The 144,179-nt window shown below is 36.0% G+C and overlaps 4 protein-coding genes across 12 annotated transcripts; 1 reads left to right on the forward strand and 3 right to left on the reverse strand.

The window, feature by feature from the left end:
• Positions 1-38,542: 38,542 nt before the first annotated feature.
• LOC148789426 (dnaJ homolog subfamily C GRV2-like) lies at positions 38,543-108,223 on the reverse strand. The gene is made up of 10 exons (XM_088883006.1): positions 105,804-108,223; positions 104,596-105,681; positions 102,707-103,549; positions 102,292-102,635; positions 101,745-102,181; positions 101,495-101,653; positions 101,045-101,168; positions 100,684-100,752; positions 39,750-39,874; positions 38,543-38,695 (listed from the first exon to the last, which is right to left on the reverse strand). Exons 3-8 carry the CDS (start codon positions 102,882-102,884, stop codon positions 100,747-100,749), a joined length of 1,248 nt encoding a protein of 415 aa, XP_088739132.1. The 5' UTR covers positions 102,885-103,549; positions 104,596-105,681; positions 105,804-108,223; the 3' UTR covers positions 38,543-38,695; positions 39,750-39,874; positions 100,684-100,746.
• On the reverse strand, positions 40,718-43,354 carry LOC105179746 (dnaJ homolog subfamily C GRV2-like). 2 transcript variants are annotated; one of them, XM_088879748.1, is made up of 4 exons: positions 41,934-43,354; positions 41,519-41,859; positions 40,972-41,408; positions 40,718-40,847 (listed from the first exon to the last, which is right to left on the reverse strand). In XM_088879748.1, the coding sequence occupies exons 1-3, from the start codon at positions 42,109-42,111 to the stop codon at positions 41,064-41,066; spliced, it is 864 nt and encodes a 287-aa protein (XP_088735874.1). In that variant the 5' UTR covers positions 42,112-43,354; the 3' UTR covers positions 40,718-40,847; positions 40,972-41,063. The 2 variants fall into 2 exon arrangements, with proteins under 2 accessions (XP_088735874.1, XP_088735843.1); XM_088879717.1 differs by having other exon boundaries at positions 41,519-41,862.
• On the forward strand, positions 66,071-73,150 carry LOC105179747 (dnaJ homolog subfamily C GRV2-like). Of its 7 annotated transcripts, none has more exons than XM_088882356.1 (9): positions 67,644-67,756; positions 67,867-68,303; positions 68,429-68,553; positions 68,894-69,020; positions 69,313-69,381; positions 70,135-70,526; positions 70,704-70,923; positions 71,042-71,535; positions 72,238-73,150. In XM_088882356.1, exons 2-6 carry the CDS (start codon positions 68,274-68,276, stop codon positions 70,303-70,305), a joined length of 522 nt encoding a protein of 173 aa, XP_088738482.1. In that variant the 5' UTR covers positions 67,644-67,756; positions 67,867-68,273; the 3' UTR covers positions 70,306-70,526; positions 70,704-70,923; positions 71,042-71,535; positions 72,238-73,150. The 7 variants fall into 7 exon arrangements, with proteins under 7 accessions (XP_088738430.1, XP_088738415.1, XP_088738482.1 ...); XM_088882345.1 differs by having other exon boundaries at positions 70,704-70,900; XM_088882366.1 differs by having other exon boundaries at positions 70,303-70,526; positions 70,704-70,900.
• On the reverse strand, positions 82,444-97,108 carry LOC148789427 (dnaJ homolog subfamily C GRV2-like). Of its 2 annotated transcripts, XM_088884506.1 has the most exons (6): positions 96,867-97,108; positions 96,232-96,725; positions 95,317-95,530; positions 94,833-95,218; positions 94,413-94,469; positions 82,444-82,814 (listed from the first exon to the last, which is right to left on the reverse strand). In XM_088884506.1, the coding sequence occupies exons 1-3, from the start codon at positions 96,909-96,911 to the stop codon at positions 95,527-95,529; spliced, it is 543 nt and encodes a 180-aa protein (XP_088740632.1). In that variant the 5' UTR covers positions 96,912-97,108; the 3' UTR covers positions 82,444-82,814; positions 94,413-94,469; positions 94,833-95,218; positions 95,317-95,526. The 2 variants fall into 2 exon arrangements, with proteins under 2 accessions (XP_088740632.1, XP_088740630.1); XM_088884504.1 differs by lacking the exons at positions 82,444-82,814; positions 94,413-94,469 and having other exon boundaries at positions 94,671-95,218.
• Positions 108,224-144,179: the final 35,956 nt, after the last annotated feature.

The raw sequence follows: 144,179 nt of genomic DNA on the forward strand, positions 1-144,179 counted from the left end.
GGGAAACAATGAGTGCATTCCTTTTTCATAACAACAATGCAGTTTGCCTTCTATTCCAAATGTACCGAGACCACATTTGGATAGCGGTAGCTTTCTCATGATATTACTATGGATGGAAGGCTTGGATAGATCGAAATGCCATTTCGATCCAAGTCTATTTATGGGCTTAATATTTAATTAATGTTGGGCTCAACCCATCAATCAAATCACACTTCAACTATCGTCCCCCACGACTCGTGAGACAGGGAAACAGGGAGCGTGTTCTTTTGTTCATAATAGTGGTGCAGCCTGCCTCTAGTCCACATGTGCCATGACTCGTGAGACCGCATTTGAATAGTGGTAGCTTCCTCACCACATTATTGTGGATGGAAACCTTGGACAGATCAAATCATTTTGATCCTAGTCCATTTTTGCCCTTACACTGTAACTTGGTCCGACCATGTGAGAGTTAATTTGAGTTTTTTGACTCAGACCTCATCACAAAAATTGTGTTGCATGTATAACATCAAATGCTAAAGCAATAAACAAATCTCGCATGCAACACAATTAAACACGCCCCCATGGGATGATCACGAACCCAACCTATACAACCCACTGAGCCGCAGTGAGTCTATAGTCAGTCTAGGGTGGCCTTATATTATTACAAAATATTTTACCAATCAACATATAGATAGGCCTTGTAATATCTCCATGTATCGCCTTCTTCGTGGACTTTCTTCTCCATGGACTTACTTAAAATAAAACCTCACCAAAATTTTCTATACTACTCTCATTACAATTTAAAAAAGAAATCTCGATCAGAAGTCGGGAGAGTATATTAGGAGGGAGATACCAAACTTTATTATTCCAAGGCTAAAAACGAGGGAGAAGATAGCATTCCAACTATAAACATAAACATACAAAAGGTCATGGGCTTCGTGATCATCCATCCATACATTTCATGTAATGTACACCCCATGTAACACAATAATCCATGATATCCAATATCATATAATAAGTTATACAAAGAAAACACAGGTTCGTAATTTGCAATTAAAGGATGATCATAAATATGGCGAAGGTCATTGTAATTTACTCTATTTTTAATTCACAAACAGTTGTGTATTTCAAAAGAAAAGGTATTTTTCACTCACAAACAGCTGTCTATATCAATTATTTTGTCATGCAAATGATACCCTTAAATTAACTTTTTTTCTTTCTTTTTTTTTTTGAAATATGACGTATTGGTTTATATATTTAATTCTTATTTATACCATGAAAAATTATTTATATATGTATTCAAATACGGGCTACCACGACGATTAGCTTTCACAAATCAGAACTGAATGAAGACTGAAAATTGATAAAGGAGCAAGCATGGATGAAATTATATAACTCTCGGATGGAGGTATGAAATTATCAGTTTTACCCTTACTGTATTTCTTTTAAAAAAAATAAAAACTTATAAAAAAATCGAATGGGGTGGATGAAGAGTTTTTTAAAAATTATAAAAAAAATAATGCACTTAATCCATAAAAAAATAAAAAATTTTAAAAAATAAAATAAAATTATAGTTTTAATCCAAAAAGGTATTTTAGTCAGTTCACCATAAAAATTGAATGGAAACCTAATGGATCGGGTTGATTATTAGACGACTGTTAAAATCAAGGGGATATTGGTAATTTTTTAAATAATGAGAAATTATTCATAATTATACCAAACTTTAAGAGAGATCGTTATAATTTACCCTTAAAAATATCTTTCCTTCTCAAATTAGTATACATACAACTCTTTCCATACATTTACCAAAATAAAAACTTAAAGGAAATATTATTATTATATAGTCATTTATATATGTCGAGTAACCACTGATAAGAAATTTGACCAACTACTTTAGCTAATTTATTTCTAATTTTGTTAGTTAGGTTGCCATTAAATTTGGGTTACATAATTGTAAAAACACCTCATAAAGGTAATTGGGCTGTCAAAAACTTTTTTTTAATTAAAATGATGATTATATATTATATTAATAAATTAATAAATATATCAACTCAATTTAATAAATTTGTAGTACATAATTAATATTAAGTGAGCCAAATAATTTATTATAATAAATTTATTTCGGACAATTTTATTTCTATGTTCATTTTTATTTAGGTCAGTAACTTACGAAACTGCTTACTTTTAGTCATTTGGCATATTTTCGAACAATTTTATCCCTATGAGTGCATATGGACTAAAACTACCTTTCAAAAGTTGCATAAGGGTAAAATTATCCGAAAATCTGCCAAAGGACTAAAAGTAAGCAATTTCGTAAGTTACTGGACCTAAACAAAAATGGACATAGTTATCGGACTAAAATTAAAATTTGGCATTTTTAGCGGACTAAAATAATACTTTTCCCTAAATTGAAGTATAGTAATGTGATGAAAATACATTCGTCAAAATTTATATTCGGATTGATTAATTATAACTGATAATTAAAGTAATGAAAAATGTGAATTTCGTATATAGTACTTGTGTATTATCCGCAATATACAAAACTAAGAAATTTATTGAGGTAGAAAATTGTAAAATATTTTTAGTCAGTAGCATTGATGGTAAATATTTTTAATATCAATGTTTTTGTAAGTTAAAAATTATTTTTATATATAATTGTTGCTTAGATTTAACATATAGCATATATATTAAATAATATATAATATACATTATATAGATAATTTAAAAAAATTCACTATATCTCATCTGCTTTGGTGTGGAGTTTATTAATTTATATTAAATAATAATTAAAATTAAATAAATAATTACATGCACTACAGTATTATGTTGAAAATGATTTCGTCCGCCTTTATATTCGCGGTGAAAATATTTAATTGATAAATCAAATAATAAGTACTTTGCATTATGCATGCAGTAATGATACAAACATTTCATTATTTGAAAAATATTTCGTTCAAATAGAAAAGTTGAATCAATTATGTAAATAATCAAAGTTGAATCAATTAGCATTGATTAGTAAAAAACAGAACAGTTAAAATATTTTTAATCATAACATATAAGGCTGTCAATTTCTAGGGAATTATCAAAGTGTAATTACACAACTGCACGATATATAAGAAATGAATGCATTTAACACTCACGGACTGCTCAAGTAGTTGTTTTCTTTTTTTACTGATTAAACCATTTTTTGACTTGGAAGTTTTCTAGTCAGGCATTGTATACCTAAGGACCGTCACGACGCTGTGGTGGAAGTTCCTATGGTTGCGGTGAGCTCGCTGTGCTGTATCCCTCACTATATGTCTGGACACCCCGATATTGCACACCAATCCGACGAATGTAGTCAGTCCACGATCCAACCCCCCCCCCACTTCTGAGCCCATGTCGAGACTGCGTTGTGCAGCTACTGAGGTACCGCATGTTAGCGCTGGGCCACCATCTCCACGAGCTACATGGTCCACTGCATCCCAACTGGCAATGTGTGTATGTGACTATAACGATGGGGCAGTGGAATCCGATATGACAATAGGTGTATCTACGCTTCCTCTCACCAGACTATGCACGGTGTTACCACTGTCATCATTTTCTGCTTCGCTTTGGGCTTCAACAGGGACACCTGGCAACCTGATGGGGCCCCACACCTCTAACATGCTGGGATAATGTGGCTCTGGGTACTGATAGTACTGTCTAGCCAATGAAAAAAGCTGCAAAAAGGCTCCAATTGTAAATTTGTTGGTGTTGCGAATTACAATAGTAATTTCAAACGATGATTGTTAAGTAGATGTCATCACATTGGAAATAAAATAACGTACCTGTGACGCACGTGGTCATAGCTCTACTGGAAACACCATAATAAATATTTCAATAACATAATAAATCCCTAGTATCTGAGTGATTCCATGAAACTGTCGAAATCGATTTTTAAACTCGTAGAATTTATCACAGACTTGGTCTCGGGTGTAAGGATATCCAAAATGTCTTCGTAATCCACGTGTCCAATGGCCCATCTGCGCCTCTGCAAGTGCATCGTCTCTCATGGGCGCCCGAGTGTTGTCATCAAGTATCATCCACATGAACCACTGCTCAATATTTAAATTTTAATGGTCGTCCTATGGAAATCTGCTCTCCAGATATCTGCGGTATGTCATGGCTACAAAGAATTACGGTCAGGAAATAATTATTATGCAACATCGCACCACGTGTACGGTTGAAAAATGTAAAAAAATATCAATTTTGCTTGAACTACTATCTATAGTTTTACAATTGTGAACAGTCAAGCACATACTATAATTCTTCATGCAAATACTACTAAATGATCATATAGCGTAACATTCCAAGAAAAAGTTACATTCGAATAATAGTTTTAATAGTTTACATATGAATCAGCACTGTCCACTACGTTCATTACTAGTTTGGATGGTTGGTTGCCAACATTTGCATCGCTATGCTATCTCGAAGTTTACGTTGGGCTTCTATCTCATAAGTGGTTGGATGTCCCCTATGGTAGAATGAATCCATGTCAGTCTGAATGTCTTCATCTGGTTCGTTGAATATGATGTCATCGTTGCTAAATTTACGGATAATGGGTGCAACATGTAATTACTATATTGACCTGGTGGTTTTGAAGGTAGCTCAGCATCCGCCACTGTAGTAGTGGAAAACGTTTCTTCAGTACACCGAAGCATCGTTCAATTACATTTTTCAACCTTGAATGTGACTGTGGGGCATGATATCGACGACCTTGTCCCCTCCACTCAGGTAGGTGATACCTTGTTCCTCGATAGAAGCCAGGAAATATTGATAGTTTGTGAAACCTGCGTCTACCAAATAATACTTACCTGCATTGTCACAAGACATCGTCATAAAGAGAGCAGCTAGTGCCACGTATTTTACCCTTAAACAAGATGGTCAGTGGAATCTAATTTATATATTACAATGCTTACCAATCGGAGGGAAAGGAAAATTCCGGTCCTGTGAAACTGCATGGTCCAGGAAACGGGCATCGGCCGCATTTCCTTGCCACCCAGCATACACATAAGTGAAATCGAAATCACATATTTCTAGTACATTCTGTGCTAGGCGGCCTTTCAGCGTTCTGTTTTGATTTTGGTCAACCTGGAGGGCCCAGGCAGGTAGCAACATTCCGTCCATCGCTCCGACGCAATCCTACACCGATGTCAACAATTATGTATAGTTAAATGCATGAAATAGTATGTCAAACCAGCTTGCATTAATTACACGGTTGTGAAGACTATGAGATGGTGTTACGGCAATGATAGATGTGGTATGTACCTTGAAGTATGGGTAGAAATCTGGGTTATTTGCCACTCTCGGATGTGTGTTTGTAAACTTCGGATGAGTTATTAGTTTTGGCGCCATTGCGCGCAAGGCAGAAAGCACTCAGTGGAATCTACGATTAATAGTCTCTAATGAGTGTTGAAATCACTCCATATTGTCGCGGTGCCTTTTGTGCATGTCGACCGTTTGCATGAAGAGTGCAACCTCCTCAATTGAGGTAACTCTGGAAGTCTGACCATGAGGCAGTAAACCTCTAGTAGTCAATGCATCAATCGAAGTATAAAAGCATGGCTTGGTCATACAAATGTTGTTAAAAAACCTTCCCTGGTGTGGGGTCGTCATAATCTCCGCAATCCATCCTGCTCCTTGTAGTGCATATGTGTTACGTGGCATATTTTTCCTAAATAAGTCTGGGCATATTAAATCTATGAGTGCGTAAAATTTCTTTGGAACATCAGATTCATTACTTCCTGGAGTCCCTGGGGTCCCCAGACTCTCGCTTGAGGAGTTCGAGTCTAGACCTCCACCAACTCCCGAGCTTGCCATATATTCGATCGTTGTTGTATTGCTAAACATAAACAAGACAAATTAGTGTGTAAGTTATATGCAGTAGATGCCCGTTGGCTGGGGACATGAAAATACTTAACGAGCATAGGTACTTGGTATGAGTGCAATCTAAGTAAATCGGTTAGACATACATGCACGAATACACATAACAAAATCAGTTTTTTCCAATTTTGTAACAATCAAGCAATACAGTCACTTGCCCAAAGAGTAAAACCAGTGGAGTTTATTCTCGTCATTAAGACGTAAGAAGATTGTGCGCGTGCTGTGACTGTAAAAATGCTCTAATGCGGTGGTGAAGATGATGTCTGGCAGATCGTTAAACTTTGTCAACTCATCTACGCACCGGTCAATGGATTCAGTAGCTTCGGGCCTAGTGCGGTCAATTTTCCCTTAAAGTGATTCATTAAACCTATCAATCGTCTCACACTTCGTAGCTTCCAACTCACTAGCTACTTGTCGGAACCGATGCTCGCTTCCAAACGGACTAGCGAAAGCCTGTGATGGTCCCAGGGAAGAAAAGTATTCGTCTGGGGACGTCATAGGAACAGACTGAGGGAATGTTGTATCTTCGTACTCATCTCATGATCGGTGCCTGCCCGATTCAGTGCCATCCGTCTGTTTATCATCTATGTGGTTGGTGCTATGGATTGTCCGACGTTGTTGTGATGACAAACGTGCGAGCCCACCAGATGCGGTGTTTTATATAGAACATTTCAGTGCATAGGTCAAAGCATTGAAGACCATGCTCAACTAGGTGGTGCATGAGCTACCGATTCCAATAGCCGGAGGCGCACCTTTGATGTGAATGGCGAGTGGCGGCGGACTCCAACGGAGTTTGTGGTGAGTTTATTATAACACCATCGTGGTGGGATGACGCGGGTGATGGCGGTGCTGGGGCTGTGTTGGCAGTGGAGTTCATCTAACTACGCCGTGGTGGGGTCCGATACCGGTTGATGGCGGCGGTGGGGCGGTGGTCGAATCAGATCGATGGAGGAATGGTGGGGAGAGAAAGTTGAAGTAGACTGAGATAGGAGCTGCAATTTTACGTTTTAGAAAAATAGAATTCTATTATGGGCTATGGGCCTATAAAATTAAAAAAAAAAGGTTAGTAGGCCAATTTATGTTTTTACACCCAATCAAGGTGTAAAAACTAAAACCAAACATTGCTATTGTTTTGGCCCATTTCGGGAATGGGCCAAAATCTAAATCTAAACACAGCCATAAATTTGGATAGTTCATTTTCATTTATTGAAGATCAAGGGCTATTAAAAGTTGATTAGACCCTATGGTTCTGATGCAATTATAAAATATCCAATGGTCATTATAATACCAATAATTTATATTACATAAGTGTATAATGAGAATTTAAAAAAGAAATTAACACCGGTGCAAGATTTTAAAAAACACAAGGTCTTTTTTGCATATTTTTTTAATATAGAAGGTTTTTAGCTGAATTTTTAGGGCAAAATGCATAAAATCCCCCTGTGTTTTAAAAAGTATGCAAAAAGCACCTTCCTGTTTTCAGAATAGGCTAAAACCCCTCTCATATTTTGTTTTAGTCAGCAAAAAAACCCCCATTCTGTTAGCAACTAACGGGAAGTGGAGAAGACGCGCGTCTGCTGCATTTGGTAGTCTTTTTCTGTGATTTAGGTTGATATTTAATGATTTTTTGGACCAAAATACCCCTCTATGGGTCTATATAACACACAAAGGGGTTTTTTGCTTGTTTTGTGTATTCTTTTTGTCATTTCTCACCTTAAAAAATAAATTAAATTTTGGCATATTAAATTTAAATTGAAATATTAAATTAAATTATATTTAAATTCAAATAATTTTGTAATTGTTAATTATTAAATCTAACTATTATTTTTAATTAATTAAAATATATATTTAATTACAATAATTATTATTATAATTATTATTAATTAGCCAAAATATTTAATTATTATAATTATCTAAAATATTCTTAATTTACTAAAATATATTTTAACTAATATAATTAAAATTAATTAAAAAATTTAAAAAAAAGAAAGAAAATCTGGTATTTCGCCCACTTTCGCCGGAAACTTCGAAACAATTTTTCGACGCCGTCCGGACGAATTTCCAACGCCCAATGGTATCATTAGAATCATCTCTTCAAGATGATCATTTCCATACCTTCAATTTGAGTTTTCGTCGATCATAGAGAGTGGGCTCAAGCAACGATCGCCGAACATATTTTCCGTCGATTCGTCTCCGTCCGATCGAATCTCGGTCTCAAACTAGCACCATCAGACTCGTCTCTTTAAGACGATTCTAATGAGACCAGCCTCACTCAATTTGGTAAAGAATTTATGGAGATATGATGATTTAATCGAAATCTCGTCGCCGGCGACGAGATGTGGTGGGGGAAGCCGGGGTAAAGGGGGTGGGGGTGGGGGGGGCAGCGGGGGGGAGGGGGTGGGTGGGGTAGTTAGTTATTTTTTTTAATATATAATAATAATATATTTTTAAAATTTTAAATTATTTATATATAATATAAATTAAATAATATGTTGAATCTAGACCTTTTAGTTTTTCAAAATCTAACGGTTGAGATTACTTGATTAGATCTAACGATCAATATTTGATCAAAAAAATCCAACGGTCATTAGAATAAGAAATAATATATATTAAGTAAGGGTATAACGGTCATTTTCTAAAAAATTAACACCGTTAGTTGGATTTAACGGAGAGGGGGCGATTGAGCTGAGTTTACAAAACACATGAGAGCTTTTAGCCTATTCTGAAAACAGAGAGGTGCTTTTTGCAGATTTTTTAAAACACAGGGGGGTTATATGCATTTTGTCCGAATTTTTATAACACATGGAGGTTTTATGCAATTTTTTAATTTTTTAAAATAATGCAATTTACCCCCCCTTCCACCCCCTTTTAAGGAAGTAAATTGCTTCATTTTAAAAAACACAAGAATAAATTACTTATTTTTAAAAACACAGGGAGGTAAATTCTAATTTTTTTGGTAGGGAGTAATTTGCTGTTGCACCCCCTGCACTACATTTAATTATCACTATTTCACTATTAAATTAATTATAACTTATTCTATAACTAATTTATTTTCTACCCATAAAATAAATTTTATTTTATCAATATAATATATACAGAATAGCATATAGAAATAGGTGGCCTTCCTTGCATCAATTGGCACTATCAAGTCGGAATCAACAGCAAGAGGAAAGAAATCAATCCCAAAGCTTTCTATTCTTTCATAAGCAGAGGACGGGGGCGGAAGTCTTTAGGAGTAGTCCATTCGAGTTAGTTTTCTTCTATAGTAGCGATCCATAGGCGAGCGAGTAGGTTTCATACGAGGAAAGGGAATTAGACCCTTAGGCGTGGATATGTCGTTTGGCTAGAGCTTTTCGGGGTTCTCAGAGGTCTTGATTTCATATGTCGAAATAGGCTTTCCATAGGGCCCTTCATATGGCTTGTAGTTCAAGACTAGCAGTACTACATTTCATACCAAGCGTAAGAGTCCCCCAGATGATTTACTTCACGGGCGAGGTCTCTGGTTCAAGTCCATATCACAAGGGATAATAAATATCACCAAAAGTTTATATTTATCCTCACTAGATGTCCTCATATACATAACCTCAAAGGAAAATAGCGTAATAGCCAACAGTAAAAAATGTTAAACACAAACCCGACAAAAGACTAGAATATATAACAACCAAACAGCCAAAAATCTCGGCTTCAGATGCCATGACTGACCCACATGATAGAACAACGGGATGACTCAAAGTCTAATATGGCTAGTTAGTGTGACTATCTCCTGAAAAATACGTGGTAAGGAATGAGTTGTCTACTCAGTACGTATAGCTAACCAGTCTATATATATATACACACAGGCAGCAAGTCATGTACATGCAATCACATCAATTAACAAATATTTATCATATAACAACAACAAATGTAAGGAATAATACATACCCACAATTGTAAATCAATCTATGACATAATATTGACATTATCGTTTATTTCTAAAGCCTTACTTACTCTAATTGGAGTACACCAGTCAATGATTTTGCTGGCCATCTTCATCTTATTCAATGCCACATCATATGCAACACAAGATACCTGTTGTATGTTATATCTCCACACTCTCTATCTCAGTGTGTAGCAATATCAGCACAGGACACAAGATACCTGTTGTATGTTATATCTCCACAGTCTCTATCTCAGTGTGTAGCAATATCAGCACAGGATATCATAACAAACATGGCATCCCCACACCACCCCAACGTGTAGCTAACAGTACAAGATATTACCCACTATTCGAAATATTCCGATACCCTACGCGTCATGGTACCTAGCTTAACTCATTTATTTTCATATCACATTATCGATCACATTACCATTGATCACATTATCATAAATACATTGACTATGTTCCCAACTAGATAAACACCATATTTTATTTCAACTCATCAACATCAACATCAACATCACCAACTTTAACATTCAATTCTCTATAATAATTATTTTCTTATTAATAACGTTTTCATTCGATTTCATTCAATAATTACCTATATGACCACATAACCATTTATCTCATATCTGTGCAATACAATTATATATAACATGTAATAACAATTTTATCGATATTAAGGTAACCATAATAGATAGTTCACAATTATATATATATATATGTAAATATAAACAATCAATATATTATATCCACGTATATAAATATAAATTCAAATTCACGGTCGAATACATAAGCAACCTATAAATAGAATACTACACATATAAATATATATATATATATATATAAATCAATTAGCTATAATAACCTCAAATCTTAAAATAATTCAGTTAACATCAACAGTTGCTCAACCATCTACTTTATCTTCACCTCCTATAATAAAGCATTATACGTATATTCAATATATAAAGAATATTGCAAATGCCAAAGAAGAGATTAAATAATATTCGTACATTTTCGTCAGTATGTTAATATTTTATTTATATTAAACCTCAGTTCCGTTTTCTTCAAAAATAACTAAATTTTCTAAACTTATCAAGTATATATTTAATTTGTCAATTAACTCATAAAACTTCATTTAATCAAACCCCTTATATATTTATACCTATCGTTTTTAATAACATTCCTAAATTAGATTACCATTACAAACCTCATTTTTTTTACTAACATAATATTTCTTAAATATAATTTTCAAAATATTTCTATGAATTTTTTATCGATTCCTTACTACTATATAATTTAATTAAACCTTAATATATAGAATTAAATATTTGGTTAATAATTCTGATGGAGTTGTGTAAATTAACTATAGTAGTATTTAAATCTAATTAATCTAATTTTATTAACCAACTATATCATATCAAATGTGATACTTAATTTACCGAAAAAAATATGATATTTAATTAACTCTAATTTAAATAGCCAAACTCATAAAATTTTTCAATTAAATAGTACATTTAACAATATCAACAACAATTAATATATAAATAAATTAAAAAATATAATTATATAAATTATAATATAAAACTTTTCGTACCTATTTCATCTTCGGAATCTGCATGTGTGTGAGGCAAATTGCAAAACAATGTACCTATATATAAATATAATGATCTGTGGGTGGTTGAGGCGGTGGGTGGCATGATGCTGCTCACCCCTACTTTTTTATTTTATATCATCTTTTTTTATAATTATCATTATATTCTATTTAATTTTTTAATTAATATAATTTGCTCTCAAATATTATAATGAACTTCAATTTAATCAATTCAAATTTTATTGTATTTCAATTATGACCTATAATTTATTTATAATTAAATTTAAATTTTTTTGATTGTTACCAATTATTCTTTCGATTATGAGTAAGATATAATCCTACGAATATTGCAGTTAATAGGAATTGTTTGTATTTTTTTCTTATTTTATATTATAATTCCTTTACTATTAATTGTAAAATCAATTAAAAACATTGTTGTATTACCAGTATGATGGGGGGGGGGATTTATTTTGATCATACTCAATAAAATCGAGTCAGAAATAAGAATTATAATTTTTCAGTGAGAGATATGGATATCTAAGGAGATAATTTCATCGATCAAAGACGATTGTGAATTAACTAATATAATTATCATTGTCATGTTTGTAATATTTTGACCACTTGTTTCGCGATTGTGGTTGGCTTTTATCAAAGTGTAGTAAAAATTGTGGTCTTGAAATTCATAGTTTTGGAAACGAAAATCAAACTGATGATAAAATCAGACGAGGTGGATGAAAAAGTTGGAAAAATTGTTAAAATAAAATATCCACTTAGTCCACAAAATTTAATTTGTTTTTGAAAATTAGGAATTATAAGTTGTAGTCTACAAGTATATTTTGATCAGTTTATTACAAAAAATAAATAAAAACCAGACGAAAACTAATGGAATGAGTTCATTGTTAGATATATATTAAATCAATGAGGTATTTATAATTTTTGAATAAAAAAATAATTTATAATTATATAAAATTTCAAGAAAGGTCATTATAATTTAACCTTATATATATATATATATATAATGCATCATGTAAGATATAAACACTTGCACACACGTCATACATATACAGGGACAAACATCAGTGATAATAAAGAGTAAGTAATATGTTGGAATATTAACATTTGCACCCCTGATCTATGGTCTATTTACATAAACTACCACTATCTTTTGTATAATTACAGAAACTACCCCTGACAATAAAAAAATAGCGGTAGTTTATGTAATGATATTAACATTTTTAAGGAGTGCATTTAAGTTTTCAAAAAAAGTAAGAGGTTGTTTGTGTAAGTGATAATGATATATTGGTTGGTGTACGTATAATTTTTTTTTAAAAAAAAAGATGATCTGTGTAAACAGATTATGGATCAAGGGTTATAAATATAATTATCCCTAATATTTTTTGCTACCTTTTACATGTTAGAAAATGGGTAATTAAATTTGGCCGTTTGTGTTTTCAGAAAAAGATGTGTGATCTTCTTGTGCTTTAGAAGAAGCACAATAACGTTCAACTCAACCTATATCACTTTTTAATTATACCAAACTTATATCAAAGTTTCTATTTTACTTCTTATTTTTTTTCTTTTTGCAAATATATGAATTCGTATTATAAGTACACAAACACATACATGTAAAATACATAATTTTAACAATGTATATATTATTTCAAAAAATATCATCAATAATGTATTGAGTGGTAATATTTTATCACCATCAACAAAACATATCAAAGAAAACATCAAAGCTACGTAAATATATCAAACTTAAGCTACGTACACGACTTACATTTTTTTTTTTATGCAAATAGTAACATGAACACATTATAATTATAGGCTAATTTCAGGATTCGGCTAGATAATTAATCATCTTGGGAAACAATAATTTGTATATTATATATTTAAATATTGTATTGGTGAGTTTATAAGCTCTTTAAAGTATTTTGTAAAATATTAAAGTTTAGTTTTTGGAATTTGCATCGGTATAAATAGATGTTGAAATCTTATAAATTTAATTTCTTAAGAGAAAAAATAAACTAGATGTCTGACTAGCTATTACTAATAAATACTTATAGCTTTCTTCAGTTTTATTTTATTCAATTAATTTAATACTTTATTTTAAAGTAAGATCAAATATCTTATAAGATTTAAAATATTACAATTAGCTTATTTTAAGATGATTTAGGCATCGAATTTCAAGTAACTGGAAAAAATGGGGTTGGTGTCTCATTCTTTATATCTTAATTTCTCATTTTTTAAGTTTAAAATATGGCAGTACTATTGTTCATCATGTTTTTGGATGCAATTTCAGAAGAAATTATGGTGGCTGAGTCAAGAATGTGCAAATCTAGAAGCTGTGAGTTTAGGGGATCATGCATTCGTAGAACCCGCACTTGCAGAATAATTTGCATGCATGAAGGTTTTCAATATGGTACATGTGAGCGAGGACGTTGCTATTGCGTGAAGCCATGTCATGCTGGAGGAGGCGGTGGATGGGGTGGTGGTGATGGAGGAGGGATTGGGGGGGTGGTGGTGGAGAAGGAGGAGACAGTGGTGGAAAAGGTGGAGGGAAAATCAAGTTTTGAGTCCATGAGAATGCATGCAATTGTTGTCTGGCATACATTTCTATTAAATAAACTAACCAATATGTTGGTTAATTACCTTATTATTTGTATGTATCTTCGACTCCAAATATTTATTGTTTTAGATGAGTATGAATCTTTCAGTAGAATCTGCTTAAAGAATTGAAAATAATTAACAAATTATGCAACATAATTTAAAATAAGAAACTCAATCCATATAATATATGAATAAGCCAAATAATTTGTTGTATTTTTTGTCATATGGATATGATGTAAAATACGGTGTGAACATATATAATATATATGCACTTTCTAGGGTACATTAAATTAAAATATAAAATTAGTATTTATAATTAATTCATAAATATTCAGTATGTTTTAGATATAAATGAGATAGTCATGATTGATGTACTGGTCGAATAGTGAAATATTAATATTAATTATATACTTACTATTTAAATGGATAAAAAAAAAAAAAAAGAAAGATTAGCTTTCAAAAAGTAGACATAAGTTACTAATGATTAGTGATACATTCATACTTATATATAACTCATTAATTAACAACAAAATTCTATACTCATTCAAGCAATATACTTAGGGTGAAAATGCAATTTTAGTCCTATAATTTATGAGATGGTATTTTTGGTTCCTGTAATTTTAAAAATTTGGCAATTTTCATCATTTATTGGTCAATTTGATCGGAAAATTGCATGTGACTTGCACATGACAAATTAAATTGCAATGTTAGTCTTGTAAGTTACGAGCATTGACACTTTTAGTCCTATAACTTGGATGAGTTGGCATTTTCGGTCCTTCATAAACTTATTTACAAGAGTAAAACTGCAAGTGAATTGCAATTTTCGGTCAAATTGGCCGGAAAATGACTAAAATTGCCATAATTATAAAGTTACAGGATTAAATTGTGAAAAAAATCAATTTATATAGAATTAGAAATACCACTCCCCTTAAGTTATAAGACTAAAATTATAATTTTCCATATACGTTGCCACCATGTAACACTTGTGTCATTAAGTCTATTTTTTTATCATTATATTAGTGATATCATTATTATAGCAAATCAAAATTTTGAATAAATTAATATAATTGATGAGGCTTAAATATATTTTTTGTCCTATAATTTTGGTATTTTAATATTTTTATTCTTTATTTTTTTAGGATTGTAAAGTAATCCTATAATTTTTTATTTTTGCGATTTTGGTCCTTCTAGTGTTGGATTTTTACAAAAGTGGCTTGAATAAATCATATGACCCTTACGATTTTGACTTTCTTCTCATTTATCTTTCTATGGATTGCAAAAGAGTCCTGTCACTTTTGGACATGTTGTAATTTTGGTCCTTTTTTGAAATTTGATAGTGAAAGAACGAAAATTGTGAAATATTAAAAAGTTATAAGACTTTTTTGTAATTTTAGAAAAATAAAGGATAAAAATATTAAAATGCTAAAATTATAGAACAAAAAATATATCGAAGGCTAATTAACACCAATCTTGATATTATCTAGTGAATTAATTAGATTTTTGGATCATTATTTTCTATTTGTTCACTCCAAGAGAAACCATATGAATTGGTTCTCTAACCACTAGGCACTAATTTTCACATGAGAAGAAATATAATTTTTTACTATAATTAATTATTATAATAAAAAAACAAAAATGGTGAATACATATTAATAATGGCTTTGCAATGATCATTAGTCATTATTAATACAAGTGAGGTCAAAATATTAGTAATAATTAAAATCATGGCAAATATTTTGACTATAACTGAAAACGATAATAAAATATAAAGTAAAAATTTAATTTTTCGCATAAGTTTTGTTTAATCGTGGTTATATTATTGGTTTGCAATGATTTTTAAGTAGTGTCATTTATAGTGTAGCAAAAAGTTATTCTTTTTTTGTAGTGTCGGTATACTCTTTAATTATTTGGAATTCTCAATCACCTCGTTTCTTCCATACTCGGGTCTTTACAACTATGTACCAATATCAAATATATGTATTATTACAGTAGATCAATATTCATATATTAATAAAACTTGAATTCATGATCAAAATATTATAAGACTTAATTTCACTAATTAAATTAGGCCTCATAGCCTGCCTTTTATTGTTGGGACAGAAAAATAGTGCAAAATCAATTGGACATAATAGTGTGGGATGGGTCAAGCATGTCGAGCTAACGTATATATAGTAATGCAAATATCTCTCTGTACCAAAATTGAAGTCTGTCTGAAAACCTAAATTATCAATGATCGATCATTGATGAAGGTTGAATTGGAGTTTGTTTCTTCATGTCAGTACTGAATCAAATTGTGAATAACAATATTATCCAATATTACTCGTCTAGTGGTTCTAATGACGTGATGCGAGTACAGATTTTTTAAAATCTCTATTAGATAGTAATAGTAGTTGTTAGGAGGACCGAATAATCCAAAACTATGAAAAATTGTCATTTTCGCTCTAGGTCCTTCGCTAAATTACCTTTTTCGCCTCATAAAAAAGGAATTTTTTTTAATTCCGTGATTTACGCAATTTTCGTTTTAATCCCATTTCTTATAAAAAACAATTCAATTTAATCCCCAAACCCCATTTTCTGTTGAATTTTAACGAAAGTCTGGATATTCTATTGGTGCAACTAGAATTTACTATTTCGCCTTCTTTTAGAAAAAAAAATGGAGACAAAATAACAAACAACCACCCTCTATAAATTGAGGGGAAAAAAAAAGCCCGCAAAAAATGGAGCGAAAAATAAATGGAAAAACTATACAAGGTCCCCATGTGATATTGAAAATATTCAAAAAATTCTCTGTAAAAAATAAAGTATCAATTACACCTTCTGTTATATGAAAAAAATTTCAAAAAACTCACTGAGGCCAGAGTTAGTGGTACACGGATGTTAACTGCAATTATAGGTTTGGAAAGTCTATCTTTTTGATAATTTTGCGCTTCTCTCCAATCTATTATATAATATTTTATATGTTATATAATATATAATATATATAATTTAGTCATTTAATAATAATAATAGTAGTAGTAGTAGTAGTAATAATAATAATAATAGTAGTAGTAGTAGTAATATAGTTGTAGTAATAATAATAATAATAATAAATAATAATAATAATAATAACAGTATTAGTATTAATAATAATAATAAGAAGAAGAATACAGAAAGTGAATAATCAAAAACCCATCTCTTCTCTCTCTTGTTCTCGTTACTGCTTCCTTGTTCTTTCTCTCTGTCTGCTTCTTCTCCATTCTTTCTCCTCTCCAATTCATCCCCAAACCCATCTCTTAGAACCCTTAATCCAAACTCACGGCAACAAGAACGGTAGGTCGGCAACGAGGACGGCGACGAGTACGACAACGAGTACGGCTTCCATCTTTCTCCTCTCATTTCTTCCCCAAACCCATCTCTTAGAACCCTAGCCCCAAACTCACGGCAACAAGGACGGTAAGTCGGCAACGAGGACGGCGATGAGTACGACAACGAGTACGGCTCCATCTTTCTCCTCTTATTTCTTCCCCAAACCCATCGCTTAGAACCCTATCCCCAAACTCACGGCAACAAGGACGGTAAGTCGGCAACGTGGACGGCGACGAGTACGGCTTCTTTCTCTGTTGCATTTTATTTATTCTTCTTTTTCAGCGATATAAGTATAATGAAACTTAGATTAAGCATTTCTCAATTATCTTCTTTAATCATATTATATTATATTATTTCATATGTTGAGGTGGATAAGTATTTGGTCCTTATTTTGTATTATATTTAGATTTAATGGTGACTTATTGTTTTCATGAGTAGATTTGAATGTATTCTAATTATTCATAATTTCTTTAATATTATGCTTATATATTCCTATTTATATTGTAGCTATTACTTAATTTTGTTAAATTTATAATTATAATCATATTATTAATCCAACAATGAGATTGTATACCTTTAGTTTTCCTTTTCTTTTTTCACTTTATGTACTCTAAAAAATAAAATTAATTATTTAGAATTAAGAATAATTTATGTACAAAATTAAATTTTAAATTAAATAATAATAGGACTTTTAAATTAAATAATAATAGGACTTTTAAAGAATCTACATGCATTTTATAATTATATTATTGTATTATTTATGAATTATCATTATAATCATTTCATATTATTAGATATATATTTATTCACTTTATTAGGCAATAAAAAAAAAGAAAATTGAATTTATTGTACAAAAAAGTAAATAGTCCATGTTTTAGTATATCTGTAATTATATATCATATTTGTGTTTATATATGTTTTCATGTATATTTATAATTTTCATGTAAATTTAGGAGTCCGGACATGAAATGCTGACCTTAGAAGTGATCTTAAAAATTAGAATTATATCAATCAATTGATATTTTTAGTCATATATATATAGAATGAGGTTTATATTATATATTTTTATAGTTCAAAAAACCCCTTCTGTATAAAATTGGGCGACACGGTTTAGACTGCGATTTTTCTATGAAAATACCTTTTTTTTTATATTTTTGTCCTTCTCTCACGTGTAATATATATAATATTATATATGATTTTAATAATTAAATATTATTTATATAATAATTATTTAATTAAAATATTATACTTTTTACTAATAATAAAATATTTTTTTATATATAATTAGTTAATTATTTATATTATAAAATATAATTTAATTAAAATTAATTATATATACAATTTAAAAAAAAGCAGCAGTCGTCGTCCAATGCAATGAGGGCGATGCCGGTTGGCCAGACTTGGGCGGCCGACGACGCCCAAATGGATGATGGGGGGAGGGAAGGGGAGGGGGGGAGGAAAGGTCACCGGGAGGGGGGGTTTTGGAGGCGAGAGGGGTGGGAACAAGGTGTTGGGAGAGTTATAATTGTTATTTTGATTTTTTTTATAAAATTTTAAATTTATATGTTATAAACATATTTTAATAATTATAAATTATATATTAATAAGCCTAGTTTGATTGGTAGACTAGAAGGGGTGTTTTCATCATTGTTTCTAAAAAAATAGACTCAAATTGACCAGGGGACGGTGTGATTATTTATTTGCAACATCGGGGTGATTTTTTATATTGAAAATTTTATAGGAGGATTTTTGATATTTTGTTACATCACAGGGATCAAAATGGATTTAACCCTATATTTTTATTGTTATAAGTGTAAAATTAAAATTTTATCAATATTTTTTGGACAATTCCTAATGGATTAAGTGTGGAAGTTTGAATGGTGTGTAATTTTAGAACTTTTTCGAAGAAAGTATAATTTCTCATTTTTAAGTTAATGTTGCTTATTATTATGTGGTTAATTTATTATATCTTTTAGTGGCTAGCTTCCTCATCAGTAAGGATATGCTTCGCCCACGGTCTAAGATACCGAATATCAATCGGCGATTGTCGTCTAGTATCTCCTTAGAGGTTCCGATAGTATGAGACAAACTCATCAGCAATCTCCCCTTGTTCCGTATGCGTGGTACTATTCTCATCATTTATCTGCAAGATTCTCCTCATCACTCGTCTCTGAGCAATCTTACGAAAGAAAATCCGGGAGCATTGATCTCCGTCCTTCATCCATTGCATCTTAGCTCTCTGCTGCAACATAATTTGTTTGAGTTTTGCCGCTTTTGCATATACAATCCGACAGTAGTGTTCCAGGCTTAAAAAGAGCTCATTCTGTTTGTTAGAGCTCACCAATTGTTGTGCCTCATCTTGAAATCCCTTGGCTAACGGGACATTTAACGTCAAATCCCATTATTCCTTCTTTGCAGCCGGAATACCGGTTTAAGGGCTTTCAATTTACGTGTCACCGCATACATAGGCACACCGACAACCTCATGGTACCAAATATTCTGCACGTTGGGGGTAAAATCAGGTGATATGGTAAGGTAATTATCAAATCGAAACATACCTCCGTTATGTTACTGTGTATCCCCATATAAATCAAGCGGCGAGTGGTCAGACGTCCGTGGTGTGAGGCAATGATAGGATGAGAAAACGAACCTGCCGTGTACGTGTGTAATTTTAGAATATTTTTTTTAAAATAAAAGTGTAATTCCCGAGCGATTTAACCCTAGAGTAATCATTTTTCAATTCTCTTCCATTAATCGTAACATATTATATTATTTAAAATTTCCTTATTTTGTCATTATATTTAGATTTAATGGTCACTTATATATTTTTATGAGTAGATCTCTTCTGAATGTGGTCTAATTATTTTTAATTTTTTTAATATTATGCTTATATATTTTTATTTATATTGTAGGTATTAATTAATTTTGTCAATTTAATTATTTTATTAATTAGTTATTATTGCATGTTTTTCTTATGTGCACATAACAAATAATATTTATAGTTCAACAAACAATTAAAATCATGGTTCTTTATATTTTTATTAATATTGTTCTTTACTAATTATTTTTTAATATTTACTAAAATTGCCTCTTATCAAATATGAAAAATCAGAGAAATTGAAATTTTATATTTATTATTTCTCATAGCTCCTCCTACTATGATAAAATCATGGATATAATACTTCTGAATTTACCCCAATATTAATAGTATTCTGAATGGGCGTTTATGTAAGTCAATATTATTATTTTATTTCTTGTATAAATGTCTTGCACTCAAAAATAATATTTTGTTTGAATAACTGCTAAAATTAAATATTATCTTCATAAACTAAAAAATATAATAAACATGTTATATGTATATTATCTTTTTCACACTGTTAATATTAAATTTATAAGTAGATGATTATAAAATACATAATTATATCCACAAATATGAAATTTAAAATAATGCTTAGTTAATTACTAAACAAAAAATATAGCTTATGAAATTCTTTTGAAAACAAAGTATATCAAATGATTATTCAGGACTTTCATCGAGGTATTGATGAATATTATATGAATTTATTTCAAAATTGATGGTATAGCCAAATTTGGGAGATTTTTCAAATATTTAGAAAAAAAAAAAAGTATAACAAAACCCAACGATGGGGCTGCATACCTAACTTAATTTTTTTTTCACTTTATATACTCTAAAAAATAAAATTAATTATTTAGAATTAAGAATAATTTATGTACAAAATTAAACTTAAAATTAAATGATAATATGAGTTTTGAAAAATCTACATGCATTTTATAAATTATATTCGTTGTATTATTTATGAATTATCATTATAATCATTTCATATTATTAGATATATATTTATTCGCTTTATTAGGCAATAAAAAAAAGAAAAAAATTGAATTTATTGTACAAAAAAATAAATAGTACATGTTTTAGTATATCTGTAAATATATATCTTATTTGTGTTTCTATATTTTTATGTATATTTATAATTATCATGTAAATTAGAAGTTTGGACATAAAATGCTGATTTTAGAACTGATTACAAATAATAATTTTTGAAATATAATAAATTATAAATAATGAGAATAAATATAATTATATAATATAATATAAGTATAAACTGTTATAATCCTATTATCATAAAACATCTAAATCGAAATCCAACTAATAATTTGAACATAAATTAATTAAATTACTACATATAAGTAATAATCTAGTATAATATGAAAAAAAGGTATAATTGTTAAAAAAAAAAAGTAACATGAAATATGATAAATTATTCTATTATAATGTTTCTCAACTCTATGTAAATAAATTAATTACAAAATATCTGTTAACTTAAATATCTGTTAACTTAAAAATTAATGAATTTGTAGTTTTCTATAGATATGGATTATATTTATTTGTCATCTAAAATTCTTAAATTTTGTACATACTTTATTAAATTTTTTTTATGTATTGATATTTTGAGAAAAAATAGGTCAGTTTTTTCATCTTTATTTTCATAATAACAATTCTAAATTAAATTTTTAATGAAATTGATTTAAACGTAAACTGATAAGTCGAACTCGACTACTATGGAACTAATAAAACTTATTTGAATTTAGATTATAAAAAAACTTATGAAAAGAAAGTTGAATGCAATTTCTGATTGATAGAACAATCATTCTAAAGTTAAAATATGATTTTCTTTAATTTTTGTTTTTATCTCGAATTTACGCTGAATGTTTAATTGAACAGTAGTGATCCATATTTGAAGAAAAAAAATATATTATATACATTTCAACGATATTTAATCTGCACTTGCTGATTATTTTATTAGTTGCAAGTTCATAAAATATTTTTAATAAATTAATTTAGTAATATATTTTAGTGATATCATTATAAAGAAATGTGTATAATTGTTTCATCTATTTTAATATGTGACTAAAGATTCATATCAGATCCAATTATTTTAGGTATAGAATGGCTAAGACATAATGAATATTTTACGGGTAGAGTTTGAGTAAAACATATATTTTTAATGCCTAGGAACTACTAGACTTGATAAATAAACCCCCTCCATTGGTGATTAATTGAGTCCAAATAATAATAGTACCATGCTTGGGTCACAAGTCCAGGCCCCAACACTCAAAGTAAACAAGAAACAAGCTTTTATTAAATTAGGCTATTTATCCTAACCCCAAGTGAACGGCCCCAAGTCGAATGAAAAAGTGAGAAATTCTAAAATTTTAGAAAGCAAACTGTGATAATTTAATATAATTTGACCATCTAAAATAAAATACTTGTTCCCGAAGGAAAGTGTGTTTTTGAATTAATTTGAAAAGTAACACATTACAAAAAAAATTATGCAAGAAGTAAAGTAAAACATCCGTATAGTTTCGACGGTAAAACATATTATTCCTGCTACAGTAAGAACTTTATATTAATAGGCTTTACATGATGAACAAGAACGAGATAATGAGAAAACGGGAAAATTGAACTGCAAAAAGATCAATACAATGAATAAAAAATCCTCGTTAAATTAAACATATACTCTAGATCTTTAAATATCGATTATCAATCATTCTCATCCCCAGCAGAAACAAGGCCTATTGTTTGCTGCTTGATGCATTACATTATTTATGCCCAACTGTTATGTCATGCATTCCTCCACTTTGAATTTATTGTAGTCTTCCTATTGCAGAGTGCGTATTTTCTTCCCATCAGTAGAGTACGTGTCAGAAAGTCAGTCCATAGAGTAAGCACAAACGAGCAGCAATTCACATTTATTTCTGTGACGGCACTGTTCTGAGCAGTAGGATTCCAACACCGGCGACAGCCAAAGAGTCCTGTGCTCCTCCTGTCTGATGTGTTCGTCCTTGAAGAGACCTTTTTTCCCCATTATATTCATGGAGGAGACTGCTCAGATTGTCGATCTGATGCATGATTTGACGTTGTCCTCGAGCAATACCTGTTTACAAATGAAGAATTGATTGATGGAGATCATTAGCAAGGAACAGAATTTGACATGTCTAATACTTGATGGAAGAGGTTAAACTACTAGAACCAATACGTAGCCAGTGCTCGTTGAGATCATTAAAATAAATCTTTTGAATGCTACAAGATGAATGAAAATTTAATTATTTAATTTATGAGATTATAAGATAAATGAAATAGTTGTAACATTCTCATTACAAATAATGATTTCTTAAATATAATAAATTATAAATAATGAGAATATAATATAAGTATAAACTGTTAGAATCCTATTATCGTAAAACATCTAAGTTGAAATCCAACTAATAATTTGAACATTAATTAGTTAAATTACTACACATAATTTAATAATCTAGTATAATACGAAAAAAGGTATAATTGTTTAAAAAAAAATAGTAACATGAAATATGATAAATATTCAATTATAATTTTATCTCAATTAATTTATGTAAATAAATTAATTATAAAATTACTTATCCGTGAACATTTATAAGGAAAAAATATAGCTTCCACATTTTTATAGTACTACCAAGTATCTTGAGGTGAATCTAAAATTTATAAGATTTGAAGTAATAAAAAGTTTTCAAATACAAATAATATAAAACATTATTAAATTACAATTTAAAACAATAATATTAACTTAATTAATTTTATTTTGAATATTATTATTGTTGGTAGATATAAAATTAAAATATGCTAATTGTAATCTAAAACATAATTAGGAGTTAAGTACAAATCTATAAAGAAATTCATTAATGGAAAATAAGATAAAGAAAATTAATTTGTACGTCTCATTTTATTTTTATTTAAAATTAATTTATAAACTTATTTTACTTTTATACTTTATTTTTCGAAGGACTTCAGTCATGTTTCTTTCTCTTTTGTAGTTAATTTTAGAATTAATAAATTTTGTATTTTATAGATATAATTATATCTTTTATAAAGGTATAATAAATTAACCACATAATAATAAGCAACATTAACTTAAAAATGAGAAATTATACTTTCTTTCAAAAAGTTCTAAAATTACGCACACCATTCAAACTTCCACACTTAATCCATTAGGAATTGTCCAAAAAATATTGATAAAATTTTAATTTTTTTACACTTATAACAATAAAGATATAGAGTTAAATCCATTTTGACCCCTGTAATATAACAAAATATAAAAAATCCCCCTATGAAATTTTTACTATAAAAAATCACCTATATGTTACGAATAAATAATCACACCGTCCCCTGATCAAAATTTGAGTCTATTTTTTTAGAAACAATGATGAAAACACCCCTTCTAGTCAACCAATTAAAGTAGGCTTATTAATATATAATTATATTAATTCATAATATATAATTTATAATTATTAAAATATATTTATAATATATAAAATTATTAAAATATGTTTATAATATATACAATTAAAATTTATAAAAAAAATTAAAATAACAATTATAACCCCCCTCCAACACCTTGTTCCCACCCCTCTCGCCTCCAAACCCCCTCCCCCTCCCCCCCTCTTCCTCCTGGTGACCTTTCCTCCCCCCTCCCCTTCCCTCCCCCTCCCTCCATTTGGGCGTCGTCGGCCGCCCACGTCTGGCCAAACGGCATTGCCCTCATTGCATTGGACGACGGCTGCTATTTTTTCTTAAATTGTCTATATAATTAATTTTAATTCAATTAAAATAATATTTTATTATATAAATAATTAACTAATTATTATATAAAAGAATATTTTATTATTATTTAAAAAGTATAATATTTTAATTAAATAATTATTATATAAATAATATTGAATTATCAAATTCATATATAATATTGTATATATTACAAGTGAGAGAAGGACAAAAATATAAAAACAACGGTACTTTCATAGAAAAATCGCAGTCTAAACGCGTGTCGCCCAATTTTGTAAGGAAGGGGTTTTTTGAACTTTATTTTATATCATAGCGGGAGTATTTAATACTTTAATTTCATAGGGAGTTTTTGAACATTCCTATTATTATAGGGGGGTCTCTGAATTTTTCAATAAAAATATATAATATAAATCTCATTCTATATATATATGACTAAAAGTATTAATTGAGTGATGTAATTCAATTTTTTTTTTTGGTAAAGGTAAGTTTCATTAAGTTAATAATAGTACAGTACAACAGTCAATTGGCTATCCCTCGACAGACCAAGGGATACGCCATAGTCTATAAAGAGCACATGTACTAATGGACCTAGGTAGATTCACACTCAAAATCCTCTGTCTAATATCGTCAACTATAAAAGAAGCCAATATCTTTTCTGAATGTTCAATCTGTTGGAACCGTCTCGAGTTTCTTTCCCGTCATATATGGTAAACAAATGACCCAAGTAGCGCTCTATATGGAATATTGATGATATGTTTCTCTCTCCATTTTCTAGTTGCCCATTCCACATCCCTTGCCCATTCTATATAGGGCCACGCGAATCGAATAATTTGTTGTAGTACTGCAAGACATCGTCTACTGAATCAACATCGAAGAACAAGTGGGAATGTGTCTCGTCTGGCTCCCCATCACAAAGAATACACCCTCCAAGGTGTGCGAGCCAAGGTTTATCCGTCGTCGGTAATTTTTCCTGAATAGCTATCCATAAGATAAAGGAATATCGTGGAATCTTCAACGAACCCGAAAGTAGTGAAATCCATCCTACTTTTGGTTAAGGTGGGCAAAGAAGCTGGTACAGAGCTTGGGCGGTGGGACGCCCATCGAAAAACCGCCAAATGATTCTATCCTCACCACCATGAATCAGGGGTAATGTGTAGATAATCTGAAAGCATTCCAAATCCGTAATGAGAGGCCAGTGCCATTGGCCGTCAACTATAACCATATGAAGCTTGGTAGATTCATTAAGCCCAAGTAATCTCGGCCCACGTGGAAATCTAGTAATCACGGATCCAAGATGATGCCATGGATCCTTCCAAAGATAGAAGCTTCTCCCATCTCCAATTTGCAGCTCCACCATTGGTTGGATGAGGCTGCGTAGTCGAAGCATCTTTCTCCAAGTCCACGATCCTCCCTTCTCATCAACTGTCCAAATGCAATTATTTCGAAGTCGTCCACGCTATAGCCACTCAACCCAGATAGACGTTCGGTCACATTTAATGACGTCACACAATTTCTTTGTCATTAGGGCTTGGTTGAGTATACCAATATCTTTAATACCCTGTCCCCCTTGCACCACCGGTTTGCAAACATCTTTCCACACAACTTTGGCATATCCTGTGCCTGAAGTGCCTTTCCAGAGGAACAATCGTAGGCGTTTCTCCACTTTCTTAATAACCGCCTTCGATAATATGAATGCAGAAGCTCAATGATTTGTACCCGACCGACATATGATAATGACATTCTCTCCCATCCAGCAATACGAGTGTCAATTTTAGATAAAAGGGGCTGACAATCAGAGATAGAAAGCCTAGATGAGATTAGAGGTAGGCCCAAGTACCTCATTGGGAGGTGCCCCTCCTGAAAGCCCAAGATCGACAGTAGTTGTTCTTTACTTTCTTGTGCAGACCAGGAGATAATTAGGTGACTCTTTTGAATATTCAGCAAGAGGCCCGACCATTCTGCAAAACTGTCCAGTCCCACCTTTAGGGTTCTAACCGAGTCCTTGTCAGCTTTACAAAAGAGGATGAGATCATCTGCGAATCCCAACTAGAATATCCTCGCTGGCTCACTCTTCCAGTGGAATGTGAATCATAAATCCTGCTCAATTAATTGTGAAAGTCCCAAATGCAACACCTTCCATAACAAGCACAAACAAGTAAGGAGACCCCTGCCGAAGTCCCCTCGCTCTAAAGAACCCAAGGAGAGTTCCGTTAAGACCAATCGAAAATGAGGCCGTCAAAACACACTCCTCAATCCATCTAGTGAATGTTGGTGGAAAACCGGAAAGGTGCAAAGTCGTTACCAGGAAGTCCCACTCAACTATGCCATATGCCTTTCTAATATCCACTTTCAATGCGCATCTTGGGGGGAGTCGCGCCTGATTATATCCCGTAAACAGTTCTTGGGCTAGCATAATGTTGTCACCAATGCTTCGTCCCGGAATGAATGCTGCCTGACAAGGGCTAATTAACATGTCCAAAATTACGCTCAGCCGTCGAACAAGTAATTTAGCAATGATTTTATATAAAACATTACAGCATGAGATGGGTCTAAAATCACTTACAGACATAGAAGTATGAACCTTTGGAATCAGAGCTAAAAGTGTAGAGTTGACTTGCTTAAGGAATCTCCCCGTAGAGAAGAAATCCAGTACCGCCCTTGTCACCAAGCAACCTTATAAAATCCTGACGAGTAGCCATCAGGGCCCGAAGCCTTATCCTCTGCAATATCGAACACGGCTAACTTCACTTTCTCTGGTGAGAATGGTGACAGTAGGTGGCTAGCCTCTTCATCAGAAAGTATATGCCTCGCCCATGGTCTAAGGTAGTTAATGTCCACTAATGTTCGACATCTGTTACCTCCAAGGAGGTTCTGATAATAAGATACAAACTCATGCACAACATCCCCTTGATCCGTGTGAGTGGTACCATGCACATCATTAATCTACAAGATTTTCCTCGCCGCCCTCCTATGAGCAATGAAAACCCTAGAGCATTGATCACCATCCTTCATCCACTGCATCTTGGCTCTCTGTTGTAGCATAATTTGCTCAGTCTTGGCTGCTTTTGCATACACCATCCGGCAACAATGTTCCAGGTAAAAGAAGAGCTCATTCTGTCTGTCCGAGCTCACCAATGTTTGCGCCTCATCGAGAAAACCCTTTGCCAATTGGACATTACGAGTCTAGTCCCCCTTGTTTCTCTACTGTCTGAAGACCTGTTTTAGGGCCTTGAGTTTACGTGTCACCGCATACATAGGCACACCAATCACCTCATCCTGCCAAATATTCTGAACACTAGGGATAAAATCCGGCAAATTGGTAAGGTAATTATCGAACCGAAACATACCTCCATTATGTTGCGGTGAATCCCCATGAAGGACAAGCGGCGAGTGGTCGGATGTCCGGCTTAAAAGACTATGATATGATGAGGTAGGAAACCTCGCAAACCATCGGTCATTAGAATTCGATCCAGTCTCTTCTATAAACTCTGTGTTGTCGTACTGCAGTTGTGCCATGTGTACCATTCTCCTTGCATGGGCAGTGGTAACCCGACCTCCTGAATCCCAGATTAAATTCTTCCATAGCTATCCTTATATCTCCTGATATTCCGCAAACCTCATTTAGATCACGGACAGCATTGCCCCTCCCAACAGCCATAGGTCATTTGAGCACTGCGGTGCCAATGTCCCAAATGTATGCCATAGAGTCCGTCTATCAATCACCTTAGAGGCACCATAGGCGGTAGTAATCATACAAGATTCATGGAGTGCTTTAATAGTAATACGACAGTGAATAAATTGTTCGCCCAGATCAAGAATATGAACATCCAATAAATTATCATCCCAAGCAATCCAGATACGATTTCCAAAAGAGGCATAGTCTACAAACCATTTCCATTGAGGTAACAGAAATGACTGAATATGCATGACATTAGTAATACGAACTCGAGTTTCAAGAATGCCCAAGAAGTGTAACCTGTACTCAGAGACGAGATCCTTTAATGCGAGCTGATGGTCTCGTTTGTTCAGCCCACGGACATTCCACACGGCTAGATCAACATGGATCACGTCTAGTGGGGCTGCATGTGTTAAGACCCCTAGGTGGCTCATCTGTGTCATCAAGGTAGTGTAAAAAACATCAAAGGCATTATATAAAACTACTGCTTTACCCCTATCGTTGTGTTTGTCGGCATTGTGTTCCTTATGCTTGTCATCCTCGTCTTTTCTCGAAGCTCCAACTCCTGTACTATCAATATTCGAAGCCTTCCTATTGTTTTCAGTGGCCGGTGGTGGTTGGGAAACGTTAACTTTCGGTATATACAAAAGCTACCGAAGGTTTAGTGGGTTTGAGGGGTTTGTTCAGTTCACAATCTTTTGTCATATGACCGATCGTCATGCAGCTCGTACATTTTGGGGGGAGTCATTCGTATTCAACATCAATTTTACACGGTGTTTCCCTTTCATCCTCATTCGGTGTCATGATTATAATATGTTTTGTCAGCTTCTGTGTAACGTCTAACATCACGCATACACGAGCAAAATCCAATCTCGTGCATGCCCTCGTTATCGCATCTGGGTAGAGGGGTTTACCCACTCCACTTGCAACAATACTCAACCCTTCCATTGTCCAGTATCCATAGGAAGGTGCCGAAGTTTAATCTAGATAGGTATTTGTGTATGCTTCAATTTCCTCATAGCCATGCCCGATTCCCACTTCTGTAGTACTATTGGCTGCCCTTGGAACAACTATGGACCCCCTTCTATCACCTCCTCTATATCAATGACAGTTTTAAATTGTAAGAAGAAAAAGCCATTAGTTGTCACTGTTACCTCACGCAGAGCGGGCCATACCGACTGAGCGTATTCATTCAAATGATGGAAATACGGCCGCTTTCCTAGAAAGTATCCAACTGCAGTAGTTTTCCAACGCTTAGCTCCATCACACACAATATCCAAAGATGGGCGAACCACAACCTCCCCATTTTGCATTATTGAGGCAATATATGAGAGCATTTTCCGGGACGAGTTTGAAAACTTGGGCAATTTTGTCATCACCTTCCGAGTTCAATGCAATGGAATATTGCCAATGAATAACCCCGTAGAAGCTCGATTCGCAAACGAAGGAGTTGTAGTTTTCTTGCAAATATCCAGTGTGACATCATCGAAGACATCAGCAGAGTCAGCAGTTACATTAATGGTGACATCAGTGGTGACATCACCAAGTTTAGGGCTTATGCCTTGGGACACCTCATCAGCCATCCCATCTTCCACCTCCACACATTTTTCCACGTCAGCATCTCGTACAGCCACTCCTTCCACATCAGCAACCGTCGCCGGCCGTCGAAGTACCACCCCCAGGTCAGTTTTCCGACCTACAGCCGGCATCGTTCCGTTCACAGTAGTTTTCCGTCGGAAAAAACACAGATTTTGCACCCATAATCTGTCTGCCTGATTCTTGCGTTAATCTCCTTGTTGCCGGCCGAAAAACTCGCCGGACTGCCTGTCGCAATCCTTTGACGAGAGGTGGTTCGTCTTCAGGCCGCAGCAGCGTGGTTCGCCGGCGAGACGTTTCGACTCCTGTTCGTTCCTCCCACCTTCGTTTCAGTTCCATGAGTGATTTCTTGGAGTCCTCATCTCCATCATCAACTACGACATTAGCTAGGTGAAGAAACTCTGCCATGGGGAAGGTTTTCTCTGCGCATCCGTCATTAAAGGAGCTCAAAGAGTCGTTGGAAAACCCTAATTTTTTTTTTGGCGCATTGTATTCTCATCAAACATGGCCAAGATCGCGTCTTTAGGCAATGGGTAGTCTCCCCTACCATCAGCGATCCGATCATCATCGTTAGCCATGGCCAAAACTGCCGGTGTCGTTTCATCTTCCTCAAGCGACTTTTCTTCTTCTGCGGCAGCGCGAAACCCTAATTTTGGGGAAGACGAACCAGCCTGAAAATCAACGTTATTTCCAGCCAAAAAACCGCCCTTACCTTCCCCAAGCCCATGTGAGTGTGAAAGAGGCAATAACTCGCCGGTTTCCGCCATTGAACAGCCACCCATCACTTCGTCTTCCTCGGCGCAAAAATGCGATTTGTCTTCAATAACCTTCATGGCGTCTTCCACGCTCTCTGCCGTCAACGTTCGCCCCATCTCCGGCGTCAGTTTCCTCGTCGCCGGCCGGCGGGAGTGGAGTTAATGCAAGAGAAGTGCTAGTGTGTGAATTTTTTGGTGTGCTAGTGTGTGAGACTCCTAATTTTACATGAAAATTATAAATATTCATGAAAATATATAAACACAAATATGATATATAATTACAGATATACTAAAACATGGACTATTTACTTTTTTGTACAATAAATTCAATTTTTTTCTTTTTTTTATTGCCTAATAAAGCGAATAAATATATATCTAATAATATGAAATGATTATAATGGTAATTCATAAATAAACAACAAATATAATTATAAAATACATATAGATTCTTTAAAAGTTCTATTATTATTTAATTTTAAGTTTAATTTTGTACATAAATTATTCTTAATTCTAAATAATTAATTTTATTTTTTAGAGTACATAAAGTGAAAAAAGAAAAGGAAAACTAAAGGTATGCAGTCCCATCGTTGGATTAATAATATGATTATAATTATAAATTTAACAAAATTAAGTAATAGCTACAATATAAATAGGAATATATAAGCATAATATTAAAGAAATTATGAATAATTAGAATACATTCAAATCTACTCATGAAAACAATAAGTCACCATTAAATCTAAATATAATGCAAAATAAGGACCAAATAACTTATCCACCTCAACATATCAAATAATATAATATAATATGATTAAAGAAGATAATTGAGAAATGATTAATCTAAGGATCATTATACTTATATCGCTTTTAAAAATGGGAATTACACTTTTTTTCAAAAAAAAAAAATTCTAATTTGACCCTCTATGTTAAGGATTGGACGAAAAATATTGACGATAGCAAAAAAGTTACACAAATTTTACCCCCTCAATCACATTTATATGTAATATGTTTGTGCTTATCATATATTAACTTCATTTTATATACATAACCTATATTCATCCTAAGTACAAAAATATACATAAAAATATTTAATGACTGACGAAATTCAAAGTTTATATAATTTTTATTTGCCAAGGTCAACATTTTACGTCGAAATCATATCGAAAAAGGTAAAATCATATCGAAAAAGGTAAAATATAAATGAAAAATTTTGACAGAACATTTAAGTATAATTTCAAAACTTAATAATATACAAGTAAAATTATGTTTCATAAAATTTAATTTTCAAGACCACTACCTAACCAGATAAATATTCTTTTTGCCCATAATTTAATAAAAAATTGAAAAACATGGAATATTCTCTCTCCTATTTTCAAATTATTTATTTTAATATGAAATAAATAAACTTTTAAATAGAATTTGAGATAAAACTTTTACTTGAATTAGATTATTATTGAAAATATATTAATGAACTTTGACAATTAAGAAATAAAAAGTTAGAGAACTTGTAATTTTAATAAATATTTGCCACAAATTGTAATAAATGAAATAAGAATTTTAATAAATTAAAAATTAATTTCTATTTACTAAGTGTATTGCAAAACATCCAAAGCAAGGATATGTAGTAATATTACTCTGAACATATATTATAATTTTTCAATAAATTGAAGTTTTATTTTAATGTAAATAAATTAGTTTTTTTTTAATTTTTTATGTTATTCAAAATCAAAATTGAAAGTAATAATATTAGCTTACATATAAAATAAAAAACTGACTTATCCATCTAAGTTTTTTTCTATTAAAAATTAACACAAAAGATATCATTTAATTATTAAAACCACTACCTAACAAATTATTACTTTAAAAATTATAAAATTTATTTATTATATACACGTAGAAATACCACAACAACTAGTGCAAAAAAATAAATACCCACATAATAAATTAACAAAATCAATTAAAAGGAACATGACAAAACAAGGAACAACTAACTTTGAAATTATTAAGTATGACCATATAGACGATTTATTTAATTCGATCTTCATCTTTTTTTATCCCCTAATAAAGCGAAAAAATATATAATAATATCAAGAATATGATTATAATTACTATTCATAAACAATATATATAACTATATAATATGTATGTAGACAATTTTAGTACATAAATTATTCTTAGTCTAATTAATTACTTTTTTTAGTACAGAAAGTGCACAAAAAAAATAAAAAAAAAAGTTATTTTATTATTTTATTATTTTAGCCTTTAATATAATATGCATGTAAATAATTTTTTTAAAAGTCCTATTTTTTTAGAGTACAAGAAGTGAAAATAAATGTCATGGTCACGTGGTCCAAATATTTACATATAAAATTATTTTTGACTTTTTTTATTATATATTTTTCACAAGCTACTGTGTTTTATCTAATATAATTTTTTATCTCTAATGTTTACAAATTCTTACGGATTTGATCAAATTTCAAACCAAATCTATAAAAATTTATACACAATAATGTTAATGTTTATTATGTACATGACGATTAGTTCATAAAAATTATTTAGTTATTATTATGGATTAACAAATTAATGAAAGAAATAACTAAGTTGCCATTAAAACTTTATTAAAAAAATAAGCAACTAACTTGACATAATTAATGAATAAATTTAGGATTAACTTAAAAATAAAAAATTACATTTTCCTCCAAAAAGTTCTAAGTTACACACGCTGAAACTTTCATTGTTTTAAGCTTAACCCTTTTTCGTTAGAAATTGATCCAAAAATATTGATAAAAAATATTACACTTATAAAAATAAATATAGAATGATATTAACATCATCTTATATATATATATATGACATGTCCCCAAAACAATTAATTAAATGACGTAATATCAGTTATAAGGCCATCATTTTATATCCTAACTCCTAACCCTAAATGAGAACTATAAATACAATAAATTCAATTATAATTACAAATATAATAACCATATGGACTATTTATTTATTTTGTACATTAAATCAATTTTCTTCTTTTTTTATTGCCTAATAAAGCAAATAAATATCTATCTAATAATATGAAATAAAGATAATTCATAAATGACATGACAAATATAATTATATAAGGCATACAGATTTTTTAAAAGTAAGAATCAAAAACATGTAATTTGTCCTATAGCATTGATACACAGAGAATAAAACAAAGAAAAAACCATAAATATAATTTACCCTATATGTAACAATATAATAATATAAAAATATTATTAGTAGTATATAATAAATCACAAAATACTAATATAATTTTAAACAATTTATGTACAATTAATTCAATTTTCTTATTCTAAGTACGCAAATAAATATGTTTTTGTTTCTATAGTAAATTATATATAATATAAAAAAATATAATTGTATAATATAATACGAATGTAGACAGTTTCTTTAAAAATAATTACTTTAACATTCAAAAAATACAAATAAGTGCCTTGGTCACGTGGTTCCAAATATTTACATATAAAATTAATTTTGACTTATTTAGCCATTGATGTGATTTTTTATCTTTTAACTTTTACAAATTCTTACGAATTTGGTCAAATTTCAAACCAAATTTGTAAAAATTTATAAACATTCAAATTCAAAATCATTAAATCATAAATAATGACAACAAATATAATTATATATATGTGTGTGTGTGTGTAACAAGCCTATAAATAATTGATGTCTTACTACTTAACATATATATTGCATTAAAATATTTGGTCTACTTAATAATTTTTCTAGCAATATGTAATTTCTAAATCATTAAATTCTTAATTGATCTCTAAATTAAATAATCAATTAAAATTTTAAGTTGTAGCACTCCAATTCGTTCCATCAATTTTAAAATATTTTTTTTCCACAACACGACAAATAAAATAAGAAATTTAATTAATAAGTCAAAAAAATATAAAATAAATAAAATAATGGTGACTTTCTCAGTACAAATAATTTTTAATATATAATAAATCATAAATAATTATTATTATGCAATATAATTTGCATATAAACCATTTTCGTTGGAATCCAATCATCATATAACATCAAAGTTAGAATTCAACTACTAACTTGATTTTACATAAATTAACTAATTACAAAGTTAGTATACACAATTTAACAATATATTATTATAAGAGATAATTGTCATCACAAAAAAGAAGAAATATAAAAAATGACAAATATTATCTCCATTATCTTATGCAAATAAATTAAATACTAAAAGTTAATTATAAAATTATTTAATGGCACTCATAAATGAAGAAATATAATAGCAAATTATTTACAAATTTATAATATACGCAATAACTTAGTATTCTTTTTATTTACAGTTATATATATATTATTATATTATACAATTAATAAAAGTGTGAACACCACTTATGTATTATTTCAATTATATACCCGTTTAAATAATAAATGAGAGTGTATGAGGATAGATCAATTCTCACCTTTTTGGCTGGAAGGTTTTGTTCAACAACTGTATTCATCACCCTCCAATTCTTATGCTGTCAAAGAGTTGTATAAACAAGGAGGAAGTTATTTCAACGTGGGTCCAAGCACTCAAGCAAGAACACAATCTCTACCACAGGAGCAAATTAATTTTACAAGAGTTCTATAATATGTTACTTGACTATATATGCTGTGAACAAAAAAGTTGAAAATGGAGAACAAGAGAGTTTCAGCAGCAAAAAAGTAAATATGCAAGGTGGTAGAACACAAAGGCTATTATTACTACAAAAATTAAATCAGAGTAGCAAAAACAATGAAGAAATATGCTTCAATTAGTCAAAAATCCAAAAAAATGAGAACCCAGCAACACAACATTGGGTGTCAAATGATAAAAAAGATATGATAGCATATATAGTCACCTGCACCACGGAACACCAATACTAAAGCACTTCCGGGAACATCACCATGGTCTTCTCACCAAGTGTAGCAAATGTAACTGAAAGAAAATTATGTGATGAACTTCATTAGAAGAGTTTAAAAGAAAGATGGAACACAAAAAAGAAAGAAAAAGAAAGAAATATAAAGTGCAATGAACAATGTCATCAACTAATCCTGAAAATATGAGCATCTCAGTTCTCGCACTTTCAAACTGACTAAAACTTCGCATTATGTTAGCAACAATAGTAGCGGACGGTTCAGTGGCAGGAGTTGTTGGTTGGACCACACACATGCAACAGGAAAGGAGGGTTGCAAGAAGAGGTATTCCACCATCTCTCTCAAGCTCTTCAGCATTCAATGATGAAGACTCGCACCTGAAAGTTAAATGGAAATAGCATAAGCAAAAGTACATTTACAAAGTACTTATCTAAAGAAGAATGATATTGAAATTAAAGGGAGATGATGAATTTACGTCAACCAAACAAGCTCCCAGGATGCAACTAGAAGATGTGCTCGATCAGAGGAAAGAAAATTGTTATCATCCTTGTCCACTGTAATGGCACTTAAGAGCATAGGATATTGAATGGCACCAATACATTCCCATATCGCCTATATAGAATACACTGGCCCTTTAAGAGAAGCAACAACCTCCAAGTCTGGGGACCTTGCAATCCTTCCATGCTCAACTAAGGGAGAGGAATCAGAAAGCAGTAGATCACTAAAAAGAAAATATGAAACATGGAACTCAAATATGAAGAAATACAACCAATTAAAGAGGATTGCATTCCGGCCAAAGACATGCCTCATAAAAACCCTCATATGTAGGGTTCAACTTAGGAATTTTGTCCAACTTTGCTGATCATATTCCAAGAAGTTTACTGATTGCAGAATGAAATATTAGATGGACGCAACAAAACCAAAGGGAAACATATGTAAGTAGTCCAAACCTCATAGGAAAGCCCTATGATTTACATTTTCACTCTTCCGCAAAAGCCACTTAAATTTATATATTTAAATTTATTTCTTGGTCCACACCTTAAATTGAGGTAGTATCATATCTAAGAATTAAATATATATATATATATATATAGCCCCGTGTCCTTCCTAGTTCCAAGATATATTTAAAACCCATATTGATATCCATATATATGTGTAAAAAAGCATTTGGCTCATCTTGATAGCATAAATACCTTTAGAGCACTTTCTACCAGTCAAATAAACAGCTCAATTGTGAAAACGGCGTCTAAACAAGTCGACTAATTCATTTGAAATAAGATCTGGCAGCTCATAAGATTCTATATGTTCTTTTTTTTTTCTCAAGCTTAATCATATAGTCTCCGTTTTTTATGAGTAACGACAGATCCTCACACAGGATCAAGGAATTTGGCATACCTGCAAGCACTCATAAGCTTTCTCACTGCCAGAAACTTCTCCCTCCCTTCAGGATTTTTGTCTGGATGATACTTCATTGCAAGTTTCCTATACTATCTCTTGAGCTTTTCCTCATCAATTTACTCAATCTGCTCTGATATATTAGGTATCTCCTCAACTGACTCAAAACTTGGTTTCTTAGGGGCATCCTCTCTGGATACTTCATCAATGGAAATCTCTAGTATCTCGCAAGCTTCTTCTTCAGAAAGTTCCATTGGCGATCGAGTTAACTCTTCTCTCCACATTACTAGCAATGATTGCAAAAACTCAACATGTTCAACAATAGGCCAATTAGGAAATCTGATTTCATCACATAAGTTTCGAAGATAATAACGATGACACCACATTTCATCTTTCAGCTCTGGATATGTCACTGGTGGCATTGGAGCATAGTCAGATAAGGAATGACAATGTTGTCCCAATTTCTGAGGGAAATCACCAAGATGCTGAAGAACCTAATAAAATAAAACTGTGAGTTAAATGCAGCACTTATTTGCATTGAGGATGACTCAAGTACCACCATGTTTTAGAATGTAAATACTAAATGCTTGGGGTGAAAGACAAGTAGCAAACTCCAGTTGCAGATTCAGGGCTACCTTGTGTGTCCAAATAATCTCAGGAGTGTTAGAATCAGAAACCATTGCTACGGCAAAAGCAACTGGGCCGCTACGTTCCAGTACGTAAAGCAATGACTCAGGTAAGAGGCCGCCCAAAACACTTCGTTTCACCAAAGGTAGAGAAGAGGAAACTGCAGCTTCCTCACGACCATGGAAAGCTTGATAAACACGAGTCATTGAGAAGAGTTGGGCAATTGAAATAAGATTAGATCAAGGGTAAGCCAGAGCAAAATAAAATGCGCCTGTACTGTATAATCGGATCATTGCTTTTGGGTTCCTAGTAACTAAATGTTAACAAAAGATGCTTTGGGGTGAAAGACAAGTAGCAAATTCCAGTTGAAGATTCAGGGCTCCCTGACGGATCAGATTCTCTGCTCGCATCTTGTGTGTCCAAATCTCAGGAGTGTGAGAAGCAGAAACCATTGCTGCGGCAAAAGCAACTGGGCCGCTATGTTCCAGTACATAAAGCAATGACTCAGGTAAGAGGCCGCCCAAAACACTTCACTTCGCCAAAGGTAGAGAAGAGGAAACTGCAGCTTCCTCACCACCATGAAAAGTTTGATAAACATGAGTCACTGAGAAGAGTTGGGCAATTGAAATAAGATTACATCCAGGGTAAGCCAGAGCAAAATAAAATGCGTTTGTACTGTATAATTAGATATTGCTTTTGGGTTCCTAGTAACTATAGCTTTCAGCAGAGCAGCAGCAGCATCAACAATAGTCGGTTCACCAGAAAGCATTGCCTGCACATAAGAAATAGAGGAAAGAGGTTCATTAACCAAAGCTCTGAAATTGAGAAACAATGTGCATATTGATGGAGCCACCATCTAGCCACTGCCTAGTTCAGCTTAAAAACAAAAAAAAAAAAAAAATAACGAAAACATCTCAAACCTCTGTGTAAGGCAAAGAAAGGAACAAAAGTTACCCCACTTCCAAAGTGAAAGTGTTATAATATAATTACCATGAAAAGGCACAAAAAATATGAAAAGTTGCATCTTTAAAACACCAGGAGTTTAAGGATACTAGTACACGCGGATATCCTAAGTGCATATTACAGGGAAACTATATCTTAGTTTAAGGAGGTGAAATAGTTCCAGTGACCGTTCTACAATTGTTTGCTCAATCAGTCTCCAATGTGCATCTCATGTGACGATAAGCATAAATACCGGACAACTGACTCCCATTTTAAATGGCTTGCAAGGCAACCGGTTTATTGTAGGATAAAGCTCTGATCCTATTTTACTCTACGTGCCACACATCAATCTTTTATGTAACCAAGCTCATAACCAAAGGAATGCTTTAAGGGGCCCAGTGCTTTATGTACGTGAAAGAATGGCCTGCTCGTTGAAGCGAGTAAAGATTGAGGGAAGGGAAAAACAAAATGAACAGCCCTTCATAATTCTTTTGAACCAACTTGTACCAGATCTACGTACAAGCAAAATTTAGTAGGTAGAGAACTCTTTTAACAGAAGTTGGAAATGTTGTACCCCACCCTCGCATATCCATCAACATAATCCTCAACTTACTATCCCTAAGCGAAGACAAATCATAGAACTGCCAGATTGAAAATCTCAAATATTTGGGGACAAAGGTTGATGGAACTTATTTGAAACCACATATCAACCTTTACATTTTTCAGGCTCTTCAGGTAAATAAACAAAAGATACAATAATAAGCATAACTTTCAGCTTTTTTAGCAATTTTTTATTCTAATAAGTATGAGTAGATTTTTCAGTTGGCCAATTTGGGACAAGAGCACAGAAAACCAATAGAAGGACAGGCACTTAAAAATATTACTTGTGCAATATGTGGAAGACAACGTGAGCTTCACAAGATCCTCTTTACTCTGGGGGTTGGTGTAACAATCTCTCCAGCATCATCGCTACCATACTGTGCAATATAGACAATGCCACATCTCCTACCTGAAAAAGAACACGCCCGTTTTAGGAACATTGTAAAACAAGCATACCCAACTATAGGTAGGTGTATCAAGTAAAGACTCCTTCCATGTTATTATTTGTCCCTTTGGCGCAGGAAAAACCAAAATTTCTCTAACATAGATATCCTATTTAAATAACAAAGTGAATAAGAAAGAACCTCTTTCAGTAACTAATTTATAATATATTTAGTCTAAGAAATGTAGATGATCATAAGAGCGAAAAATTCTTCGTTATCACAGTAGAAATTACTTTATTTCATATTCTGTGGCGAAAAACTGCAACAGAATGATCATGATCATAGTCTATAGTCCAGTAATTAGTCTCTATAGAAACTAGATACTAATTCAACTCCATCAATTCAGCAGTAGTTTGATGTATAAACAACACTTCAGTGCTGTTGAAGATCCCCAAGATCCGCAAAGAGCTACAGTAGTTCAATATAAGTCAGCACAAAGTACAGATGACATGATGGAAACAGGAAGCACAGAGTTCATGGTGATCCACGGTACCATTCTGGATGATACAGGTATAGACAAAAGGATACCAATTCAAGGCCTAAACCCAATGAACTCCAATTCTAAAATCAGACTCAATCACCCACCAATATCTTAGCCCAGGTGACAGATAATTGCACGTTGTGGGCCGAAAATTACTTTGTATCTAATAAATACTAATTGCATGATGTTGCATTACTTATGCACCCATCTTAGAAAATTTATCATGAAAACACAGATGAATTTATGCGCATTGTTGTTTCATTAACCACGTCTACACATTTGACATGCATAAAAATTCTACAACTTAGGGTCTAAAGAGATATTGATGCTCACTTGAGACCCTGTGCAACAAGTGCATCTCTTGCTCGATTCCCTGCAACTACAACACGCTTTAAGGTTTCAAGAGCTAGGATGCTTCCACCTTGCCAACCAATCGCTTTCATAAGAAGTGGAACTACCTGAAGAAAAAGCTCATCAAAACAATACCAAACTTAGCAACAGATGTTTAATCAGATAAACACATCTTTTTTATGATATTTTCTTGGAGGGGAAAAAGGGGGGCTGCTTAAAACCACAGCATACCTGGGATGTCCCAACACTAGTGGCTGCCATCGCTTCTGTACAGGTGGTGCTACCTGCAACTGATGTAGAACACGTAAACAACTAAGGCGAACTCACTCCTGAGGAGTTTGTGAATTTTGTTGCGACGAACCATCCTCAGATACATAGGTTTCTGAAGCCATTGTTTCTCTGCTTGCTCCATAGGCTACTGCAGACACAAGTTTGGGCACATAACCAAGATATCCAACATGATCTGCAAGAGCGGGGTACACCCTGAGTAAAGAGACCAGGGCAGCAGAAAGAAGTAGAGGAAGTTCAGTGTCAACAGCTTGGCCATCATATTGTGAGGCGGCAATGGATGTAAGGTACTGATCCAGCAGCCCTTCAAGAAATCTATTGGGATTTCTAAGTGGAAATTTGGGATCTTTCAGGAATAACCTAACATAGATCCCTCCATCCTAGACAGCAATACATGATGTAAGTCATTAAACAGAATTAGCGTTCTTTAGAACATCCATGTAATCAATCAAAAACAAACGAGTACATCTGCAGCACACAGCAGTTATACCTGAGGTTCATTTCTCATCTCCTGTTGGCCAGAAGCCTGCTCAGGTACATCCCAATCAACAACACGTCCTTTCACCTGTTCACGATACAGATCCGAAGCCATAGTTGCTATTTGTGCAGACAACGATGCAGTCATTGCTGGTGTCCAGACAAGTTCAGGAGTTTCTGTTGTTTGTTTAAGAGCAGTCACAACTGCTTCACCAGGACCATCCCTGATTACTGAGACAAGGCCATCAGGCAGAAATCTTGCCAGAGTTATCGCCACTCTAGGCCCATGCATAGTCTGGCCAACAAGCTTCCCTAATAGCGAAGCTGCTGTGACTCTTTGCTGCAACGGAATCTCTTCTACACAAAATTTCCATTTTAGAGAGCAAGATAGAATTCTTAAGAAACCGCTATCAATGAGATCAGCATACCTTGTATTGGCAAGAGAACTTCAAGAATGAAAACCACCCGTCCATGCTTTGCAGCTGCCCAAGCTAGCTCCAGCGTGCTTGCCAAGGCATGGAGAACATGCAAAGCTCCTTCACGACAGCTGGGAGATGAGTGAAGCAACTGTAATAAAATAAGCAAACCAGAGCTATCTGCGACCATTGCTTCCACACAAGGTGCATATGTTGTCAACCGTGACAAAACAAGTACACATAGCTGAGTTGCTTGATGAAGAAACAGGAAGAAAAAAGCATTCAAAAAGGGGCAATAGCTTCTCCTTTGTGGAGACCACTGAAGCTAAATTCGGATTCTTTGTCAACAAGTGCTGAACTTACAGAAATTACAGAAAAAAAGGTGTCAAGGGTGACTAAAACAGAGTCAGACGAAAAACCACCAGACTTCTACCTGAAGGGATAGCAAAATGTATTGAAGATTTTTAACTAATTCCAAATCCTCCCTCTCCAAGCCTTTCCTATCAAGTGATGCTGAAGAATCATCAGAAGAATGCTGCTCGGCAGATCCATCAGTGGTAACATCACTATTAACATGAGTATCCATGGTTGCAGCGGGTGCATTATGGACTAGATGTGATATAAAATCAACAAGGGCAAGACAGAAGTCCTCAGGCTCACTAATTTCAAAATCTAGTTGATCATTATAGACTCTCAAGTACACGTTGCCAATATAGAGCTCCTTAGATAATGCTTCATAAACAAAGGAATGCGAATCTTTAAGGTCATACGAACCATGATAACTGAGGCTTGCACGCTGCTCTTCCACAAATTTCAAAAGTTCTGCTCGAGTGGAGGAATTCCAGATTATCTGTAAATGAAAGATCAAGTGAAACTATGTCATGATATCTGAGAGTCCCACAACGTCATCAACTATGGCATAGAGCATCTACAAATGGCCATCACTTGGAACTACAGTATATGTGTTTAAAACATTTTCAATCTAGATAGTTATGGAAAGTAACACCCACCCCCCAATTATTATCAGAAAGACGACCTATATATTGATTAGAATTATAACTTGCACATAACAGATATCCTTTTCTTAAACATTATGCAAAAAATAAAACCTTCAGGCTCGTGAAAAGAACTTCTGGTGCTAAAGCTTCTTTTTTTGTTTTTTTGTTTTTTTTGATGGGGTGGGGTGGAGGAAAATGTGCAAATAGTTTGCATATCAAACATAAGAAATGCATGGAAACTTCACAACTAGTCATAGATAGGAAGGGCATAGATTTTAAGGCCCAACACCAAATTTCTTTGATCTGACAAGATAGATATACGGACGAAGATACTCTATTAGATGCAAACAAATAACCTCTTCCCTTAAAGAACCAATAGTTGACCTGCAAGAGATTCTTTGAATTAAATACTATGTCCAGTGCAAAAGACAGTTCAAAGGAAAATTAAGTTCTCTACATTTAAATGCAGAACGTCCAGAAAACATCCATGCCACCACCACACCCGGATTTGCTAGTAAAAAAGTGAAAAGATCTCCTCGTCAACCAAACCACTAAAGCCTTGACAAGGCATGAGATGCTTTTACAACATGCAAGTTTTTTGCTATTTGAACGCTAGTTCCAACATCATGTGCATCTGTCTTATCTGATTCCTCCGCCGTCGAATCATAATGGAGCAACAATGGTATAAGGTACCTGAACAAACAAAAAGTGACCCTATAAAACCACAAGTTTCTGAAATGGACCTGGATTCAAACAAAATAATCCACCTGAGAAAGACCAGAACATCACGATAAAGCAGTTTGCAACAGTGGAGTGGTTTTTAAGATATAACAGGCACATACCAGCTGATGCAGAGGCCTTCAAGTTCACAATGTTCATAAACCATAAACTTCCACAGTGCCGTAGAATAAAGAAATTTGTCTTTCAAAGAATAGTCACCATAAAGTACCTTCAACACAATAGTTCCAAGATTTTTTTCAATTTTAAAATAAAAGTTGGACTCTCTTCGCAAGCAAATCAACTCGACAAAAGGTACCGAACAAATAAACATTAACTCTATGAACCCTCAAGTTTGTAAATGGACCTCGATTCAAGTAACAGACCACAAGAGAAAACTATAACATCAAGGTACGGCAGTTTTTTGAGAAACATCAGAGTGGTTTTTGTAAGATGTAACAGTCATGTGCCAGCTGATGCAGTGGCTTCAAAATTCATATTGTTCATAAAGCTTAAGTTTTCACACTTCACGTAGAAAAAGTACATTCTGCCATTAAAAGAATAGTCACCACAAAGCATCTTCAACATTAGAGTTCCAAGATTTTGTTCAATTTAAAAAAATAAAAATATGACCACCTTCACAAGCAAATAAGTTTTCTATACAAGCTCAGACAGACACAGAATATGCCAGCAACAAAGTCATCCACATGAGCACAAAGAGCATTATAAATAGACCAATATGGGTAATTTCATTATGTATTGCACAAAGAGCACTAGGTATTGCAGCTTCTCTTGCAACACTCGACGATTCAGTATTAGCAATATCAGCAGCATCTCCACAATAATATCCTAAAACAATAAGATCGAATAAATAGAATAAGCACTTTAATTTCAGATATTGATATTAAATAACTTCTCTAGATAGATCAACATAAATATCGATAGGAATTAAGCCAGTACAAGTGACTTACCAGGACTGAACCCCGAGTGATAAGCTCTTGGGTTGAGCTTTTTGCACCAAGAAAAACATTGATTTAAGAATACTAAATCACTAAAGATGCAGAACAACAAAAAGTAACACAGACCTAATATTACCAAATGATGGTATCTAATTGTATCTGTTGATTTTCAATGGATAAGATGCACTACTGCTATATACTGAACTTGCACCCTCACCCTGCTGGGATGGCAATCTAAAGGGAATAATTCATAAGATTGAAGAAAACTATAATAAAATAGAATTTAAATATTGTTACAATAAATAGAAGGCCAGAATCTATCTCCTCCTCCTCCCAACCAACAATAGTAGTTTCATAAGAAAAAGGCATGCCTAAAGTAGAGGATTTTACACACAAAAAATTTCAGCACCAAGAAATGTGACAAGTTTTTAATAAATCAATAAAGAAAAGAAAGGACAGCCGCAATGTCTTTAAAGTTACTGCCTCCAACATAATGAAATACTATGTGCATGTAATCTCAAAACACAAATGCCGCAATACATTATGCAAATGCTAACTTATCATAACGAGGGTAAGAGGCCAATCACATCACAACACTTCATTTTGCCAAGTATAGAGGAGGACAATCAAGCTTCCACAAAATCTATGGATTTCTAAATGTTATCCTCGACGCTGAAACAATACCCTTTATCTCCTTACATCTACCTAGTCGGGACGGATTTCGCTTTTCTTTCTTTTCTTTGGCCACTAATGAATTTTTTTTCTTTTTTCTTCCCCTTTTGCTTTTGTCACGGCTTTTATTTGCTTTTTTTTTTCCTTTGTTTTTGCCCGTGACTTGTGTTCTTTAGGCCGTTTTCCGGTCTTTTGACGCGAATGACAACACTTGTGGTGAAGGCACCCGGTTACTCAACCAAAAAACGTCGCATTCTGGCCTTTTGACGCGAATGACAACACTTGTGGTGAAGGCACCCGGTTACTCAACCAAAACACGTTTTACCTAAAGTGCTTTGCATACTCATAGCTCCGGCCACCGTTTTACGTGAATAACAACATTTGTGATGAAGTTACCCAGTTACTAAGTGACCTAAACCAGCGGAGTAGATATAATTTCCTTTTTCTTTTCTTCCTTTCTTTTTCTTTTTTTTTTTCCGGAAGGGGAAGGGCCTTTGAATTTTTCAAAATATATGCACGTCCCATGTTAGGGATATAAGGATCAATCGGGTAGAGTTTCAGCAAACAAATATGATCTCACAAGAATCCTAAGATTTAGAAGAAGCAAAGATATTCCAACTCTCTTTCAAAGCAATTGAAAATGGATGAAATTATGCCTCAACAACTCCACAGTTAATCAAAGCAACAATCACATAACGCTAGTGCACATTCATGTCTCAATCTTATGACTTCCTAAATCACATTTATTTGTCAAATTACTAAAAAATAATATAAAGGAAAGTAGTTTATTAGTGACTAGCAAATGAAAACAAAACAAACGTAGTTTGATAGGATAATAAAAGATAAATGAAAACTTAAAAAGAAGTTACCCTCTGGTTCCTACGTGTTAATTAACACTACATATGTCATGGAATTCTTTACTTTTGAAATGGTTTTATCTTTACTGTTGCCTAAAATGAAGTGAACCAAATGATCAGCAGATTGATGAATAATCTATCCTTAAAATATCAAAATTCATAAAAGGCAAAATGGCAAGCACCAATCAGCATTAACAGAACATTCAACCAAAACTAGGAAGCAATGAGATAGAAAGAACAATCTGAAGATGAAAACGAAGAGTCACTTCTTGCAATAAGTTAATGATACAAACATACTATCCACAATTGTCCAAACAGAGAGTTCGGCTAAAAAGGCAGTCCATAATTAATCACCCAAATCCAAGAAAAAGAATTAAATAAGATGTTAAAAATACACCCAAATCCAAGAAAAAGAAGAATAAATAAAATGCAACAGAGAAAGAAGCCGTACTCGTCGCGGTCCTCGTTGCCGACTTACCGTCCTTGTTGCCGTGAGTTTGGGGCTAGGGTTCTATGCGATGGGTTTGGGGAAGAAATAAGAGGAGAAAGATGGAAGCCGTACTCGTTGTCGTAATCGTCGCCGTCCTCGTTGCCGACTTACCGTCCTTGTTGCCGTGAGTTTGGGGCTAGGGTTCTAAGAGATGGGTTTGGGGAAGAAATGAGAGGAGAAAGATGGAAGCCGTACTCGTTGTCGTACTCGTATCCGTCCTCGTTGCCGACCTACCGTTCTTGTTGCCGTGAGTTTGGGTTTAGGGTTCTAAGAGATGGGTTTGGGGAAGAATTGGAGAGGAGAAAGAATGGAGAAGAAGCAGACAGAGAGAGAACAAGGAAGCAGTAACGAGAACAAGAGAGAGAAAGAGATAGGTTTTTGACTATTCACTTTCTGTATTCTTCTTCTTATTATTATTATTAATACTAATACTGTTATTATTATTATTATTGTTATTATTATTACTACTACTACTATTATTATTACTACTACTACTACTACTACTATTATTATTATTATTATTATTAAATGACTAAATTATATATATTATATATTATATAACATATAAAATATTATATAATATAAAAGGAAAACAAACATGTTTTTTTAGTGCAAAACAAATAGCAGAATGTGATGAAAAAATGGACTCTCAAAATTCTCTCTCTTCAAACACACACACTAACTCACCATCAAACACACACACTAATGCAATGTCTATGCAAACTCCGACCGGCGACTTGGGAGACGGAGAGGAAGGTCAGGCCGATGAAGGGGCAGTGGGGGAGAGTGGTGGTCGCCGGCAGAGAGACGGCGGTGGTGGAAATCCGGCAAAAAATCAGATCTCGCGCAAGGAAGATGAAGGGTCGGATTTTTCAAATGCAGCGATTCTCGCTGGTGTTTCAACGGGAAATGGACGGGAAGGAAGCAAGGAGGATAGTGGTAACGTTTCTGTGCTGGAAAAATGAAGGTTGAGTGTTGTAACAGGTTCAAAAATGGCGCCGCCATTTTTAGGGTTTTTGGAACCCGAAACGTTGCTACGTGAAAAGTCGTCGGAATCTGATGTTTTCCTGGCCATTCTGCACGGCCAAGGCGTCGTTAGGGGTGTAGGAGAATCACCCATGGAGAAAGATGCAACCTTGCAGCCGTTGGAAGGAAAAAAGAAATTAGGGTTCGGAAGCTCTAAGGGCGGCGTCAATGGAGGACGCGATTCTTCTTCGCCGGTGACAGAGTTTAACTTTGAGGAATTTCTGAAGCTAGCCAACCGTGTTGTTGATGGAGACGAAGCCTCCATGGCTACCCTCAAAAAACTCCAGAAACGATGGGAAGACAAGTATGGTAAGGGCGATTTGAAAATGGAAGCAGCACAGGCGAAACTTCGCCCGTCATTGCGCTGCACTGTACCTGTTTCGCTGACCGAAAATCGAACGGGGGAGATCCACCTTCCACCAGAAAATAGGACTGCAGTTCCTGGTTTCGCGAAGAAGATAACAGATCGAGTTTCCGGCGACTGTGCGGCTTGGAATGCAAACACGACGATGGACAGACGGGCTGAGGAGAAAGCTGTCGTTTTTCCGGCCAGTTCGCCAGCGAATGGGCTGGATGAAGCTGGTGATGATGTGTCAATGGATGCAGGTGATGTGACGCTGTGTGGAGGTGATGTGGACGATTACATGGAGGATGACATGTATGATGATGTCACTGATGATGTCATTGCTGATTATACTGAGATCACTGATGACATCACTGCTGATGTCACTACTGACATCACTCTAGGTCAAAAAGTTGAAAAAACAAGCCATCTACTTCAACAACAGGGTGCCACTCCTACGGAATTATTTGTCGGGAATATTCCATTACACGCATATTCATCAAGAACAGTTGATGACAAAATTGCTCAAGCATTCAATAACTCGACTCGTAAGACACTTTCCTATATCGCTCCTACGGTACAAAATGGGGAAGTGATTGTTCGTCCAACATTGAAAATTGTTCGGAATGGTTCCAATAGATGGAAATCTACGGCATTCGGATACTTTTTGGGGAAAAGGCCGTATTACTACAACTTGAAGGAATATGCGCATTCGGTTTGGCCGGCATTACGTGAGGTTACGGCGACAGTAAATGGTTTTTATTTTTTCCAATTCAAAACAGTTATTGACGTGGAGGAAGTAATAGAAGGGGTCCCGTGGCTATTCCAAGGACAACCGATTGTACTGCAAAAGTGGGAATCGGGTATGGTTATGAGAAAGCTTAAGCATACAAAGGTGCCCGTCTGGATTAGACTTCGCCACCTTCCAATGGAATATTGGACGAGGGAAGGATTGAGTACTGTTGCAAGTGGAGTGGGTAAACCTCTCTACCCAGATGCGATAACGAGAGCATGCACGAGACTGGACTTCGCTCGTGTTTGCGTGATGATTGATGTTACACATGAGTTGAAAAAACATATCATTATCATAAACATCGGATGAAGAAGGAGGTGAAACACCGTGTAAGGTGGACATTGAATATGAATAGCTCCCCCCAAAATGCACAGGCTGCATGACATTGGGACACACGGCGAAGGATTGTTCACTGAACAAAACCCAGAAATAATTGAAGCCACCGATTACGATATACGTGCCAAAAGTTAACGTCACCATCCATACTGCACCTGAAAAGAGACATAGTGCAAGAAACTCAAAACGTATGAATGCTGCTGTACGAGAATAAGGGGCAGGCACCGAGCATGCTGAACACAACATTCCCAAACACAGCGATAAGGGTAAGGCAATAGTTATATATAATGCCTTTGATGCTTTGCATTTAATTGACGACGCAGATAAGCCTACTGGGGGTCCTAACACAGGCAGCCCCGTTAACATTGATCCATGTTGAACATAGCTATGAGGAATGTCCATGGGCTGAATAAACGAGACCATCAGCTCGCGTTGAAGGACCTTGTCTCTGAATACAGGTTATACTTCCTGGGCATTCTCGAAACTCGTGTGCGCTTGAATAATGTTATGTATATTCAATCTTCTTTACTTCCGCAATGGAAATGGTTTGTAGACTATTCTTCTGTTGGTAATCGTATCTGGTTAGCCTGGGATGAGAATGTTGTTGATGTCCACATATTAGATTTGGGAGATCAGTTTATTCACTGTCGGGTTACTAATATGGCTGTCAATGAACCTATTATTATCACTGTTGTTTATGGTGCATCTGAGGTAATTGACCGACGGAATCTGTGGATTGCACTGGGGACACTCGCTCAGCAATGCTCTGATGTCCCGTGGATGGTGGGAGGGGACTTTAATGCAGTACGTGACCTAAATGAGGTATGTGGCATTTCAGGAGACATAAGGATGGCCACTGAAGAATTTAATGCCGGTATTCTAGAGGCGGGGCTCCTTCAACTGCCTATGCAAGTTGAATGGTTCACATGGCATAATTGCAGCTCATCCACGCGGAGTTTATGGAAGAGGTTGGATCGGATTCTTATTAATGATCGTTGGCTGGCACGACTCCCTACCTCGTCCTATCACAGCATCACATCATGGAAATCTGACCACTCTCCACTGGTGTTACATGGGGATACACAGAGACGAGTAATGAGAAGAATCTTATAGATCACTGATGAGAATGGTATCACACACACGAATCTAGGGGAGGTCGCCCATGAGTTTGTCTCATACTATCAGAACCTCTTAGGAGGCACCAGAAGACGGCTGTCAGTGGATATTCGTTATCTTAGACCGTGGGCAAGGCACTGTATCACTGATGAGGAAGCTGATCAATTACTCCTTCCACTCTCGGCGGATGATGTGAAGCAAGCAGTATTTGATATTGCTGATGACAAGGCACCGAGACCTGATGGTTACTCGTCAGGGTTTTTCAAAGCGGTTTGGCCTGTGGTGGGGGAAGAAGTTACGAGGGCGGTACTAGATTTCTTTTCTACCGAAAAACTTCTAAAGCAGATCAACTCCACGATCTTGGCTCTGATCCCAAAGGTACATACTCCTATGTCGGTTAATGATTTTAGACCAATTTCATGCTGCAATGTTTTATACAAGATCATTGTGAAACTACTTGTCCAAAAAATTAGCGTGCTGCTGGACAAGATAGTTAGCCCCTGTCAGACAGCTTTTATTCCGGGAAGAAGCATTGGGGACAACATTATGTTAGCCTAGGAATTATTCTCGAGATATAACCAGATGCGCCTACCCCCGAGATGCGCATTTAAAGTGGATATCAGGAAGGCCTATGATACGGTGGAGTGGGACTTCCTGTTAGCAGTTTTGCAGTTGTTCGGGTTTCCACCTACATTTACAAGGTGGATTGAGGAGTGTGTTTCCACGACATCATTCTCGATTGGGCTCAATGGAAAATTTCATGGGTTCTTTTCTGGAGCGAGAGGATTACGACAGGGAGACCCACTTTCTCCTTATCTGTTTGTTCTTGTTATGGAAGCTTTACATCTAGGATTCTTGCAACGAATTGAACAGGACATCCAATTCACTTATCATTGGAAGTGTGAAAGTTCTAAGGTTTTTAAGATGGGATTGGCAGACGACCTCCTCTTATTCTGCAGAGCTGACTTAGACATCATCAGAGTCTTCAAGGAGGGATTGGACTGGTTTGCGGAGTTGTTGGGCCTTCGGCTGAATGTTCAAAAAAGTCACTTAATCATTTCACGTTCGGCTCAAAATTTGAAAAACCAGATGTTGGAGATTTTGGGCTTTCAGGAGGGCCACCTTCCAATGAGGTATCTGGGTCTACCCTTAATCTCGTCTAGGTTGTCCATCTCTGATTGCCAACCACTTATCTCAAAAATTGATGCACGTATTAATGGATGAGAAGGGATTTCATTATCATATGCTGGGCGGGTACAAATCATCAAATCTGTGCTTTCCGCATTAAGTTTATATTGGGCTTCTGCATTCATATTACCTAAGAAAGTCATCAATGAAATCGAGAAGAGGTTGAGGACTTTCCTATGGAAGGGTACGACGTCTAGTGGTTACGCCAAGGTAACCTGGAAAGATGTGTGTCGATCGATGGATGAGGGGGGACTTGGGTTCAAGGACATCTCCACCTTGAATCGCGTATTAATGAGCAAAAAATTATGTGATGTTATCCAGTGTGACAGGACATCCATATGGGTTCAGTGGCTCTACCAAGACCGATTATGTGAAAGATCGATTTGGACTATCCGTGAACATGAAGGTTCTTGGGGATGGTGGAAAATACTCAGGTTTCGTCCTTTCCTTCGCTCTATCGTGGATTACCAGATTGGAAATGGAGATAGATTCTTTGTTTGGCAGGACCCGTGGCATCACTTGGGTCCACTTATCGAGCGGTTCCCTCAAGGTCCTCGCCGTCTTAGACTTGAAGAATCAGCAAAACTCAGTTCGGTGATTTCAGCAGGAGAATGGCAATGGCCTACCATCACGGACTTTGAATGTTTGGAGATCACACATAACCTATCACTTATTTTTGGAGGTTAGGATCGGGTGGTGTGGAGATGTGATGAAGGGCAACCTACTACTCAGGCCCTCTACCAATTATTTGATCACTCTGAGCCGAAAATAGGATGGTCTTCACTACTTTCGGGCTCCTTGAAGATTCTTCGTCATTCGTTCATCTTATGGCTCGCAATCCTTGGCAAACTACCTACCACGGACAAATCATGGCTAACTCACATGGGGGTGTGCATATTGTGCGATGAGGGAGCTACGGAATCTCATCCACATTTATTCTTCCGATGCAGATTTAGTTGTCAGTGCCTCTATGAGATTCGCAGAAGGATTCGCTTTCACTGGCCCAATAGAGATTGGGCAACAGATATTGAATGCACGACACGGAAATGGAGAGGTAAGCACATTATTAATAGCGCTTACCGTACACTACTTGCATCGTGTGTCTACCACATATGGAGGGAGATGAACTTGAGGAGATTTGAACATACTGAGCGGACACCGGCCACTTTGAGTATCCTAATCATCGATGACGTCAGGCAGAGGATTCTTAGCATTGATTTAGCATCGTCAGTCAGTACACGAGCATTGTATAGATTATGGTGTATCCCTTGGGTAGAGGAAGAAACCATTTGATGATCACATGTTGTACTGTACCATTACTCTTTATCAATGAAATTTACATTTACCTTTTTTTATAAAATATTATATAATAGATTGGAGAGAAGCGCAAAATTATCAAAAAGATATACTTTCCAAACCTGTAATTGCAGTTAACATCCGTGTACCACTAACTCTGGCCTCAGTGAGTTTTTTGAAAAAAATTTCATATAACAGAAGGTGTAATTGATACTTTAATTTTACAGAGAATTTTTTGAATATTTTCAATATCACATGGGGACCTTGTATAGTTTTTCCATTTATTTTTTGCTCCATTTTTGCGGGCTTTTTTTCCCCCTCAATTTATAGAGGGTGGTTGTTTGTTTTTTTGTCTCCATTTTTTCCTCCAAAAAAAGGCGAAATAGTAAATTCTAGTTGCACCAATAGAATATCCAGTCTTTCGTTAAAATTCAACAGAAAATGGGGTTTGGGGATTAAATTGAAATTTTTTTTATAAGAAATGGGATTAAAACGAAAATTGCGTAAATTACGGAATTAAAAAGAATTCCTTTTTTATGAGACGAAAAAGGTAATTTAGCGAAGGACCTAGAGCGAAAATGACAATTTTTCATAGTTTTGGACTATTCGATCCTCCTAACAACTACTATTACTATCTAATAGAGATATTAAAAAATCTGTACTCGCATCACGTCATTAGAACCACTAGACGAGTAATATTGGATAATATTGTTATTCATAATTTGATTCAGTACTGACATGAAGAAACAAACTCCAATTCAACCTTCATCAATGATCGATCATTGATAATTTAGGTTTTCAGACAGACTTCAATTTTGGTACAGAGAGATATTTGCATTACTATATATACGTTAGCTCGACATGCTTGACCCATCCCACACTATTATGTCCAATTGATTTTGCACTATTTTTCTGTCCCAACAATAAAAGGCAGGCTACGAGGCGTAATTTAATTAGTGAAATTAAGTCTTATAATATTTTGATCGCGAATTCAAGTTTTATTAATATATGAATATTGATCTACTGTAATAATATATATATTTGATATTGGTACATAGTTGTAAAGACCCGAGTACGGAAGAAACGAGGTGAATGAGAATTCCAAATAATTAAAGAGTATACCGACACTACAAAAAAAGAATAACTTTTTGCTACACTATAAATGACACGACTTAAAAATCATTGCAAACCAATAATTATAACCACGATTAAACAAAACTTATGCGAAAAATTAAATTTTTACTTTATATTTTATTATCATTTTCAATTATAGTCAAAATATTTGCCATGATTTTAATTATTACTAATATTTTGACCTCATTTGTATTAATAATGGCGAATGACCATTGCAAAACTATTATTAATATGTTTTCACCATTTTTATTTTTTCATTATAATAATTAATGATAGTAAACAATTATATTTCTTCTCATGTGAAAATTAGTGCCCAGTGGTTAGAGAACCAATTCATATGGTTTCTCTTGGAGTGAACAAATAGAAAATAATGATCCAAAAATCTAATTAATTCACTAGATAATATCAAGATTGGTGTTAATTAGCCTTAGATATATTTTTTGTTCTATAATTTTAGTATTTTAGTATTTTTATCCTTTATTTTTCTAAAATTACAAAAAAGTCTTATAACTTTTTAATATTTCACAATTTTCATTCTTTCACTATCAAATTTCAAAAAAGGACCAAAATTACAACATGTCCAAAAGTGACAGGACTCTTTTGCAATCCATAGAAAGATAAAGGAGAAAAAAGTCAAAATCGTAAGGGTCACATGATTTATTCTAGCCACTTTTGTAAAATCCAACACCAGAAGGACCAAAATCGCAAAAATAAAAAATTATAGGATTACTTTACAATCTTAAAAAAATAAAGAATAAAAATATTATACCAAAATTATAGGACAAAAAATATATTTAAGCCTCATCAATTATATTAATTTATTCAAAATTTTGATTTGCTAGAATAATGATATCACTAATATAATGATAAAAAATAGACTTAATGACACAAGTGTTACATGGTGGCAACGTATATGGAAAATTATGATTTTAGTCTTATAACTTAAGGGGAGTGGTATTTCTAATTCTATATAAATTGATTTTTTTCACAATTTAATCCTATAACTTTATAATTATGGCAATTTTAGTCCTTTTCCGGCCAATTTGACCGAAAATTGCAATTCACTTGCAGTTTTACTCTTGTAAATAAGTTCATGAAGGACTGAAAATGCCAAATCATCCAAGTTATAGGACTAAAAGTGTCAATACTCGTAACTTACAAGACTAACATTGCAATTTAATTTGTCATGTGCAAGTCACATGCAATTTTCCGATCAAATTGATCAATAAACGATGAAAATTGCCAAATTTTTAAAATTACAGGATTGATAAATTGTTCAAATTAATTTGTGCAGAACCAAAAATACCATCTCATAAATTATAGGACTAAAATTGCATTTTCACCCTAAGTATATTGCTTGAATGAGTATAGAATTTTTTGTTGTTAATTAATGAGTTATATATAAGTATGAATGTATCACTAATCATCAGTAACTTATGCCTACTTTTTGAAAGCTAATCTTTTTTTTTTTTATCCATTTAAATAGTAAGTATATAATTAATATTAATATTTCACTATTCGACCAGTACATCAATCATGACTATCTCATTTATATCTAAAACATACTGAATATTTATGAATTAATTATAAATACTAATTTCATATTTTAATTTAAAATACCCTAGAAAGTGCATATATATTACATATGACAGAAATACAACAAATTATTTGGCTTATTCATATATTATACGGATTGAGTTTCTTATTTTAAATTATGTTGCATAATTTGTTAATTATTTTCAATTCTTTAAGCATATTCTACTGAAAGATTCATACTCATATAAAACAATAAATATTTGGAGTCGAAGATACATACAAATAATAAGGTAATTAACCAATATATTGGTTAGTTTATTTAATAGAAATGTATGCCAGACAACAATTGCATGCATTCTCATGGACTCAAAACTTGATTTTTCCTCCACCTTTTCCACCACTGTCTCCTCCTTCTCCACCACCACCTCCCCCAATCCCTCCTCCACCACCACCACCCCATCCACCGCCTCCTCCAGCATGACATGGCTTCACGCAATAGCAACGTCCTCGCTCACATGTACTATATTGAAAACCTTCATGCATGCAAATTATTCTGCAAGTGCGGGTGCTACGAATGCATGATCCCCTAAACTCACAGCTTCTAGATTTGCACATTCTTGATTCAGCCACCATAATTTCTTCTGAAATTGCATCCTAAAACATGATGAACAATAGTACTGCCATATTTTAAACTTAAAAAAAATAAGAAATTGAGATATAAAGAATGAGACACCAACCATATTTTTTCTAGTTACTTGAAATTCAGTGCCTAAATCATCTTAAAATAAACTAATTGTAATATTTTAAATCTTATAAGATATTTGATCTTACTTTAAAATAAAGTATTAAATTAATTGAATAAAATAAAATTGAAGTAAGCTATAAGTATTTAGTAGTAATAGCTAGTCAGACATCTAGTTTATTTTTTCTCTTAAGAAATTAAATTTATAAGATTTCAACATCTATTTATACCGATGCAAATTCCAAAAACTAAACTTTAATATTTTACAAAATAGTTTAAAGAGCTTATAAACTCACCAATACAATATTTAAATATATAATATACAAATTATTGTTTCCCAAGATGATTAATTATCTAGCCGAATCCTGAAATTAGCCTATAATTATATTGTGTTCATGTTACTATTTGCATAAAAAATGTAAGTCGTGTACGTAGCTTAAGTTTGACATATTTACGTAGCTTTGATGTTTTCTTTGACATGTTTTGTTGATGGTGATAAAATATTACCACTCAATGCATTATTGATGATATTTTTTGAAATAATATATACATTGTTAAAATTATGTATTTTACATGTATGTGTTTGTGTACTTATAATACGAATTCATATATTTGCAAAAAGAAAAAAAAAGAAGTAAAATAGAACCTTTGATATAAGTTTGGTATAATTAAAAAGTGATATAGGTTGAGTTGAACGTTATTGCCCTTCTTCTAAAGCACAAGAAGATCACATGTCTTTTTCTCAAAACACAAACGGCCAAATTTAATTACCCATTTTCTAACATGTAAAAGGTAGCAAAAAATATTAGGGATAATTATATTTATAACCCTTGATCCATAATCTGTTTACACAGATCATCCTTTTTTTTAAAAAAAAATTATACATACACCAACCAATATGTCATTATCACTTACACAAACAATCTCTTACTTTTTTTGAAAACTTAAATGCACTCCTTAAAAATGTTAATATTATTACATAAACTACCGCTATTTTTTTGTTGTCAGGGGTAGTTTATGTAATTATGCAGAAGATAGTGGTAGTTTATGTAAATAGACCATAGATCAGGAGTACAAATGTTAATATTCCAACATATTACTTACTCTGTATTATCACCGATGTTTGTCCCTGTATATGTATGACGTGTGTGCAAGTGTTTATATCTTACATGATGCATTATATATATATAAGGGTAAATTATAATGACATTTCTTGAAATTTTATATAATTATAAATTATTTTTTTATTCAAAAAATTATAAATACCTCATTGATTTAATATATGTCTAACAATGAACTCATTCCATTAATTTTCGTCTTTCATTTATTTTTTGTAACAAACTGACCAAAATATACTTGTAGACTACAACTTATAATTCCTAATTTTCAAAAACAAATTAAATTTTTTGGACTAAGTGGATATTTTATTTTAACAATTTTTCCAACTCTTCATCCACCTCGTCTGATTTTATTATAGTTTTTTTAAAAAGAAAAAAAAATTACAGTAATGACAAAGTTGATAATTTCATGCCTTGATCCAACAATTACTAATTTCATTGAATATCATGAAAAATTAGTAATTTTTAAAATAATAAAAAATATTTATAATTATGCTAAATTTCAAAAAAAATTATCTTCATTACTCAATATACAATAATGATGATTGAAGGAGGAGACTCACGAACTAAGAAAAGGAGAAGCAATGCGACTCCAAACAACCTCAATATCTTGTCCATCCTTACGCCCCTCAATGATCGATCACCAGTTTAATTTTCGTTTCCAAAACTATGAATTTCAAGACCATAATTTTTACTACACTTTGATAAAAGCCAACCACAATCGCGAAACAAGTGGCCAAATTATTACAAACATGACAGTGATAATTATATTAGTTAATCCCTTTTCACAATCGTCTTTGATCGATGAAATTATCTCCTTAGATATCCATATCTCTCACTGAAAAATTATAATTCTTATTTCTGACTCGATTTTGTTGAGTATGATCAAAATAAATCCCCCCCATCATACTGGTAATACAACAATGTTTTTGATTGATTTTACAATTAATAATAAAGGAATTATAATATAAAATAAGAAAAAACTACAAACAATTCCTATTAAATGCAATATTCGTAGGATTATATCTTACTCATAATCGAAAGAATAATTGGTAACAATAAAAAAATTTTAAATTTAATTATAAATAAATTATAGGTCATAATTGAAATACAATAGGAGCAAATTATATTAATTAAAAAATTAAATAGAATATAATAATAATTATAAAAAAGATGATATAAAATTAAAAAATAGGGGTGAGCAGCATCATGCCACCTACCGCCTCACCCACCCACACATCATTATATTTATATATAGGTACATGGTTTTGCAATTTGCCTCACACACATGCAGATTCCGAAGATGAAATAGGTACGAAAAGTTTTATATTATAATTTATAAGTGAAATGCTACAGAAAACAGATTCCAGCCAGTCTACCGGATTTCTACCGGCCGGTGACCGAACTGTAGCTGGGCAATTAGCTGCTGCGACAAAGATTACTGAAGTGCAAAGTGCTGCAGCATATGTGGATTCCATAGGTGATTTGGCAACTGGAAAATTCGATGTGGCTTCGCGGGACGACATGGCTTTGATTACTCGACGTAAAACAGCAACAAACAGCGATGTGGCTGCTGTTTTTGCAGTACCAACCTATGACTTGGGTGTGAGGAATGATGCCGAAGTGAATACTATTGATGTGGCTAACGAAAGAAATAATGTGCCAATGAATGTTGATGTGGAAACCATTGCACATGTGGATACGGTTTGTGGTGATATGAATGCCGTTGGGTCTAACATAATATTTGGACAACAAAATAACTCTAAGGTACAAACTGCTCCAACCGGTATTTTTGTTGGCAACATAACATTGCAAGTGTGTTCGAATTCAATCGGGGATGATAAAATTGCTGAGGCCTTTAATAATTCATCGCGAAAGACTCTTTCTTATATACCTCCTACGATACAAAATGGTGAAGTGGTCGTGAGACCTACGATTGAAGTTATTCGCAATGGATCTACCAAGTGGAAAACCACCGTAGTTGGTTATTTTCTTGGGAAAAGACTGTACTTTTATCATGTTAAAGAATTTGCCTTCTCCATTTGGCCTGGATTGCGGGAGGTTAAAGCCACAACGAATGGATTCTTCTTCTTCCAGTTCAAGACTGATGCATATATGGAAGAAGCAATTGAAGGTGGAAATTAATGCAGACCGTGTTTGTTTCAAGGACAACTAATTGTGCTACAAAAGTGGGAGCCAGGTATGTTAATGCGGAAATTAAAACAGACACAGGTCCCTGTTTGGATAAAATTGCGACATTTGCCGGTAGAATTATGGACAGAGGAGGGCCTGAGTACGGTAGCCAGTGGTATTGGGAAACCCCTATATTCGGATGTTATTACAAGAGCATGCACGAGATTGGACTTCGCTCGTGTATGCGTGATGCTGGATGTGAGCTCCAAATTACCTAAACATATCATCATTTTGACACCTGATGAGGAAGGAGGAGAGACACCGTGCAAAATTGACGTGGAGTATGAGTGGATACCCCCCAAATGTACCACCTGTATAACTTTAGGCCATTCGGCTTAGGACTATGTGATCAATAAAACATCTAAACCAGCGAAACCACAGGTCACTGTTTACATTCCTAAAACGGGACCTGCAAGACTGTCACCTGTGCATGATCATGAGGAGATAATTCCACCATCTCAAGGAGTGGATAATCAGAGAGATGAGCACGACGCTTCTCGTGCTAGCGTGAACTTGAGTCGAGAGGAGAAGGGTAAGGAGCTTGTAATATATAATACATTTGATGCTCTACACTTACTTGATGATGCAGATGAGATGCCACGGGGTCCTAATCATAGCAGCCCCATTCTTAGTGATCCATGTTGAATGTAGCAGTTTGGAATGTTCGAGGCCTGAACAAAAGAAACCATCAGCTTGCTGTGAAGGACATTGTTGCTGAGTTTAGGTTATAGTTTCTTGGTCTTCTAGAAACTCATGTTCGTATTAATAACGTAGCTGCTATTCAATCTTATTTATTACCTCATTGGAAATGGTTTGTGGACTATGGATTGGTTGGTAATCGGATTTGGATTGCGTGGGATGATAATGATATTAATGTTCATATTGTTGAATGTGGTACACAATTTATCCACTGCTTTGTTTACATACGGTCTCTGCAAGAGTCAATCGCCATTACTATGATTTATGGAGCTACGGAGGTGACGGACAGGAGGGAGCTATGGGGTTCTCTAGAGACCATTGCCACACAAAGTGTTGATATACCGTGGCTTATTGGTGGTGATTTCAACACGGTGAGAGATCTCAGTGAAATATGTGGAGCATCGGGAGATATTCGCATGGCAATGGAAGAGTTTAATGGTTGCGTTCAGAATGCAGGACTACTACCATTACCTATGCAGGGAGAATGGTATACGTGGCATAATTGTAGTGCCAATCCACGGAATCTTTGGAAAAGATTGGACAGATTACTGATTAATGATAGATGGATGGCCCGATTCCCGACATCGTTCTACACTAGTCTCACCCCACGAACTTCAGACCACTCACCGCTAGTGCTCAACGGGGATAGCCAACAACAATATGGAGATATGTTTCGATTCGATAATTACCTCACCTTATCACCAAAGTTTATTCCCAGTGTGCAACGGATTTGGCAGCATACCATCATAGGGGTGCCTATGTATGCGGTAACAAAGAAACTCAAAATACTAAAACCGGTGTTTAGAGAACAGAGGAGGAAGAAGGGGGACTTATCACACAATGTCTAGCTGGCTAAAGGGTTTTTTTTTTTTTTGGGTAAATGTAATTTTCATTAAGCAAAAATGATGCAGTACAACAAAGTTATCATCATGTGGTTTCTCCCTCGACAGGCCAAGGGATACGCCATAGTCTATACAAAGCTCGTGTACTGACAGAATTAGCTAATGAAATACTAATGATTCGCTGCTTGATATCATCAACTATCAATAACGCCATGGTGCTCGGAGTCCTCTCGACGTGCTCGAATCGTCTCAAGTTTCTCTCCCTCCAGATGTGGTAAACAAAAGATGCTAGTAGTACTCGATAAGCTATGTTAACGATGTGCTTACCCCTCCATCTCCGAGAAGCCCACTCGATGTCGTTTGCCCAGTCTCTATTGGGCCAATGAAATCGTACCTTCCTTCGGATTGCTGTGAGACACTGTCGACTAAATCTCTGGACGAAAAGGTGTGTATGTGTCTCAGTTGCCCCCTCGTTGCAAGGGATGCAATCGCCGAAATGAGATAGCCATGGTTTGTCTGTCGTAGGCAGCTTGCCAAGAATAGCAAGCCATAAGATGAATAAGTGACGTGGAATCTTTAAGGAGCCCGAAAGTAGTGAGGCCCATCCTACTTTCGGACCAGGAGGGTCAAATAAACGGTAGAGGGCCTGTGTTGTGGGTTTTTCGCCGTCAAATTTCCATACAACCCGATCATCTTCTCCATGAATTTGCGGCAATCTATATGTGATCTCCAAACACTCGAAATCCATGATGGGAGGCCATTGCCATTCGCCATCCGTTATCACTGAACTGAGTTTTGCCGACTCTTCAAGTCCTAGAACCCTCGGACCCTGTGGGAAATGCGCAATAAGCGGTCCGAGGTGGTGCCACGGGTCTTGCCAAACATAAAAAGTCCTTCCATTTCCAATTTGGTAGTCCACAGCAGGCCGAAGGTAGGGAGGAAGCCGTAGTAATTTTCGCCATCCCCACGAACTTCCATGCTCCCGGATCGTCCAAATCGAAGTGTCCCATAGCGTACCATGATAAAACCACTACACCCAAATGGAAGTCCTATCACACCGTATGACATCACAAAGTTTCTTGCTCATTAGTGCCCGGTTCAAGTTATAGATATCTTTGAAACCAAGTCCCCCCTCATCAACCGATCGACACACATCATTCCAGGCTACCTTGACGTATCCACTGGTCATCGTGCCCTTCCATAGAAACATTCTGAGCCTCTTCTCAATTTTATTAATAACTTTCTTGGGTAAAATGAAAGCAGACGCCCAATATAAGCTCAATGCTGAAAGTACAGATTTGATGATTTGTACACGCCAGCATATGATAACGACATTCCTTCCCACCCACTAATACGTGTGCATCAATTTTCGATAGAAGTGGCTGGCAATCAGAGATAGATAATCTAGTGGAGATTAGTGGAAGACCCAAATACCTCATAGGGAGTTGTCCCTCCTGAAAACCCAACACCGTCAACAACTCATCTTTTCTTTCCTGTGCAGATCTAGAGATAATAAGGTGATTCTTTTGTATATTCAGCCGGAGGCCCGACCACTCTGCAAATCGATCCATTCCCACCTTAAAGACCCGGATGGGTTCCAAGTCGGCCCTGCAGAAAAGTATAAGGTCGTATGCAAATCCCAATTGGAAAACTTTAGTTGGCTCACACTTCGAATGATAGGAAAACGGCATATCCTGCTCAATCAGCTGTAGGAGTCCCAAGTGTAAGACCTCCATGACTATCACGAAAAGGTAAGGCAATAAAGGGTCGCCCTGACGTAGCCCCCTCGCTCCAGTAAAGAACCCGTGGGGTCTTCCATTGATCCCAATCGAGAATGAGGCAGTGGTAACACACTCCTCAATCCATCTAATGAATGTTGGTGGAAACCCGAAGAGTTGCAGAACCTCTAAAAGGAAGTCCCACTCCACTATGTCGTAGGCTTTCCTGATGTCCACTTTAAGTGCGCATCTCGGGGGTAGGCGCATCTGATTATAGCCTGTAAACAGTTCCTGGGCTAACATAATATTGTCCCCAATACTTCTTCCCGGAATGAATGCTGCCTGGCATGGGCTATATTTTGTCCAACACTACACTAAGTCGTTGGACAATGAGTTTTGCAATAATTTTATATAAGACATTGCAGCATGAGATAGGTCTAAAATCACCAACAGACATAGGTGTGTATACCTTAGGGATCAATGCCAATACTGACTTTCTTCAGTAGTTTCCCCGTATTGAAGAAGTCTAAGGTCGCCCTTATAACTTCTTCCCCCACCACTGGCCAGGCTGCCTTAAAGAATCCTGACGAGTAGCCATCAGGTCCCGGTGCCTTGTCTTCGGCAATATCAAACACTGCTTGCTTCACTTCATCAGGTGAGAATGGTGTAACAAGATGGCTAGCCTCCTCCCAGAAAGGATATGCCTCGTCCATGGTCTGAGATAACTAATATCCACTTGTGCCCGTCGTCTGTTACCTCCTAGGAGGTTCTGATAGTATGAGACGAACTCATGGACGACCTCCCCTTCTTCCATGGGAGTAGTTCCATTCTCGTCGTTGATCTGTAAGATCCTCCTCATCACCCGACGCTGAGCAATCTTGCGAAAGAAAACTCGGGTGCATTGGTCTCCATCTTTCATCTACTGCATCTTAGCTCTCTATTGCAGCATAACTTGTTCCGCTTGGCCGCTTTGGCATACACAATACGACAGCAGTGTTCCAGGTATAAGTATAGCTCATTCTGTCTGTCAGAGATCACCAATCGTTGTGCCTCCTCGAGAAATCCCTTAGCCAATTGGACATTCGGGGTCAAATCTCCCTTATTCCTCCTCTAAAGTCGGAATATCGGTTTCAGGGCCTTCAATTTACGTGTCACCGCATAAATAAGAACGCCCACAATCTCATGCTGCCAAATGCTCTGCACACTGGGGATAAAATTAGGTGATAGGGCTAGGTAGTTATCAAAACGAAACATACCTCCATTATTCTGCTGTGTATCCCCATATAGAACTAATGGTGAGTGGTCAGATATTCGAGGTGTAATGCTATGATAGGATGAGTTAGGAAACCTCGCAAGCCATCGATCATTAATAAGCATCCGATCCAACCGCTTTCATAAACTCCTCGTGGTCGTACTGCAATTATGCCATGTGTACCATTCTCCTTGCATAGGTAGTGGTATCAGATCGGCCCCTTGAATACCAGCATTAAATTCTTCCATGGCTACCCTTATATCTTAGGATACTCCACATACCTCATTGGGGTCGTGGATTGCATTAAAATCCCCTCCCACCAGTCATGGGGAGTCTGTGCATTGCTGGGCTAGTGTACCCAGAGCAGTCCAAAGAGTTCTCCGGTTTGCCACCTCAGAATCTCCATAAACAACAATGCGAAGAATAGCTTCACTAACGGTCCTGTTAGTGATACGACAATGCACAAATTGTTGTCCCAATTCAAGAACATGGACATCAATAATATTCTCGTCCCAAACAAGCCAGATACGATTTCCAACAGATTCATAATCAACAAACTATTTCCAATGGGGTAGCAAAAAGGATTGAATATGTATGACATTATTCAAACGAACACGACTTTCAAGAATGCCCAAGAAATGTAACCTGTATTTGGAGACTAGGTCCTTTACTGCGAGTTGATGGTCTCGTTTATTCAGCTCACGGACGTTCCACACGGCGATGTTCAACATGGATCATTACAACCGGGGCTGCATGTGTTAGGACCCCCAGAAGGTTCTTCTGCATCATTAATTAAGTGCAATGCATCAAATGCATTATAAATAACAACTGCCTTACCCCTATTATCGTGTTTGGTGATATTTCGTTCAACATCCACAGCACTCGCATTAGGTTTCGGCATGTCAATCTCATTCGGTGTCCGTCTTTTCTTTTCAGGTGGTGGCGGCAGAGGTATATTAACTCTTAGCACATATATAGTTACTGGTGGCTTCATCGGTTTATGAAGTTTGTTAATTGCACAATCCTTTGCCGTATGCCCCAATGTCATACAAGTTGTGCACTTTTGTGGGAGCCATTCATATTCTATGTCAACTTTGTAAGGTGTCTCCCCTCCATCTTCATCTAGTGTCATGATAATGATATGTTTATGCAGCTCTTGTGTAGCATCAAGCATCACGCACACACGAGCGTAGTCCAGTCTCGTGCATGCTCTTGTTATCGCATCCGGGTAAAGGGGTTTACCCACTCCACTTGCAATTGTATTCAATCCTTCCGTCGTCCAGTATTCCATCGGAAGGTGTCTAAGTTTAATCCAAATGGGCACTTGTGAATGTTTCAATCTCATGGTCATTCCCGGTTCCCACTTTTGAAGAACTATTGGCTGCCCTTGAAACAGCCACGGACCCCCTTCTATTACCTCCTCCATATCAATGACAGTCTTAAATTGAAAGAAGACAAAACCATTAACTGTAGCTGTTACCTCGCGTAGAGCAGGCCATACCGAATGAGCGTATTCCTTTAAATGATGATAATATGGTCGTTTTCCCAAAAAATATCCAACTGCAGTAGTTTTCCACTGTTTGGATCTTTCACGCACCGTGTCTAAAGAAGGCCGAACCACAATTTCCCCTTTTTGAATTGTTGGGGCAATAAATGATAGTGTTTTTCGTGTCGAATTATTAAATGCATTGGCAATTTTATCGTGGTCGATCCCATCCGGAGAGGCATGCAATGGAATGTTCCCAATAAATAATCCCGTAGGAGTAGCACACATCGATTTAGTGCTCATTGTTTCCTTCTTATTGCTTATGTCATGGATCACATCATTAGCCACCTTATGCATGACATCAGCATTTGTGTCATCACCCACATCAGCACCTGCATCATCGCTGACCTCAGCACCTGCATCATCGCTGACCTCGGCACCTACATCATCGCTGACATGGATGTTTTCTGGACGTTCTGCATTTAAATCTAGAGAACTTAATTTTCCTTTGAACTGTCTTTTGCACTGGACATAGTATTTAATTCAAAAATCTCTTGCAAGTCAACTATTGTTTGCATCTAATAGAGTATCTTCGTCCGTATATCTATCTTGTCAGATCAAAGAAATTTGGTGTTGGGCCTTAAAATCTATGCCCTTCCTATCTATGACTAGTTGTGAAGTTTCCATGCATTTCTTATGTTTGATATGCAAACCTATTTGCACATTTTCCTCCTCCCCACCCCATCAAAAAAAACAAAAAAACAAAAAAAAGCTTTAGCACCAGAAGTTCTTTTCACGACCCTGAAGGTTTTATTTTTTGCATAATGATTAAGAAAAGGATATCTGTTATGTGCAAGTTATAATTCTAATCTATATATAGGTTGTCTTTCTGATAATAATTGGGGTGTGGGTGTTACTTTCCATAACTATCTAGATTGAAAATGTTTTAAACATATATACTGTAGTTCTAAGTGATGGCCATTTGTAGATGCTCTATGCCATAGTTGATGACCTTGTGGGACTCTCAGATATCATGACATAGTTTCACTTGATCTTTCATTTACAGATAATCTGGAATTCCTCCACTCGAGGCAGAACTTTTGAAATTTGTGGAAGACCAGCGTGCAAGCCCAGTTATCATGGTTCATATGACCTTAAAGATTCGCATTCCTTTGTTTATGAAGCATTATCTAAGGAGCTCTATATTGGCAACGTGTACTTGAGAGTCTATAATGATCAACCAGATTTTGAAATTAGTGAGCCTGAGGACTTCTGTCTTGCCCTTGTTGATTTTATATCACATCTAGTCCATAATGCACCCGCTGCAAGCATGGATACTCATGTTAATAGTGATGTAACCACTGATGGATCTGCCGAGCAGCATTATTCTGATGATTCTTCAGCATCACTTGATGGGAAAAGCTTGGAGAGGGAGGATTTGGAATTAGTTAAAAATCTTCAATATGGTCTGCTATCCCTTCAGGTAGAAGTCTGGTGGTTTTTCGTCTGACACTTTTTTAGTCACCCTTGACACCTTTTTTTCTGTAATTTCTGTAAGTTCAGCACTTGTTGACAAAGAATCCGAATTTAGCTTCAGTGGTCTCCACAAAGGAGAAGCTATTGCCCCTTTTTGAATGCTTTTTTCTTCCTGTTTCTTCATCAAGCAACATTCCTCAGCTATGTGTACTTGTTTTGTCAAGGTTGACAACATATGCACCTTGTGTGGAAGCAATGGTCGCAGATAGCTCTGGTTTGCTTATTTTATTACAGTTGCTTCACTCATCTCCCAGCTGTCGTGAAGGAGCTTTGCATGTTCTCTATGCCTTGGCAAGCACGCCGGAGCTAGCTTGGGCAGCTGCAAAGCATGGATGGGTGGTTTTCATTCTTGAAGTTCTCTTGCCAGTACAAGGTATGCTGATCTCGTAGATAGCGGTTTCTTAAGAATTCTATCTTGCTCTCTAAAATGGAAATTTTGTGTAGAAGAGATTCCGTTGCAGCAAAGAGCCACAGCAGCTTCGCTATTAGGGAAGCTTGTTGGCCAGACTATGCATGGGCCTAGAGTGGCGATAACTCTGGCAAGATTTCTGCCTGATGGCCTTGTCTCGGTAATCAGGGATGGTCCTGGTGAAGCAGTTGTGACTGCTCTTGAACAAACAACAGAAACTCCTGAACTTGTCTGGACACCAGCAATGGCTGCATTGTTGTCTGCACAAATAGCAACTATGTCTTCGGATCTGTACCGTGAACAGGTGAAAGGACGTGTTGTTGATTGGGATGTACCTGAGCAGGCTTCTGGCCAACAGGAGATGAGAAATGAACCTCAAGTATAACTGCTGTGTGCTGCAGATGTACTCTTTTGTTTTTGATTGATTACATGGATGTTCTAAAGAACGCTAATTCTGTTTAATGACTTACATCATGTATTGCTGTCTAGGTTGGAGGGATCTATGTTAGGTTATTCCTGAAAGATCCCAAATTTCCACTTAGAAATCCCAATAGATTTCTTGAAGGGCTGCTGGATCAGTACCTTACATCCATTGCCGCCTCACAATATGATGGCCAAGCTGTTGACACAGAACTTCCTCTACTTCTTTCTGCTGCCCTGGTCTCTTTACTCAGGGTGTACCCCGCTCTTGCAGATCATGTTGGATATCTTGGTTATGTGCCCAAACTTGTGTCTGCAGTAGCCTATGGAGCAAGCAGAGAAACAATGGCTTCAGAAACCTATGTATCTGAGGATGGTTCGTCGCAACAAAATTCACAAACTCCTCAGGAGTGAGTTCGCCTTAGTTGTTTACGTGTTCTACATCAGTTGCAGGTAGCACCACCTGTACAGAAGCGATGGCAGCCACTAGTGTTGGGACATCCCAGGTATGCTGTGGTTTTAAGCAGCCCCCCCTTTTTCCCCTCCAAGAAAATATCATAAAAAAGATGTGTTTATCTGATTAAACATCTGTTGCTAAGTTTGGTATTGTTCTGATGAGCTTTCTCTTCAGGTAGTTCCACTTCTTATGAAAGCGATTGGTTGGCAAGGTGGAAGCATCCTAGCTCTTGAAACCTTAAAGCGTGTTGTAGTTGCAGGGAATCGAGCAAGAGATGCACTTGTTGCACAGGGTCTCAAGTGAGCATCAATATCTCTTTAGACCCTAAGTTGTAGAATTTTTATGCATGTCAAATGTGCAGACGTGGTTAATGAAACAACAATGCGCATAAATTCATCTGTGTTTTCATGATAAATTTTCTAAGATGGGTGCATAAGTAATGCAACATCATGCAATTAGTATTTATTAGATACAAAGTAATTTTCGGCCCACAACGTGCAATTATCTGTCACCTGGGCTAAGATATTGGTAGGTGATTGAGTCTGATTTTAGAACATTATTGGGATATGCATCCTGATAAAACTACTGTTGCATGTTCTCTGCGTCATGCAATAGTAACATGGCATATAATTATTGTAGGGTCGGTCTTGTGGAAGTTCTTCTTGGCCTTCTTGATTGGCGAGCTGGGGGAAGAAATGGGCTTTGTTCACAGATGAACTGGAATGAGTCAGAAGCAGCAATTGGCCGGGTTCTTCTTGCAATTGAGGTCTGTACCATATCATGATTTGTGTGAACACATACCTTCAGATGGTGCCTTTAGAGTAAATGGTAAATGTCTTTTATATCCAAGTATAGAACATTTGCAATGAACTAACATAAAATGCCAGACCAACCTTGTGGGACAGAAGTGGTGCATAATTAGCAAAAGAAATTATGTTCTGAATTCATATGATAAGTTGCTCAAGGTGGTCTGAGTTCTATTTTTTTTAATTTCTCCAGAAATATATTTGTGTTCATAATCTCTTTGTGGTCATAATCCCTTTGTTGTGTTCGCGTAGGTTTTGCATGCATTTGCAACAGAAGGGGCCTATTGTACCAAAGTACGTGTCCTACTGAGTGCCTCTGATGTAAGTCATGACTCCTTAATCTGTGTTGCATTTTATCTGACCTATTATTCTTGAGTGAGTTTTTCCTGAAATTTTTAGAACAACTAGTAGCTAAAACCCTTGAGTTCGTGTTTTTTGCATGAATTGGTCAACGGCTGGCAGCTTGGTCAGCTGACCGATCCCCTGCTAAACTAGATCATAATGTGATACTGACTTAATCATGGTTTTGCTTTCCATCAGATTTAGCTGCATCAAATCTTGTTACTTTTAACCTTTCTTTTTTAAAAAATTATAAGCAGTCAGTCTTTCAACAAAGATGACTTCCAACCGTGGGATCTTCCATGTTTCCTTTAAAAGGACAAGGAAAAACAATATGCACACCAAAATGAAAAGCTCTAAAAGGATTAGTAGCTTTATGTCACTGGAACTGTTTCACCTCCTTAAACTAAGATATAGTTTCCATGTAATATGCATTTAGGATATCCACGTGTACTAGTATCCTTAAACTCCTGGTGTTTTAAAGATGCAACTTTTCATATTTTCTTGTGCCTTTTCATGGTAATTATATTATAACACTTTCACTTTGGAAGTGGGGTAACTTTTGTTCCTTTCTTTGCCTTCCACAGAGGTTTGAGATGTTTTCGTTATTTTTTTTTTGTTTTTAAGCTGAACTAGGCAGTGGCTAGATGGTGGCTCCATCAATATGCACATTGTTTCTCAATTTCAGAGCTTTGGTTAATGAACCAAACTCTTTCCTCCATTTCTTATGTGCAGGCAATGCTTTCTGGTGAACCGACTATTGTTGATGCTGCTGCTGCTCTGCTGAAAGCTATACTTACTAGGAACCCAAAAGCAATATCTGATTATACAGTACAGGCGCATTTTGTTTTGCTCTGGCTTACCCTGGATCTGATCTTATTTCAATTGCCCAACTCTTCTCAGTGACTCATGTTTATCAAACTTTTCATGGTGGTGAGGAAGCTGCAGTTTCCTCTTCTCTACCTTTGGCGAAACGAAGTGTTTTGGGCGGCCTCTTACCTGAGTCATTGTTTTATGTACTGGAACGTAGCGGCCCAGTTGCTTTTGCCGCAGCAATGGTTTCTGCTTCTCACACTCTTGAGATTATTTGGACACACAAGATGCGAGCAGAGAATCTGATCCGTCAGGTAGCCCTGAATCTGCAACTGGAGTTTGCTACTTGTCTTTCACCCCAAGCATCTTTTGTTAACATTTAGTTACTAGGAACCCAAAAGCAATGATCCGATTATACAGTACAGGCGCATTTTATTTTGCTCTGGCTTACCCTTGATCTAATCTTATTTCAATTGCCCAACTCTTCGCAGTGACTCATGTTTATCAAGCTTTTCATGGTGGTGAGGAAGCTGCAGTTTCCTCTTCTCTACCTTTGGTGAAACGAAGTGTTTTGGGCGGCCTCTTACCTGAGTCATTGCTTTACGTACTGGAACGTAGCGGCCCAGTTGCTTTTGCCGCAGCAATGGTTTCTGATTCTAACACTCCTGAGATTATTTGGACACACAAGGTAGCCCTGAATCTGCAACTGGAGTTTGCTACTTGTCTTTCACCCCAAGCATTTAGTATTTACATTCTAAAACATGGTGGTACTTGAGTCATCCTCAATGCAAATAAGTGCTGCATTTAACTCACAGTTTTATCTTATTAGGTTCTTCAGCATCTTGGTGATTTCCCTCAGAAATTGGGACAGCATTGTCATTCCTTATATGACTATGCTCCAATGCCACCAGTGACCTATCCAGAGCTGAAAGATGAAATGTGGTGTCATCGTTATTATCTTCGAAACTTATGTGATGAAATTAGATTTCCTAATTGGCCTATTGTTGAACATGTTGAGTTTTTGCAATCATTGCTAGTAATGTGGAGAGAAGAGTTAACTCGATCGCCAGTGGAACTTTCTGAAGAAGAAGCATGCGAGATACTAGAGATTTCCATTGATGAAGTATCCAGAGAGGATGCCCCTAAGAAACCAAGTTTTGAGTCAGTTGAGGAGATACCTAATATATCAGAGCAGATTGAGTATATTGATGAGGAAAAGCTCAAGAGACAGTATAGGAAACTTGCAATGAAGTATCATCCAGACAAAAATCCTGAAGGGAGGGAGAAGTTTCTGGCAGTGAGAAAGCTTATGAGTGCTTGCAGGTATGCCAAATTCCTTGATCCTGTGTGAGGATCTGTCGTTACTCATAAAACATGGAGACTATATGATTAAGCTTGAGAAAAAAAAAAGAACATATAGAATCTTATGAGCTGCCAGATCTTATTTCAAATGAATTAGTCGACTTGTTTAGACGCTGTTTTCACAATTAAGCTATTTATTTGACTGGTAGAAAGTGCTCTAAAGGTATTTATGCCGTCAAGATGAGCCAAATGCTTTTTTACACATATATATGGATATCAGTATTGGTTTTAAATATATCTTGGAACTAGGAAGGACACGGGGCTATATATATATATATATTTAATTCTTAGATATGATACTACCTCAATTTAAGGTGTGGACCAAGAAATAAATTTAAATATTTAAATTTAAGTGGCTTTTGCGGAAGAGTGAAAATGTAAATCATAGGGCTTTCCTATGAGGTTTAGACTAATTACATATGTTTCCCTTTGGTTTTGTTGCGTCCATCTAATATTTCATTCTGCAATCAGTAAACTTCTTGGAATATGATCAGCAAAGTTGGACAAAATTCCTAAGTTGAACCCTACATATGAGGGTTATTATGAGGCATGTCTTTGGCCGGAATGCAATCCTCTTTAATTGGTTGTATTTCTTCATATTTGAGTTCCATGTTTCATATTTTCTTTTTAGTGATCTACTGCTTTTTGATTCCTCTCCCTTAGGTAACCATGCAAGGATTGCAAGGTCCCCAGACTTGGAGGTTGTTGCTTCTCTTTAAGGGCCAATGTATTCTATATAGGCGATATGGGAATGTATTGGTGCCATTCAATATCCTATGCTCTTAAGTGCCATTACAGTGGACAAGGATGATAACAATTTTCTTTCCTCTGATCGAGCACATCTTCTAGTTGCATCCTCGGAGCTTGTTTGGTTGACATAAATTCATCATCTGCCTTTAATTTTTTCATATCATTCTTCTTTAGATAAGTACTTTGTAAATGTACTTTTGCTTATGCTATTTCCACATATTTAACTTTCAGGTGCGAGTCTTCATCATTGAATGGTGTAGAGCTTGTGAGAGATGGTGGAATACCTCTTCTTGCAACTCTCCTTTCCCGTTGCATGTGTGTGGACCAACCAACAACTCCTGCCACTGAACCGTCCGCTACTATTGTTGCTAACATAATGCGAACCTTTTCAGTTTTGAGTCAGTTTGAAAGTGCGAGAACTGAGATGCTCGTATTTTCAGGATTAGTTGATGACATTGTTCATTGCACTTTATATTTCTTTCTATTTCTTTCTTTTTTGTCTTCCATCTTTCTTTTAAACTCTTCTAATGAAGTTCATCACATAATTTTCTTTCAGTTACATTTGCTACACTTGGTGAGAAGACCATGGTGATGTTCCCGGAAGTGCTTTAGTATTGGTGTTCCGTGGTGCAGGTGACTATATATGCTATCATATCTTTTTTATCATTTGTCACCTAATGTTGTGTTGCTGGGTTCTCATTTTTTTGGATTTTTCACTAATTGGAGCGTATTTCTTCATTGTTTTTGCTAACTCTGATTTAATTTTTGTAGTAATAATAGCCTTTGTGTCCTACAACCTTGCATATTTGCTTCTTTGCTGCTGAAACTCTCTTGTTCTCTATTTTCAACTTTTTTGTTCACAGCATGTATAGTCAAGTAACATATTGCAGAACTCTTGTAAAATTAATCTACTCCTATGGTAGAGATTGTGTTCTTGCTTGAGTGCTTGGACCCACGTTGAAGTAACTTCCTCCTCGTGTATATAACTCTTTGACAGCATAAGAATTGGAGGTTGATGAATACAGTTGTTGAACAAAACCTTTCAGCCAGAAAGGTGAGAATAGATCTATCCTCATACACTCTCATTTATTATTTAAACGGGTATATAATTGAAATAATACATAAGTGGTGTTTACACTTTTATTATAGTATAATATAATAATATATATAACTGTAAAAAAAAAGAATATTAAGTTATTGCGTATATTATAAATTTGTGAATAATTTGCTATTATATTGCTTCATTTAAGAGTGCCATTAAATAATTTTATAATTAATTTTTGGTTTTTAATTTATTTGCATAGGATAATGGAGATAGTATTTGTCCTTTTTTATATTTCTTCTTTTTTGTGATGACAATTATATCTCTTATAATAATATATTGTTAAATTATGTATGCTAACTTTGTAATTAGTTAATTTATGTAAAATCAAGTAAGTAGTTGAATTCTAACTTTGATATGATAATTGGATTCCAATGGAAATGGTTTATATGCAAATTATATTGCATAATAATAATTATTTATGATTTATTATATATTAAAAATTATTTGTAATGAGAAAATCACCATTATTTTATTTATCTTATGTTTTTCACTTATTAATTAAATTTTTTATTTTATTTGTCGTGTTGTGGGAAAAAAATATTTTAAAATTGATGGAACGAATTGGAGTGCTACAACTTAAAATTTTAATTGATTATTTAATTTAGAGATCAATTAAGAATTTAATGATTCAGAAATTACATATTGCTAGAAAAAACTATTAAGTAGACCAAATATTTTATGCAGTATATATGTCAAGTAGTAAGACATCAATTATCTATAGGTTTGTTACACACACACTTATATATATAATTATATTTGTTGTCATTATTTATGGTTTAATGATTTTGAATTTGAATGTTTATAAATTTTTACAAATTTGGTTTGAAATTTGACCAAATTCATAAGAATTTGTAAACGTTAAAAGATCAAGAATCACATCAGTGGCTAAATTTGACTATAATTATATTTGTTGTCATTATTTATGATTTAATGATTTTGAATTTGAATGTTTATAAATTTTTACAAATTTGGTTTGAAATTTGACCAAATTCATAAGAATTTGTAAATGTTAAAAGATGAAGAATCACATCAATGGCTAAATAAGTCAAAATTAATTTTATATGTAAATATTTGGAACCACGTGACCAAGGCACTTATTTGTATTTTTTGAATTTTAAAGTAATTATTTTTAAAGAAATTGTCTACAAGCGTATTATATTATACAATTATATTTTGTTATATTATATATAATTTACTATAGAAAAAAATATTTATTGCGTACTTAGAATAAGAAAATTGAATTAATTGTACATAAATTATTTATAATTATATTAGTATTTTGTGATTTATTATATATTACTAATAATATTTTTATATTATTAATTGTTATATATAGGGTAAATTATATTTACGGTTTTTTTTTGTTTTATTCTCTGTGTGTCAATGTTATAGGGCAAATTACATGTTTTTGGTTCTTACTTTTAAAAATTATATTTATCATATCATTTATGAATTATTTTTATTCCATATTATTAGATAGATGTTTATTCTCTTTGTTAGGCAATAAAAAAAGAAGAAAATTGATTTAATGTACAAAATAAGTAAATAGTCCATATGGTTATTATATTTGTAATTATAATTGAATTTATTGTATTTATAGTTCTCATGTAGAGTTAGGAGTTAGCATATAAAATGATGGTCTTATAACTGATATTACGTCATTTAATTAATATTTTTAATTAATTATTTTGGGGATATATCATATATATATATATAGGAAGATGTTAATATCATTATATATTTATTTTTATAAGTGTAAAATTTTTTATCAATATTTTTGGATCAAGTCCTAATGAAAAAGGGTTAAGCCTAAAACAATGAAAGTTTCAGTGTGTAACTTAGAACTTTTTGGAGGAAAATATAATTTTTTATAAGTTAATCCTAAATTTATTCATTAATTATGTCAAGTTAGTTGTTTATTTTGTTAATAAAGTTTTAATGGCAATTTATTTATTTCTTTAATTAATTTGTTAATCCATAATAATAACTAGTTAACTTTTATGGACTAGTCGTTATGTACATACTAAACATTAACATTATTGTGTATAAATTTTTATAGATTTGGTTTGAAATTTGACCAATCCATAAGAATTTGTAAACATTAGAGATAAAAAATTATATTAGATAAAACACAGTAGCTTGTGGAAAATATATAATAAAAAAAGTCAAAAATAATTTTATATGTAAATATTTGGACCACGTGACCATGACATTTATTTTTACTTCTTGTACTCTAAAAAAATAGGATTTTTAAAAAATTATTTACATGCATAGTATATTAAAGGCTAAAATAATGAAATAACAAAATAACTTTTTTTCTTTTTTTTTTTTTTGCACTTTCTGTACTAAAAAAAAGTAATTAGTTAGACTAAAAATAATTTATGTACTAAATTTGTCTACATACATATTATATAGTTATATATATTGTTTATGAATTACTATTATAATCATATTCTTCATATTATTATATATTTATTCGCTTTATTAGGGGATAAAAAAAGATGAAGATCGAATTAAATAAATCGTCTATGTGGTCATACTTAATAATTTCAAAGTTAGTTGTTCCTTCTTTTGTCATTTTTCTTTTAATTGATTTTGTTAATTTATTATGTGGGTAGTTATTTTTTTGCACTAGTTGTTGTGGTGTTTCTGTGTGTACATAATAAATAAATTTTATGATTTTAAAAGTAATAATTTGTTAGGTAGTGGTTTTAATAATTAAATTATATGTTTTGTGTTAATTTTTAATAGAAAAAAACTTAGATGGATAAATCAGTTTTCTAATTTTATATGTAAGCTAATATTATTACTTTAAATTTTTATTTTTAATAACATAAAAATTAAAAAAAAACTAATTTATTTATATTAAAATAAAACTTCAATTTATTGAAAAATCATAATATATGATCAGAGTTTATTATTAATGTATATAACCAAACATTACTAACATATCCTTGCTTTGGATATTTTGCATTACACTGAGTAAATAGAAATTAATTTTTAATTTATTTGAAGATAAAATTCTTATTTCATTTATTAGAATTTGTGGTAAATATTTATTAAAATTACAAGTTCTCTAATTTTTTATTTCTTAATTGTCAAGGTTCATTAAAATATTTTCAATAATAATTTAATTCAAGTAAAAGTTTTATCTCAAATTCTATTTAAAAGTTTATTTATTCATATTAAAATAAATAATTTAAAAATAGGAGATAGAATATTCCATGTTTTTCAGTTTTTTTATTAAATTATGGGCAAAAAGAATATTTATCTGGTTAGGCAGTGGTCTTAAAAATTAAACTTTATGAAACATAATTTTACTTATATATTATTAAGTTTTGAAATTACACTTATATATTCTGTCAAAATTTTCCATTTATATTTTACCTTTTTCGATATGATTTCGACGTAAAATGTTGACCTTAGCAAATAAAAATTATATAAATTTTGAATTTCGTCAGTCATTGAATATTTTTATGTATATTTTTGTACTTAGGATGAATATAGGTTATGTATATAGAATGAAGTTAATATTATCATATATTCTTTTTATAAGTACAAACATATTACATATAAATGTGATTGAGGGGGTAAAATTTGTGTAACTTTTTTGCTATCGTCAATATTTTTCATCCAATCCTTAACAAATAGGGTCAGATTAGAATTTTTTTTTTTTGAAATAATGTGTAATTCCCATGTTTAAAAGCGATATAAGTATAATGAACCTTAGATTAAGCATTTCTCAATTATCTTCTTTAATCATATCATATTATATTATTTCATATGTTGAGGTGGATAAGTTATTTGGTCCTTATTTTGTATTATATTTAGATTTAATGGTGACTTATTGTTTTCATGAGTAGATTTGAATGTATTCTAATTATTCATAATTTCTTTAATATTATGCTTATATATTCCTATTTATATTGTAGCTATTACTTAATTTTGTTAAATTTATAATTATAATCATATTATTAATCCAACGATGAGATTGTATACCTTTAGTTTTTCTTTTCTTTTTTCACTTTATATACTCTAAAAAATAAAATTAATTATTTAGAATTAAGAATAATTTATGTACAAAATTAAACTTTAAATTAAATAATAATAGGACTTTTAAGAATCTACATGTATTTTATAATTATATTTATTGTATTATTTATGAATTATCATTATAATCATTTCATATTTGTGTTTATATATTTTCATGTATATTTATAATTTTCATGTAAATTTAGGAGTCTGGACATGAAATGCTGACCTTAGAAGTGATCTTAAAAATTAGAATTATATCACTCAATTTATATTTTTAGTCATATATATATAGAATGAGGTTTATATTATATATTTTTATGAAAAAATTCAGAGATCCCCCCCTATAATAATAGGAATGTTAAAAAAAATCCCTATGAAATTGAAGTATTAAATACTTCCCCTATGGTATAAAATAAAGTTCAAAAACCCCCTTCCGTACAAAATTGGGCGACACGGTTTAGACTGCGATTTTTCTATGAAAGTACCTTTTTTTTTTATATTTTTGTCCTTCTCTCACGTGTAATATATATAATATTATATATGAATTTTAATAATTAAATATTATTTATATAATAATTATTTAATTAAAATATTATACTTTTTTAATAATAATAAAATATTCTTTTATATAATAATTAGTTAATTATTTATATTATAAAATATTATTTTAATTGAATTAAAATTAATTATATATACAATTTAAAAAAAAACAGCAGTCGTCGTCCAACGCAATGAGGGTGATGTCGGTTGGCCAAACCTGGGCGGCCGACGACGCCCAAATGGACGGTGGGGGGAGGGAAGGGGAGGGGAGAGGAACGGTCACCGGGAGGAAGAGGGGGGAGAGGGGGTTTTGGAGGCGAGAGGGGTGGGAACAAGGTGTTGGGAGAGTTATAATTGTTATTTTGATTTTTTTTTATAAATTTTAAATTTATATGTTATAAACATATTTTAATAATTATAAATTATATATATTATGAATTAATATAATTATATATTAATAAGCCTAGTTTGATTGGTTGACTAGAAGGGGTGTTTTCATCATTGTTTCTAAAAAAATAGACTTAAATTGACCAGGGGACGGTGTGATAATTCATTTGTAACATCGGGGTGATTTTTTATATTAAAAATTTCATAGGGGGATTTTTGATATTTTGTTATATCACAGGGGTCAAAATGGATTTAACTCTACATTTTTATTGTTATAAGTGTAAAATTAAAATTTTATCAATATTTTTTGGACAATTCCTAATGGATTAAGTGTGGAAGTTTGAATGGTGTGTGTAATTTTAGAATTTTTTGGAAGAAAGTATAATTTCTCATTTTTAAGTTAATGTTGCTTATTATTATGTGGTTAATTTATTATATCTAGTGGCTAGCTTCCTCATCAGTAAGGATATGCTTCGCCCACGGTCTAAGATACCGAATATCAATCGGCGATTGTCGTCTGGTATCTCCTTAGAGGTTCCGATAGTATGAGACAAACTCATCAGCAATCTCCCCTTGTTCTGTATGTGTGGTACTATTCTCATAATTTATCTGCAAGATTCTCCTCATCACTCGTCTCTGAGCAATCTTACGAAAGAAAATCCGGGAGTATTGATCTCCGTCCTTCATCCTTTGCATCTTAGCTCTCTGCTGCAACATAATTTGTTCGAGTTTTGCCGCTTTTGCATATACAATCCGACAGTAGTGTTCCAGACTTAAAAAGAGCTCATTCTGTCTGTCAGAGCTCACCAATTGTTGTGCCTCATCTAGAAATCCCTTGGCTAACGGGACATTCAACGTCAAATCCCCTTATTCCTTCTCTGCAGCCGGAATACCGGTTTAAGGGCTTTCAATTTACGTGTCATCGCATACATAGGCACACCGACAACCTCATGGTACCAAATATTCTGCACGTTGGGGGTAAAATCAGGTGATATGGTAAGGTAGTTATCAAATCGAAACATACCTCCGTTATGTTACTGTGTATCCCCATATAAAACAAGCGGCGAGTGGTCAAACGTCCGTGGTGTGAGGCTATGATAGGATGAGGAAAGGAACCTCGTCGTGTACGTGTGTAATTTTAGAATATTTTTTTTAAAATAAAAGTGTAATTCCCAAGCGATTTAACCCTAGATTAATCATTCTTCAATTCTCTTCCATTAATCGTAACATATTATATTATTTAGAATTTCCTTATTTTGTCATTATATTTAGATTTAATGGTCACTTATCTATTTTTATGAGTAGATCTCTTCTGAATGTGGTCTAATTATTTTTAATTTCTTTAATATTATGCTTATATATTTTTATTTATATTGTAGGTATTAATTAATTTTATCAATTTAATTATTTTATTAATTAGTTATTATTGCATGATTTTCTTATGTGCACATAACAACTAATATTTATAGTTCAACAAACAATTAAAATCATCGTTCTTTATCTTTATATTAATATTGTTCTTTGCTAATTATTTTTTAATATTTACTAAAAATGCCTCTATCAAATATGAAAAATCAGAGAAATTGAAATTTTATATTTATTATTTCTCATAGCTCCTCCTACTATGATAAAATCATGGATATAATACTTCTGAATTTACCCCAATATTATTATTTTATTGTGAATGGGCGTTTATGTAAGTCAATATTATTATTTTATTTCCTGTATAAATGTCTTGCACTCAAAAATAATATTTTGTTTGAATAACTGCTAAAATTAAACATTATCTTCATAAACTAAAAAATATAATAAACATGTTATATGTATATTATCTTTTTCACACTGTTAATATTAAATTTATAAATAGATGATTATAAAATACATAATTATATCCACAAATATGAAATTTAAAATAATGCTTAGTTAATTACTAAACAAAAAATATAGCTTATAATCAATAAATGATTATTCAGGACTTTCATTGATGTATTGATGAATATTATATGAATTTATTTCAAAATTGATGGTATAGCGAAATAAGGGAGATTTTTCAAATATTTAGGAAAAAAAAAGTATAACAAAACCCAACGATGGGACTGCATACCTAACTTAATTTTTCTTTTTTTTTTCACTTTATATACTCTAAAAAATAAAATTAATTATTTAGAATTAAGAATAATTTATGTACAAAATTAAACTTAAAATTAAATCATAATATCACTTTTAAAAAATCTACATGCATTTCATAAATTATATTTTGTTGTATTATTTATGAATTATCATTATAATCATTTCATATTATTAGATATATATTTGTTCGCTTTATTAGGCAATAAAAAAAAAGAAAAAAATTGAATTTATTGTACAAAAAAATAAATAGTACATGTTTTAGTATATCTGTAATTATATATCTTCTTTGTGTTTCTATATTTTTATGTATATTTATAATTGTCATGTAAATTAGAAGTTTGGACATAAAATGCTGACTTTAGAACTGATTACAAATAATAATTTCTGAAATATAATAAATTATAAATAATGAGAATAAATATAATTATATAATATAATATAAGTATAAACTGTTAGAATCCTATTATCATAAAACATCTAAATCGAAATCCAACTAATAATTTGAACATAAATTAATTAAATTACTACATGTAAGTAATAATCTAGTATAATATGAAAAAAGGTATAATTGTTAAAAAAAAAGTAATATGAAATATGATAAATTATTCTATTATAATGTTTCTCAATTAATCTATGTAAATAAATTAATTACAAAATTACTTATCCGTGAACATTTATATTTATCTGTGAACTTAAAAATTAATGAATTTGTAGTTTTCTATAAATATGGATTATATTTATTTTTCATCTAAAATTCTTAAAATCATACTTTATTAAATTTTTTTTATGTATTGATATTTTGAGAAAAAATAGGTCAATTTTTTCATCTTTATTTTCATAATAACAATTCTAAATTAAATTTTTAATAAAATTGATTTAAACGTAAACTGATAAGTCGAACTCGACTAATATGGAACTAATAAAACTTATTTGAATTTAGATTATAAAAAAACTTATGAAAAGAAAGTTGAATGCAATTTCTAATTGATAGAACAATCATTCTAAAGTTAAAATATGATTTTCATAATTTTTTCCTATAAGTTCTTTAATTTTTGCTTTTATCTTTAATTGAACAGTAGTGATCCATATTTGAAGAAAAAAAATATATTATATACATTTCAACGATATTTAATCTGCACTTGCTGATTATTTTATTAGTTGCAAGTTAGTAAAATATTTTTAATAAATTAATTTAGTAATATATTTTAGTGATATCATTATAAAGAAATGCGTATAATTGTTTCATCTATTTTAATATGTAACTAAAGATTCATATCAGATCCAATTATTTTAGGTATAGAATGGCTGAGACATAATGAATATTTTACGAGTAGAGTTTGAGTAAAACATATATTTGTAATGCCTAGGAACTACTAGACTTGATAAATAAACCCCCTCCGTTGGTGATTAATTGAGTCCAAATAATAATAGTACCATGCTTGGGCCACAAGCCCAGGCCCCAACACTCAAAGTAAACAAGAAACAACCTTTCATTAAATTAGGCTATTTATCCTAACCCCAAGTGAACGGCCCCAAGTCGAATGAAAAAGTGGGAAATTCTAAAATTTTAGAAAGCAAACTGTGATAATTTAATATAATTTGACCATCTAAAATAAAATACTTGTTCCCGAAGGAAAAGTGTGTTTTTGAATTAATTTGAAAAGTAACACATTACAAAAAGAATTATGCAAGTAGTAAAGTAAAACATCCGTATAGTTTCGATGGTAAAACATATTATTCCTGCTACAATAAGAACTTTATATTCATAGGCTTTACATGATGAACAAGAAAGAGATAATGAGAAAACGGAAAAATTGAACTGTAAAAAGATCGATACAATGAATAAAAAATCCTCGTTAAATGCATTAAACATATACTCTAGATCTTTAAATATCGATTATCAATCATGCTCATCCCCAGCAGAAACAAAGCCTATTGTATGCTGCTTGATGCATTACATTATTTATGCCCAACTGTTGTTTCATGCATTCCTCCACTTGGAATTTATTGTAGTCTTCCTATTGCAGAGTGCGTATTTTCTTCCCATCAGTAGAGTACGTGTCAGAAAGTCAGTCCATAGAGTAAGCACAAACGAGCAGCAATTCACATTTATTTCTGTGACGGCACTGTTCTGAGCAGTAGGATTCCAACACCGACGACAACCAAAGAGTCCTGTGCTCCTCCTGTCTGATGTGTTCGTCCTTGAAGAGACCTTTTTCCCCATTATATTCATGGAGGAGACTGCTCAGATTGTCGATCTGATGCATGATTTGACGTTGTCCTCGAGCAATACCTGTTTATAAATGAAGAATTGATTGATGGAGATCATTAGCAAGGAACAGAATTTGACATGTCTAATACTTGATGGAAGAGGTTAAACTACTAGAACAATACACTTATGTAGCCAGTGCTCGTTGAAATCATTAAAATAAATCTTTTGAATGCTACAAGATGAATGAAATTTAATTATTTAATTTATGAGATTATAAGATAAATGAAATAGTTGTAACATTCTCATTACAAATAATGATTTCTTAAATATAATAAATTATAAATAATGAGAATATAATATAAGTATAAACTGTTAGAATCCTATTATCGTAAAACATCTAAGTTGAAATCCAACTAATAATTTGAACATAAATTAGTTAAATTACTACACATAATTTAATAATCTAGTATAATACGAAAAAAGGTATAATTGTTTAAAAAAAAATAGTAACATGAAACATAAATATTCTATTATAATTTTATCTCAATTAATTTATGTAAATAAATTAATTATAAAATTACTTATCCATGAACATTTATAAGGAAAAAATATAGCTTCTACATTTTTATAGTACTACCAAGTATCTTGAGGTGAATCTAAAATTTATAAGATTTGAAGTAATACAAATTTTTCAAATACAAATAATATAAAACATTATTAAATTACAATTTAAAACAATAATATTAACTTAATTAGTTTTATTTTGAATATTATTATTGTTGGTAATATAAAATTAAAATATGCTAATTTTAATCTAAAACATAATTAGGAGTTAAGTACAAATATATAAAGAAATTCATTAATGGAAAATAAGATAAAGAAAATTAATTTGTACGTCTCATCTTTATTTTTATTTAAAATTAATTTATAAACTTATTTTACTTTTATACTTTATTTTTAGAAAGACTTAGTCATGTTTCTTTCTCTTTTGTAGTTAATTTTAGAATTAATAAATTTTGTATTTAATAGATATAATTATATCTTTTATAAAGATATAATAAATTAACCACATTGTTATAAGCAATATTAACTTAAAAATGAGAAATTATACTTTCTTCAAAAAAGTTCTAAAATTACGCACACACCAATCAAACTTCCACACTTAATCCATTAGGAATTGTCCAAAAAATATTGATAAAAGTTTAATTTTACACTTATAACAATAAAATATAGAGTTAAATGCATTTTGACCCCTGTAATATAACAAAATATAAAAAATTCCCCTATGAAATTTTTAATATAAAAAATCACCTCTATGTTACGAATAAATAATCACACCGTCCCCTGATCAAAATTTGAGTCTATTTTTTTAGAAACAATGATGAAAACACCCCTTCTAGTCAACCAGTCAAAGTAGGCTTATTAATATATAATTATATTAATTCATAATATATAATTTATAATTATTAAAATATGTTTATAATATATATAATTATTAAAATATGTTTATAATATATACAATTAAAATTTATAAAACAAAATCAAAATAACAATTATAACCCCCCTCCAACACCTTGTTCCCATCCCTCCCCCTCCCCCTCCCTCCATTTGGGCGTCGTTGGCCGCCCACGTCTGGCCATCCGGCATCGCCCTCATTGCGTTGGACGACGACTGCTGTTTTTTTTATAATTATATATAATTAATTTTAATTCAATTAAAATAATATTTTATTATATAAATAATTAACTAATTATTATATAAAAGAATATTTTATTATTATTAAAAAAATATAATATTTTAATTAAATAATTATATAAATAATATTGAATTATCAAATTCATATATAATATTATATATATTACAAGTGAGAGAAGGACAAAAATATATAAAAAAAAAAAGGTACTTTCATAGAAAAATCGCAGTCTAAACGCGTGTCGCCCAATTTTGTAAGGAAAGGGATTTTTTTTACTTTATTTTATATTATAGGGGGAGTATTTAATACTTTAATTTCATAGGGAGTTTTTTGAACATTCCTATTATTATAGGGGGGTCTCTTAATTTTTCGATAAAAATATATAATATAAACCTCATTCTATATATATATAACTAAAAGTATTAATTGAGTGATGAAATTCAATTTTTTTTTTTTTGGTAAAGGTAATTGTCATTAAGTTAATAATAGTACAGTACAACAGTCAATTGGCTATCCCTCGACAGATCAAGGGATACGCCATAGTTTATAAAGAGCACATGTACTAATGGACCTAGATAGATTCACACTTAAAATCCTCTGTCTAATATCGTCAACTATAGAAGAAGCCAATATCTTTTCTGAATGTTCAATCTGTTGGAACCATCTCGAGTTTCTTTCCCGCCATATATGGTAAACGAATGACCCAAGTAGCGCTCTATATGCAATATAATGATATGTTTCCCTCTCCATTTTCTAGTTGCCCATTCCACATCCCTTGCCCATTCTATATTGGGCCACGCGAATCGAATAATTTGCCGTAGTGCTGCAAGGCATCGTCTACTGAATCAACATCGAAGAACAAGTGGGAATGTGTCTCGTCTGGGTCCCCGTCACAAAGAATACACCCTTGCGAGCTAAGGTTTATCCGTCGTCGGTAATTTTTCCTGAATAGCCATCCATAAGATAAAGAAATATTGTGGAATCTTCAACGAACCCGAAAGTAGTGAAGTCCATCCTACTTTTGATCTAGGTGGGCAGAGAAGCTGGTACAGAGCTTGGGCGGTGGGACGCCCATCGAAAAATCGCCAAATGATTCTATCCTCACCACCATGAATCAGGGGTAATGTGTAGATAATCTGAAGGCATTCCAAATCTGTAATGAGAGGCCAGTGCCATTGGCCGTCAACTATAACCATATGCAGCTTGGTAGATTCATCAAGCCCAAGTAATCTCGGTCCACGTAGAAATCTAGTAATCAGGGATCCAAGATGATGCCATGGATCCTTCCAAAGATAGAAGTTTCTCCCATCACCAATTTGCAGCTCCACCATTGGTTGGATGAGGCTACATAGTCGAAGCATCTTTCTCCAAATCCACGATCCTCCCTTCTCATCAACTGTCCAAATGAAATTATTACGAAGTCATCCACGCTGTAGCCACTCAACCCCGATAGACGTTTGGTCACATCTAATGACGTCACACTAACTTTTTGTCATTAGGGCTTGGTTGAGTATACCAATATCTTTAATACCCTGTCCCCCTTCCACCACCGGATTGCAAACATCTTTCCACGCAACTTTGGCATATCCTGTGCCTGAAGTGCCTTTTCAGAGGAACACTCGTAGGCGTTTCTCCACTTCCTTAATAACCGCCTTCGGTAATATGAATGCAGAAGCCCAATACAAGCTCAATGCTGAAAGAACTGTTTTTCTGATTTGTACCCGACCAACATATGATAATGACATTCTCTCCCATCCAGCAATACGAGTGTCAATTTTAGATAAAAGTGGCTGACAATCAGAGATAGAAAGCCTAGATGAAATTAGAGGTAGGCCCAAGTACCTCATTGGGAGGTGCCCCTCCTGAAAGCCCAAGATTGATAGTAGTTGTTCTTTCCTTTCTTGTGCAGACCAGGAGACAATTAGGTGACTCTTTCGAATATTCAGCCGAAGGCCCGACCATTCTGCGAAACTGTCCAGTCCCACCTTTAGGGTTCTAACCGAGTTCTTGTCAGCTTTACAAAAGAGGATGAGATCATCTGCGAATCCCAACTGGAATATCCTCGCTGGCTCACTCTTCCAGTGGAATGTGAATCATAAATCCTGCTCAATTAATTGTGAAAGTCCCAAACACAACACTTCCATAACAAGCACAAACAAGTAAGGAGATAGAGGATCCCCCTACCGAAGTCCCCTCGCTCTAAAGAACCCAAGGAGAGTTCCGTTAAGACCAATCGAAAATGAGGCCGTCGTAACACACTCCTCAATCCATCTGGTGAATGTTGGTGGAAAACCAGAAAGGTGCAAAGTCGCTACCAGGAAGTCCCACTCAACTGTGCCATATGCCTTTCTAATATCCACTTTCAATGCGCATCTTGGGGGGAGTCGCGCCTGATTATATCCCGTAAATAGTTCTTGGGCTAGCATAATGTTGTCACCAATGCTTCTCCCGGGATGAATGCTGCCTGACAAGGGCTAATTAACATGTCCAAAATTACACTCAACCGTTGGACAAGTAATTTAGCAATGATGTTATATAAAACCTTACAGCATGAGATGGGTCTAAAATCACTTACAGACATAGAAGTATGAACCTTTGGAATCAGAGCTAAAAGTGTAGAGTTGACTTGCTTCAGTAATCTCCCCGTAGAGAATAAATCCAGTACCGCCCTTGTCACCTCTGCTCCCACTACTGGGCAAGCAACCTTATAAAATCCTGACCAGTAGCCATCAGGGCCCGAAGCCTTATCCTCTGCAATGTCGAACAAGGCTAACTTCACTTTCTCTGGTGAGAATGGTGATAGTAGGTGGCTAGCCTCCTCATCAGAAAGTATATGCCTCGCCCATGGTCTGAGGTAGTTAATGTCCATTAATGTTCGACGTCTGTTACCTCCAAGGAGGTTCTGATAATAAGAAACAAACTCATGCACAACATCCCCTGGATCCGTGAGTGGTACCATGCTCATCATTAATCTGCAAGATTTTCCTCGCCGCATCTTGGCTCTCTGTTGTAGCATAATTTGCTCAGTCTTGGTCGCTTTTGCATACACCATCCGGCAACAATGTTCCAGGTAAAGGAAGAACTCATTCTGTCTGTCCGAGCTCACCAATGTTTGCGCCTCATCAAGAAAACCGTTTGCCAATTGGACATTACGAGTCAAGTCCCCCTTGTTTCTCTGCTATCTGAAGACCTGTTTTAGGGGCTTGAGTTTACGTGTCACCGCATACATAGGCACACCAATCACCTCATCCTGCCAAATATTCTGAACACTAGGGATAAAATCCGGCAAGTTGGTAAGGTAATTATCGAACCGAAACATACCTCCATTATGTTGCGGTGAATCCCCATGAAGGACAAGCGGCGAATGGTCAGATGTACGGGGTAAAAGACTATGATATGATGAGGTAGGAAACCTCGCAAACCATCGGTCATTAGAATTCGATCCAGTCTCTTCCATAAACTCCGTGTTGTCGTACTGCAGTTGTGCCATGTGTACCATTCTCCTTTCATGGGCAGTGGTTACAACCCGGCCACTTGAATCCCAGCATTAAATTCTTCCGTAGCTATCCTTATATCTCCTGATATTCCGCAAACCTCATTTAGATCACGGACAGCATTGAAGTCCCTCCCACCAGCCATGGGTCATTTGAGCACTGCGGTGCCAATGTCCCCAATGTATGCCATAGAGTTCGTCTATCAATCACCTCGGAGGCACCATAGGCAATAGTAATAATACAAGATTCATGGAGTGCTTTAATAGTAATACGACAGTGAATAAATTGTTCGCCCAGATCAAGAATATAAACATCCAATAAATTATCATCCCAAGCAATCCAGATACGATTTCCAACAGAGGCATAGTCTACAAACCATTTCCATTGAGGTAACAGAAATGACTGAATATGCATGACATTAGTAATACGAACTCGAGTTTCAAGAATGCCCAAGAAGTGTAACCTGTACTCAGAGACGAGGTCCGTTAATGCGAGCTGATGGTCTCGTTTGTTCAGCCCACGGACATTCCACACGGCTAGATTCAACATGGATCACGTCCAGTGGGGCTGCATATGTTAAGACCCCTAGGTGGCTCATCTGTGTCATCGAGGTAGTGTAAAACATCAAAGGCGTTATATAAAACCACTGCCTTACCCCTATCGTTGTGTTTGTCGGCATTGTGTTCCTTGTGCTTGTCATCCTCGTCTTTTCTCAAAGCTCCAACTCCTGTACTATCAATATTCGAAGCCTTCCTATTGTTTTCAGTGGCCGGTGGTGGTTGGGCAACGTTAGCTTTCGGATGGAGGGGTTTGTTCAGTTCACAATCTTTTGTCATATGACCAATCGTCATGCAGCTCGTACATTTTGGGGGGGAGCCATTCGTATCCGACATCAATTTTACACGATGTTTCCCCTCCATCCTCATTCGGTGTCATGATTATAATATATTTTGTCAGCTTCTGTGTAACGTCTAACATCATGCATACACGAACAAAATCTAGTCTCGTGCATGCCCTCGTTATCGCATCTGGGTAGAGGGGTTTACCCACTCCACTTGCAATAGTACTCAACCCTTCCGTTGTCCAATACTCCATAGGAAGGTGCTGAAGTTTAATCCAGATAGGTATTTGTGTATGCTTCAATTTCCTCATAGCCATGCCCGGTTCCCACTTCTGTAGTACTATTGGCTGCCCATGAAACATCTATGGACCCCCTTCTATCACCTCCTCTATATCAATGGCAGTTTTAAATTGTAAGAAAAAGCCATTAGTTGTCGCTGTTACCTCACGCAGAGCGGCCCATACCGACTGAGCGTATTCCTTCAAATGATGGAAATACGGCCGGTTTCCTAGAAAGTATCCAACTGTAGTAGTTTTCCAACGCTTACCTCCATCACACATAATATCCAAAGATGGGCGAACCACAACCTCCCCATTTTGCATTATTGAGGCAATATATGAGAGCGTTTTTCGGGACGAGTTATTAAAAACTTGGGCAATTTTGTCATCAACTTCCGAGTTCAATGCAATGGAATATTGCCAATGAATACCCGTAGAAGCTCGATTCGCAAACGAAGGAGTTGTAGTTTTCTTCCAAATATCCAGTGTGACATCACCGATGACATCGACAGAGTCAGCAGTTACATTAATGGTGACATCAGTGGTGACATCACTAGGTTTAGGGCTTATGTCATGGGACACCTCATCTGCCATCCCATCTTCCAGCTCCACACATTTTTCCACGTCAGCATCTCGTACAGCCACTCCTTTCACATCAGCAACCGTCGCCGGCCGTTGAAGTACCACCCCCGGGTCAGTTTTTCGACCGACAGCCGGCATCGTTCCGTTCACAGTAGTTTCCGCCGGAAAAAACATAGATTTTGCACCCATAATCTGTCCGCCTGATTCTTGCGTTAATCTCCTTGTTCCCGGCCGGAAAACTCGCCGGACAGCCTGTCGCAATCCTTTGACGAGAGGTGGTTCGTCTTCAGGCCGCAGCAGCGTGGTTCGCCGGCGAGATGTTTTGACTCCTGTTCGTTCCTCCCACCTTCGTTTCAGTTCCATGAGTGATTTCTTGGAGTCCTCATCTCCATCATCAACTACAGCATTAGCTAGGTGAAGAAACTCTGCCATGGGGAAGGTTTTCTCTGTTCATCCGCCATTGAAGGAGCTTAAAGAGTCGTTGGAAAACCCTAATTTTTTTTTTGGCGCATCGTATTCTCATCAAACGTGGCCAAGATCGCGTCTTTAGGCAATGGGTAGTCTCCCCCACCATCAGCGATCCGATCATCATCGTTAGCCATGGCCAAAACTGCCGGTGTCGTTTCATCTTCCTCAAGCGACTTTTTGTCTTCTGCGGAGGCGCGAAACCCTAGTTTTGGGGAAGACGAACCAGCATGAAAATCAACGTTATTTCTGGCCAAAAAACCGCCCTTACCTTCCCCAAGCCCATGTGAGTGCGAAAGAGGCAATAACTCGCTGGTCTCCTCCATTGAACAGCCACCCATCACTGCGTCTTCCTCGGCGCAAAAATGCGATTTGTCTTCAATTACCTCCATGGCGTCTTCCACCCTCTGCTCGTCAACATTCGCCCCATCTCCGGCGTCAGTTTCCTCGTCGCCGGCGAGCGGGAGTGGAGTTAATGCAAGAGAAGTGCTAGTGTGTGAATTTTTTGGTGTGCTAGTGTTTGAGACTCCTAATTTTACATGAAAATTATAAATATACATGAAAATATATAAACACAAATATGATATATAATTACAAATATACTAAAACATGGACTATTTACTTTTTTGTACAATAAATTCAATTTTTTTATTTTTTTTATTGCCTAATAAAGCGAATAAATATATATCTAATAATATGAAATGATTATAATGGTAATTCATAAATAAACAACAAATATAATTATAAAATGCATATAGATTCTTCAAAAGTTCTATTATTATTTAATTTTAAGTTTAATTTTGTACATAAATTATTCTTAATTCTAAATAATTAATTTTATTTTTTGGAATACATAAAGTAAAAAAAGAAAAGAAAAACTAAAGATATGCAGTCCCATCGTTGGATTAATAATATGATTATAATTATAAATTTAACAAAATTAAGTAATAGCTACAATATAAATAGGAATATATAAGCATAATATTAAAGAAATTATGAATAATTAGAATACATTCAAATCTACTCATGAAAACAATAAGTCACCATTAAATCTAAAGATAATACAAAATAAGGACCAAATAACTTATCCACCTCAACATATCAAATAATATAATATAATATGATTAAAAAAGATAATTGAAAAATGATTAACTAAGATTCATTATACTTATATCGCTTTTAAAAATGGGAATTACACTTTTTTTCAAAAAAAAAAAAAATCCTAATTTGACCCTCTTTGTTAAGGATTGGACGAAAAATATTGACGATAGCAAAAAAGTTACACAAATTTTACCCCCTCAATCACATTTAGATGTAATATGTTTGTGCTTATCATATATTAGCTTCATTTTATATACATAACCTATATTCATCCTAAGTACAAAAATATACATAAAAATATTCAATGACTGAAGAAATTCAAAATTTATATAATTTTTATTTGCCAATGTCAACATTTTACGTCGAAATCATATCGAAAAAGGTAAAATCATATCAAAAAAGGTAAAATCATATCGGAAAAGGTAAAATATAAATGAAAAATTTTGACAGAACATATAAATGTAATTTCAAAACTTAATAATATACAAGTAAAATTATGTTTCATAAAGTTTAATTTTTAAGACCACTACCTAACTAGATAAATATTCTTTTTGCCCATAATTTAATAAAAAACTAAAAAACGTGGAATATTCTCTCTCCTATTTTCAAATTATTTATTTTAATATGAAATAAATAAACTTTTAAATAGAATTTGAGATAAAACTTTTACTTGATTAAATTATTATTGAAAATATTTTAATGAACTTTGACAATTAAGAAATAAAAAGTTAGAGAACTTGTAATTTTAATAAATATTTGCCACAAATTCTAATAAATGAAATAAGAATTTTAATAAATTAAAAATTAATTTCTATTTACTAAGTGTATTGCAAAACATCCAAAGCAAGGATATGTTAGTAATGTTAGATTATATACATTGATAATAAACTCTGAACATATATTATAATTTTTCAATAAATTGAAGTTTTATTTTAATGTAAATAAGTTAGTTTTTTTTTTAATTTTTTATGTTATTCAAAATCAAAATTTAAAGTAATAATATTAACTTACATAAAAAATTAGAAAACTGACTTATCCATCTAAGTTTTTTTCTATTAAAAATTAACACAAAAGATATCATTTAATTATTAAAACCACTACTATTTAATTATCCAAATATTTACATATAAAATTATTTTTGACTTTTTTTATTATATATTTTCCACAAGCTACTGTGTTTTATCTAATATAATTTTTTATCTCTAATGTTTACAAGTTCTTACGGAGTTGATCAAATTTCAAACCAAATCTATAAAAATTTATACACAATAATGTTAATGTTTATTATGTACATAACGACTAGTCCATAAAAATTATCTAGTTATTATTATGGATTAACAAATTAATTAAAGAAATAACTAAGTTGCCATTAAAACTTTATTAACAAAATAAGCAACTAACTTGACATAATTAATGAATAAATTTAGGATTAACTTAAAAATAAAAAATTACATTTTCCTCCAAAGAGTTCTAAGTTACACACACTGAAACTTTTATTGTTTTAGGCTTAACCCTTTTTCGTTAGGAATTGATCCAAAAATATTGATAAAAAATTTTACACTTATAAAATAAATATATAATGATATTAACATCATCTTATATATATATATGACATGTCCCCAAAAAAATTAATTAAAAATGTTGATTAAATGACGTAATATTAGTTATAATGCCATCATTTTATATCCTAACTCCTAACCCTACATGAGAACTATAAATACAATAAATTCAATTATAATTACAAAAACAATAAACATATGGACTATTTATTTATTTTGTACATTAAATCAATTTTCTTCTTTTTTTATTGCCTAATAAAGCAAATAAATATCATAAATGATATGAAAAATATAATTATATAAGGCATATAGATTTTTTAAAAGTAAGAATCAAAAACATGTAATTTCTCCTATAACATTGATACACAGAGAATAAAACAAAAAAAAAAACCATAAATATAATTTACCCTATATGTAACAATATAATAATATAAAAATATTATTAATAGTATATAATAAATCACAAAATACTAATATAATTATAAACAATTTATGTACAATTAATTCAAGTTTCTTATTCTAAGTACGCAAATAAATATATTTTTGTTTCTATAGTAAATTATATATAATATAAAAAAAATATAATTGTATAATATAATACGCATGTAGACAATTTCTTTAAAAATAATTACTTTAAAATTCAAAAAATACAAATAAGTGCCTTGGTCACATGGTTCCAATGTTCCAAATATTTACATATAAGATTAATTTTGACTTATTTAGCCATTGATGTGAAATTTTATCTTTTAACTTTTACAAATTCTTACGAATTTGGTCAAATTTCAAACCAAATTTGTAAAAATTTATAAACATTCAAATTCAAAATCATTAAACCATAAATAATGACAACAAATATAATTATATATATATGTGTGTGTGTGTGTAACAAGCCTATAAATAATTGATGTCTTACTACTTAACATATATATTGCATTAAAATATTTGGTCTACTTAATAATAATTCTAGCAATATGTAATTTCTAAATTATTAAATTCTTAATTGATCTCTAAATTAAATAATCAATTAAAATTTTAAGTTGTAGCACTCCAATTCGTTCCATCAATTTTAAAATATTTTTTTTCCACAACACGACAAATGAAATAAAAAATTTAATTAATAAGTAAAAAAATATAAAATAAATAAAATAATGGTGACTTTCTCAGTTCAAATAATTTTCAATATATAATAAATCATAAATAATTATTATTATGCAATATAATTTGCATATTAACCATTTTCGTTGGAATCCAATCATCATATAACATCAAAGTTAGAATTCAACTACTAACTTGATTTTACATAAATTAACTAATTACAAAGTTAGTATACATAATTTAACAATATATTATTATAAGAGTAATTGTCATCACAAAAAAGAAGAAATATAAAAAATGACAAATACTATCTCCATTATCTCATGCAAATAAATTAAAAACTAAAAGTTAATTATAAAATTATTTAATGGCACTCATAAATGAAGAAATAAAATAGCAAATTATTCACAAATTTATAATATACGCAATAACTTAGTATTCTTTTTATTTACGGTTATATATATTATTATATTATACTATAATAAAAGTGTGAACACCACTTATGTATTATTTCAATTATATACCCGTTTAAATAATAAATGAGAGTGTACGAGGATGGATCGATTCTCACCTTTTTGGCTGGAAGATTTTGTTCAACAACTGTATTCATCACCCTCCAATTCTTATGCTGTCAAAGAGTTGTATAAACGAGGAGGAAGTTATTTCAACGTGGGTCCAAGCACTCAAGCAAGAACACAATCTCTACCACAGGAGCAGATTAACTTTACAAGAGTTTTACTATATGTTACTTGACTATATATGTTGTGAACAAAAAAGTTGAAAATGGAGAACAAGAGAGTTTCAGCAACAAAGAAGCAAACATGCAAGGTGGTAGAACACAAAGGCTATTATTACTACAAAAATTAAATCAGAGTAGCAAAAACAATGAAGAAATACGCTCCAATTAGTCAAAAATCCAAAAAAATGAGAACCCAGCAACACAACATTGGGTGACAAATGATAAAAAAGATATGATAGCATATATAGTCACCTGCACCACGGAACACCAATACTAAAGCACTTCCGGGAACATCACCATGGTCTTCTCACCAAGTGTAGCAAATGTAACTGAAAGAAAATTATGTGATGAACTTCATTAGAAGAGTTTAAAAGAAAGATGGAAGACAAAAAAGAAAAAAAAAGAAAGAAATATAAAGTGCAATGAACAATCTCATCAACTAATCCTGAAAATACGAGCATCTCAGTTCTCGCACTTTCAAACTGACTCAAAAAACTTCGCATTATGTTAGCAACAATAGTAGTGGACGGTTCAGTGTTGGTTGGACCACACACATGCAACGGGAAAGGAGGGTTGCAAGAAGAGGTATTCCACCATCTCTCTCAAGCTCTTCACCATTCAATGATGAAGACTCGCACCTGAAAGTTAAATGGAAATAGCATAAGCAAAAGTACATTTACAAAGTACTTATCTAAAGAAGAATGATATGGAAATTAAAGGCAGATGATGAATTTACGTCAACCAAACAAGCTCCAAGGATGCAACTAGAAGATGTGCTCGATCAGAGGAAAGACAATTGTTATCATCCTTGTCCACTGTAATGGCACTTAAGAGCATAGGATATTGAATGGCACCAATACATTCCCATATCGCCTATATAGAATACACTGGCCCTTTAAGAAAAGCAACAACCTCCAAGTCTGGGGACCTTGCAATCCTTCCATGCTCACCTAAGGGAGAGGAATCAGAAAGCAGTAGATCACTAAAAAGAAAATATGAAACATGGAACTCAAATATGAAGAAAACAACCAATTAAAGAGGATTGCATTCCGGCCAAAGACATGCCTCATAAAAACCCTCATATGTAGGGTTCAACTTAGGAATTTTGTCCAACTTTGCTGATCATATTCCAAGAAGTTTACTGATTGCAGAATGAAATATTAGATGGACGCAACAAAACCAAAGGGAAACATATGTAATTAGTCTAAACCTCATAGGAAAGCCCTATGATTTACATTTTCACTCTTCCGCAAAAGCCACTTAAATTTAAATATTTAAATTTATTTCTTGGTCCACACCTTAAATTGAGGTAGTATCATATCTAAGAATTAAATATATATATATATATAGCCCCGTGTCCTTCCTAGTTCCAAGATATATTTAAAACCAATACTGATATCCATATATATGTGTAAAAAAGCATTTGGCTCATCTTGACAGCATAAATACCTTTAGAGCACTTTCTACCAGTCAAATAAACAGCTTAATTGTAAAAACGGCGTCTAAACAAGTCGACTAATTCATTTGAAATAAGATCTGGCAGCTCATAAGATTCTATATGTTCTTTTTTTTTTCTCAAGCTTAATCATATAGTCTCCGTTTTTTATGAGTAACGACAGATCCTCACACAGGATGAAGGAATTTGGCATACCTGCAAGCACTCATAAGCTTTCTCACTGCCAGAAACTTCTCCCTCCCTTCAGGATTTTTGTCTGGATGATACTTCATTGCAAGTTTCCTATACTGTCTCTTGAGCTTTTCCTCATCAATATACTCAATCTGCTCTGATATATTAGGTATCTCCTCAACTGACTCAAAACTTGGTTTCTTAGGGGCATCCTCTCTGGATACTTCATCAATGGAAATCTCTAGTATCTCGCAAGCTTCTTCTTCAAAAAGTTCCACTGGCGATCGAGTTAACTCTTCTCTCCACATTACTAGCAATGATTGCAAAAACTCAACATGTTCAACAATAGGCCAATTAGGAAATCTAATTTCATCACATAAGTTTCGAAGATAATAACGATGACACCACATTTCATCTTTCAGCTCTGGATATGTCACTGGTGGCATTGGAGCATAGTCATATAAGGAATGACAATGCTGTGCCAATTTCTGAGGGAAATCACCAAGATGCTGAAGAACCTAATAAAATAAAACTGTGAGTTAAATGCAGCACTTATTTGCATTGAGGATGACTCAAGTACCACCATGTTTTAGAATGTAAATACTAAATGCTTGGGGTGAAAGACAAGTAGCAAACTCCAGTTGCAGATTCAGGACTACCTTGTGTGTCCAAATAATCTCAGGAGTGTTAGAATCAGAAACCATTGCTGCGGCAAAAGCAAATGGGCCGCTACGTTCCAGTACGTAAAGCAATGACTCAGGTAAGAGGCCGCCCAAAACACTTCGTTTCACCAAAGGTAGAGAAGACGAAACTGCAGCTTCCTCACCACCATGAAAAGCTTGATAAACATGAGTCACTGAGAAGAGTTGGGCAATTGAAATAAGATTAGATCAAGGGTAAGCCAGAGCAAAATAAAATGCGCCTGTACTGTATAATCGGATCATTGCTTTTGGGTTCCTAGTAACTAAATGTTAACAAAAGATGCTTGGGGTGAAAGACAAATAGCAAACTCCAGTTGCAGATTCAGGGCTACCTGACGACGGATCAGATTCTCTGCTCGCATCTTGTGTGTCCAAATAATCTCAGGAGTGTGAGAAGCAGAAACCATTGCTGCGGCAAAAGCAACAGGGCCGCTACGTTCCAGTACATAAAGCAATGACTCAGGTAAGAGGCCACCCAAAACACTTCATTTCGCCAAAGGTAGAGAAGAGGAAACTGCGGCTTCCTCACCACCATGAAAAGTTTGATAAACATGAGTCACTGAGAAGAGTTGGGCAATTGAAATAAGATTAGATCCAGGGTAAGCCAGAGCAAAATAAAATGCGCCCGTACTGTATAATTAGATATTGCTTTTGGGTTCCTAGTAACTATAGCTTTCAGCAGAGCAGCAGCAGCATCAACAATAGTCGGTTCACCAGAAAGCATTGCCTGCACATAAGAAATAGAGGAAAGAGTTTGGTTCATTAACCAATGCTCTGAAATTGAGAAACAATGTGCATATTGATGGAGCCACCATCTAGCCACTGCCTAGTTCAGCTTAAAAACAAAAAAAAAAAAGAACGAAAACATCTCAAACCTCTGTGGAAGGCAAAGAAAGGAACAAAAGTTACCCCACTTCCAAAGTGAAAGTGTTATAATATAATTGCCATGAAAAGGCACAAGAAAATATGAAAAGTTGCATCTTTAAAACACCAGGAGTTTAAGGATACTAGTACATGCGGATATCCTAAGTGCATATTACAAGGAAACTATATCTTAGTTTAAGGAGGTGAAACAGTTCCAGTGACCGTTCTACAATTGTTTGCTCAATCAGTCTCCAATGTGCATCTCATGTGACAATAAGCATAAATACCGGACAACTGACTCCCATTTTAAATGGCTTGCAAGGCAACCGGTTTATTGTAGGATAAAGCTCTGATCCTATTTTACTCTACGTGCCACACATCAATCTTTTATGTAACCAAGCTCATAACCAAAGGAATGCTTTAAGGGGCCCAGTGCTTTATGTACGTGAAAGAATGGCCTGCTCGTTGAAGCGAGTAAAGATTGAGGGAAGGGAAAAACAAAATGAACAGCCCTTCATAATTCTTTTGAACCAACTTGTACCAGATCTACGTACAAGCAAAATTTAGTAGGTAGAGAACTCTTTTAACAGAAGTCAGAAATGTTGTACCCCACCCTCGCATATCCATCAACATAATCCTCGACTTACTATCCCTAAGCGAAGACAAATCATAGAACTGCCAGATTGAAAATCTCAAATATTTGAGGACAAAGGTTGATGGAACTTATTTGAAACCACATATCAACCTTTACATTTTTCAGGCTCTCTAGGTAAATAAACAAAAGATACAATAATAAGCATAACTTTCTGCTTTTTTAGCAATTTTTTATTTTCAGTTACCCAATTTGGGACAAGAGCACAGACAACCAATAGAAGGACAGGCACTTAAAAATATTACTTGTGCAATATGTGGAAGACAACGTGAGCTTGACAAGATCCTCTTTACTCTGGGGGTTGGTGTAACAACCTCTCCAGCATCATCACTACCATACTGTGCAATATGGACAATGCGACATCTCCTACCTGAAAAAGTACACGCCCGTTTTAGGAACATTGTAAAACAAGCATACCCAACTATAGGTAGGTGTATCAAGTAAAGACTCCTTCCATGTTATTATTTGTCCCTTTGGCGCAGGAAAAACCGAAATTTCTCTAGCATAGATATCCTATTTAAATAACAAAGTGAATAAGAAAGTACCTCATTCAGTAACTAATTTATAATATATTTAGTCTAAGAAATGTAGATGATCATAAGAGCGGAAAATTTCTTCGTTATCACAGTAGAAATTACTTTATTTCATATTCTGTGGCGAAAAACTGCAACAGAATGATCATGATCATAGTCTGTAGTCCGGTAATTAGTCTCTATAGAAACTAGATACTAATTCAACTCCATCAATTCAGCAATAGTTTGATATATAAACAACACTTCAGTGCTGTTGAAGATCCCCAAGATCCGCAAAGAGCTACAATAGTTCAATACAAGTCAGCACGAAGTACAGATGACATGATGGAAACAGGAAGCACAGAGTTCATGGTGATCCACGGTACCATTCTGGATGATACAGGTATAGACAAAAGGATACCAATTCAAGGCCTAAACCCAATGAACTCCAATTCTCAAATTGATCAGCCTACTTAATTATTTCAAAGTTTCAAATCTAGATCCATTAACAAGTTGCATATTTCAGAGACCAAATACAATAGAATGGTTTTGGGGGTAGCTGATCATAAACCAATCTTGAGTAGCATAATCATTCATGATACATGTACTCACAGAGCTTCACAACTCAGTAAATTACAAAATGAAACAATACTTGAGCAGGAGTTCATCACTTTCAATCTTACCCAAACTGACTAAAAAAAAAAGGAACATCACCAATAACGTCTATTGGAAGATTCGTTACAACAAAATATGACATCTTTCTCTGAATATTAAATTACTAAAAGATCCATTAAATTCTAAAAACCATCATATGTGTCGATTGTGTTTCACATATACTTGGTGTGCAAATTAGTTTAAAAAAAAATATGCTTTTCAATATTTAATTCATGTATCACATACATTTGGCATGTAAATTATTTTAGAACAATTCATCCTTTTCAAAAATTCATTTACACTCCATGTTTCCTCATAATCTGCAGTGTCACAACATTACCCACTAAATATATTAAAACTCATGCACTATGCCTGATCAACCCACAAATTCAGAGCATATGATCTATTATCCTGGCGGTTCTATTACCTAGATCCAAACTAGACCCCACTATTAGCTGACCTTATCCTGCCCATCCTATGCGAGAGTATGGAAGAACTCCTTAATAAGCCTGGATCTACAGTGCAAAGCAGATCAAAGATACATGTGAAACGAAGATACAGAAATCCTCTCAGCAGCTTTAATTTTCTTAAGACTAAATAAATCATTATTCACTTAGCATTCTCGCATGCTAATCAAAAAACTCACGAAACAATCACAATACCTCAAGGAAAGCTTTTAACAAGGACTTGTAAACTACTAATCCTTTTAGAGCTTTTCATTTTGGTGTGCATATTGTTTTTCCTTGTCCTTTTAAAGGAAACATGGAAGATCCCACGGCTGGAAGTCATCTTTGTTGAAAGACTGACTGCTTATAATTTTTTAAAAAAGAAAGGATAAAAGTAACAAGATTTGATGCAGCTAAATCTGATGGAAAGCAAAACCATGATTAAGTCAGTATCGCATTATGATCTAGTTTAGCAGGGGATCGATCAGCTGACCAACCACATAAAGCTGCCAGCCGTTGACCAATTCATGCAAAAAACACGAACTCAAGGGTTTTAGCTACTAGTTGTTCTAAAAATTTCAGGAAAAACTCACACAAGAATAATAGGTCAGATAAAATGCAACAAAGATTAAGGAGTCATGACTTACATCAGAGGCACTCAGTATGTCACGTACTTTGGTACAATAGGCCCCTTCTGTTGCAAATGCATGCTAAACCTACGCGAACACAGCAAAGGGATTATGACCACAAAGAGATTATGAACACAAATATATTTCTGGAGAAATTAAAAAAAATAGAACTCAGACCACCTTGAGCAACTTATCATATGAATTCAGAACATAATTTCTTTTGCTAATTATGCACCAATTCTGTCCCACAAGGTTGGTCTGGCATTTTATGTTAGTTCATTGCAAATGTTCTATACATGGATATAAAAGACATTTACCATTTACTCTAAAGGCACCATCTGAAGGTATGTGTTCACACAAATCATGATATGGTACAGACCTCAATTGCAAAAACCCGGCCAATTGCTGCTTCTGACTCATTCCTGTTCATCTGTGAACAAAGCCCATTTCTTCCCCCAGCTCGCCAATCAAGAAGGCCAAGAAGAACTTCCACAAGACCGACCCTACAATAATTATATGCCATGTTACTATTGCATGACGCAGAGAACATGCAACAGTAGTTTTATCAGGATGCATATCCCAACAGACTCAATCACCCACCAATATCTTAGCCCAGGTGACAGATAATTGCACGTTGTGGGCCGAAAATTACTTTGTATCTAATAAATACTAATTGCATGATGTTGCATTACTTATGCACCCATCTTAGAAAATTTATCATGAAAACGCAGATGAATTTATGCGCATTGTTGTTTCATTAACCACGTCTGCACATTTCACATGCATAACAATTCTACAACTTAGGATCTAAAGAGATATTGATGCTCACTTGAGACCCTGTGCAAGAAGTGCATCTCTTGCTTGATTCCCTGCAACTACAACACGCTTTAAGGTTTCAAGAGCTAGGATGCTTCCACCTTGCCAACCAATCGCTTTCATAAGAAGTGGAACTACCCTGAAGAAAAAGCTCATCAGAACAATACCAAACCTAGCAACAGATGTTTAATCAGATAAACACATCTTTTGTATGATATTTTCTTGGAGGGGAAAAAGGGGGGCTGCTTAAAACCACAGCATACCTGGGGTGTCCCAACACTAGTGGCTGCCATAGCTTCTGCACAGGTGGTGCTACCTGCAAACTGATGTAGAACTCGTAAACAACTAAGGCGACCTCGCTCCTGAGGAGTTTGTGAAATTTGTTGCGACGAACCACCTCAGATACATAGGTTTCTGAAGCCATTGTTTCACTGCTTGCTCCATAGGCTACTGCAGACACAAGTTTGGGCACATAACCAAGATATCCAACATGATCTGCAAGAGCGGGGTACACCCTGAGTAAAGAGACCAGGGCAGCAGAAAGAAGTAGAGGAAGTTCTGTGTCAACAGCTTGGCCATCATATTGTGAGGCGGCAATGGATGTAAGGTACTGATCCAGCAGCCCTTCAAGAAATCTATTGGGATTTCTAAGTGGAAATTTGGGATCTTTCAGGAATAACCTAACATAGATCCCTCCAACCTAGACAGCAATACATGATGTAAGTCATTAAACAGAATTAGCGTTCTTTAGAACATCCATGTAATCAATCAAAAACAAAAGAGTACATCTGCAGCACACAGCAGTTATACCTGAGGTTCATTTCTCATCTCCTGTTGGCCAGAAGCCTGCTCAGGTACATCCCAATCAACAACACGTCCTTTCACCTGTTCACGGTACAGATCCGAAGACATAGTTGCTATTTGTGCAGACAACGATGCAGCCATTGCTGGTGTCCAGACAAGTTCAGGAGTTTCTGTTGTTTGTTCAAGAGCAGTCACAACTGCTTCACCAGGACCATCCCTGATTACCGAGACAAGGCCATCAGGCAGAAATCTTGCCAGAGTTATCGCCACTCTAGGCCCATGCATAGTCTGGCCAACAAGCTTCCCTAATAGCGAAGCTGCTGTGGCTCTTTGCTGCAACGGAATCTCTTCTACACAAAATTTCCATTTTAGAGAGCAAGATAGAATTCTTAAGAAACCGCTATCTACGAGATCAGCATACCTTGTACTGGCAAGAGAACTTCAAGAATGAAAACCACCCATCCATGCTTTGCAGCTGCCCAAGCTAGCTCCGGCGTGCTTGCCAAGGCATAGAGAACATGCAAAGCTCCTTCACGACAGCTGGGAGATGAGTGAAGCAACTGTAATAAAATAAGCAAACCAGAGCTATCTGCGACCATTGCTTCCACACAAGGTGCATATGTTGTCAACCTTGACAAAACAAGTACACATAGCTGAGGAATGTTGCTTGATGAAGAAACAGGAAGAAAAAAGCATTCAAAAAGGGGCAATAGCTTCTCCTTTGTGGAGACCACTGAAGCTAAAATCGGATTCTTTGTCAACAAGTGCTGAACTTACAGAAATTACAGAAAAAAAGGTGTCAAGGGTGACTAAAAAAGGGTCAGACGAAAAACCACCAGACTTCTACCTGAAGGGATAGCAGAATGTATTGAAGATTTTTAACTAATTCCAAATCCTCCCTCTCCAAGCTTTTCCCACCAAGTGATGCTGAAGAATCATCAGAAGAATGCTGCTCGGCAGGTCCATCAGTGGTTACATCACTATTAACATGAGTATCCATGCTTGCAGCGGGTGCATTATGGACTAGATGTGATATAAAATCAACAAGGGCAAGACAGAAGTCCTCAGGCTCACTAATTTCAAAATCTGGTTGATCATTATAGACTCTCAAGTACACGTTGCCAATATAGAGCTCCTTAGATAATGCTTCATAAACAAAGGAATGCGAATCTTTAAGGTCATATGAACCATGATAACTGAGGCTTGCACGCTGCTCTTCCACAAATTTCAAAAGTTCTGCTCGAGTGGAGGAATTCCAGATTATCTGTAAATGAAAGATCAAGTGAAACTATGTCATGATATCTGAGAGTCCCACAAGGTCATCAACTATGGCATAGAGCATCTACAAATGGCCATCACTTGGAACTACAGTATATGTGTTTAAAACATTTTCAATCTAGATAGTTATGGAAAGTAACACCCACACCCCAATTATTATCAGAAAGACAACCTATATATAGATTAGAATTATAACTTGCACATAATCTGATATCCTTTTCTTAATCATTATGCAAAAAATAAAACCTTTAGGCTCGTGAAAAGAACTTCTGGTGCTAAAGCTTCTTTTTTTGTTTTTTTGTTTTTTTTGATGGGGTGGGGAGGAGGAAAATGTGCAAATAGGTTTGCATATCAAACATAAGAAATGCATGGAAACTTCACAACTAGTCATAGAAAGGAAGGGCATAGATTTTAAGGCCCAACACCAAATTTCTTTGATCTGACAAGATAGATATACGGACGAAGATACTCTATTAGATGCAAACAAATAACCTCTTCCCTTAAAGAACCAATAGTTGACCTGCAAGAGATTCTTTGAATTAAATACTATGTCCAGTGCAAAAGACAGTTCAAAGGAAAATTAAGTTCTCTAGATTTAAATGCAGAACGTCCAGAAAACATCCATGCCACCACTACACCCGGATTTGCTAGTAAAAAAGTAAATCGGGAAAAGAAAAAAAATGAAACTTGAATCAGTTATAGAATCTTCATGACAACTACATACCAAGTAGTTAAAGCCAAGAAGATCTAAGGACGTAATTTTGAAACCTTTTAATAACACAAACATGTAGAACATATTGCTTTCCTCTCTTTTTTCCCTCAGTTATCTACATCAACAAAGTACTTACAAAAGAAGAAGAAGCAAATACATATCAGAAAAGGTATGTTAAGAAGCCTGCGCTGTTATAGTGCTCTGAGTTTCACAAACATTCAAAGAAAATATGCAGATACTAATGCAAGAAGATGAGGCAATGCTCATGTAGCACCCAATATGTTTTTTCTTTGTCAAAATGCAAAATCTGCAGCATTTACCTCAGGGGACTCCAAGTTTGAGTTTAATGTGAATAGGAGGTCTTTTGCTAATTTATTTTTCAGCATGCTTGCAAGTTTAGGGGTTAGTAAAGCTCTAAGGCATCAGCTGCAGTCTGATTGTAGGGTGTCGGGATCTCCTCGTCAACCAAACCACTAAAGCTTTGACAAGGCATGAGATGCTTTTACAGCATGTAAGTTTTTTGCTATTTGAACGCTAGTTCCAACATCATGTGCATCTGTCTTATCTGATTCCTCCGCCGTCGAATCATATTGGAGCAACAATGGTATAAGGTACCTGAACAAACAAAAAATGACCCTATAAAACCACAAGTTTCTGAAATGGACCTGGATTCAAACAAAATAATCCACCTGAGAAAGACCATAACATCACGATAAAGCAGTTTGCAACAGTGGAGTGGTTTTAAGATATAACAGGCACATACCAGCTGATGCAGAGGCCTTCAAGTTCACAATGTTCATAAACCATAAACTTCCACAGTGCCGTAGAATAAGAAATTTTGTCTTTCAAAGAATAGTCACCATAAAGTACCTTCAACACAATAGTTCCAAGATTTTTTTCAATTTTAAAATAAAAGTTGGACTCTCTTTGCAAGCAAATTGACTCGACAAAAGGTACCGAACAAATAAACATTAACTCTATGAACCCTCAAGTTTGTAAATGGACCTCGATTCAAGTAACAGAACACAAGAGAAAACTATAACATCAAGGTACGGCAGTTTTTTGAGAAACATCAGAGTGGTTCACGTAGAAAAAGTACATTCTGCCATTCAAAGAATAGTCACCACAAAGCATCTTCAACACTAGAGTTCCAACATTTTGTTCAATTTAAAAAAATAAAAATATGACCACCTTCACAAGCAAATAAGTTTTCTATACAAGCTCAGACAGACACACAGAAAATGCCAGCAACAAAGTCATCCACATGAGCACAAAGAGCATTATAAATAGACCAATATGGGTAATTTCATTATGTATTGCACAAAGAGCACTAGGTATTGCAGCTTCTCTTGCAACACTCGACGATTCAGTATTAGCAATATCAGCAGCATCTCCACAATAATATCCTAAAACCATAAGATCGAATAAATAGAATAAGCACTTTAATTTTAGATATTGATATTAAATAACTTCTCTAGATAGATCAACATAAATATCGATAGGAATTAAGCCAGTACAAGTGACTTACCAGGACTGAACCCCGAGTGATAAGCTCTTGGCAAGTGACAACAAATTCTTGAGCTTTTTGCACCAGTAGTCAAGAAAAACATTGATTTAAGAATGCAACCAAAGATTAAATCACTAAAGATGCAGAACAACAAAAAGTAACACAGACCTAATATTACCAAATGATGGTATCTAATTGTATCTGTTGATTTTCAATGGATAAGATGCACTACTGCTATATACTGAACTTGCACCCTCACCCTGCTAGGATGGCAATCTAAAGGGAATAATTCATAAGCTTGAAGAAAACTATAATAAAATAGAATTTAAATATTGTTACAATAAATAGAAGGCCAGAATCTATCTCCTCCTCCTCCCAACCAAAAATAGTAGTTTCATAAGAAAAAGGCATGCCTAAAGTAGAGGATTTTACACATAAAAATTTTCAGCACCAAGAAATGTGACAAGTTTTTAATAAATCAATAAAGAAAAGAAAGGACTGCCGCAATGTCTTTAAAGTTACTACCTCCAACATAATGAAATACTATGTGCATGTAATCTCAAAACACAAACGCCGCAATACATTATGCAAATGCTAACTTATCATAACGAGGGTAAGAGGCCAATCACATCACAACACTTCGTTTTGCCAAGTATAGAGGAGGACAATCAAGCTTCCACAAAATCTATGGATTTCTAAATGTTATCCTCGACGCTGAAACAGTACCCTTTATCTCCTTACATCTACCTAGTCGGGACGGATTTCGCTTTTCTTTCTTTTCTTTGGCCACTAATGAATTTTTTTTCTTTTTTCTTCCCCTTTTGCTTTTGTCACGGCTTTTATTTGCTTTTTTTTTCCTTTGGTTTTGCCCGTGACTTGTGTTCTTTAGGCCGTTTTCCGGTCTTTTGACGCGAATGACAACACTTGTGGTGAAGGCACCCGGTTACTCAACCAAAAAACGTCGCATTCTGGCCTTTTGACGCGAATGACAACACTTGTGGTGAAGGCACCCGGTTACTCAACCAAAACACGTTTTACCTAAAGTGCTTTGCATACTCATAGCTCCGGCCACCGTTTTACGTGAATAACAACATTTGTGATGAAGTTACCCAGTTACTAAGTGACCTAAACCAGCGGAGTAGATATAATTTCCTTTTTCTTACTTTTCTTTCTTTCTTTTTCTTTTTTTTTTTCCGGAAGGGGAAGGGCCTTTGAATTTTTCAAAATATATGCACGTCCCATGTTAGGGATATAAGGATCAATCGGGTAGAGTTTCAGCAAACAAATATGATCTCACAAGAATCCTAAGATTTAGTAGAAGCAAAGATATTCCAACTCTCTTTCAAAGCAATTCAAAATGCATGAAATTATGCCTCAACAACTCCACAGTTAATCAAAACAACAATCACATAACGCTAGTGCACATTCATGTCTCAATCTTATGACTTCCTAAATCACATTTATTTGTCAAATTACTAAAAAATAATATAAAGGAAAGTAGTTTATTAGTGACTGGCAAATGAAAACAAAACAAACGTAGTTTGATAGGATAATAAAAGATAAATGAAAACTTAAAAAGAAGTTACCCTCTGGTTCTTACGTGTTAATTAACACTACATATGTCATGGAATTCTTTACTTTTGAAATGGTTTTATCTTTACTGTTGCCTAAAATGAAGTGAACCAAATGATCAGCAGATTGATGAATAATCTATCCTTAAAATATCAAAATTCATAAAAGGCAAAATGGCAAGCACCAATCAGCATCAACAGAACGTTCAACCAAAACTAGGAAGCAATGAGATAGAAAGAACAATCTGAAGATGAAAACGAAGAATCACTTCTTGCAATAAGTTAATGATACAAACATACTATCCACAATTGTCCAAACAGAGAGTTCGGCTAAAAAGGCAGTCCATAATTAATCACCCAAATCCAAGAAAAAGAATTAAATAAGATGCTAAAAATACACCCAAATCCAAGAAAAAGAAGAATAAATAAAATTGAACAGAGAAAGAAGCCGTACTCGTCGCCGTCCTCGTTGCCGACTTACCGTCCTTGTTGCCGTGAGTTTGGGGCTAGGGTTCTAAGCGATGGGTTTGGGAAAGAAATAAGAGGAGAAAGATGGAAGCCGTACTCGTTGTCGTACTCGTCGCCGTCCTCGTTGCCGACTTACCGTCCTTGTTGCCGTGAGTTTGGGGCTAGGGTTCTAAGAGATGGGTTTGGGGAAGAAATGAGAGGAGAAAGAGGGAAGCCGTACTCGTTGTCGTACTCGTCACCGTCCTCGTTGCCGACCTACCGTTCTTGTTGCCGTGAGTTTGGGTTTAGGGTTCTAAGAGATGAGTTTGGGGAAGAATTGGAGAGGAGAAAGAATGGGGAAGAAGCAGACAGAGAGAAAGAACAAGGAAGCAGTAACGAGAACAAGGGAAAGAAAGAGATGGGTTTTTGATTATTCACTTTCTGTATTCTTCTTCTTATTATTATTATAATACTAATACTGTTATTATTATTATTATTATTATTATTATTTATTATTATTATTGTTATTATTATTATTATTACTACTACTACTATATTACTACTACTACTACTATTATTATTATTATTATTAAATGACTAAATTATATATATTATATACTATATAACATATAAAATATTATATAATAGATTGGAGAGAAGCGCAAAATTATCAAAAAGATATACTTTCCAAACCTATAATTGCAGTTAACATCCGTGTACCACTGACTCTGGCCTCAATGAGTTTTTTGAAATTTTTTTTCATATAACAGAAGGTGTAATTGATACTTTATTTTTTACAGAGAACTTTTCGAATATTTTCAATATCACAGGGGGACCTTGTATAGTTTTTCCATTTTTTTTTTTGCTCCATTTTTTGCGGGCTTTTTTTTTTCCCTCAATTTATAGAGGGTGGTTGTTTGTTTTTTTGTCTCTATTTTTTCCTCCAAAAAAAGTCGACATAGTAAATTCTAGTTGCACCAATAGAATCTCGAGTCTTCCGTTAAAATTCAACAGAAAATGGGGTTTGGGGATTAAACTGAAATTTTTTTTATAAGAAATGGGATTAAAACAAAAATTGCGTAAATTAAGGAATTAAAAAAAAATTCCTTTCTTATGAGACGAAAAAGGTAATTTAGCGAAGGACTTAGAGCAAAAATGACAATTTTTCATAGTTTTGGACTATTCGGTCCTCCTAACAACTACTATTACTATCTAATAGAGATTTTCAAAAATCTGTACTCGCATCACGTTATTAAAACCACTAGACGAGTAATATTGGATAATATTGTTATTCACAATTTGATTCAGTACTGACATGAAGAAACAAACTCCAATTCAACCTTAATCAATGATCGATCATTGATAATTTAGGTTTTCACACAGACTTTAATTTTTGTACAGAGAGATATTTGCATTACTATATATACGTTAGCTCGACATGCTTGATCCATCCCACACTATTATGTCAATTGATTTTACACTATTTTTCTGTCCCAATAATAAAAGGCAGCTACGAGGCCTAATTTAATTAGTGAAATTAAGTCTTATAATATTTTGATCGTAAATTCAAGTTTTATTAATATATGAATATTGATCTACTGTAATAATACATATATTTGATATTGGTACATAGTTGTAAAGACCCGAGTACAGAAGAAACGAGGTGATTGAGAATTTCAAATAATTAAAGAGTATACCGACACTACAAAAAAAAATAACTTTTTGCTACACTATAAATGACACGACTTAAAATTTATTGCAAATCAATAATTATAACCAACGATTAAACAAAACTTATGCGAAAAATTAAATTTTTACTTTATATTTTATTATCATTTTCAGTTATAGTCAAAATATTTGCCATGATTTTAATTATTACTAATATTTTGACCTCACTTGTATTAATAATGGCTAATGACCGTTGCAAAGCTATTATTAATATGTATTCACCATTTTTGTTTTTTTATTATAATAATTAATTATAGTAAAAAATTGGAAAAAATGCAAGCAACCCCCTTGTGATATCGTAAATGAGCAAATTACCCCCTTGTAAAAAAATAAATAGCGATTTACCTCCCTATATTTTTTAAAATACAACAATTTACCCCCCTATGATTTTTAAAATGAAGCAATGTACCTCCCTATATAAGGAGGTAAATTGCTTCATTTTAAAAAGTATAGGGAGGTAAATTGCTATATTTTTTTCATAAGGGGGTAATGTGCTCATTTTTAATATCACAGGGGGATAAATTACTATTCACCCGTAAAAAATTATATTTCTTCTCATGTGAAAATTAGTGCCTAGTGGTTAGAGAACCAATTCATATGGTTTCTCTTGGAGTGAACAAATAGAAAATAATGATCCAAAAATCTAATTAATTCACTAGATAATATCAAGATTGGTGTTAATTAAACTTAGATATATTTTTTGTTCTGTAATTTTAGTACTTTAGTATTTTTATCATTTATTTTTCTAAAATTACAAAAAAGTCTTATAATTTTTTAATATCTCACAATTTTCGTCTTTCACTATCAAATTGCAAAAAAGCACCAAAATTACAACATGTCCAAAAGTGACAGGACTCTTTTACAATCCATAGAAAGATAAAGGAGAAAAAAGTCAAAATCGTAAGGGTCACATGATTTATTCAAGCCACTTTTGTAAAATCCAACACCAGAAGGACCAAAATCGCAAAAATAAAATATTATAGGATTATTTTACAATCCTAAAAAAATAAAAAAATAAAAATATTAAAATACCAAAATTATAGGACAAAAAATATATTTAAGCCTCATCAATTATATTAATTTATTCAAAATTTTGATTTGCTATAATAATGATATCACTAATATAATGATAAAAAATAGACTTAATGACACAAGTGTTACATGGTGGCAATGTATATGGAAAATTACAATTTTAGTCTTATAACTTAAGGGGAGTGGTATTTCTAGTTCTATATAAATTGATTTTTTTCACAATTTAATCCTGTAACTTTATAAATTATTTTTTTTATTCAAAAAATTATAAATATCCCATTAATTTAATATCTGTCTAACAATGAACTCATTCCATTAGTTTTCGTCTGGTTTTCATTTATTTTTTATAATAAACTGATCAAAATATACTTGTAGACTACAACTTATAATTCCTAATTTTCAAAAACAAATTAAATTTTGTGGAATAAGTGGATATTTTATTTTAACAATTTTTCCAAATTTTTCCAACTTTTTCATCCACCTCGTCTAATTTTATTATAATTTTTTTAAAAAGAAAAAAAATTACAGTAATGACAAAATTGACAATTTCATGCCTTGATCCAACAATTATTAATTTCATCAAATATCATGAAAAATTAATAATTTTTTAAAAATAATAAAAAATATTTATAATTATGCTAAATTTTAAAAAAAAATTATCTTCATTACTCAATATACAATAATGATGATTGAAGGAGGAGACTCACGAGCTAAGAAAAGGAGAAGCAATGCGACTCCAAACAACCTCAATATCTTGTCCATCCTTACGCCCCTCAATGATCGGTCACCAGTTTGATTTTCATTTCCAAAACTATGAATTTCAAGACCACAATTTTTACTACACTTTGATAAAAGCCAACCACAATTACGAAATAATTGATCAAAATATTACAAACATGACAGTGATAATTATATTAGTTAATCCCTTTTCGCAATCGTCTTTGATCAATCAAATTATCTCCTTAGATATCCATATCTCTCACTGGGAAATTATAATTTTTATTTCTGACTCGTTTTTGTTGAGTATGATCAAAATAAATCCCCCCCATCATACTACCATACAACAATATTTTTAATTGATTTTACAATTAATAGTAAAGGAATTATAATATAGAATAAGAAAAAATACAAGTAATTCCTATTATATTGCAAATTAGTAAATGCAATATTTGTAGGATTATATCTTACACATAATCGAAAGAATAATTGAAAACAATCAAAAATTTTAAATTTAATTATAAATAAATTATATGTCATAATTGAAATACAATAAAATTTGAATTGATTAAATTGGAGTTCATTATAATATTTGGGAGCAAATTATATTAATTAAAAAATTAAATAGAATATAATGATAATTATCAAAAAGATGATATAAAATAAAAAAATAGGGGTGAGCAGCATCATGCCACCCACCGCCTCACTTATATATAGATACATTGTTTTGCAATTTGCCTCACACACATGCAGATTCCGAAGATGAAATAGGTACGAAAAGTTTTATTTATATTATTTAATTTTATTTATATATTAATATTGTTAAATGTACTATTTAACTGAAAAATTTTATGAGTTTGGCTATTTAAATTAGAGTTAATTAAATATCACATTTTTTCGATAAATTAAGTATCACATTTGATATGATATAGTTGGTTAATAAAATTAGATTAATTAGATTTGAATATTACTATAGTTAATTTACGCAATTCCATCGGAATTATTAACCAAATATGTAATTCTATATATTAAGGTTTAATTAAATTATATAGTAGTAAGGAATCGATAAAAAATTCATAGAAATATTTCGAAAATTATATTTAAGAAATATTATGTTAGTAAAAAGAATGAGGTTTGTAATGCTAATCTAATTTAGGAATGATATTAAAAACGATAGGTATAAATATATAAGGGGTTTGATTAAATGAATTTTTATGAGTTAATTGACAAATTAAATATATACTTTATAAGTTTAGAAAGTTTAGTTATTTTTGAAGAAAACGGAACTGAGGTTTAATATAAATAAAATATTAACATACTGACGAAAAGGTACGAATATTATTGAATCTCTTCTTTGGCATTTGCAATATTCTTTATATATTGAATATACGTATAATACTTTATTATAGGAGGTGAAGATAAAGTAGATGGTTGAGCAACTGTTGATGTTAACTGAATTATTTTAAGATTTGAGGTTATTATAGCTAATTGATTTATATATATATTTATATGTGTAGTATTATATTTATTGGTTGCTTATGTATTCGACCGTGAATTTGAATTTATATTTATATACGTGGATATAATGTATTGATTGTTTATATATACATATACATATATATATATAATCGTGAACTATCTATTGTGGTTACCTTAATATCGATAAAATTGTTATTACGTGTTATATATATATTTGTATTGCACAGATATGAGATAAATGGTTATGTGGTCATATAGGTAATTGTTGAATGAAATCGAATGAAAACGTTATTAATAAGAAAATAATTATTATAGAGAATTGAATGTTAAAGTTGGTGATGTTGATGTTTTTTTTTCGGTAAAGGTAAGTTTCATTAAGTAAATAATAGTACAGTACAACAGTCAATTGGTTATCCCTCGACAGACCAAGGGATACTCCATAGTCTATAAAGAGCACATGTACTAATGGACCTAGGTAGATTCACACTCAAAATCCTCTGTCTAATATCGTCAACTATAAAAGAAACCAATATCTTTTCCAAATGCTCAATTTGTTGGAACCCTCTTGAGTTTCTTTCCCGCCATATATGGTAAACGAATGACCCAAGTAGCGCTCTATATGCAATATTGATGATATGTTTTCTTCTCCATTTTCTAGTTGCCCATTCCACATCCCTTGCCTATTCTCTATTGGGCCACGCGAATCGAATAATTTGCTGTAGTGCTGCAAGGCATCATCTACTGAATCGACATCGAAAGAACAAGTGGGAATGTGTCTCGTCTGCGTCCCCATCACAAAGAATACACCCTCCAAGGTGTGCGAGCAAAGGTTTATCCATCTCGATAATTTTTCCTGAATAGCCATCTATAAGATAAAGGAATGTCGTGGAATCTTCAACGAACCCGAAAGTAGTGAAGTCCATCCTACTTTTGGTCCAGGTGGGCAAAGAAGCTGGTACAGGGCGGTGGGACGCCCATCGGGAAACCGCCAAATGATTCTATCCTCACCACCATGAATCAGGGGTAATCTGTAGATAATCTGAAGGCATTCCAAATCCGTGATGAGAGGCCAGTGCCATTGGCCGTCAACTATAACCATATGAAGCTTGGTAGATTCATTAAGCCCAAGTAATCTCGGTCCACGTGGAAATCTAGTAATCAGGGATCCAAGATGATGCCATGGATCCTTCCAAAGATAGAAGCTTCTCCCATCTCCAATTTGCAGCTCCACCATTGGTTGGATGAGGCTGCGTAGTCAAAGCATCTTTCTCCAAGTCCACGATCCTCCCTTCTCATCAACTGTCCAAATGGAATTATTTCGAAGTCGTCCACGCTGTAGCCACTCAACCCAGATAGATGTTCGGTCACATCTAATGACGTCACATAATTTCTTTGTCATTAGGGCTTGGTTGAGTATACCAATATCTTTAATACCCTGTCCCCCTTCCACCACTGGTTTGCAAACATCTTTCCACAGAACTTTGGCATATCCTGTGCCTGAAGTGCCTTTCCAGAGGAACAGTCGTAGGCGCTTTCTCCACTTCCTTAATAACCGCCTTCGGTAATATGAATGCAGAAGCCCAATACAAGCTCAATGCTGACAGAACTGTTTTTATGATTTGTACCCGACCAGCATATGATAATGGCATTCCCTCCCATCCAGCAATACGAGTGTCAATTTTAGATAAAAGTGGCTGGCAATCAGAGATAGAAAGCCTAGATGATATTAGAGGTAGGCCCAAGTACCTCATTGGGAGGTGCCCCTCCTGGAAAAGCCCAATATCGATAGTAGTTGTTCTTTCCTTTCTTGTGCAGACCGGGAGATAATTAGGTGACTCTTTTGAATATTCAGCCGGAGGCCCGACCATTCTGCAAACCTGTTCAGTCCCACCTTTAGGGTTCTAACCGAGTCCTTGTCAGCTTTACAAAAGAGGATGAGATCATCTAAGAATCCCAACTGGAATATCTTCGCTGGCTCACACTTCCAGTGGAATGTGAATCGTAAATCCTGCTCAATTAATTGTGAAAGTCCCAAATGCAACACTTCCATAACAAGCACAAACAAGTAGGGAGATAGAGGGTCCCCCTGCCGAAGTCCCCTCGCTCCAGTAAAGAACCATGGGGAGTTCCGTTAAGACCAATCGAAAATGAGGCCGTCGTAACACACTCCTCAATCCATCTGGTGAATGTTGGTGGAAAACCGAAAAGGTGCAAAGTCGCTACCAGGAATTCCACTTAACTGTGTCATATGCCTTTCTAATATCCACTTTCAATGCGCATCTTGGGGGGAGTCGCGCCTGATTATATCCCGTAAACAGTTCTTGGGCTAGCATAATGTTGTCACCAATGCTTCATCCCGGGATGCATGCTGCCTGACAAGGGCTAATTAACTTGTCCAAAATTACGCTCAGCCGTTGGACAAGTAATTTAGCAATGATTTTATATAAAACATTACAGCATGAGATGGGTCTAAAATCACTTACAGACATAGGAGTATGAACCTTTGGAATCAGAGCCAAAAGTGTAGAGTTGACTTGCTTAAGTAATCTCCCCGTAGAGAAGAAATACAGTACCGCCCTTGTCACCTCTGCTCCCACTACTGGCCAAGCAGCCTTATAGAATCCTGATGAGTAGCCATCAGGGCCCGGAGCCTTATCCTCTGCAATGTCGAACACGACTAACTTCACTTCCTCCGGTGAGAATGGTGACAATAGGTGGCTAGCCTCCTCAATTGAAATTATATGCCTCGCCCATGGTCTGAGGTAGTAAATGTCCACTAATGTTCGACGTCTGTTACCTCCAAGGAGGTTCTGATAATAAGATACAAACTCATGCACAACTTCCCCTGAATCCGTGTGAGTGGTACCATGCTCATCATTAATCTGTAAGATTCTCCTCGCCGCCCTCCTATGAGCAATCTTGCGAAAGAAAACCCTAGAGCATTGATCACCATCCTTCATCCACTGCATCTTGGCTCTCTGCTGTAGCATAATTTGCTCAGTCTTGGCCGCCTTTGCATACACCATCCGACAATAGTGTTCCAGGTAAAGGAAGAGCTCATTCTGTCTGTCCGAGCTCACCAATGTTTGCGCCTCATCGAGAAAATCCTTTGCCAATTGGACATTACGAGTCAAGCCCCCCTTGTTTCTCCTTTGTTGTCTGAAGACCTGTTTTACGGCCTTGAGTTTATGTGTCACCGAATAAATAGGCACACCAATCACCTCATGCTGCCAAATATTCTGAACACTAGGAATAAAATCCGGCGAGTTGGCAAGGTAATTATCGAACCGAAACATACCTCCATTATGTTGCGGTGAATCCCCATGAAGGACAAGCGGTGAGTGGTCAGATGTCCGGGGTAAAAGACTATGATATGATGAGGTAGGAAACCTCGCAAGCCATCGGTCATTGATGAGAATTCGATCCAGTCTCTTCCATAAACTCCGTGTTGCCGTACTGCAGTTGTGCCATGTGTACCATTCTCCTTGCATGGGCAGTGGTTACAACCCGGCCTCCTGAATCCCAGCATTAAATTCTTCTGTAGCTATCCTTATATCTCCTGATATTCCGCAAACCTTATTTAGATCACGAACAATATTGAAATCCCCTCCCACCAGCCATGGGTCATTTGAGCACTGCGGTGCCAATGTCCCTAATGTATGCCATAGAGTCCGTCTATCAATCACCTCAGAGGCACCATAGGCAATAGTAATAATACAAGATTCATGGAGTGCTTTAATAGTAATACGACAGTGAATAAATTGTTCGCCCAAATCAAGAATATGAACATCCAATAAATTATCATCCCAAGCAATCCAGATACGATTTCCAACAGAGGCATAGTCTACAAACCATTTCCATTGAGGTAACAGAAATGACATCAGCAGAGTCAGCAGTGATATCAGCAGTGACATCAACAGGTTGCGCAGTAGTGACATCACCAGGCTTAGGGCTGATGTCTTGGGACATCTCATCTTCCATCTCATCTTCCATCCCATCTTCCACCTCCACACATTTTTCCACGTCAGCATCAAGTACAGCCACTCCTTCCACGTCAGCAACCGTCGCCGGCCGTCGAAGTACCAGCCCCAGTTCAGTTTTCCGACCGATGGACGGCAGCGCTCCGTTCACGGCAGTTTTCGCCGGAAAAAATGCAAATTTTGCCCACATAATCTGTCCGCCTAAATCTTGCATTATTCTCCGTGTTGCCGGCTGGAAAACTCATTGGACAGCCTTGCGCAATCCTTTGATGAGAGGAGGTTCGTCTTTAGGCCGCAACAGCGTGATTCGCCGGCGAGACGTTTCGACTCCTATCCGTTCCTCCCACCTTCGTTTCAGTTCCATGAGTGCTTTCTTGGAGTCCTCATCTCCATCATCAACCACGACATTAGCTAGGCGAAGAAACTCTGCCATGGGGAATGGTTTCTCTATGCGTCCGCCATTGAAGGAGCTCGAAGATTCATTGGAAAACCCTAATTTTTGTTGGAGCATCGTATTCTCATCAGAAGTGGCCAAGGTCGTATCTTTAGTCAATGGGTAGTCTCCCTTACCATCAGGAATTCGATCACCATCGTTAGCCATGGCCAAAACTGCCGGCGTCGTTTCATCTTCCTCAAGCGACTTTTCGTCTTCTGCGACGGCGCGAAACCCTAATTTTGGGGAAGACGAACCAACATGAAAATCCATGTTTCTCCGACCAAAAAACCACCCTTACCTTCCCCAAGCCCATGAGAGTGTGAAAGAAGCAAGAACTCGCCGGTTTTCGCCATTGAACAATAAGTTAGTGTAAAAGGGAAACGAACTTGCTTTATGGAGCTTCAGGGCTGATAGTGAATCTATCATTATCACTGTTGTTTATGGAGCTACTGAGATTGCAGACCGTCGGAGCTTATGGAGTACATTGGATATACTGGCTCGACAGTGCACGAATGATCCGTGGCTAGTGGGCGGTGATTTCAATGCAGTCCGAGATATGAATGAGGTGTGTGGAGCTTCAGGTGATATTAGGATAGCCATAGAAGAATTCAATGCTAGTATTCAGGTGGCCGGGTTATTGCCATTGCCTATACAGGGAGAATGGTATACTTGGCATAATTGTAGTACAAGCCCACGGAGTCTGTGGAAGAGATTGGATCGGATGCTCATTAACGATAGGTGGCTTGCGAGATTTCCTTCATCGTCTTATCACAGCCTTATGCTGCGGACTTCTGACCATTCGCCACTAGTAATTCATGGGGACAGGCAGCATCAAACCAGAGGTATGTTTCGTTTTGACAACTACCTAACTCTCTCACCTGAATTTATCCCCAGCGTGCAGAATATTTGGAATCATACAGTCATTGGGGTTCCTATGTTGGCGGTAACACGTAAACTTAAAGCCTTGAAACCAGTCTTCAGACAACAAAGGAGGAAAAAGGGAGATTTGACACTTAATGTTCACCTAGCCGAAGGATTTCTTGACGAGGCACAACACTTGGTGTGAGCCTAGATAGACAGAATGAGGCCTTTTTACAACTGGAACACTGTTGTCGCCTTGTTTATGCAAAAGCGGTGAGGCTCGAACAAATCATGTTGCAACAACGAGCCAAGATGCAATGGATGAAGGGAGGCGACCAATGCTCCCGGATTTTCTTTCGTAAAATTGCCCAAAGAAGGGTGGCGAGGAGGATAATGCAGATCAATGATGATAATGGGACCACCCACACGGATCCAGGAGAGATTACCACTGAATTTGTCCGTTACTACCAAAACCTCTTAGGTGGTAACAGACGACAACTACCGATGGATATTCGCTTTCTTAGACCGTGGGCACGACATGTACTTACTACTGAGGAGGCAGGCCAATTAATATCAGCGTTCAGCCCGAAAGATGTGAAGCAGGCAGTATTTGACATTGCAAAGGACAAGGCCCCGGGACCTGATGGGTTCTCCTCAGGATTCTTTAAAGCAGCCTGGTCAGTTGTGGGACAGGAAGTTACAACGGCTGTACTGGACTTCTTTAGTACCGGGAAACTGCTTAAGCAAGTCAACTCTACACTTTTGGCTCTAATTCCAAAGGTACATACTCCTATGACAGTTGGTGACTTTAGACCTATATCGTGCTGTAATGTATTATACAAAATTATTGCAAAGCTAATTGTCCAACGTTTGAGTATGGTTCTGGACAAGATAATTAGCCCATGTCAGGGAGCATTCATTCCAGGACGTAGCATTGGGGACAATATAATGTTGGCACAGGAATTATTCACGGGCTATAACCAGGCGAGACTCCCCCCTCGTTGTGCACTAAAAGTTGATATAAGGAAGGCCTATGACACGGTGGAGTGGGATTTCCTACTAGCGGTCTTGCAGCTATTTGGTTTCCCACTTACATTTACAAGATAGATTGAAGAATGTGTGACAACGACTTCATTCTCGATTGGGCTCAATGGAAACCCTCATGGGTTCTTTACAGGAGCTCGAGGTTTAAGACAGGGAGACCCTCTTTCTCCCTATCTCTTTGTTCTTGTAATGGAAGTCCTACATTTGGGATTTTTACAACTCATTGAGCAGGATGGGCAATTCAAATATCATTAGAAATGTGAGCCGGCCAAAGTATTCCAATTGGGATTCGCAGATGACCTCCTGCTCTTCAGTAGAGCTGACTTGGCATCAATCAATGTCCTCAAGATGGGTTTGGACAGGTTTGCAGAATGGTCCGGGCTTCGGTTGAATGTTCAAAAGAGCCATGTCATTATCTCCCGCTCAACGCAAGGATGGAAGAATCAGATTTTAGAAGCTATGGGCTTCTAGGAAGGCCAACTACCAATGAGGTACTTGGGTCTCCCTTTACTCTCTTCTAGATTATCCATATCAGACTGTCAACCACTTTTATTGAAAATTGATGCACGCATTAATGGATGGGAGGGACTTTCATTATCTTATGCTGGACGCATACAGATCATTAAATCTGTATTATCAGCACTGAGCTTGTACTGGGCATTTGCATTTATATTACCAAAGGCTGTTATTAAACAAATTGAGAAACGCCTTAGAACATTTCTGTGGAAAGGCAATTCTACATCAGGTTATGCCAAGGTGGCGTGGAAGGATGTGTGCAAACCGATTATGGAAGGAGGCCAGGGAATTAAGGATATCGGAATCCTTAATCGTGCATTAATGGCAAAGAAGTTATGTGATGTTATCAGATGTGACCGAACATCTATATGGGTTGACTGGTTGCAGCATGGGCGACTACGAGACACCTCCATTTGGACAGTTGACGAGAAAGGAGGATCATGGGGATGGCGCAAGCTACTCCGGCTTTGCACCTCCATCCAACCTATGACGGAGTTTATTATTGGACATGGGAGGACTTTTTATTTGTGGAAGGATCCATGGCACCACTTGGGACCACTTATCTCTAGATTACCACGGGCACCAAGCCTTATTGGACTTGGGATTTCCACCAAGCTCCAAGCAGTCATTTTTTTTGGGTAAATGTAAATTTCATTAATAAAGAGTAATGGTACAGTACAACATGTGAACATCAAATGGTTTCTTCCTCAATCCAAGGGATACGCCATAATCTATACAATGCTCGTGTACTGACTGACGAAGCTAACTCAACACTAAGAATCCTCTACCTGACGTCATCTACGATTAGGATACTTAAAGTGGCCAGTGTCCGCTCAGTGTGTTCAAATCTCCTCAAGTTTCTTTCCCTCCATATGTGGTAGACACACGATGCAAGTAGCGTACGGTAAGTGCTATTAATAATGTGCTTACCTCTCCATTTTCGCGTCGCCCATTCAATATCTGTTGCCCAATCCCTGTTGGGCCAGTGAAAACGAATCCATCTGCGAATCTCAAAGAGGCACTGACGACTAAATCTGCATCGGAAGAATAAATGTGAATGAGATTCCGTAGCTCTCTCATTGCACAATATGCATACCCCCAGGTGGGATAGCCATGATTTGTCCGTGGTAGGTAGTTTGCCGAGGATTGCGAGCCATAAGATGAATGAATGACGAGAAATCTTCAAGGAGCCTGAAAGTAGTGAAGACCATCCTAGTTTCGGCTCAGGGGGATCAAATAATCGATAGAGTGTCTGAGTAGTAGGTTGCCCTTCGTCGCATCTCCATATCACCCGATCCTCACCTCCAAGAATAAGTGGTAGGTTATGTGTGATCTCCAAACATTCTAAGTCCGTGATGGTAGGCCATTGCCACTCTCCTGCTGAAATCACAGAACTGAGCTTAGTTGATTCTTCAAGTCTAAGATGGCGTGGACCACGAGGGAACCGCTCAATAAGTGGACCCAAGTGATGCCACGGGTCCTGCCAAACAAAGAACCTACCTCCATTTCCAATCTGGTAATCCACGATAGAGCGGAGAAAAGGATGGAGCCTGAGTATTTTCCGCCATCCCCAAGAACCTCCATGTTCACGGACAGTCCAAATTGATGTGTCCCGTAACCGGTCTTGGTAAAGCCATTGAACCCAGATGGATGTCCTGTCACACTGGATAATATCACATAATTTCTTGCTCATTAATGCGCGATTCAAGGTAGAGATGTCCTTGAACCCAAGTCCCCCCTCATCTGCTGGGCGACACACATCTTTCCAGGCTACCTTTGCGTAGCCGCTAGACGTTGTACCCTTCCATAGGAAATTCCTCAACCTCTTCTCAATTTCCTTAATAACTTTCTTAGGTAATATGATTGCAGATGCCCAGTATAAACTTAATGTCGAAAGCACGGATTTGATGATTTGTACTCGCCCAGCATATGATAACGATATCCCTTCCCATCCAGTAATGCGTGCATCAATTTTTGAAATAAGAGGTTGATAGTCAGAGATAGACAGTCTAGAAGAGATTAAGGGGAGACCAAGATACCTCATTGGTAGGTGCCCCTCTTGGAATCCCAAAATCTCCAACATCTGATCTTTCAATTCTTGAGCCGAACGGGAGATGATTAAGTGACTTTTTTGAACATTCAGCCAAAGGCCCGACAACTCAGCAAACCATTCCAATCCCTCCTTGAATACTCTGATGGAGTCAAAGTCAGCTCTGCAGAAAAGTAGTAGGTCGTCTGCAAATCCCAACTAAAAAACCTTGGAACTCTCACACTTCAAATGATAGGTGAATTGCATGTCCTGCTCAATTCGTTGCAGGAATCCCAAATGTAAAACTTCCATAACGAGAACAAACAGGTAAGAAGATAGTGGGTCTCCCTGTCGTAATCCTCTTGCTCCAGTAAAGAACCCATGAGGTTTGCCATTGAGACCAATCGAGAATGATGTCGTGGAAACACACTCCTCGATCCACCTTGTGAATTTAGTTGGGAATTCGAATAACTGCAAAACTACTAACAAGAAGTCCCATTCCACCGTATCATAGGCCTTTCTGATATCCACTTTAAGCGCGCATCGGGGAGGTAGGCGCATCTGGTTATAGCCTGAGAATAGTTCCTAGGCTAGCATAATGTTGTCACCAATGCTTCTTCCCGGAATAAAAGCTGTCTGACAGGGGCTAATAATTTTGTCTAGCAAGCTACTCAGTCTCTGAACAAGTAGTTTTGCAATGATCTTGTATAAAACATTGCAGCATGAAATCAGTCTAAAATCATTAACCGAATAGGAGTGTGTACCTTTGGTATTAGAGTCAAAATCGTGGAGTTGATCTGTTTTAGTAGTTTTCCGGTAGTAAAGAAGTCCAGAACCGCCCTCGTTACTTCTTCCCCCACCACAGGTCAAGCCGCCTTGAAAAATCCTGACGAGTAACCATCAGGTCCCGGCGCTTTGTCTTTAGCGATATCAAACACTGCTTGCTTCACATCATCCGGTGAGAATGGTAGCAGTAAGTGGCTAGCTTCCTCATCAGTAATACAGTGCCTCGCCCATGGTCTAAGGTATCGAATATCCACTGTGAACTGTCGTCTGGTACCTCCTAAAAGGTTCTGAAAGTATGAGACAAACTCATGGGCGACCTCTCCTTGATCCGTGTGTGTGGTATCGTTCTCATCATTGATCTGCAAGATTCTCCTCATTACTCGTCTCTGAGCGATCTTACGAAAGAAAACCCGGGAACATTGGTCTCCATCTTTCATCCACTGCATCTTAGCTCTTTGTTGCAACATAATTTGTTCGAGTTTTGCCGCTTTAGCATAAATTATTCGACAGCAATGTTCCAAGAGTAAGTAGAGCTTATTCTGTCTGTCAGAGCTCACCAATTGTCCTCATCGAGAAAACTCTTTGCTAATTGGACGCTCAGTGTCAGATCCCCCTTATTCCTTCTCTGTAGTTGGAAGACCGGTTTAAGTGCCTTCAGTTTACGGGTCACGGCATACATAGGTATACCAACAACCTCATGATGCCAAATGTTCTGCACATTGGGAATGAAATCAGGTGAACGGGTCAGATAGTTATCAAATCGAAACATACCCCCTCCATTATGTTGTTGTCTATCCCTATGTAGAACCAGTGGCGAGTGGTCAGACGTCCGTGGTGTAAGGCTGTGATAGGATGAGATAGGGAACCTTGCCAGCCAACGATCATTAATAAGGATCCGATCCAACCGCTTCCATAAACTCCGCGCGGTTGTACTGCAATTATGCCATGTGAACCATTCACCTTGCATTGGAAGTGGAATCAGGCCCGCCTCCAGAATTCCGGTGTTAAATTCTTCTGTGGCCATCCTTATATCTCCTGAAATGCCACATACCTCATTAAGTTCTCGCACTGCATTAAAGTACCCTCCCACCAGCCATGGGATGTCTGAGCATTGCTGTGCGAGTGTCTCCAGTGTAGTCCACAAAATCCGACGGTCAATCACCTCAGATGCACCATATACAATAGTAACAAAGACAGTTTCATTGACAGCTCTACTAGTGATACGACAGTGCACGAATTGATCACCCAGGTCAAGTACATGGACATCAATAAAATTCTCATCCCATGCCATATACGATTTCCAATGGAATTATAATCAGTAAACCAGTTCCATTGAGGTAGCAAATATGACTGTATATGCATAATATTATTCTGTTGAACACGCGTTTCAAGTATGCCCAAGAAATGTAACCTGAATTCTGAGACAAGGTCCTTTACTGCAAGCGGATGGTCTCGTTTGTTCAGCCCACGGATATTCCACACTGCTAGGTTCAACATGGAATGATTAATGGGGCTGCTTGTGTTAGGACCCCTCGAGGATTCACCTGCATCATCAATTAATTGCAAAGCATCAAAGGCATTATAAATAACCAATGCCTTACCCCTATCATCGTGTTTGTCAGGTTTGCGTTCCCTAAGCACTTCTCCCTCCTCACGTCTTGGTATGTCAACCATTGTCTGTCTCATCGATTTTCTGCTCTTTTCATTGTTTGGTTGTGGTAGAGGAGTGTTTGTTTTTGCCACATACACAGCTTCTGGTGGTTTACTCGATTTGTGAATTTTGTTCAGCGGACAATCCTTTGTCATGTGCCCCAAAATCATACAATTTGTGCATTTTGGAGGGAGCCATTCGTATTCAACATCTACTTTACAAGGTGTTTCCCCTCCATTTTCATCCGGTGTCATGAATATGATATGTTTTGGCAACGTTTGTGCAACATCAATCATCACACATACACGAGCGAAATCCAATCTCGTGCATGCTCTCGTTATTGCATCCGGGTAAAGAGGTCTACCCACTCCGCTAGCAACCGTACTCAATCCATCAGTAGTCCAATATTCCATTGGAAGGTGTCTAAGTTTAATCCAAATAGGTACATGCTTATGATGGAGCTTTCTCATGGCCATACCTGGTTTCCACTTTTGCAAAACTATTGGTTGTCCTTGGAACAACCAAGGTCCCCCTTCGATCACGTCTTCCATATCAATGAGTGTTTTAAATTGGAAGAAAAAGAATCCATTAGCTGTCGCTGTGACCTCCCTCAGAGCTGGCCACACCGAATGAGCGTATTCCTTCAGATGATGATAGTACGGCTTTTTCCCTAGAAAATATCCGACAGCCGTATTTTTCCAACGCTTGGATCCATCACGTACTGTGTCCAGGGACGGCCGGACTACAATTTCCCCATTTTGAACCGTTGGGCCGATGAATGATAACGTTTTACGGGACAAATTATTGTACTCGTGGGCAATTTTATCTTCATCAATCGCAATAGGGCTAGCATGTAGCAGTATGTTCCCAACAAATAATCCAGTCGGAATAGTTCTATATTGCTTAGGAAAAATTCTGCAATTTTCCACTTCATTGATGACATCACGCCTGACATCATCAGGGCTTACATCATGGTTGACATCATTAGGGCTTACATCATGAATGGCATCATTAGGGCTTACATCATGGCTGACATCATCTGAGCTTACATCATAGCTGACATCATTAGGGCTGACATCATGGCTGACATCATTAGGACTTACATCATGGCTGACCTCATGCGCCTTCTCACTCTCCAATTCAGCCTCCATGTCAGCCAAATGCGTCGCCACATCAGCTTCTACCTTTCCCACGTAGTCATCCACGTCAGCAAACCGCCGCACGTCACTCGTCGTCGGAAGTCCAACGGTCGCCGGTGGAATCCCGTTCTCGTCATTTCTGTGCGAATCCGCCGGTGGAGATGTTGCAATTTTCTTTCCTCGCACAGCCGTTCGACGGTGGACTGCCAAACCACTACCCCCAGCCCCCATTTTCGTCGTCCCCGGCGCTGTAAGTCTCCGGCAGGCTGGTCGCAACTCGCGGGCAAACGGGTGGTCGTCTACCTTCAAGTTCTCGGCCGGCAAACGCGATTTCGCGATCCCAAATCTAGCTTCCCAACGTCGTTTCAACTCCTTCAGCGCATCCATGGCCTGGGCATCGCCATAGTCGACCACTTTATTGGCAAGAGTGAAGAATTCCTCAAGGTTGAAGACGCACGGAGACGAAAACGACTGATTTCCGCCATTTTCGGCGGCGTGAAAACCAGATCCAAAACCTGATTGTTCTCCGGCCAAAACTCCATTTTTCCTCGTCAACAAAGGTCCTTCCACTCCCCCAGACCTTGGGCTGCCATGGGATTGCGAAGAGTTGCCGTCGGCCGCCGGAAAAATCGAGCCCGATTCTTCATCTTCCATGGCGAGATCTGGTTTCTCTTCCAATAAAACCAGCAATAGTTGTCGCCCTTGGCTCCCCTTCTTCATCCACAGTACTTCCGTCATCCTCCGGTGGCTCGCCGCCGTCTCCCACCTCTCCGGCCGGCGGAATTTTAGAGATAGGGCTAGTGTGTGTTTTTGATGGTGTATTAGTGTGTGTGAGAGAAGAATGAGATTTTGGAGGGTCCATTTTTTGAGAGAGAATTTTTTTAGTGAGAGAATTTTTGCATTCCACTGTCTTGTTCTCTCCAAGCAGTCATTGATGAGGGGCAATGGCAGTGGCCTTTTATTTCTGATATGGAATGTATGGAGATCATTTATACTCTGCCTCAGATCCATGGAGGGGAGGATAGGATCAAATGGCGGTTTCCAGAGGGATGACCCACCACACAAGCCCTGTATCGGCTACTCTGTCCACCTGGACCGAAAGTAGGTTGGACTTCACTACTTTCGGGTTCCTTGAAGATCCCCCGACATACCTTCATCCTATGGTTAGCCATTCAGGAAAAGCTACCGACGACAGACAAACCATGGTTAAATCATTTGGGTGGATGCATCCTTTGTGACGATGATACTGCGGAGACACACACTCACTTGTTCTTCCGATGTCGATTCAGTAGAAGATGCCTTGCAGCTGTTCGTCAACAGATCCGATTTGCTTGGCCCAATCGCCAATGGGCGAGAGACGTGGAATGGGCATCGAGGAAGTGGAGAGGAAAATATATTGTTAATGTAGCATATCGAGCATTACTAGGTGCATGCATATACCATATTTGGCGAGAGAGAAATCTGAGACGATTTGAGTAGACCGATCGGCCGACACACGTATCAGCTTTTTGTATCTTAGATGACATTAGACAGAGGATACTTAGTATTAATCTTTCATGGTCAATTAGTACATATGCTCTATATAGACTGTGGCGCATCCCTTGGCCTGTCGGGAGAGAATCCACATGATTGTTGTACGATTCTTTTTATTAATGAAAATTACATTTACTCGAAAAGAACTTGCTTTTTTAAAAAAGATGGACCCAAAAAAAAATTCTCTCTCTAAAAAAAATGCTCTCTCTTCTCTCACACACACTGCTGCACCACAAAAAACACACACTAATGGAGGAGGCAAGGACACGGCCGCCGGCGAGGAGGGCGACGCCGGAGATACTGCGGCCGGTGACGGGGATAGCATGGAGCGTGGGGACAGTAGAGAAGGTGATGATGGAGGCTAGTTTCTTGGTGAATCGAAGCATTTGGTTGTGGATTTCAAAAATGGGTTTCTTCGAATCCGTCGGCTACCGGCGATTTTCCGGCGATTAAGGGTTGCCCTCGCTTTGGGGAGACTGTAGCAAAGATTCCGAGCGAAAAGGCAGGAGATTTGGCCACGGATAAGGCGGATTTGCGAGCACCGCCATTGTTGGGTTTTGAAGCTTTTTCAAGCTCCTTCAATGGCGGATGATGGACTGGAATCTCACCGCGTGAGTTCAATATGGCGGAATTTCTCAGCCTTGCGAGCAGAGTCATGGACGAGGGCGACGCCGATGCAATGGAGGCTCTGGTGGCGTTAAAATCGCGATGGGAGAGAAGATTCGGCAATGGCGCAATAGTGATTAAGCAGACGGCGACGACGACTGTGGCCTCGCTACCTCACGGCCATCGACCTATTCAAGCCCGCCGTTGTCTTCTTGGGCCGGCGAACGAAACTCGACAGGAGGATTTCATTTCTGGGCCTCCATCGACGGCGATTGGGAGGGCGAAAGGCGCTGGTGAATCGACGCCGCTTAATGGGGGAAAACCACGCTTGGACGAAGACGATGGTGGTCCGCCGGCGCTTGAAGATACTTACCAGATCCCGACGCGGCTGTGCGAGGCCCTTCCTAGCGGACAAGGCGATGAAATTACAGACCAAACGAGACAGAAGCATTTAGGCGCGTTTTTCCGGCGAACGAGTGAACAGCCGGCGACTTCTCCGACGACCAGTGAGGTACGCCGATTTCCTGACGTGGATGTTGAGGTGGCGCCGGTCCTGAGTGTCGTGGATGCTGAGGTGGCGCCGGTTGTGAGTGACGTGGATGGTGAGGTGGCGCCGGTTGGGAGTGAGTTGGACGCTGAAGTGGCGGTTGAGGTATCGGCTGACGTCAGCCCTACTAGGGCTGACGTCATCAGTGCTGCAAGGGCTGATGTCAGCGCTTACTCCTCTGCTGATGTCATCCACTGTGCTAGGGCTGATGTCATCAATGATGCTAGGGCTGATGTCACTTCTTACAAATCTGCTGATGTCACTGCATACATAGCTGCTGATGTCATCAATCCTAGGGCTGACATCAGCAGTTTTATCGAGGAAAAAAACAACATCTTGGGTAACAAATTGGCACCCGTTCCTCTGTTTATTGGGAACATTCCGCTTCATACTGGTTCTAATGGGATTGTTAATGATAAAATTGCTGATGCATTCAACAATTCGTCCTGGAAAACGCTATCTTTCATTGCTCCAACCAAGCAAAATGGGGAGGTTGTAGTTCGTCCTTCACTTGATACTGTGCGTGACGGATCCAAACGATGGAAATCTACGGCAGTGGGATACTTTATGGGAAAGCGGTCGTACTATCACCACTTGAAGGAGTTTACCCATTCGGTTTGGCCAGCGCTACGAGAGGTTATAGCAACTGCTAATGATTTTTTTTTCTTCCAATTTAAAACAAAAATTGATATGGAGGAGGTCATAGAAGGGGGGCCGTGGCTGTTTCAGGGACAAGCAATTGTATTGCAAAAGTGGGAACCGGGTATGGCTATGAGAAAGTTAAAGCATACACATGTGCCTGCCTGGATAAAACTGCAACACCTTCCATTGGAATTCTGGACGACGGAAGGACTGAGTACTGTGGCTAGCGGTGTGGGTAAGCCTCTATACCCTGATGCGATAACAAGGGCATGCACGAGACTGGACTTCGCTCGTGTATGCGTGATGATTGACGTTACGCAGAAATTGGAAAAACATATTATCATAATGACGCCAGATGAAGATGGCGGGGAAACTCCATGCAAGGTTGATATCGAGTATGAATGGCTTCCCCCTAAATGCACAGGATGCATGACATTGGGGCATTCGGAGAAAGAGTGTTCGTTGACCAAACCTCAGAAGCAGACAAAGCCCCCGGTGAAAGTGTATGTACCAAAAGTCAATGTCCCCCTCCACCAGCCCCCGGGGAGAGAGAAAAGCAACATAAGACCGTGACTCAGGTGGATGATAAAGTGAGAGGAGATGAAGGTACAAAACAGAATAAACGTTACACATCATCGCAGAAGGAGAAGGGTAACGAAGTGGTTATTTATAATCCTTTTGATGCTTTGTATTCACTGGACGACGCAGAAGAGGATACTAGGGGTCCTAACACATGCAGCCCCTCTAGTAGTGATCCATGTTGAATCTCGCAGTGTGGAATGTCCGGGGGCTGAATAAGAGAGACCATCAGCTCGGAGTAAAGGACCTTATCTCGGAATACAGGTTAGATTTTATGGGCATCTTAGAAACTCGTGTTCGTATTAACAATGTCATGCATATTCAGTCGTTTTTGCTTCCTCAATAGAAATGGTTTGTTGATTATGCAACTGTGGGTAACCGTATTTGGGTAGCGTGGGATGAGAATGTTGTGGATGTTCATATTCTTGATTTGGGGAATCAATTTATGCACTGTCGTATCACTCATAGGGCAAATAGTGAATCCATCTTAATCACTATTGTTTATGGTGCCTCTGAGATGATTGATCGTAGAAGCCTTTGGAATACCTTGGAAACATTAGCTCGAGAGCACTCGGATGAGCCCTGGCTGGTGGGGGGGGGGACTTCAATGCGGTCCGTGAAATGAATGAGGTGTGTGGAGCTTCTGGTGACATAAGGATGGCCATGGAAGAATTCAATACTGGTATCCAGGAGGCAGGGTTAATACCATTGCCTATGCAGGGAGAATGGTATACGTGGCATAACTGCAGCACGAACTCTCGGAGTCTATGGAAGAGATTGGATCGAATTCTCATTAATGATAGATGGCTTGCGAGATTCCCTTCCTCATGTTATCATAGCCTTTTACCGCGGTTCAGACCACTCGCCGCTTGTACTGCATGGGGACAGGCAAAGTCAAACTGGAGGTATGTTTCGATTTGACAACTACCTGACACACTCACCTGAATTTATCCCCAGTGTGCAGAATATCTGGCAGAATACAATCGTTGGGGTTCCTATGTTTGCGGTAACACGTAAACTTAAAGCACTGAAGCCGGTCTTCAGGGAGCAAAGGAGGAAGAAAGGGGATTTGACCCTCAACGTTCAATTAGCTAAAGGCTTTCTAGATGAGGCACAACAGCTGGTGAGCTCAGATAGACAGAGTGAGGCCTTTTTACAATTAGAACACTGCTGCCGCCTGGTATATGCAAAAGCGACAAAACTGGAACAAATCATGCTGCAACAGCGAGCCAAGATGCAGTGGATGAAGTGGGGTGACCAATGCTCTCGGATTTTCTTTCGTAAAATTGCTCAGAGAAGGGTGGCAAGGAGGATACTGCAGATTAATGATGATAATGGGACCATCCACACTGAACCAGAAGATATTATCATTGAATTTGTCCGTTACTATCAAAACCTCTTGGGCGGTAACAGACGACAGATAACGTTGGATATTGGCTTTCTCAGACCGTGGGCAAGACATGTTCTCTCTAATGAGGAGGCTGGCCATCTTATATCGGCGTTTACACCGGATGATGTGAAGCAAGCAGTATTTGATATTGCAGAGGACAAGGCCCTGGGACCTGATGGATATTCATCAGGATTTTTTAAAGCAGCCTGGCCAGTGGTGGGACAGGAAGTTACAAAGGCGGTATTGGAATTCTTTAGTACCGGTAAACTTCTCAAACAAGTCAACTCCACACTTTTGGCACTAATACCAAAGGTACACATTCCTATGACTGTTGGTGATTTTAGGCCAATTTCGTGCTGTAATGTGTTATACAAAATTATTGCGAAATTACTTGTCCAACGACTGAGTGTCGTTCTGGACAAGATAATTAGTCCCTGTCAGGGAGCGTTTATTCCAGGGCGTAGCATTGGGGACAATATTCTGTTGGCACAGGAACTGCTCACGGGATATAACCAGGTGAGATTCCCACCTCGTTGTACCCTAAAAGTCGATATAAGGAAGGCATATGATACTGTGGAGTGGGATTTCCTACTTGCGGTCATGCAATTATTTGGGTTCCCCCAAACGTTCACCAGATGGATTGAGGAGTGTGTAACGACGGCGGCATTCTCGATTGGTATTAATGGAAACCCTCACGGTTTCTTCACAGGAGCTCGTGGATTAAGACAGGGAGACCCTCTATCTCCCTATCTTTTTGTTCTCGTTATGGAAGTCTTGCATTTGGGACTATTACAACTTATTGAACAGGACTTGAAATTCTCTTACCACTGGAAATGTGAGCCGGCCAAAGTCTTCCAGCTGGGATTCGCAGACGACCTCCTACTTTTCTATAGAGCTGACTTGGATTCTCTCAGGATCCTCAAGAGGGGGTTGGACCGATTTGCAGAATGGTCGGGACTTCGACTGAATGTACAAAAAAGCCATGTCATTATCTCTCGATCAGCACAAGGCTGGAAGGATCAGATCTTAGCAATTATGGGCTTCCAGGAGGGCCAACTACCAATGAGGTACTTAGGCCTCCCTCTACTGTCTTCTAGATTGTCTATACCCGATTGCAAACCACTTTTATTGAATATTGATGCCCGCATTAATGGTTGGGAAGGAATTTCATTATCTTATGTTGGACGTATACAAATCATTAAATCCGTACTATCAGCAATGAGCATCTATTGGGCGTCTGCATTCATCCTTCCGAAGGCTATTATTAAACAAATTGAGAAATGCTTCAGAACTTTTCTATGGAAAGGCACTTCTACGTCGGGATACGCCAAGGTAGCGTGGAAGGATGTGTGTAAACCATTTAATGAAGGAGGCCAAGGAATTAAGGACATCGGTATCCTTAACCGTTCCTTAATAGCAAAAAAGTTATGTGACGTCATCAGATGTGACCGAACATCTATATGGGTTGAGTGGTTGAAGCAGGGACGATTGCACAACACTTCAATTTGGACTATTAATGAAAAGGGAGGATCATGGGGATGGCGAAAAATGCTCCGACTTCGCAGCTCTATCCTACCTATGACGGAATTCCTTATTGGAGAGGGGAGATCATTCTACTTGTGGAAGGATCCATGGCACCACTTGGGCCCACTTATTGCTAGATTCCCACGAGGACCGAGCCTCCTAGGACTTGATGAATCCACCAAACTACAAGTAGTCATTGATGAGGGACAATGGCAGTGGCCTTTCATTACTGATTTGGAATGCTTGGAAATCATTTACACTTTACCTCAGATTCATGGAGGGGATGACAGGATCAAATGGCGGTTTTCAGAGGGACGACCCACTACACAATCCCTATACAGACTTTTCTGTCCACCTGGACCGAAAGTAGGATGGTCTTCACTACTTTCTGGTACTTTGAAGATTCCCCGACATAACTTCATCCTATGGTTAGCAATTCAGGAGAAGCTACCGACAACTGATAAACCATGGATGACTCATCTAGGGGGGTGTATTCTGTGTGACGAGGGTACAGTGGAGACACACACTTACATGTTCTTCCGATGTCGGTTTAGCAGAGGATGCCTTGCAGCTATACGACAACATATTCGATTTGCTTGGCCAAATCGTGAGTGGACAAGAGACGTGGAATGGGCATCGAGGAAGTGGAGGGGGAAGCATATTGTCAATGTTGCCTATCGAGCATTACTTGGTGCATGCATATACCATTTATGGCGAGAGAGGAGCTTGAGACGATTTGAGCAAACCCATCGGTCGAAAAGTGTATTAGCTACTTGCATCATAGAAGACGTTAAACAGAGGATTATTAGTATTAATCTTTCCAGTTCTATTAGTACATGTGCACTCTATAGACTTTGGCGTATCCCTTGGTCTGTCGGGGGAGCCACCACATGATTGTTGTACTTTACTTCCTTTTTATTAATGAAACTTACATTTACCCAAAAAAAAGAACTTGCTTTAATAAAATCGAGCAAAACAGCTAAATTTTAAACGTTCTCAGAATTCCATGAAACATGACCCAAATGTAGGTCTAGACCAATGCATTTGTGTGGTAAATTTGCTAAACATAATAATAACTACAAGTTAGTGTAAAAATGGAAACAAACTTGTTTTAATAAACTGTACAAAACAGCTAAATATTGAACGTTCATAGAATTCCACGAAACTTGACCCAAACGTTGGTCTAGACCCATGTATTTGTGTGGTAAATTTGCTAAGCGTAACAATAACTACAAGTTAGTGTAAACGGGAAACGAATTTGCTTTAATAAAACCGTGCAAAACAGCTTAATTTTGAACGTTCTCAGAATTGCACGAAACTTGACCCAAACGTAGGTCTAAACTCATGCATTTGTGTGGTAAATTTGCAAAGAGTAATTATAACTACAAGTTAGTGTAAAAGGAAAATGAACTTGCTTTAATAAAACCGTGCAAAACAGCTTAATTTTGAACATTCTCAGAATTCCACGAAACTTGACCCAAATGTAGGTCTAGACCCATGCATTTGTGTGGTAAATTTTCTAAGCGTAATAATAACAAAAAGTTAGTGTAAAAGGAAAAAGAACTTGCTTTAATAAAACCGTGCAAAACAGCTAAATTTTGAATGTTCTTAAAATTCGACGAAACTTGACCCAAACATTGGTCTACACCCATGCATTTGTGTTGTAAATTTGCAAAGCGTAATAATAAATACAAGTTAGTGTATAAGGGAAACGAACTTGCTTTAATAAAACCATGCAAAACAGCTAAATTTTGAATGTTCTGAGAATTCCACGAAACTTGAACCAAACATAGGTCTAGTCCCATGCATTTGTGTGGTAAAATTTGTGCTAAGCATAATAATAACTACAAGTTAGTTTAAAAGGGAAAGGAACTTGCTTTAAAAAAAACCGTGCAGAACAACTTAATTTTTGACGTTCTCAGAATTTCATGAAACTTGACCCAAACGTAGATCTAGACCCATGCATTTGTATGGCAAATTTGCTAAGCATAATAATAACTACAAGTTAGTGCAAAAAGAAAAATAACTTGCTTTAATAAAACCGTGCAAAACAGCTAAATTTTGAATATTCTTAGAATTCGACAAAACATGACCCAAACGTTGGTCTACACCCATGTATTTGTGTTGTAAATTTGCAAAGCGTAATAATAACTACAAGTTAGTGTAAACAGGAAACGAATTTGCTTTAATAAAGTCGTGGAAAAAAGCTAAATTTTGAACGTTATCAGAATTCCATGAAACTCGACCCGAAAAAGAGCAAAACAAGATGGAGTCAAAAAATTCTCTCACTAAAAATTCTCTCTCTACTACACACACTATTACACCATAAAAAACACACACTCAAGCTATGTCCATGCAATCTCCGACCGGCGTCGTGGGTGATGATGAGGAAGGGTCAGCTGATGAAGGGGCAACTGCGGAGGGCTATGGACGACGGCAAGAGGACGCTGGTGGCGATTTTCTGAGAGAAACAATGGATTCGCGATTGGAAACTGAAAAGTCGCCACTTCTCTCGCCGGCGATTTTTGTCGATTTTTTGCCTGACAATGAAAGCCAAAGATCAGTAGAAGGTCTTGATGATGAATCTGAAGAGTTTGATAGTGAAATATGGTGTGAAAATGCTCCAATAATGGCGCCAACATTGTTAGCGTTTTTGGGAGAGGAAGAGTCGCGCGGAAGAACGACGACGATTTCTAGAGAAATCCTGACATCAGAAGGTAGATCCAGCATCGTGAAGGAAAGGGGATCATTAACCATGGAAAAAGAAACAAACTTGACGATGTTCAATGGTGGGTCGAAATTAGGGTTTCGCGACGGCGCTGCTGCTTCAGCCGTTAATGGTGACAGGCAATCTTCTCCATCGCCAGTGGACTTCAACATAGAGGAATTCCTGAACTTAGCAAACAAAGTGGTGGACGGGGATGAAGCAGCCATGGCTGCACTAAAAGATCTCAAAAGGCGCTGGGAGGCGAAATTTGGCATCGCGGACTGCAGCGATCTGGGTTGGCACCAATGACTGTAGGCCATCGCAAGGCATGGAGATGTCTCTTGCCGGCGTCTTCTCCGGCGGAACTGCAACTTATCTCCACAAATCAGGTTCCGACACTGAACAGTACACCGGACAGAACTGCATTTTCACCAGCAAGAACATCACAGCAGAACGAGAATGGTGGTGTTTCTGTGGCTGACGTCATGAATGACGTCAGCAATGACATCATGATGATGTCAGCAATTCTGCTGCTGTAATTGTAGATTTGGCTGTGCATGCTGATATGGATAGTAAAGCTAGACATGATGTGGATAATTCTAGTCCAATTGCTTCACAAGTGGGTGACATTCACACAGGTTTATTTGTTGGAAAAATCCCTTTACATGCATTTACAAACAAGAATGTAGAAGACAAAATCGCTCAAGAGTTCAATAATTCTTCTCGAAAAACACTCTCATACATTGCCCCTACAATGCAAAACGGGGAGGTAGTAGTTCATCCTACGTTGAATGCAATACGTGATGGGTCAATGCGTTGGAAATCTACTTCAGTTGGATACTTTATGGGGAAAAGACCATACTTTCACCATTTAAAAGAATTTGCTCATTCGATATGGCAATCACTACGAGAAGTTATAGCGATTGCTAACGGTTTCGTTTTCTTTCAATTTAAAACTACTATTGACATGGAGGAGGTTATTGAAGGGGGTCCATGGCTCTTCCAAGGTTAACCGATAATACTCCAAAAATGGGAACTAGGAATGGCGATGAGAAAATTGCAACATACACAAGTGCCCATATGGATTAAATTGAGGCATCTTCCGATGGAATTCTGGACAACAGAAGGCTTAAGCGCAGTGGCTAGTGGTGTGGGTAAACCCCTATACCCAGATGCGATAACGAGAGCATGCACGAAACTGGACTTTGCTCGTGTATGCGTGATGATTGATGCCAACCAGAAGATGACCAAACATATTATTATCATGGCACTACTGAAGATGGAGGGGAGACACCTTGCAAAGTCGATGTTGAATATGAATGGCTCCCGCCAAAATGCACAACATGCATGACATTGGGACATATGACTAAAGATTGTGCTATGAACAAATCCCACAAACAGACGAAGCCGCCAGTTAATGTATATGTATAGAAAGTTTCTGTACCACTGCCACAACCACCGCCTAAGGAACGAAAGATGACGAAACCAGTGGTTGAAGATGTAGCCAAAGCAGATGCGGGTAATACGCAAGTTGATCGGAATAAATCCAAGCAAGATGAGAGGGGTAAGGCAATAGTCATTTATAATACCTTTGATACCTTGCACTTACTTGAAGATGCTGATGAACATTCGGGGGGTCCTAACTCAAGCAACCCCTTATGTAATGATCCATGTTGAACATCGCTTTATGGAACGTCCGTGGGCTGAACAAAAGGGACCATCAGTGTTCTAAAGACCCGTGGATGGTAGGAGGGGACTTCAATGTCGTACGTGACCTTAACGAGGTATGTGGCATCTCGGGAGACATAAGATGGCCGTAGAAGAATTTAACACTGGTATTCTGGAGGCGGGCATGCCTTTACCTATGCAAGGAGAATGGTTCACATGACATAATTGCAGTACATCCATGCGGAGTTTATGGAAGCGGTTGGACCGTATTCTTATTAATGATTGTTGGCTGGCATGATTTCCTACTTCATCATATCACAGCCTTACACCACGAACATCCGACCACTCGCCACTAGTGATACATGGGGATACACAAGAACATTATGGAGGTATGTTTCGATTTGTTAATTATCTTGCTCGTTCACCTGAGTTTATCCCCAATGTACAGAACATTTGGCATCATGAGATTGTTGGAATACCAATGTATGCCGTGACATGAAAATTGAAGGTGCTTAAACTAGTCTTCGGAATACAGAGGAGAAATAAGGGGGACTTGACACTGAATGTCCAACTAGCCAAAGGTTTTCTTGATGAGGCACAACAATTGGTGAGTTCGGACAGACAAAACGATCTATATTTACTTTTGGAACATTGATGTCGAATCGTTTATGCAAAAGCAGCAAAACTCGAACAAATCATGTTGCAACAGAGGGCCAAGATGCAGTGGATGAAAGATGGAGACCAATGCACCCGGGGTTTTCTTTCAAAAGATTGCACAGAGACGAGTAATGAGAAGAATCTTGCAGATCAATGATGAGAATGGTACTACACACTCGAATCAAGAGGAGTTCACTCATGAGTTTGTCTCATACTATCAAAACCTCTTAGGAGGTACCAGACGACGAAGGGCAGTGGATATTCAATACCTTAGACCATGGGCGAGACACTGTATTTCTGACGAGGAAGCCAGCCTTTTACTACTACCTTTCTCGCTGGATGATGTGAAGAAAGCAATGTTGATATTGCTGAAGACAAGGCACTGGGACCAGATGGATACTCGTCAGGGTTCTTCAAAGCGGCTTGGCCAGTGGTGGGAGAAGAAGTTACAAGGGTGGTACTAGAATTCTTTATTACCGGGAAAATTCTAAGACAGATCAACTCCACGATCTTGGCTCTGATCCCAAAGGTACATACTCCAATGTCGGTTAATGATTTTAGACCAATTTCATATTGCAATATTTTGTGCAAGATCATTGCGAAACTACTTGTCCAAAGAATTAGTGTGTTGCTGGACAAGATAGTTAGCCCCTGTCAGACAGACAGCTTTTATTCCGGGAAGAAGCATTGGGGACAACATTATGTTAGCCCAGGAATTATTCTCGAGATATAACCAGATGCGCCTACCTCCGAGATGCGCACTTAAAGTGGATATTAGAAAGGCCTATGATACAGTGGAGTGGGACTTCCTGTTGGCAGTTTTGCAGATGTTCGGATTTCCATATACGTGCATAAGATGGATTGAGGAGTGCGTTTCCACGACATCATTCTCGATTGGACTCAATGGACAACCTCATGGGTTCTTTTCTGGAGCGAGAGGATTACGACAAGGAGACCCGCTTTCTCCTTATTTGTTTGTTCTTGTTATGGAAGCTTTACACCTGGGGATTCTTGCAAAGAATTGAACAGGACATGCAATTCACTTATCACTGGAAGTGTGAGAATTCCAAGGTTTTCCAGTTAGGATTTGCAGATGATCTTCTTCTCTTCTGCAGAGCTGACTTTGACTCCATCAGAATCTTCAAAGAGGGATTAGACTGGTTTGCGGAATTATCGGGCCTTCGACTGAATGTTCATAAAAGCCACTTAATCATTTCACGTTCGGCTCAAGAATTGAAAGACCAGATGTTGGAGATTTTAGGCTTTCAGGAGGGACATCTTCCAATGAGGTATCTGGGTCTTCCTTTAATCTCCTCTAGACTATCTATCTCTGATTGCCAACCGCTTATTTCCAAAATTGAGACTCGTATTAATGGATGGGAAGGGATCTCGTTATCATATGCTGGTCGGCTACAAATCATTAAATCTGTGCTTTCAGCATTGAGTTTATATTGGGCATCTGCATTCATATTACCCAAGAAAGTCATCAATGAAATTGAGAAGAGGTTGAGGACTTTCCTTTGGAAGGGTATGACGTCTAGTGGTTACGCCAAGGTTGCCTGGAAAGATGTGTGTCGACCAACAGATGAGGGGGGTCTTGGATTCAAGGACATCTTCACCTTGAATCGCGCATTAATGAGTAAGAAATTATGTGATGTAATCTGATGTGACAGGACATCCATATGGGTTCAGTGGTTATACCAAGACCGATTACGTGACACATCGATTTGGACTGTCCGTGAACATGGAGGTTCTTGGGGATGGCGGAAAATGCTCAGATTCCGTCCTTTCCTTCGCTCTATTGTGAAATACCAGATTAGAGATGGAGGGAGATTCTATATTTGGCAGGACCCGTGGCATCACTTGGGACCACTTATCGAGCAACTCCCTCGTGGCCCAAATCATCTTGGTATTGAAAAATCTGCAAAACTTTGGTGATTTCAGAAGGAGAGTGGCATTGGCCTCCTATTACGGACTTCGAATGTTTGGAGATCACACATAACCTGCCGGTTATACTTGGAGGTGAGGATCGAGTGATATGGAGAATTAACGGAGGACAACCTACCACCCAAGCCCTCTACCGATTATTTGACCCCTCTGAGTTGAAAGTAGAAGGGTCTTTCCTACTTAAAGGCTCGTTGAAGATACCGCGGCATTCGTTCATTTTATGGCTCGCAATTTTTGGCAAACTACCATCCACGGATAAACCATGGCTATCTCATCTTGGAGAGTGCATCTTGTGCGATGAGGGAGCTATGGAATCTCATTCACACTTATTCTTCCGATGCAGATATAGTCGTCAGTGCCTAATTGAGATTCGCAGACGGGTTCGATTTCATTAGCCCAACAGGCATTGGGCAATGGATATTGAGTGGGCAACGCAGAAATGGAGAGGCAAGCACATTGTCAACATTGCTTATCGTACACTACTTGCAGCATGTGCCTACCACATATGGAGGGAAAGGAACTTGAGGAGATTTGAACACACTGAGCGGACACCAGCCACTTTGAGCATCCTTATCACTGATGACGTCAATCATAGGATCCTTAGTGTCAATTTACCTTCATTAGTCAGTACACGAGCATTATATAGATTATGGCATATCCCATGGGTTGAGGGAGAAACCAATTCATAAACGCATGTTGTACTGTACCATTACTTTTATAAATGAAATTTACATTTACCAAAAAAAAAACTTGACCCAAATGTAGGTCTAAACTCAAGCATTTGTGTGGTAAATTTGCAAAGAGTAATAATAACTATAAGTTAGTGTAAAAGGGAAACGAACTTGCTTTAATAAAACCGAGCAAAATAACTAAATTTTGAACGTTCTCAGAATTTCATAAACCTTGACCCAAACGTAGGTCTAGACCCATGCATTTGTGTGGTAAATTTGATAAGCGTAATAATAACTACAAGTTAGTGTAAAAATGAAAACGAACTTGTTTTAATAAACCGTGCAAAATAGCTAAATATTGAACATTCATAGAATAACACGAAACTTGACCCAAACGTTGGTCTAGACCCATGTATTTGTGTGGTAAATTTGCTAAGTGTAACGATAACTACAAGTTAGAGTAAACGGGAAACGAACTTGCTTTAATAAATTGTGCAAAACAGCTTAATTTTGAACGTTCTCAGAATTCCACGAAACTTGACCCACATGTAGGTCTAAACTCATGCACTTGTGTGGTAAATTTGCAAAGAGTAATTACAACTACAAGTTAGTGTAAAAGGGAAACGAACTTGCTTTAATAAAACCGTGCAAAACAGCTTAAGTTTGAACATTCTCAGAATTTCATGAAACTTGACCCAAACGTAGATCTAGAGCCATGCATTTGTGTGGAAAATTTGCTAAGCATAATAAAAACTACAAGTTAGTGTAAAAGGGAAACGAACTTGCTTTAATAAAACCGAGCAAAACAGCTAAATTTTGAACGTTCTCAGAATTCCACGAAACTTGACCCTAAAGTAGGTCTAGACCCATGCATTTGTGTGGTAAGTTTGCTAAGCGTAATAATAACAACAAGTTAGTGTAAAAGCAAAAAGAACTTGCTTTAATAAAACCGTGCAAAACAGCTAAATTTTGAATGTTCTCAGAATTCCATGAAACTTGAACCAAACATAGATCCAATCCCACGCATTTGTGTGGTAAATTTATTAAGTATAATAATAACTACAAGCGTGTATAAGTGAAACGAACTTGCTTTAATAAAATCATGCAAAACAGCTAAATTTTGAATGTTCTCAGAATTCCACGAAACTTGAACCAAACGTAGGTCCAGTCCCATGCATTTGTGTGGTAAATTTGTTAAGCATAGTAATAACTACAAGTTAGTGTAAAAGGAAAAGGAACTTGCCTTAAAAAAACCGTGCAAAACAATTTAATTTTTAACGTTATCAGAATTCCATGAAACTTGACCCAAACGTAGATCTAGACCCATGGATTTGTGTGGTAAATTTTCTAAGCGTAATAATAACTACAAGTTAGTGTAAAAAGAAAAAATAATTTGCTTTAATAAAACCGTGCAAACCAGCTAAATTTTGAATGTTCTTAGAATTCGACGAAACATGACCCAAACATTGGTCTACACCCATGGGTTTGTGTTGTAAATTTGCAATACATAATAATAACTAAAAGTTAGTGGAAACGGGAATGAAATCTACTTTAATAAAGCCGTGCAAAAAAGCTAAATTTTGAACGTTCTCAAAATTCCACGAAACTTGACCCAAATGTAGGTCTAAACTCATGCATTTGTGTGGTAATTTTGCAAAGAGTACTTTGGCGATTGCATACTTTGTAACGAGGGGGCAATCGAGACACATTCACACCTTTTCTTCCAGTGCAGATTTAGCCGACAATGTCTCACAGCAATACGAAGAAAGGTATGATTTCATTGGCCCAATAGAGACTGGGCAAATGACATTGAGTGGGCTTCTCGCAGATGGAGGGATAAGCACATCGTTAACATAGCTTATCGATGTCTACTAGCATCTTCTGTTTACCACATTTGGAAGGAGAGAAACCTGAGACGTTTTGAGCACGTTGAGAGGACTCCGAGCACCATGGCGCTATTGATAGTTGATGATGTCAGGCAACGGATACATAGAGTATTTCCGGGTAAATGTAAATTTCATTAATAAAGAGTAATGGTACAGTACAACATGGGATTATCAACTGGTTTCTCCCTCTACCCAAGGGATACGCCATAATCTATACAATGCTCGTGTACTGACTGACGATGCTAAATCAACGCTAAGAATCCTCTGTCTGACGTCATTGATGACATCAAATCTCCTCAAGTTCCTCTCCTTCCATATGTGGTAGACACACGCTGCCAGTAGTGTACGGTAAGCTCTATTAATAATGTGCTTACCTCTCCATTTCCGTGTCGCCCATTCAATATCTGTTGCCCAATCTCTATTGGGCCAGTGAAAGCGAATCCTTCTGCGAATCTCATAAAGGCACTGACGACTAAATCTGCATCGGAAGAATAAATGTGGATGAGATTCCGTAGCTCCGTCATCGCACAATATCACACCCCCAGGTGAGATAGCCATGATTTGTCTGTGGTAGGTAGTTTGCCAAGGATTGCTAGCCATAAGATGAACGAATGACGAGGAATCTTCAAGGAGCCCAAAAGTAGTGAAGACCATCCTACTTTCGGCTCAGGGTGAGCGAATAATCGGTAGAGGGCCTGAGTAGTAGGTTGCCCTTCGTCACATCTCCACACCACCCGATCCTCTCCTCCGAAAATAAGCGGTAGGTTATGTGTGATTTCCAAACATTCAAAGTCAGTGATGGTAGGCCATTGCCATTCTCCTGCTGAAATCACAAAGCTGAGTTTTGCTGATTCTTCAAGTCTAAGATGGCGAGGACCTTGAGGGAATCGCTCGATAAGTGGACCCAAGTGATGCCACGGGTCCTGCCAAACAAAGAATCTGTCTCCATTTCCAATCTGGTAATCCACGAAAGCGCGAAGGAAAGGACGAAGCCTGATTATTTTTCGCCATCCCCAAGAACCTCCATGTTCACGGATAGTCCAAATCGATCTCTCACGTAATCGGTCTTGGTAGAGCCACTGAACCCATATGGAGTCCTGTCACACTGGATAACATCACATAATTTCTTGCTCATTAATGCGCGATTCAAGGTGGAGATGTCCTTGAACCCAAGTCCCCCCTCATCCATCGGTCGACACACATCTTTCCAGGCTACCTTAGCGTAACCACTAGACGTCGTACCCTTCCATAGGAAAGTCCTCAACCTCTTCTCAATTTCATTGATGACTTTCTTAGGTAATATGAATGCAGAAGCCCAATATAAGCTCAATGCTGAAAGCACAGATTTGATGATTTGTACCCGCCCAGCATATGATAATGAAATCCCTTCCCATCCATTAATACGTGCATCAATTTTTGAGATAAGCGGTTGGCAATCAGAGATGGTCAACCTAGACGAGATTAAGGGAAGACCCAGGTACCTCATTGGAAGGTGGCCCTCCTGAAAGCCCAAAATATCCAACATCTGGTCCTTCAAATTTTGAGCCGAACGTGAAATGATTAAGTGACTTTTTTTGACATTCAACCGAAGGCCCAACAACTCCGCAAACCAGTCCAATCCCTCTTTGAAGACTCTGATGGAGTCTAAGTCAGCTCTGCACAGTAAGAGGAGGTCGTCTGCAAATCCCATCTGAAAAACCTTAGAACTCGCACACTTCCAATGATAAGTGAATTGGATGTCCTGTTCAATTCGTTGCAAGAATCCCAGATGTAAAGCTTCCATAACAAGAACAAACAGATAAGGAGAAAGTGGGTCTCCCTGTCGTAGTCCTCTCGCTCCAGCAAAGAACCCATGAGGTTTTCCATTGAGCCCAATCGGGAATGATGTCGTGGAAACACACTCCTCAATCCACCTTGTAAACGTAGGTGGAAACCCGAACAACTGCAAAACTGCTAACAGGAAGTCCCACTCCACCGTATCATAGGCCTTCCTGATATCCACTTTAAGTGCGCTTCTCGGGGGTAGGCGCATCTGGTTATATCTTGAGAATAATTCCTGGGCTAACATAATGTTGTCCCCAATGCTTCTTCCCGGAATAAAAGCTGTCTGACATGGGCTAACTATCTTGTCCAGTAGCACACTAATTTTTTGGACGAGTAGTTTCGCAATGATCTTGTATAAAACATTGCAGCATGAAATTGGTCTAAAATCATTAACCGAAATAGGAGTATGTACCTTTGGGATCAGGGCCAAGATCGTGGAGTTGATCTGCTTCAGAAGTTTTCCGGTAGAAAAGAAATCTAGTACCGCCCTCGTAACTTCTTCCTCAACCACAGGCCAAGCCGCCTTGAAAAACCTTGACGAGTAACCATCAGGTCCCGGTGCCTTGTCATCAGCAATATCGAACACTGCTTGCTTCACATCATCCGCCGAGAGTGGAAGGAGTAATTGATTAGCTTCCTCATCAGTGATACAGTGCCTTGCCCACGGTCTAAGATAACGAATATCCACTGACAGCCGTCTTCTGGTGCCTCCTAAGAGGTTCTGAGAGTATGAGACAAACTCATGGGCGACTTCCCCTAGATCCGTGTGTGTGAAACCATTCTCATCATTGATCTGTAAG

Source organism: Sesamum indicum, linkage group LG1 (assembly GCF_026168435.1).
Source record: "Sesamum indicum cultivar Baizhima isolate 11 linkage group LG1, ASM2616843v1, whole genome shotgun sequence".
In the NCBI taxonomy this organism is placed as follows: Eukaryota; Viridiplantae; Streptophyta; class Magnoliopsida; order Lamiales; family Pedaliaceae; genus Sesamum; species Sesamum indicum.

What these genes read in the sequence shown, in the direction of transcription:
- LOC105179746 (XM_088879717.1), bottom strand. Translation starts at nt 42,111, where the DNA reads ATGGTCGCAGATAGCTCTGGTTTGCTTATTTTATTACAGTTGCTTCAC. An exon ending in AGTTCTCTTGCCAATACAAG is followed by an intron (nt 41,863 to 41,933) that starts GTATGCTGATCT and finishes AATTTTGTGTAG; the next exon opens with AAGAGATTCCGTTGCAGCAA. An exon ending in AGATGAGAAATGAACCTCAG is followed by an intron (nt 41,409 to 41,518) that starts GTATAACTGCTG and finishes ATTGCTGTCTAG; the next exon opens with GATGGAGGGATCTATGTTAG.
- LOC105179747 (XM_088882289.1), top strand. Translation starts at nt 67,478, where the DNA reads ATGCATGGGCCTAGAGTGGCGATAACTCTGGCAAGATTTCTGCCTGAT. An exon ending in AGATGAGAAATGAACCTCAA is followed by an intron (nt 67,757 to 67,866) that starts GTATAACTGCTG and finishes ATTGCTGTCTAG; the next exon opens with GTTGGAGGGATCTATGTTAG.
- LOC148789427 (XM_088884506.1), bottom strand. Translation starts at nt 96,911, where the DNA reads ATGGTTTCTGATTCTAACACTCCTGAGATTATTTGGACACACAAG. An exon ending in AGATTATTTGGACACACAAG is followed by an intron (nt 96,726 to 96,866) that starts GTAGTCCTGAAT and finishes TTATTTTATTAG; the next exon opens with GTTCTTCAGCATCTTGGTGA.
- LOC148789426 (XM_088883006.1), bottom strand. Translation starts at nt 102,884, where the DNA reads ATGGTCGCAGATAGCTCTGGTTTGCTTATTTTATTACAGTTGCTTCAC. An exon ending in CTAGTGTTGGGACACCCCAG is followed by an intron (nt 101,654 to 101,744) that starts GTATGCTGTGGT and finishes ATCTGTTGCTAG; the next exon opens with GTTTGGTATTGTTCTGATGA. An exon ending in CTTCTTGCACAGGGTCTCAA is followed by an intron (nt 101,169 to 101,494) that starts GTGAGCATCAAT and finishes TAATTATTGTAG; the next exon opens with GGTCGGTCTTGTGGAAGTTC.